The sequence below is a fragment of the Diorhabda sublineata genome, chromosome 5 (genome assembly GCF_026230105.1).
Source record: "Diorhabda sublineata isolate icDioSubl1.1 chromosome 5, icDioSubl1.1, whole genome shotgun sequence".
Lineage (NCBI taxonomy): Eukaryota > Metazoa > Arthropoda > Insecta > Coleoptera > Chrysomelidae > Diorhabda > Diorhabda sublineata.
In genome coordinates, this window is record NC_079478.1 from 1,087,538 (window position 1) to 1,231,716 (window position 144,179).

At 33.0% G+C, this 144,179-nt stretch overlaps 14 protein-coding genes and 1 long non-coding RNA gene across 25 annotated transcripts in view; 7 read left to right on the forward strand and 8 right to left on the reverse strand.

Annotated features, from left to right (window-relative positions):
- Nucleotides 1–5,113, reverse strand: part of LOC130444251 (S-phase kinase-associated protein 2) — an 8,504-nt gene extending 3,391 nt beyond the window's left edge. The window contains exons 1-7 of the mRNA XM_056779315.1: nt 4,889–5,113; nt 4,606–4,834; nt 4,412–4,523; nt 4,099–4,322; nt 1,529–1,812; nt 249–376; nt 1–137 (exon numbers count right to left, since the gene is read on the reverse strand). The exon at nt 1–137 is cut by the window's left edge and continues 23 nt beyond it. Of these exons, the coding sequence (XP_056635293.1) occupies nt 1–137; nt 249–376; nt 1,529–1,812; nt 4,099–4,322; nt 4,412–4,523; nt 4,606–4,834; nt 4,889–4,941 (1,167 nt within the window). The 5' untranslated portion in view covers nt 4,942–5,113. The remainder of the gene's footprint in view (nt 138–248; nt 377–1,528; nt 1,813–4,098; nt 4,323–4,411; nt 4,524–4,605; nt 4,835–4,888) is intronic.
- Nucleotides 5,114–5,259: 146 nt separating this feature from the next.
- On the forward strand, nt 5,260–8,194 carry LOC130444253 (protein SCO1 homolog, mitochondrial). The gene is made up of 4 exons (XM_056779316.1): nt 5,260–5,402; nt 5,454–5,637; nt 5,932–6,338; nt 7,979–8,194. Exons 1-4 carry the CDS (start codon nt 5,325–5,327, stop codon nt 8,123–8,125), a joined length of 816 nt encoding a protein of 271 aa, XP_056635294.1. The 5' UTR covers nt 5,260–5,324; the 3' UTR covers nt 8,126–8,194.
- A 2,394-nt stretch (nt 8,195–10,588) lies between these two features.
- Nucleotides 10,589–12,258, forward strand: LOC130444107 (uncharacterized). Its single transcript, XM_056779118.1, has 6 exons — nt 10,589–10,655; nt 10,711–10,786; nt 11,134–11,177; nt 11,556–11,591; nt 11,905–12,090; nt 12,152–12,258. Exons 1-6 carry the CDS (start codon nt 10,596–10,598, stop codon nt 12,167–12,169), a joined length of 420 nt encoding a protein of 139 aa, XP_056635096.1. The 5' UTR covers nt 10,589–10,595; the 3' UTR covers nt 12,170–12,258.
- Nucleotides 12,259–13,328: 1,070 nt separating this feature from the next.
- Nucleotides 13,329–28,734, forward strand: LOC130444580 (calcium homeostasis endoplasmic reticulum protein). Of its 4 annotated transcripts, none has more exons than XM_056779796.1 (11): nt 13,329–13,667; nt 13,729–13,899; nt 13,956–14,364; nt 15,571–15,642; nt 15,702–16,102; nt 16,179–16,615; nt 18,582–18,715; nt 23,599–24,054; nt 25,881–26,155; nt 27,464–27,548; nt 28,534–28,734. In XM_056779796.1, exons 1-10 carry the CDS (start codon nt 13,643–13,645, stop codon nt 27,511–27,513), a joined length of 2,430 nt encoding a protein of 809 aa, XP_056635774.1. In that variant the 5' UTR covers nt 13,329–13,642; the 3' UTR covers nt 27,514–27,548; nt 28,534–28,734. The 4 variants fall into 4 exon arrangements, with proteins under 4 accessions (XP_056635774.1, XP_056635773.1, XP_056635775.1 ...); XM_056779795.1 differs by having other exon boundaries at nt 13,331–13,667; nt 16,155–16,615; XM_056779797.1 differs by having other exon boundaries at nt 13,331–13,671; nt 16,155–16,615; nt 27,464–28,734.
- On the reverse strand, nt 28,625–37,133 carry LOC130444582 (gephyrin). Of its 7 annotated transcripts, none has more exons than XM_056779799.1 (2): nt 34,121–34,296; nt 28,625–32,677 (listed from the first exon to the last, which is right to left on the reverse strand). In XM_056779799.1, the coding sequence occupies exon 2, from the start codon at nt 32,667–32,669 to the stop codon at nt 30,828–30,830; it is 1,842 nt and encodes a 613-aa protein (XP_056635777.1). In that variant the 5' UTR covers nt 32,670–32,677; nt 34,121–34,296; the 3' UTR covers nt 28,625–30,827. The 7 variants fall into 7 exon arrangements, with proteins under 7 accessions (XP_056635777.1, XP_056635780.1, XP_056635781.1 ...); XM_056779802.1 differs by lacking the exon at nt 34,121–34,296 and adding an exon at nt 37,012–37,133 and having other exon boundaries at nt 30,587–32,677; XM_056779803.1 differs by lacking the exon at nt 34,121–34,296 and adding an exon at nt 35,338–35,509 and having other exon boundaries at nt 30,587–32,677.
- On the forward strand, nt 37,105–52,808 carry LOC130444583 (transcription factor cwo). Of its 2 annotated transcripts, XM_056779806.1 has the most exons (7): nt 37,105–37,364; nt 41,991–42,056; nt 42,837–42,915; nt 45,073–45,275; nt 45,334–45,542; nt 47,748–48,048; nt 50,917–52,808. In XM_056779806.1, exons 1-7 carry the CDS (start codon nt 37,303–37,305, stop codon nt 51,308–51,310), a joined length of 1,314 nt encoding a protein of 437 aa, XP_056635784.1. In that variant the 5' UTR covers nt 37,105–37,302; the 3' UTR covers nt 51,311–52,808. The 2 variants fall into 2 exon arrangements, with proteins under 2 accessions (XP_056635784.1, XP_056635785.1); XM_056779807.1 differs by lacking the exons at nt 37,105–37,364; nt 41,991–42,056 and having other exon boundaries at nt 42,860–42,915; nt 45,009–45,275.
- A 920-nt stretch (nt 52,809–53,728) lies between these two features.
- LOC130444584 (prolyl 3-hydroxylase OGFOD1) lies at nt 53,729–57,462 on the reverse strand. Its single transcript, XM_056779808.1, has 7 exons — nt 57,346–57,462; nt 57,121–57,273; nt 56,189–56,562; nt 55,755–56,036; nt 54,339–54,642; nt 54,071–54,282; nt 53,729–54,011 (listed from the first exon to the last, which is right to left on the reverse strand). Exons 1-7 carry the CDS (start codon nt 57,356–57,358, stop codon nt 53,748–53,750), a joined length of 1,602 nt encoding a protein of 533 aa, XP_056635786.1. The 5' UTR covers nt 57,359–57,462; the 3' UTR covers nt 53,729–53,747.
- A 385-nt stretch (nt 57,463–57,847) lies between these two features.
- On the forward strand, nt 57,848–59,095 carry LOC130444270 (uncharacterized). The gene is made up of 2 exons (XR_008909934.1): nt 57,848–58,064; nt 58,411–59,095. It is a non-coding gene; the product is annotated as an uncharacterized LOC130444270 (long non-coding RNA).
- LOC130444269 (zinc finger CCCH domain-containing protein 15 homolog) lies at nt 59,084–62,839 on the reverse strand. Its single transcript, XM_056779339.1, has 6 exons — nt 62,590–62,839; nt 62,217–62,415; nt 61,743–61,978; nt 60,701–60,896; nt 59,864–60,159; nt 59,084–59,805 (listed from the first exon to the last, which is right to left on the reverse strand). Exons 1-6 carry the CDS (start codon nt 62,659–62,661, stop codon nt 59,638–59,640), a joined length of 1,167 nt encoding a protein of 388 aa, XP_056635317.1. The 5' UTR covers nt 62,662–62,839; the 3' UTR covers nt 59,084–59,637.
- A 139-nt stretch (nt 62,840–62,978) lies between these two features.
- Nucleotides 62,979–66,915, forward strand: LOC130443932 (cell division cycle protein 27 homolog). The gene is made up of 5 exons (XM_056778832.1): nt 62,979–63,253; nt 63,309–63,384; nt 63,443–63,590; nt 63,652–64,198; nt 64,967–66,915. The coding sequence occupies exons 1-5, from the start codon at nt 63,230–63,232 to the stop codon at nt 66,641–66,643; spliced, it is 2,472 nt and encodes an 823-aa protein (XP_056634810.1). The 5' UTR covers nt 62,979–63,229; the 3' UTR covers nt 66,644–66,915.
- Nucleotides 66,911–71,466, reverse strand: LOC130443933 (nuclear receptor coactivator 5). The gene is made up of 5 exons (XM_056778833.1): nt 70,819–71,466; nt 70,530–70,770; nt 68,899–69,098; nt 68,712–68,845; nt 66,911–68,651 (listed from the first exon to the last, which is right to left on the reverse strand). Exons 1-5 carry the CDS (start codon nt 71,327–71,329, stop codon nt 68,334–68,336), a joined length of 1,404 nt encoding a protein of 467 aa, XP_056634811.1. The 5' UTR covers nt 71,330–71,466; the 3' UTR covers nt 66,911–68,333.
- Nucleotides 71,467–71,709: 243 nt separating this feature from the next.
- Nucleotides 71,710–72,638, forward strand: LOC130443934 (ubiquinone biosynthesis protein COQ4 homolog, mitochondrial). The gene has a single exon (XM_056778834.1). It carries the CDS (start codon nt 71,734–71,736, stop codon nt 72,487–72,489), a length of 756 nt encoding a protein of 251 aa, XP_056634812.1. The 5' UTR covers nt 71,710–71,733; the 3' UTR covers nt 72,490–72,638.
- Nucleotides 72,639–73,428: 790 nt separating this feature from the next.
- Nucleotides 73,429–83,690, reverse strand: LOC130444331 (uncharacterized). The gene is made up of 7 exons (XM_056779416.1): nt 83,542–83,690; nt 83,199–83,484; nt 82,273–82,435; nt 82,015–82,210; nt 81,415–81,774; nt 81,126–81,365; nt 73,429–79,519 (listed from the first exon to the last, which is right to left on the reverse strand). The coding sequence occupies exons 2-7, from the start codon at nt 83,435–83,437 to the stop codon at nt 79,407–79,409; spliced, it is 1,311 nt and encodes a 436-aa protein (XP_056635394.1). The 5' UTR covers nt 83,438–83,484; nt 83,542–83,690; the 3' UTR covers nt 73,429–79,406.
- Nucleotides 83,691–85,343: 1,653 nt separating this feature from the next.
- Nucleotides 85,344–94,529, reverse strand: LOC130444352 (uncharacterized). Its single transcript, XM_056779439.1, has 5 exons — nt 94,385–94,529; nt 93,000–93,159; nt 89,774–90,023; nt 86,336–86,438; nt 85,344–85,489 (listed from the first exon to the last, which is right to left on the reverse strand). Exons 1-5 carry the CDS (start codon nt 94,527–94,529, stop codon nt 85,344–85,346), a joined length of 804 nt encoding a protein of 267 aa, XP_056635417.1.
- Nucleotides 94,530–95,062: 533 nt separating this feature from the next.
- LOC130444353 (alpha-tocopherol transfer protein-like) lies at nt 95,063–104,162 on the reverse strand. Its single transcript, XM_056779440.1, has 5 exons — nt 104,018–104,162; nt 101,640–101,812; nt 97,274–97,384; nt 96,727–96,829; nt 95,063–95,208 (listed from the first exon to the last, which is right to left on the reverse strand). The coding sequence occupies exons 1-5, from the start codon at nt 104,160–104,162 to the stop codon at nt 95,063–95,065; spliced, it is 678 nt and encodes a 225-aa protein (XP_056635418.1).
- Nucleotides 104,163–144,179: the final 40,017 nt, after the last annotated feature.

Consider the following 144,179-nt stretch of genomic DNA (forward strand, 5'->3'; position numbering starts at 1 on the left):
ATAGCATCGTGAAAGTGCTAAAAAATTTAATTCTTCTAATACTGTTAGTCGTTCGACCGCTTCTCCAGTTATAGAAGTACAATCAGATAAATCTAATTCTCTTAGTCTTGGACAACTCGAAACTAGATCAAATACATCTGAAAATGTATGATACATGAAAATCAATATATTATTCAAGAATTTAGTTTATTCAAGCAGTGGAAATTAGTTAATTGTATTATTTATATTATTAATTAATTATCACTTACGTTTATCAGTCAATAATTTCCTACAACCAGATAAATTAAGTCTATCCATTGTGGACGGCAAATTTTTACAAATATATTGGATAGAAGGAGTATTCAAATACGTCCAAGCTAAATTCAATTCTCGAATTCTAAAAAAGTTGGTAGAATTAATATAATATAACAAAAACTAAGCACAATCATGTTATTCAAAAAATATAGAAGAACAACTCGAAATACAAAACGATACATCTCTATATTAGGAAATAAAAGTCATTCAAATCGATTAAATCTTGTTTTTAAATAAAAATAACGACTAGAGAGAATACCCTGAATTACTACCAACTGGAAATCGGTGGTTAGACGAGGACTGGGAGGATGAGAGATAAAGATCACAATAAGAATTTAATTGGCCCGAAACTTAAGAACATCCTTACCAACAAAGATATTAACTCGAAACTAATATGTTACATATGGTCGGTATTGCTTTATTCAAAAATCAGAGATAAATATATTGGAAGTATTTGACCCACCATTGAATGTTAGGAGTACCATGGACTAATAAAATGACAAATGAAGAGATACGAAAAGAATGGGAAAAGACAGAAAAATTCTCCTAAATATAAAATGAACAAAAACAGCATATATGCATCAAATACTTAGAATCCCAACGTACTGACTTCTTCAACTCATAGTTGAGGGTAGGATGGTAAACGGAAAGTCTTGGCTGAGGAAAATAAGAGAGTGGACAGGGCCTGAGAAATAAAGGAGATCTGGTTCACACAGTAGCAAACAGAGCAGCCTGAGAAAATGTAATCACCAAAAACCAATAATGGTGGATAGGTAGCAGAAGAATAAGAAGAAGTAAAGTAATATTTTATCAAAATTATTGAAGGTATGAATTCAGAAATTTTATAAATACTTTCAAATTTTTTCTATAAGTTGTAAGCATTTAAAAAATGTAAAAAACCCTTGTATAAAAAATGTTTTTTTTAGTCACATGACTTATTGAGTGATGTGTTATATGTAATTGTATGATGCAACATAATGTTACTGTACTTTATTGATACAACAATTTTTCTTTATTTAAAAGTTTACAGTTTCCATTTTAACTAAGGTAGTCAGCATTATCATAAAAATGTAGCTTTTAAGCCACTTTAACGTGAAAATAGTCCCCCTAGTTCGATTTTAATAGCAAATAATCGAATTTTAGTCACATCTAGGAGCCCTGAACTATCCATTTATATAATAATAATAGTATGCTTCAAAACTTTATATTTTTCAAGTAAATAAATGTTACTTACTTTCTACAATTAGCTAATAAATATTTAAATCCATCCTCCATCATCCCCGCGGCCATTGCAAAATTAATAACTTCAATGTCTTTATTGGCCGATAACGCTATCAAGACCTCATCATTAACTTGAACGTTTTCCAAACTGAGTTTCTTAAGGCGCCTACATTTACTTAACAATATAGTCAGACTTTGAGGAGAAATATATGCCATACTTAAATCTAAATAGAGCAGTCTTGATTTGAAGTCTGGTAAAGCAGCCTTAACACCCGGCAAAATGGGTGGATATTTTACCTATAGAATGAAAAAGACTTAAGCACCCATAAGTTACAAGGAAAAGTTTCAAAGCAAAAAAAGTTTACAGCATCTGCTAAAATGTTTTAAAGAGATTCATTATTAAGCAACAGATCAAATTTGACATATGTATAAAATATTACAACACACAAAAGTGCCCCATAATTATAAAATAATACCATATTGGAAAGACTGTGTCCAAATTTTTATAATTGTGAAAGGTTGAGATGATTTATTTTGTAGCGTTAGGTTGCAAGAAGTTGATTCCTCCAAAACAACAATGGGGGTTTGTTTAAATTTATCCAAAAGAAGTAAATTTACCCTGAAAAGTCTGGAGTTGTTGATAAAATTGATACCTTTTTAGATTATGATTTTAAGAATAACTTTTAATTTAACTTAAGAGGTTTGAGTCAACTTCTGTAAGGAGGTATGGGACAGTCTCTAAAACCTTCTTACAAACATATCCTTCATTATATAACAGACATTTTCATCGAAGATCTGTTGCTTGATAGCTCTGTCACAGATCGCCCATACCATGAAGAATAATCAAATGCGAGTCTCAATAAAACTTTGATATAGCCATCAACTTCATCTAGTTGTAACAGAACTTCTTTTGTTGATGATCAGTTCTTTGGTAACTCTGTCACGGGCAGCCTAACCCATGAAGAATACTCAAATGCGAGTATCAATGATAAGGCCAACAACTAATGAAGTGAAACAATACTAAAGAAATACAGTCTTTTATAATACAAGGAACAAAGCCATACCTCTAGGAAAACTATAGCAAACTATACAATAAAAATTAAGCAGTACAAGAGGACTTGATAGAAAAAAATTTCCTGAAAGGAAAATCTTATGAATTTTTCAGATATATGTATATATAATCAAAATTATTGTTAAATTTCAGTATATATAATAATAATGTAAAAATATTAAATTTTTAGAAGTTTTAATTGATTTTATTTTATATCATAAATCTCCTCTAACACTATCCTTAACCACCCCAGAGCAAGGAGGATTAGGACACTTTACAGAATTATGTCAGATGGCGATCTGTATTTATGACCTTTCTTCTAATATTGGAAAAGCTTTTCCAATAGCTATGAGGTCCACAAATATCATAAGCAGCTGTAAAAATACTCGATTATTCCCATTAAATTCTTACATTTTTAAGGATAATAATTTTTTGCCTTCTGCTGTATCCTTATTGAAAGTGAAGAAAATGCAATACACACCCATTGGAATCAGTATTTGATGCTCCTAACATAACCGGAAAGTGGCTGAAAATGAGACCAAAAATCTAACAGAAAATATATAAGGACTCCAAAAGACACAAATCTGTGAGACCAATAGCTAGTGGGGTAAGTTTAGCACCCCTGAAAGATATTGTGAAGCCAGTTGCTAGCTCAAAGGAAACAATGTTGTCCTCATTGCCAAATGTTATTACCTTTCCCAAAGGCAGGAGAGAAGCAAGAAAAGGTAGAAAAGAGTTTGAAGGACTTGAACCAGTTAATGTAAAAAACTGAAAGAGACAATTTGCTGTTGTTGAATTCAAAGGTGGCAAATAAGTGTCATTTGATCATAGATATCTGTGCCTTATTAACAATGTGAATGATGAAAATGAGGAAATAAGAGCAAATACTTGGTTTAACAACAAATCCAAACATTTTGCTAAAAGGGGAAAAGATGTAATAAAAATTTTTCATTCATATAGACATTTTTTAAATGGTCTAATGTTAAAAACACTTAGATTTTGATTTCTGTCAGAATAGGTTAAGTTTATTTTCTATTACAAATTTTTGAAACCCATGGTCATTTAATAAACCACATTAACATAGTTATCATTTTTTATTATTAAAACCCTCTATATGTATATCAGGGTCATGAAATTGTGCACAACAGCTGCACTAGAAAAAATTCTAAATCTTCACATAGTATTGGAAAGTGTGGCAGAGAAAACATCACATAAAATTTTCAGAGATGGAATCACCAAAAAAAACCTGTTCCTAAATAATGACTAATCCTGGGACATGCCTCAGGACATTACATCTAAAAAGTGTTGTTTGAGAAGAACTTTACCTCAATAATAAACTATAAAAGCAAGTGGGATAAAAACACCATACATGAAATGATAAGTGAAAAGTTAATTCAAATACAAATTCTTTTATTTGCAAATATAGTTGAGCAAATCATACATGTTAGATTAAAAATATAATTGAATCTAATTAATAAACAGTGGACAAAATCTAATGAGAAACTGGAATTAAATTCTAAAAAACTACTTACGGATGATCTTGCCAACCTTAAAACAACAACTTGTTTACTCATTATTTTTCCTAATTCTCCAGCTTGGAGATGTCTATTAGAAACATCCATTCTTGTCCACAAGCTCTCATCCTGAGTAAGTCTATGAAATCTCTTACAAACTAATGCTATATCCATTAAATAAGTTTTTGGTAACCATCTTAGTATATATAGAATCACTTCATCTGATAATAAATCGAAATAATCTAAAAATTGTACGAACTTAATCAAATAATTCTTAAGAAAAAATATAAACAAAAATTGGATATTGAAATTATCTTATACATATACATACTTGTTTTATCTGTAGGTTTAATAATTGGTTTTGTTACTAAAATCGAATCCCATTCACCAAGACTTAACTTATCTAGTGATTCCTTAGTTAAAGTTGACTCCAATATTGATAACTACAAATAATCAACATTCATTCTAGACATTTAACAACAAATATATCACCTATATATACATTAAATTAAAAAATATAATTACCTGTTTATCTCTTGTATTTGGTGTCATAGAAGCACACGAGACGTCTATAGCACCAGGTTCGGTTTTACAAAATATAGTATCATCATCTGTGAAAATTTCTTCATCATCACAATCCAAACGTCCTACGCCGTGATCAAAAATTTCGTGTAAAACTACTTCATTTTTGTGTAAACTCCATCTCTCATTTTTATTAAGATCATCTACATCTTCATCGTATCTTGCACGTTTACTAAATAATTGAAATTTAAGCGAATTTCAGTAATTATATCACGTTTTTACTTACCGTAGAGGTGATCTATCAACATTTACATCTACCGGCCGTAATACATTAGACATTTTAATTCAGCTGATTTAACTTTCGAATCTCAGTTTTCCATTTTAACTACGATCCCTCGGTTTTCAAAGAAATTCCCTCCAAGAAAATACAAAAACTGAAATTGACATACGACTTATATTCCACTATTCAATAAACTAAATGGTTTTATTTCCAACATACGTGATTTGACATATGTCAAAATTATAATTGCGTTCATTTTCTACCACCGGATTAAATGTGTACATTTTCACAATAAACCAGTCATACTTTGGACGTGAAAGATTAGTTATCTATTTTGATAATTTACATGACTTGTTGTTTTATAATTGAGTGTAGTCGATTGATTAGGTCATCGAACTATACATAGTGTGTCAATAATAACCTAAAAAAATTACCGACGACAATGTCTTCTTACAAAGTATTTAGGACGTTAAATACTCAATATTTACGAAGAAATATTAACTATTTTCAAAGAAATGAGGTAGTTTTATTATAACTTAGTTTCTGAAAATATCGTTTTTTTTATTTATAGATTTTGTTGCCATGTATAATAAAAATTAACGCCAGGAAATACAGTAATAAAGCACCTTTCCCTAAACCGAAACTTCCAGGAACAGGTATTGGACCTGTAACATGGAAAAATCTTGCAATCACCTCAGTTTTAGGAGGAAGTTTGTTGGCTTTTATGTGGTATATAAAAAAAGAAAAAGAGGAAGGTAATAGAAAAACATGTTTCTTTCCATATAGTTTTTTTATAAATCATTTTGTTTGTTAATTTTAACAACAATTTCTATTCGGCTTAATTTTGAGCAAGCTTTATGAAATCTTTTGTGGCTTTTTCTATGACCTTTTTCATATATTGGCATGATATTTGGCATACTACATCATCTGTAATATAATTTATTTGCCCCAATTTGAGAGTAGTTTTGAACATCTTTCATTATTTATTGATTCAAGAATATATTTCGGTAATTCCACCAATTTTTTAATAATACTAGAATATTTTTAAGCCCAAATGAAAGAGAGACAACGAATGCTTGGTAAAACAGCTATAGGTGGAAAATTCGAACTAGTTGACAGCAGTGGAAAACTCAGGAACAGCGATGAATTTCTTGGGAAATGGATGTTGATTTATTTTGGTTTCACACATTGTCCTGACGTGTGTCCTGATGAATTAGAAAAAATGGCGGGTGTTATTGATATTTTAGATAAATCAGACGATATGCCACAAATACAACCTATATTTATATCAGTGGACCCCAATAGAGATACTCCGAAATTAGTTGGTGAATACTGTAAAGAATTTACCCCGCGATTATTAGGTTTAACTGGTTCAGAACAACAAGTTGCACAAGCTTGTAAAGCTTACAGGGTTTATTTCAGTGCTGGTCCAAAAGACACTGATAGTGATTATATTGTAAGTATTTTAACAGCAATCATATCAACCCCCATAGTTCTATCACTTAAAATATATACATAAATTCATTTATTTGAAATTATTGGTATTAGTTTGTCGTTCTTATGATATATTTTATGATAAAATCACAAGGCAGTTTTTTTGAAGACTTCTATAGAAAGGGAAGCAGTAAATAATGCATAAGAGGATCAGAACACAAATTTTGGAAACCTGATAGGACATTTAAACACTCTAAAAGAGAGTAAGGAATCAATTGATATGATTATGGATACCATGTATTCCAAATTGTGCTTTGATGACCTGATAACAAGTCAACAGCATACAAAGATTGTATTCTCGGGAGGCTCATTGGTATTCTGTGCTGATAGGTCAAAAATGGACAAGTAGGGGCTGAAATATATTTCCCAATAACCTAATTGACTTTCCCCTTTGGGCTCTAAGCACCTGACTGCACAATCTTTGGACTCACTGGGAGTAAACAACAAAGTTCCTTTGATACAAGTATCTAGACAGCTAGGAATGCATGGCCATGAAGAAGCTGATACTATGGTGAAGAAAGGAATGTAAATTCCTTTTCAGATTTGTCAGAAAGTCATGGTTGTAAATAAAGTTAGAAAACAAGATAAAATCATTGCTTGCATTAAGACTCCAAGTTTAAGATAATTGAAGAGAATTCTTATTCTTATTCTACCAATTGGTTCCAAAAGGCTTTCACTAAACAAAGATGAGCTAAAGAATGTTACTAATAGGCTCACTGGATGGCATCCAGGCCACCACCTAAATAATACCAGAGAAACTACTGGCAGCTTTTTCTGAGTTTAACAAAGTATTTTACCGGATTTCGCACGAATTGCCTAAATGCCATGATTATTTTGATGATATTATTTGTCGTGGTGCCACAGTTGACGAGTTTTAACAGAGACTTTTCCTGGAACGTATGGCAAAATTTGATTTGCATCTAAACAAGATTATATGTAGTTTCTTATAAACTCGTGTTTCATTTCTTGGGTATAATGAAATACTGAGAAATGTTGATGAGGTGAGAACTTTTCTAGGAATAATGACATTATATTATAGCAGATTGATTGGAAAAGACGCTGGTTATGTGAACGGCTTGTATTTATTGAAACTAGATCAAAGGTTTGTTCTTAGTAGCCGCACTGGCAGAACTAGTTCAGAAAGTGTACATTAAAGCATTCTATGTAGCAGAACCAGCTCTAGTATCGCTGTTCTTAGTAGCAGCGTAAGAGAATTAGTTCATCCAGTTCACTGAACTGCTTGCACTGTCTACAAGGTATGAATCACATCAAATAACCTCAAATACAACAATCGGCAAATGCTCCATTGCTCTCTGCACTTTATCCTTCTTTGTATCCGAACCAACTAATTCTATACACTCCAGAACTGGTCCAGTTCAGTACAGTTCCAGTGGAGCTACTAAGAACAAACCTCAAATAATAATCATGTGATAGTGACAGGATGAATGATTGCTCGATTAGAATCAGGGGTGCCACAATAACTGTGGATATGAGATATTTCCCTTGGAAATCTTCATTTTTTGTAGTTAAAATTTTTAAATGAAAGTTAATTTTGATAAGGGATTCTATGTCACAGTCATTTATGGAATTCGCGAATTTTAGGTTGACCACACAATAATAATGTATCTGGTAAATCCAGATGGTAATTTTGTTGATTATTACGGTCAAAATAGGACAGCCTCGGAAATTTCTACGTCGATCCGGGTTCACGTCTTAAAATATAACCACGGAAAGAAGAGCTGGTTATAATAATATATGTTTAATTGTTCTGTAAATAGCATTTAAATGTTTATAAAGTTAATAAATAATTATTAATAAGTTCCGTTGTAGTCTATCATTTTCTTTTAGCAAATTACATCGGTCGTTAGGTTTTTATTCAATTGATAATTGAGTGGTGGAATTTTTGATTCTACTCCTTAATGAAAAAGTTCATTCATGCAACAAGGTAAATTACTCATAGGCGTCCATTTGCAACTCGTTCTAATTAATTATTAACAAAATAAAATGCTACTTGTTCGTTTAATGAAACTGTAAGTTTCTATTAAAAATTTTGACACATTCAATCTGCCAATTTTCTTTCTAGTCGTCATAGTTACATTGTAGGCAGTCAAGGGGTCGTTGAGCACATTAAGCCTTCAGATTAGCCCCCACTTGACCGATCAGGTGCTTTGACTTGAAGCCTTTGATGTCATTAGGTAAGCTGTGAGGCTTCCTCAAGTGTTTAAACCGCGCTCGTATGAGTATAAAACACTCACAGATGACGTGGTCTGCGGTTTCGTCCTTCTCCATGCACCAATGGCACTCCGGATCGTCCGTTATGCCCATAGTGTGGAGAAGGCAGTGTTCAGTTAGAAGTCCGGTCACGCTCTTTCTCACTTTTCCAATACTACAATTCTAATTAGATTTCCCTGTCTTTAATATTAACTCTGTAGGTTAGATTGTCTGAAAAATTGCAGAATTTATAATTCATTTTCCGCCTATCAGTGGTATTTTCGTCAATATCTACGAAATCAGCTGTTTATAACTACAAGTACCTGAATACATGTTGAGAATTGATCAAATTGACAGCTGACCCGACCTATCCTCACCTCACACTATTTTGTTTTATATAGAGTCAAAGTTGGTAATCATGTTGATGTTAATTTTAATTTAGTTAAGTTGGCACTCTTTGATATGTTCAAGTGACAGGCTTGCTCCAATTTGCAATTTCAAGAAATCTTAAGTATTGAGCAACAATCCGACGATTGTTTAGCAAGAGTTTTGTTAATCAAAACAAGTATTGTCAAACGATTCAAAAGGTATGTTCATTTCGTATCAAATTAAATTTTATTTTTGTATTTAAATCGTGTCGTCACATCTCAAAACTTCGTTCATTAATTTTATTTCACAGAATTGTAAACAAACAAATAAGTTGCTTTTATATAAATGTCCTGATTATTTTTCTTATTAAAATTGTAAAAGTTAGATACTGATTTTTGTGTACATCGACCTTTTTCAATAAACTGAACATTTTGTCAACTTTGGACTTCATCATTTCTCAACAAACAACCCAAACCCACATGCCAACCATTATGACAAATAACTCCTATTGTGGATCTTCCAAAAATACTACTTGAAACAACAACAGAAAATTTATTTTATTATTCAAAGTAACTCTCAAAATTTAATATCAACGTTGATATTATTGCCTACTACTTTCTTTTAATTAGTTTTGTATTAATAAATTGAAACAATGATATTTTTGTATTGTTTATAACCTATATTAAAGAGATTATTTTATGAAAAATTGAATAACATACTTTACTAGAAAATTCATCATCTTGCGGAATGCTGAAATAATTTTATTTTACTACACTAAAACAAAAAATGCATTTTCTATTCAAATATATCAGATTCCAAGCACTACGGAATAATAATCATTAATGATAATTCTACTCTTAAAGGCCAATTCATAAACTTGATTTTACTTTTGCCATCCGCGGGTGACGTTTGACGTTCATAGCAAATTCTACACCGTATTGATAAACTTACGTTGCTGCCGTTAACCTAAAAATTTTGTTATTATTTTTGACGTGTGTAATGCTTTACTATGAATAGTAAAATGTAATACCGAGCATGATGTAAAGACTACAAGGTGTGCTATAGCGCACCAGCTGGGAAGCAGCCAATGAGAATTCGCTCCCAAAGAGATGCGCAGAACGAGTCGAAAATGAGCCCTCGGGAAGAACACACCTTGTAGTCTTTACATCATGATACTGAGGTCACTTCCTTTTTAAAGAGATACCAATACTTACTAGAGACAAACCAAAATTTCCCAACTGTGCGTTTAGTATTTATTACTTGTATAATGTAATGTAATAAATATCTATTAAGTGATATTGAATACTGAAATCGTATTATAATTAAATAAATGTATTAGTATCTTGAGGTTGTGTTCAGGTACAAATACAAATAACGTAATTAAATTATACTACTTCCGAATTTACTGTTTCATTTTTTTAATTGAGAGAAAACTTATCTCAAATAAATAACCTCAAAAATGTTAAAATCCCGACAAATTCCAACACGTAAGTTACGAAATTTATTTTTTTTCTTCTAACACTGATGGCCTACTACACTCCCCGCCTTTTGTTATAATCTTTTGTATAACAGAAAAATATTAATTACTTGCGACAATATAAAACGGTTAGAAAATTGTTGTTAATTCATATTTCCAATTATGAAGTGGTTAGTAATTGGACTATGTTTATATTTTGTTACGCTAGATGGATGGTGTGCGGTAAGTTGTATAAATTGAAAGAAAAAAAAAAGATTTAACTAAAATATCGCTCTAGATAACGGAAAAACAATTGAACGCAACGAAAAAATTGGTACGAAATTCGTGTACTACCAAAACGAAAGTTGCTCCTGGTGAGTAAAAACAATGACATACGATTATGTTCTTTAAGCTAATTTATAAACGTTTTATTTTTAAATAACCAAATTAATTACCAATATCTTTTGTTTAAATTTTGTAATTCCCGCAAAAACTATTTCAACTGTCGAGCTTAGACAAGATTTTCGCTGTCATAGAGTAAATTACAGAGTTGCCACGTTTAATTTAATAGAAGTTATTTAATCGAAATACTATTAAAAACTAATGAGACGATACCCTTATATCAACTAATTGATTTCCATTTATAATTAACATAATAATCATTATTTTGGCATACCCATTTCTTTGTTAATTATTTGAAGAATATATTCTTCTTTTTTAGAAGTGGTAGATGCAATGCATAAAGGAGATTTCAGTAATGGACAGGTAATTATTATATTTTCGAATCGTTTTTAAGGAACCGTAATGTATTAGTTGCTGAATATTTACGCTTATTAGATGTTTGTTCATATTAGTACTCGGAGAATAAAAAAGAAGAAGTGCTAAGTAGATATGTCTATCTCAAAGTGTTTATTGTGGACGGTCATAACTTTAAAAAAAAAGCGAGAGTAGTATTGTGCAAGCAAAAAGAAACATAACCTCACAAGTATCCAAAAACGTTCATAACCTACGATAAACTTTATTTTGAAATACTACTTATTTTTCAATAACAAAATGTTATATTAAAAAAAAGTTCTGGAATATACAGTCGATTTGAATGACAACTGGGATGTTGTATTAACCCAGTTTTTATTTTGATTTCAGTGCTACATCCTCTGCATTATGAATACGTATAAATTGGTAAGTTTCGTAAGATAAAAAAAATGTTTGTATACATAATTGTGACAACCCTCGTATACGATATAAAAAAACATTATGATGACTACGTAATTATATCTAGAAATAATTTTTATTAATATCTCACTTCGAAACTGTTGCACGTACGTATAATAACAAAACTTTTATTTTAAAAACGTAACTACTCAACCTAACAAAGAGACGCCGTTATTAATTACAAAAATACATATACTACTGCCATCTACATAAAAGTAACCCAACTATTAATTAATCTAAAGTAAGAAAACATTACACATATTTTTAAATGAATTTTTAGATAAAAACTGATGGATCTTTTGATTGGGAAGGAGGAATTGCTACCGTTAAAGCAAATGCTCCGCCACATATAGCCGCTACTGCCGCTGCAAGCATTAAAAATTGTAAAGATGCAATGAAAAACAAAAGCGACAAATGTCTTGGTTCCGCTGAAATAGCTATGTGTATATACAATGATGACCCTCCAGTATGTTACAAATGATACTATCTTCATTTCTAATCGTCTCTCTAATTTATTTTTGTTTCAGAATTATTTCTTTCCATAATCTTGGATCCATTTAACACATTTGTAAAATACATTTTATAACGATGCGATAATATTTATTATAAATGATTAAATATAACATGAAGCATTTGAGAAGTAGTTTTATTTCTTCCAAAGAGATATTCTCATATCTTCCAAATTTTTTTATGAAAATTTGTTTCATAAAAGTATAAATAAATAATTCTTATTCAGTGTCAGTAAAGGGGCGTTTACACTGATAAAGGAGTTGATCAAGTAAAATGAATTCATGAAAACGAATTTAACATGTAAACCCTCACTTGATCGACTAAATTGAATATGTTGTGATGATAAAATGGGCGAAATGTGATTATAAAAGAAGAGAAACAGTGACTTTTGTACTCTGTACATGTATTTTAAATTTTTTAAGTAAATAAGGTTATTTCTAGTTTTATGTGGAGTAAAAGAGCTTCATTTATTAAAGTATCTTGTTTACTAAATTTAAATGCAACTTGTTCTATTAAATAGTAAAACTGTTATTCATTCATACGAAGAAAATTTTCTTAATGTTCCATTTTCAATTCACACAGAGGGATATTTGAAGATCTTTGTGCCTCTTTCCGAGTAATCTACTCTTTAACTCAAATTCCCTTCCTCTTTTATTTCTTCTTACGCACAATGTTTGCTAGAACTAAATCTATTTCGAGAATAGATTAATTTATTAAATATATTAAACTATTGTCGCCATTTTGAATAAACTGAAATAATCAACTCACTCGAACAGTGTAAACACCCCTTAAAATGTATGTTACATGAAAAGAGAAGAAGAATGATATTAGAATCCTCCAAATTTTGTGAATTAAGTTTTTGATAGTATTACCTCTATTTTTAATACATATAATATGATAAATTGAAACATATTTACATAACTACTTTTTTTCAATTAAAACTATAATAAGTAGAACTACAAATATATAAAATTGAAAAAAAATTTGTTTATAGCATAGTTCTATGGTTTATACGAATATTGATTATGGAAACATAACAGTAGGTAGTTTTTCTTTTCGCTTATTATAAGTATATAGTAGAATTCTTTTTGTTTTTAGATAAACATTTTTTTGTAAACGACAATTGCGCTAATCAACTACTTACATTCAAAACATTCCGTTGTAGTACCATATTCATACAATTTGGCAACGTTAGTGAACACTGCAATTTGTGGATCGCATTCCTATATTTAGTTAAGTATATTCTAACGCCAGTCTGAGATTTATACCAATAATTATTAGAATTTATAATTAAACTAAATCAAATCACCCTATAAATACTAGTATTGTATTTCATGATACAACTAAATCTGAAATTAAAAATAATTTGGAATTTTGAGTCGTGCATGTGTGTTCGATTTCAAACATAACTCGTTTACGAAATTATCTATTTGAGGAAAGTATATTATAGCACAATAATTATTTCTTGAAGAAGTGACTATTATTTGAATTATGATCATTTTTTAAATATGGATTTACCGCAGCCTCCACAAGGTCCGTATGTGCATTATTTTTCAAATTTCGATATTAAAATAATTTGAGGTTATGTTTTTAGATACTGAACTTCGAAATATTATTGATAAATTAGCGCAATTTGTTGCTAGAAATGGCCCGGAATTCGAGTTAATGACCAAAAATAAACAAAAAGGAAATCCTAAATTTCAATTCTTATACGGTGGAGAATATTATAATTATTATCAGTACAAAGTTTCAACAGAACAAGCTAGTAAATACATAATAGGATTTCAATCATTTATCATTTTTAATTAATATTATTTTCAGTTTTTAAACAACAACAGCAACAAGGAGTAACTATTACTGATCAAGAAAACTCTTGGAATACTCCACCACCTCAAATGCAGCATTCAGCAGAAATCGAACAGATTTCTAAACAACAAGATTCTCTAAGAGAACAAATAAAACAAAGTGAACAAAATTTAACTGCCCAACATTCCGTGCTACTCCAACAACAGCAGACACAAGTTGAACAGACAGTTAAAAAATGTGAGACTGCAGATTTACAAAAAGAAGCTGACACATGCGATGTATCCCTTACAGAAATCCACAACATCTTACAACCCATAATAGATAGTTGTACTAAAGATAGCATAAGTAATGGTAAATCGTGGTTTCTGCAACATGCTACTACAAAGGAAAAGGCGCAATGTATAGTAGAATGTTTATTACATAAGTAAGTACAATGATATATAAATTTTAGCTAGGAAAAATATATTTTCATTTATACCTCGATCGAAAGTAGGTATGCATCTTTTACACCTATTTCGAGGCAGAAAGTTGAAGATTCTTGTATTGGTAAAGCTGCAGATGAAAACTCTGATGAAAACTCTGATGGTTATGACCTGCTAGTAGTGTAAAGACTATTTTGACTTGAAAATAAATAATGTAAAAAAAAGTAGTTTTATATTTTTTTGGAGCGTCGTTTTGGCTTTTCAGTTGCCCTGAGCCTGTACCTAAAAATATATTTGATGCATGGCATTGCATCTCGTTCTGAGCTCCTACTCATGCTGGAAAACCTATACTTTGGAAAAGGTCCTGGAAAACCTAAAAAATCTTGGATTTTATAATTTGTCCTGCAACTTAGATACTTTCATTTAAATATTGAGATTTACAGAATGTTTTCATATTTTTTTTTGTTTTTTTTCTTTTTTCTATTATTTTATCATGTATTCCTCAATAGAAACTGAATTTTTTGGAATATTCTATACGCTGATTTTCTGCCTGTTCTTAATTTTAAGAAAAGAGGTTGGTAGGGTGACAAAATATTTTAAAAAGTTTGTTCTTAAAATCAATTTGCAATAATTTTTTGTATTGTTAAAAGTGTTTTGAAAAATGGTTTGCTAAAATATTTACCATTACGGGGATGGTTTATAGTTTGCAGCATATGAGTTAATTTTTGTTAGAACATAAGTTTGCTTAAACATATAATTTCAATTACTAATCATATATTTTGCAACAATGGTCTTTGAAAATTCAAAAAAGAAACAAAACAAATAAATAAATAGACCACCTGCTATAAAAACTTGATATATAAACAAATATCAAACGAATTCTGGGTATTTCATATACGGTGGCGCCTTCGCCGAATTTTACAATTCTACTATATCCAAGCAGGACCGGCGCTAGGGCGAAGTTGGTAACAATATCCATAGAACATTTTGACGATTTTATCATAAAAATTAGACCGATTTTATTAAAAAAAAAAAATCGACCTGTTCCACGTTTTTTTTTCACATTCACATTTCACCGCTAAAATTGAATTTATTCCATACATATGAAACAGCATTATATAATTTTTTCAGTGATTTAACTATCGGGTATAATAGAAATTAATTAATTAATCCAAGGAAAATCTTATATATGTTAAAATTACTTCCAGGGTTTTGCAGACAGGCGTTTTTTCTCAGAAATTACATGTAATTTATTTAGTTAATGATCTGTTACACCATAGGTAAGATACCGGTTTATGTTTAATTATGAATCAGTAAGTTTAAATCTTGATTTTTACAGTGCTAGAAAGAATGCGATTGATTTAAAAGATGCCTTAGAAAGGGTAGTAGTTCCAATGTTCTGTAACGCTAGTATATCTGCAAGGGAAGACCAAAGACAAAAACTAGACAAATTATTGAAATTATGGGAATCTAAAACAAATTATTTGAAACCGGAGACGTTGGAACAAATGCGAAGTCCATTAATCAGTTATCAACAGTATCAAGCTGACCAAGTAGCAAAATATACAACAGAAGTAGCGGCTTTAGCACAACAAACTAAGGATACTTTCGATGGGTATCAAGCTCAGCATCAAGCTTTTGTGTGTCACGCAATGCAACAAATAATGGATTTGCAACAACAGAAGCAAAATTTGGAACAGACTATGTCACAACCACAGATTCAACCACCAGTTAATGCAGGTATTTTTCAAAAACACTCTTATATTCAATCAATGATATTATTATATTTTAGCTGGTCCAAATCCAATGGTTCTAGAAAGTATGCAACAGAATATACAGAGCCTTAATCAAGTTTCAACAGCAAATACTCAAGCCTTTCCAATACAGACGATAAGTTCGTCACATCATAATGATAACTACATGGAAATGAATATTTCAGTACCGCCTCCCAGTATTGTACAAAATTCTCTAAATCACAGCTTCAATTCCAACAATGCCAACATTCCGGTTTTTCCGTCAACACCAGATTTATGTCAACAACCACCCCCGCTCGGACCTTCCTCACAAAATGGAATAGAAAGTATAACGTTTACCCAACCACCTCCTGGATATTTACCTCCGCCCGGAATGTTTCCTGACTTTTCCAAACCGCCTCCGGGATTTCCGGTGATACCGGAACCGCAATTAGAGGAACTGATGCCAACTGCACCTTATTATGATTTACCTGCAGGACTTATGGTTCCACTTGTTAAGGTACGTTAATCATTGTCTGTGCGATAATCGAATAGAAAACTTTTTAGAAAGACTGATACCGAATTGTGTTGATCAATTTTTTTTTGAGTTATAACGTTTTTTATTTTGTCGATACAAGTATTAAAATATAGAAAACTGGTCTTTTATTTGAAGTAAAATACCATTTGAAGTTAGGAAGAACATTAAAAAAATATATTTTTGACTGCTTTTAATTTTCTATTTATAGAAAAGAATAATCTAATATTTTCAATACTATTTTGTTCTTTATCAAATTCTTGAAACACATCGATAGAAATCACTAGTTTCTTGAAAACTATCTTCAAAGTCTTCTAATTTTTTCATTACACTACACTAGTCTTAGAAAGATGGTGGAGAGGAATACAATAATCGAACGTAATATTAAACGAAGTGCGTGCGCGTGTCGAATCTCTAATAGCAGCGTAGCTCCGCCAGGTAGAGAGATGTAGCTATGTTGGTTTTTCATAAAACGTGTACCAAGTGTATCGGAATGGATTGAGTCAATTGTATGCTATTTGGACATTAAAGAGGTTATCAGTTGTAAGGGATTTGGGATTTCGAAAATAATTTAACTAGGAATTCCCTGGGTCAGGTATTTGTCAATCAGGAGTCGAGGGTATATATACAAAAATTCTGCAAAAGTACAAAGTGAAACACCATCTAAAAATAGAGCTCCGACGTAGATTGGTTGATTTTTGGATTTTTCACCGTTAATGAAAGTTTTTGATAAATAAAAATGAAGGAGTGTCACATATTTAAAAATACTAAAACTTAACATCTTCAATGGCGTCTAACTTAGTAGATCCCCTTTCATGAATGATGATTAGGGGTTCGGGACCTGTAAATTATTTTCTCTTATTCTATTTAATTCGTTTCTCACCTTCTTGGACAGGATGTTCTTTAACATAATTCGTACTACAACTAAATTCCTTTTGATCTCAATTATTGTTTCCATGAGGTTATCGGGTGTTATATGGCGATTCATTTCTACACAAATAAATATCATCTGATGGAATTATGTTATTTATATAATAATTTTTGCATTTTTCACTTTTTGAATCGAATATGTAATTTGAAAAAGTTGCTACAAAATATCTTCTTTTTTTTGCTCTATTGATGTCTACTGGATTTTTTCGAAAGCTCTTAATATTGTAGTACATAATTGGAAGGATACAAAATATCTTCGGGAACTTTTCAATTTATTTCCCGTAAAGTTATTTATTATGCTAGTTCCACTATTTCTATCATGTATATTTAGAGCTCTTCGTTTATTTTATTCCATTGCTTCTCTTTTTATTCTGTCTTATTTTTGTATATAAATTCAACTATGTCTTGTAGTTTTCTTATTTCTTGATTCTTTGTCTATAATTAGTTGCATCTACTTTTGTTGGCACTAATATTATTTTAATTATATTTCAAAGTTTTCTTTGTGTTATTTTAAACTCTGTTTCACTATTTAAATTCTTGTTTCTTATAAATCTATAAACGTATGTGGTACTTGAAGCTCTACACCTTTTCAAAACTGCATTTTCTCATCTTTATGGTGGCTGGTTTTACTTTTTTTTTCTTGTGCTCTTCATGTTTTTTCATCTATATTTTTACATCTTTTATTATCTTCTAGGTCTATAAATTTGGTTAATTAGTCTTCTTAATCTTTCTCTATTTGCAGAAGGTTACAGCATTAGAAAAACTTTAAACATATAACATTGATAACCTCGTTAAATGTTTTTCCAAAAGACGAAAATCCTTTCCCAAACAGTTTTCATTGTAGGTATGTTAATTTTTGGATATAAATACAGTTAAACGACTAAAAAAGCAGATTCCTTTGTAGGAAATAATTTTTAATGTTCTTTTTCAACTTAAAAATGATATAAACCTCTCTATTTTCCTTGTATTTGTTTATCTTTATACTGAATTACGTAATGGTATTTTGACACACTTATTCTAGTTGGAAGAAACGTCATATAAACCATTAGATCCTAAAGATATTAGGTTGCCTCCACCAGCGCCACCTAGTGATCGTCTTCTAGCGGCCGTAGAAGCCTTCTACTCTTTACCAAGCCACGAAAGGCCTAGAGACAGGTAAAAATAGGTTATTCACAGCTCTCCTTATCACATTATACTATCACAAGGAGTTCCATAGTAGATAATATCAATTTTTAAATAATCCACATTATTACTTGAGGATTTTATTTTAAACAAAGCACGGATTCAAGTTATTCACAAGTTTATCGATATCAAACTTGGTATACATATTCCACTGCGACAGAAAAATTCTTCTGGGGATTCAAAATACCTTCTAGGTCGGTTATGGAGAGCCTTTTAGGTTAGTTCCATTAGTGCAATATAAGTTTTCTTGTTAGCCATTAAATTTTCTATTTCAAAAATTTTGTTACAGTAGGGCTGTCATAAAATTCAATTTGTTCTTATTCCTGGGACAACCCGTATCTAAATTAATATTTTTTATACGATTTTCTACCCATCTTATGTAATTATATTTTTTTATGGTATTAGGAAATGTTTGTTCAAGTTTTTTTAGAAATTCTACTCATTTTTTACATTTTATTTTTGGTGACTTTACTCACCCTCTAATTCTGATTTTGTCCTAACATTTCCCATGTGGTACGCAAAAAAATGTTTCAATTTACTTTTTGTTTTTAATAAATTTATTACAAATATTACAATGAGGCTCCCATATCATTCGTTGAGCTCTTACTTTTGAGACAACCTGTATCTAAATTAGTTTCGATATTGACTTGATATTTTTTATACAGTTTTTGACTCATTTTATAGTATCGGAAATGTTTATTGTAACAAAATTTAATTTTTCTCTGTTATGAACATTTTTTTTTGGTTTCAGTACAATTTTTTTTATCCAATTCCATCTACACAATTTATTTTGATGCTGGAAATGTTGGTGTCAGCTTTATACAGTGCCACCCCTCAAATTCTAATTCTAACCTAACATTTCTCACAAACTACCCAAAATATCCTCGAACCCAACAAAGAAATGTAATTTTTTTTTTTGGTTTTAGCAAAATTTTTCATTATCCAGTTTCATCCACACATTTTTTTCGATATTGGTGTCTCTGCTCATCAGCCTTATACAATGTGAGCTCTTAAATTCTCATTCTAACCTAACATTTCTCAAAAACTACTCAAAATATCCTCGACCCCATTAAATAAATGTATTTTTTCTTGGTTTTAGCAAAATTTTTCGATATCCAGTTTTATCCACACATTTTTTTCGATATTGGTGTCTCTGCTCATCAGCCTTATACAGTGTGAGCTCTCAAATTCTGATCCTAACCTAACATTTCTCAAAAACTACCCAAAATATCCTTAAACCCAACAAAGAAATGTATTTTTTTTTGGTTTTAGCAAAATTTTTCATTATCCACTTTCATCCACACAATTTTTTCGATATTAGTGTCTCTGCTCATCAGCCTTATACAGTGTGACCCCTCAAATTCTCATTCTAACCTAAAATTTCTCAAAAATTACCCAAAATATCCTCGAACCCGATAAAGAAATGTATTTTTTTTGGTTTTAGCAAAATTTTTCATTATCCACTTTCATCCACACAATTTTTTCGATATTAGTGTCTCTGCTCATCAGCCTTATACAGTGTGACCCCTCAAATTCTCATTCTAACCTAAAATTTCTCAAAAATTACCCAAAATATCCTCGAACCCGATAAAGAAATGTATTTTTTTTGGTTTTAGCAAAATTTTTCATTATCCACTTTCATCCACACAATTTTTTCGATATTAGTGTCTCTGCTCATCAGCCTTATACAGTGTGACCCCTCAAATTCTCATTCTAACCTAAAATTTCTCAAAAATTACCCAAAATATCCTCGAATCCGATAAAGAAATGTAGTTTTTTTTGGTTTTAGCAAAATTTTTCAATATCCACTTTCATCCAAACAATTTTTTCGATATTGGTGTCTCTGCTCATCAGCCTTATACAGTATGAACTCTCAAATTCTCATTCTAACCTAACATTTCTCAAAAACTACCCAAAATATCCTCGAACCCGATAAAGAAATGTATTTTTTTTGGTTTTAGCAAAATTTTTCATTATCCACTTTCATCCACACAATTTTTTCGATATTAGTGTCTCTGCTCATCAGCCTTATACAGTGTGACCCCTCAAATTCTCATTCTAACCTAACATTTCTCAAAAACTACCCAAAATATCCTCGAACCCGATAAAGAAATGTATTTTTTTTGGTTTTAGCAAAATTTTTCATTATCCACTTTCATCCACACAATTTTTTCGATATTAGTGTCTCTGCTCATCAGCCTTATACAGTGTGACCCCTCAAATTCTCATTCTAACCTAAAATTTCTCAAAAATTACCCAAAATATCCTCGAACCCGATAAAGAAATGTAGTTTTTTTTGGTTTTAGCAAAATTTTTCAATATCCACTTTCATCCAAACAATTTTTTCGATATTGGTGTCTCTGCTCATCAGCCTTATACAGTATGAACTCTCAAATTCTCATTCTAACCTAACATTTCTCAAAAACTACCCAAAATATCCTCGAACCCGATAAAGAAATGTATTTTTTTTGGTTTTAGCAAAATTTTTCATTATCCACTTTCATCCACACAATTTTTTCGATATTAGTGTCTCTGCTCATCAGCCTTATACAGTGTGACCCCTCAAATTCTCATTCTAACCTAAAATTTCTCAAAAATTACCCAAAATATCCTCGAACCCGATAAAGAAATGTATTTTTTTTTGGTTTTAGCAAAATTTTTCATTATCCACTTTCATCCACACAATTTTTTCGATATTAGTGTCTCTGCTCATCAGCCTTATACAGTGTGACCCCTCAAATTCTCATTCTAACCTAAAATTTCTCAAAAATTACCCAAAATATCCTCGAACCCGATAAAGAAATGTATTTTTTTTGGTTTTAGCAAAATTTTTCATTATCCACTTTCATCCACACAATTTTTTCGATATTAGTGTCTCTGCTCATCAGCCTTATACAGTGTGACCCCTCAAATTCTCATTCTAACCTAAAATTTCTCAAAAATTACCCAAAATATCCTCGAACCCGATAAAGAAATGTATTTTTTTTGGTTTTAGCAAAATTTTTCATTATCCACTTTCATCCACACAATTTTTTCGATATTAGTGTCTCTGCTCATCAGCCTTATACAGTGTGACCCCTCAAATTCTCATTCTAACCTAAAATTTCTCAAAAATTACCCAAAATATCCTCGAATCCGATAAAGAAATGTAGTTTTTTTTGGTTTTAGCAAAATTTTTCAATATCCACTTTCATCCAAACAATTTTTTCGATATTGGTGTCTCTGCTCATCAGCCTTATACAGTATGAACTCTCAAATTCTCATTCTAACCTAACATTTCTCAAAAACTACCCAAAATATCCTCGAACCCGATAAAGAAATGTATTTTTTTTGGTTTTAGCAAAATTTTTCATTATCCACTTTCATCCACACAATTTTTTCGATATTAGTGTCTCTGCTCATCAGCCTTATACAGTGTGACCCCTCAAATTCTCATTCTAACCTAACATTTCTCAAAAACTACCCAAAATATCCTCGAACCCGATAAAGAAATGTATTTTTTTTGGTTTTAGCAAAATTTTTCATTATCCACTTTCATCCACACAATTTTTTCGATATTAGTGTCTCTGCTCATCAGCCTTATACAGTGTGACCCCTCAAATTCTCATTCTAACCTAAAATTTCTCAAAAATTACCCAAAATATCCTCGAACCCGATAAAGAAATGTAGTTTTTTTTGGTTTTAGCAAAATTTTTCAATATCCACTTTCATCCAAACAATTTTTTCGATATTGGTGTCTCTGCTCATCAGCCTTATACAGTATGAACTCTCAAATTCTCATTCTAACCTAACATTTCTCAAAAACTACCCAAAATATCCTCGAACCCGATAAAGAAATGTATTTTTTTTGGTTTTAGCAAAATTTTTCATTATCCACTTTCATCCACACAATTTTTTCGATATTAGTGTCTCTGCTCATCAGCCTTATACAGTGTGACCCCTCAAATTCTCATTCTAACCTAAAATTTCTCAAAAATTACCCAAAATATCCTCGAACCCATTAAATAAATGTATTTTTTCTTGGTTTTAGCAAAATTTTTCAATATCCAGTTTAATCCAAACAATTTTTTCGATATTGGTGTCTCTGCTCATCAGCAGTGTGAGCTCTCAAATTGATATTCTGTCCTAACATTTCTCAAAAACTACTCAAAATATTCTCGAATTCAATAAAAAATTCTCCTTATTTTCTGTTTTTCCTAATGGATTCATTATAGATATTGCAATGGGGCTACCGTATAATTCATCAAGTTCTTATTCCTGGGACAACCGGTATATCACTTTTAAAAGTTACATTTTTTGAAAAAAATTGAGAAAATTAACAAATTTCAATTTCTCAAAAACTATTTTTCTGGCACAACCCGTATTTCATTATCTGTAATGTTTATTTCCTAAAAAATTTTAATATTTTTCCATTACAACCTCTTTTAGCTTTTAGTAAAATTTTTTAATTATCCAGAAATGTTGGTATCTCTAACTATTGAACTTATACAGTGTGACCCCTCAAATTCTAATCAGATCCTTCTGTTACTATAACTTTATTCGTTACTTTTGGGACAACCTGTATGTAAATTCGCATTCTTTGAGCTTTTTTACTATAAAATTATTTCCAGTTTAACTACTACATTTCGACAGGATCTAATTAATTCTCCCGGTTTATTTTTCTCCAATTTGTTTCCGATGAATCAGATTACGATACGAAAAACCACCCCCGTCGTATCACATTGGAACTCCTTATTTTCAATACGAAAGAGAGCCGATTTTATTTATTTATTTTGTTTTTTAAATAAAATGTACATTTTAAAAAAATATTTATTCATCATTTTATATCTCATAAATTGTCTCGTATGTGTAAACAGCGAAGGTTGGGAAAAACTAGGTTTGTATGAATACTACAAGGCAAAAAATATTGCCAAAAAAGAAAAAGACGAACTTATACAAGCGGGACTGAGGCAAAAGTCGAGGAGCCCGAGTCCGGTAGTATTGCCTTCCGAAAAAGATCCGACGCCTCCGAAAAGGAGGTATCAGAGTAAATCACCGACGCCCCAACCACACTTACACCGCACCACCAGAAGATCGAGGAGTAGATCTAGATCGAAAAGTAGATCTAGAAGCCCGAGGAGAAGATATAGAGATAGGAGTGATAGAGATAGAGATTCGAGAAACGACAGAGACAGAGATTCGAGAAGTGATAGAGACTCGAGGAACGACAGAGAATCGAGAAGAGAAAGGAGACGGAGGAGTAGGACAAGATCGAGGTCGAAATCGAGATCTCCTATTAGAAGATCCATTTCCCCAACTGTACCTAGTTTTGGGTAAGTCAATTAATTCACTAATATAAATAAACCAAGATCCATCATTTTTTTTTTCATTTTTTAATTTGTCGTTTTCACTACTTATTCATTTTCTCGTCAAACACACCCCGTATATTTCTGAAAGATTCTTCGTAATTTTTTTTCATGATTTAACTTAAATGTTATCTTTTATCTATCACTTCACTGTGATTCAACGTAACTGTCAAGTTTTAACAGTTATTTAACATAACTGTCAAGTTTTAACAGTGATTTAACATAACTGTCAAGTTTTAACAGTGATTTAACATAACTGTCAAGTTTTAACCATGATTAAATTTAACTCTGATTTAACTGAAATGTTACGTTTGTTTCATTGTGATGTTTTAACAGTGATTTAACGTAACTGTGCTGTTTTAAACGTGATTTAACTAAATTGTGATGTTTTGTTTGTTTTATTTTGTTTTATTTATTTTGTTTATTTTTATTTTGTTTTATTTGTGATGTTTTAACAGTGATTTAACGTAACTGTGATGTTTTAAACGTGATTTAACTAAATTGTGATGTTTTATCCGTCACTTTATTGAGATTCAACGTAACTGTCACGTTTTATCTATGATTTAACTTATCGGTGATAGTTTATCTGCGATTTAATTTAACTGTAATTGTTTTAACCGTGATTCAACTTGATTTAGCTAAACTGTCAAGTTTTAACCGTACTTTAACTTAATTGTAATGTTTTAACCGTCATTTAACTTAACAGTGACGTTTTAAACGTGATTTAAATTAAAGGTGATATTTTATCTGTGAAGTTTTAACAGTGATTTAACATAACTGTCAAGTTTTGACAGTGATTAAATTTAACTCTGGTTCAACTGAAATGTTATGTTTGTTTTATTTGTGATGTTTTAACAGTGATTTAACGTAACTGTGATGTTTTAAACATGATTTAATTTAACTGAAATATCATGTTTGTTTTATTTGTGATGTTTTACCTATGATTTAACTCAAAGGTGATATTTTATCTGTGATTTAACTTAATTGTGATGTTTTAACCGTGATTTAACTTAACACTGATGTTTTAAACTTGATATGTTATCTGTGATTTATGTTAACTGTGAAGTTTTAACCGTGATTTAACTTAATTGTGAAGTTTTATCTGTCACTTTATTGAGATTCGACGTAATTGTGAAGTTTTAACTATGATTCAACTTAATAGTGTTGTTTAAACGTGATTTAACTTAACTGAGTTCACTGTAATTCAACGTAACTATGACATTTTATCTATGATTTAAATTATCGGTGATAATTTATCTGTGATGTTTTAACCGTGATTCAACTTGATTGTGATGGTACATATGACACTTTACTGTGATTTTTTATCTATGATTTAACTGAACTGTGATGTTTTATCTGTGATTTTTCACTATTAGTTCCTAGATAACATTAAAGTGATATAATCAAGGAGCTAGTTTTGTTATTACTATAAAGCCAAATAAAAATATTAACGTTATTATTGACATTTGATTAATGTCTCTTTCCTTTTGTATAATATTATTCCAATCTAGATTATCATCTTACACAGTTAAGAATATATAATTAAAAATGAATTTTTATCATTTATTTTTAAGTAAAACTATACCAAAATATAACCAAGAAAAAAAAATAGGTTACGAACATAACCTAGAAATAATTTGAGTTAATCAATTTTCATCGTAATTTCCTGTTAATTATGTCTAGTTTTTTTTGCGTTTACAGCTATTCTATATTATTAAATTTTTGTATATACAGTATGTTCTATTATGATCGAAGTGATTCAAAGATGTTTCATCACGTTTTTATCGTTCTAGTAACCTTAATTTATTACATAATACAATACAAGAATTGGATTCGTCTAACAAAGGTCATCAAATGCTGAAGAAAATGGGTTGGGGCGGGAGTGGTTTAGGTGCTAACGAACAAGGTATAGACACTCCGATTTCGGGTGGTGACGTTCGCGATAGACAGGACCAATTTAAGGGGGTGGGGTGCAACTTGAACGACCCTTACGAGAACTTTAGGAAAAACAAGGGAGCTGCTTTCATCACTCGCATGAAAGCCAGGGCCGAAGAGAGAGCCGCAGAAAGTAAGTTAATCGCAATAAATATAAATTATTGTAGTAATTTTATTTTTTTTTTTGTGAACAAAAAAAATTTTTTTCGTTGTTTCTATTTTCATTCAATAGAAGTCCTAAATCGAAAAAATATTGGCACAAGGTATATACGAGGTCTGGCTATTAAATAACGAGACTGCGCGTCTAGAGGGCGCGCTAGATGTGTGGGGTCGCCCTGTGACTGTTTCAACTCCGGAAACAGTTACCAAAATCAACCAAATAGCGCGTGTAGATCGTCGAATGAGCATCCGGATGATTGCCGAGGCTGTAAACGCCGATAAAGAAAAATATTACACGAGGAATCACGCACAAAGTCTATGCGAAGTTAGTGCCACAAAATCTGACTTCACAATATCGGTTGAGCACCCATTATATTCACCAGATCTGGATTGCATTGACGTTCCTAACCTTAAAGTTTCGCCACCAGATCTGGATTCCGTTGACGTTCCTAACCTCAAAGTTTTGCTTGTAGCAGGGAGATTTTCGTTAGACCAGGACGTTATCGTGGATGAAAATACGTCAATTTTGAGAAAAAAGAGGGAAAATATTATTTGGAAGGGTTGAAAAGGTTAAAATAAACATGTTGAAAAATGAAAATGATGAAAAAATAATGTTTTGCTTCTTTGTTAGTTTGGAAACTTTTCATACCATGATATGGTATGTCTAAACCTTTTATAAACACCATGTATGTCTAAGGTACTCCCTTTAAGTGGTTGTTATATTTTTTGAACGATTCCGCATCACTTTAAATGTACTTTCATCCCTTTTCTTAGGAAAACAAAAATCTTTTGAAATTGATAAATCTCTTAACGTTTTTTTTTTTCATCTTAAATCGAATATTTTTATTTATTAATGTACGAAGGTTGTACAAAAAGTAATATCGCCATTTTATATAGTTTATATTTAACAGTTTTTAATCACAAAATGTAAATTCACTAACACTTAAGTACTAAACTATTCACTAACACTTTTCATCTAATTTATTTAAATACATCGTTCGGTTTATTTTTTACCATCCCGATGGTATCAAATTGTTACCCTGACCTACCAGTTTATATGCTTACACATTTCAGAATCTTCGATTTCCAGAAAATCTCTAATTTGCCGTAATAACAACGAATAACTGGCGCATTCGCCAAACTTAGAACAGGACTGGTTTCACTGTCTATATCCAGCTATAATTGTATAAAAAAATAGTTTAGTTGATTACTTTTTGAACAGCCCTCGTCTATTGAAATAAAATTTATTTCTCGTTGGTAACAGTGTACGAATTTATTGCAGAAAGTCACGGGTCTAAATTGAGTCAGAAGTATTCGGAAAATGAAGATTAGGATAAACGTTCGAACATTATCGAATATACTTTCAGGTATTTTGGTTCTCTAATTGTGTAAACGGTATTTTGTAATTTTTTTTTTTTTAGAAAAATAATTAAAAACAATTTAATAATTTATTGAAAATATTATTTCTAGCTAATTTGTTTATTATTTGTATCTAAATAAACTGATACTATTTGCAAATTCCAGCAACGTGGTTCAAATCAATTCTTATATAGGATGTCCCGATACAAAGTATAGGGGAGCCCGAAATATGACGAATTGGGGGCTCTATATTAATTTATATCAATAAGGGGGTTGATTAGTGGTGACCTAATCTTAAAAGTTTTTTATTTGTTAGTTTTGAAACCATAGACGATTTGATTTCAAAACCCTTTTTTATTCTTGTAGATTTTTTCACATAAAAACTTTTTCTGCAACTTTTTAAATTTAAAACTTTGATTTTTCTTAAAAATGACAAAGTTTCATGAAAAATTACATAATAGTAAGAGTATTGGAATGAAATTTTTTAAATTAATTAACAAACAAGAAACTTTTGAGGTTAGGTCACCCGTAATGAGTCTTCTACTTACCATGCCCCTGGTAGTCTCATACAGTGTACAGTGGAGGAATTATTTGTTTTTTTTTTCTACTTTGAGACCCTATAATTCATCAGAAAAGCAACTTGATGTCGAAGTAAATTGCCCCTAATTGTCATATTTTTGGCACTTCAGCTCGGTGCTTATGCGGAACACCCTATATAATATGGAAACTCGATTGTCTTTTTAATTTTTTAAATATTGTTTTTTATTTTAAACTGACTGCACGATATTGAAAAAATTTTCATTATAACTTCCTTGTCTGTTAGACATTCTTCAATTAATTTAATGCCAATTGTCCTGCTTCAATTTTTCGTTTTATTCTTTTCCTCTATAGGGTGGTAAAAAAATTTAAAGGAGTTGCACCTGTATCACTGATTGTTATCAGAAAATTATTTTTTATTTCGTGAATACAATTAATCAGACTTTTTGTTTTTAGGAAGACATATTTGATAAACGGGGCTTCTTTTTTATTAAGCGTTTTAGCACTTGTTTCGCTTATAAAGTGAACGTTAGTGTTCTATAATTACTTTTTTTTTTTTTCATTTTGTATGTATGATTATTTCGAAAGCAGTGATTTAAAAATGATGTAAATATCAAATTGATGAAAAATATATAGAAAAATTGTAGAAATCGAAAATAGTTTTATTTAAATAACAATACAACCTCTGTACTTCTGTATCCGCCGGTTCAGACTCATAACGACAAGTTAGTTTAGCATTTTCGTAATCGTAAAATCCATTTATCATTATTCGGCTTTTTCAACTAGATTTATAAATTAAACGAAACGTTTCATTATGGGATTTTCAGAAAACAGTGAATAAAGAAAAGACTTACAACAATGAAAATATCAAAAACAATTGGCGTTCACGTTTTTGAACGGCTCCATTTGGTGGTTAGGTTAGGTTCCCCATATCATCGATTAGGTTATGTTATCTTAATTGATCGATAACTTGGGAAAATGAAAATTTATTTATAATCAAAAGAAACTATCATTTCGTGTTATTCATTCGAAAAGCTGAACCGGAAAACCAACCCATCCACTAACTTCTGACTAGTGGAACCTCGATAAATGGATTCCGCGAACTTGAAAACGCCAAAATGACGTATTTTTATTATGATTATAACCCGGCGAAATACTGAAATATTTTCCAATGTAATTATCCGTTCCTATAAGTCTAAACCAAATAGTAGCACTCCAATCAGACGGTCCAAACAACGCATTTCTGCTTTAGAATATTCGAATCTCGCGTATGGAACCGTCGTCCACCTCACGTGTCTCGGTATCGCAAGTGTCTTCCACCTTTGTATCTAGCGATACAATTCGAAACCATGAGGACAGCGTACAAGCTGAATGTCTACACGCTAGACCAACTGGTCATGTAAAGACTTGGTACACAAGTGGGACCAGGACGAATGGCTTGACCAAAGCAGGATTTTGCGCAGGACACACACCAAAATAAGTGAATCTTTATCGCTACCACACCGATGTATCCGTTGTGGACGTGCAGGAACGCCCTCTTTTCGATCTGCAAGCCGAAAGGGTGTGCAATAGGTTAGTCCTGGAGTGCGAGAAAGTTTTACTGGTGATTGATGGCTGCAAGATTCAGCTCATTTGTGTGCGAAATGTACCCAAAAGTGTTGCTAACGCGTCTCTCAACGGTCTGCTTATAAGACGGACTCGGTGGAGATGGATAGAGGCACCTGGTATGAGACAAACGAAGACGCACATAGATGAACCTTCCGCATCTCTTATCAAACAACTGCTTCAATTAAATTCGCGGGAAATCCGACTAGTGACTAAGAGTTTTGACCGGACACGGTCATCCATGACGTCTTCATGGGCATCACGGACTATCCGGAGTGCCACTGGAACCTGAGAAAGGATGAAACTTCAGACCTCGTCATTTATCAGAAGGCTCACGCCAAAGCGATTGATCGGCTTCTCAGAAGGCATCGACCTTCAGTAATGTCAAGTGGGGCACTACGGGCTCGCAAATTTCACAGTAGACATAAAAAACTTGACGATGAGAAAAATTTGAATGAAGACTGGACCTGTTTGTTTTTTAGGAACCAGTGACTAGACTTTTAACCGGACACGGTCATCCATGACGCCTTCATGGGCAACACGAACCATCCGAAGTGCCACTGGTACCTGAGAAAGGATGAAATTTCAGACCACGTCATTTATTCTCTCACGAGCGCGTTTCAAACACTTGGCTTGCCTAATGACATCAGAAGGTCCAAGCCAAAACGTCTGATCGGTTTCTCAAAAGACATCGACCTTCGGTTATGTCAAGTGGGGCACTACGGGCTCTCAAATTACACAATAGACATAAAAAACTTGACGATGAGAAAAATTTGAATGAAGACTGGACCTGTTTGTTTTTTAAGAAAGGATAGAAAGAGCGGTCAGAATGTCGAGAAAATGATTGAAGAAAAACAAGTGAACTAACACCAAGCGATGTTAGATTTCAACAAAATGGAGGGGTCTAGAGTTGCGGGGGTTTCTATTTTTTGTTTTTGTTTTTGTCGTAGTGTTTGTATCGATTGTAGAAAAAATTTCTTTCGACAGAGTTTAAACAGCCTTTACTAATATAATAGTGGCCATTGTCATGCAGCTTGAGCCGGTACGGCTTAATAAGGGTGAATCGTGGACGTAAAAAAAACACCGTGGGGTCTGAGATATTGGACTCTATTGCCCGAAATAGTGAAATAACAAACAAAGACAAGTTATAACAGATCATCAAACAACATAACGTTATAAGTACTCGTTTTGACGCCCTTCTTAACTACGGCCAAACCGTTCGCGCCTACCAGACTATTAAGTCTACTGCTTATCTGATTTCCGGTCGAACGCATTTTAAATTCGCCCGAAATCGGATCCACGCTGACCCGTACTCGGTGATATTCGGGCCTCGGATCGTTATTAACCAATTCTAATCCGCCGACTCGGATTATCGGAAATTTGTAATTAGAAGAACGTTCCATGTATTTCAACGCCGGTACAACGTACAACAAACAAGTCACTCCGCACGATACCGGATTACCCGGTAAACCGAAATAAATTTTTCGTTTTTCTTTATAAACCAACGTGGCGAACGTCGTCGGTTTACCAGGTTTCATATTAACTCTAGCGAAATGTATTTTAGCGCCGAAATCTTCGACGAGTACTTGTTTGAGAACGTCGAATTCCCCCATCGATAAACCCCCGCTACTGATCACCACGTCGTTACTAGAAAACGCTTTTTCTAATGCCGATTTCACCGAATCCGGATCGTCTCTAACGATACCGCAATCCATCGGATCGTAATTGTATTTTCCAAGTATTTGCGTCAAAGTAAATTTATTAGCGTCTCGTATTTTTCCGGGGGGTAATACTTCCGCTACCCCTCTAGGATCTATTAATTCGTTTCCAGTCGATATAACCCCGACGGAAGCTCGTTTGAAAACGTTAATTTTCGTTTTACCCAACATCGCCATTACCCCGATATCGGCTGGTTTAATCCGATCGTATTTGTTCAAAACTAGTGAATTCTGAGGTACATCGCTGCCTATTTCTCTTATATCTTGATTCAATTTCGGCGGTACTTTTATTTCAATGGTAACTTCCACGGTACCATCGGGGGAGGCTTTTACCAATGTAGTATCTTCTACTTGTACAACGGCGTTCGCGCCTGGTGGTAGGGGAGCTCCCGTAGATATTCTTACAGCCTCGCCGGGTTTTAATTTTTGATCGAGCGGAGCGTCGCCGGCCGCCGTTACTTCTTTGATATTTCTTAAACCGGCGCCGTCTTCTGCGATAACGGCGTATCCGTCTTTAATCGAAGCTCTAAATAACGGAACCGGTTCTAAAGCGTAAACGTCTTCCGCTAATATCCTGTTGATTGATTCATCAAATGAAACAGTTTCTGATTCTTCAATCGGTACACAATTCTCGAAAACGATCTCCGCGGCTTTAGCAACTTCTATTAAAGGATAAGGCGATTGTCTTATTCTCGACGCCACGTTATTGACTTTTACTCGACTACGTACAGATCCGTCTCCGGCTCCTTTGTGTTGGACTGTTTTGTGTAATAACGTTACCAGTACTTTTTCGTCTTTTAATAAAGCTACCGCGTGCGGTATGGCGTCTTTTACGAATTCGAAACATTCGGCTGCTCCTTTTCGACTACCCGGTAAATTAATTATTAAAGTTTGTGATCTTATTCCACATACAGCCCTCGAAAGCATCGCCGTGTGCGTTATCGCTAAACTATTCGATATCATAGCGTAACTAAGTCCAGGAGCTTCTTTTTCTATAACTGTACGCGTTGCTTCGGGTGTTACGTCTCTTTTAGCGAAACCGGTACCGCCGGTTGTCAAAATGACGTCACAAATTTTTTCGTCGCTCCATTTTATAAGAACGGATTTTATTTCGTCTATTTCGTCGGGGACGATTTTCCGTGACGTTACTTCGCTTGATCGGCTCCATTTTGTTATAATATCTTTCAAATTTGGACCGGAAGTATCTTTAGTAGGATCTTTGTAACACGTGTCGCTAACGGTGAGTATTCCAAATTTTATAACGGACATTGTTCTTTCTACAAAAAAATAATATTTTAGAAATTAGTTTCAACAAGAAATTGTTAAATGAAGCGACCTTTATAAAATAAATTGTCATATTTTAATCTCCCCAATACTCCACTAAAAACAAAAAAGTGATTAGAGAAAACCTAAACTATCTAAGATTATCCCATGATAATGTACTCACCGACAAAGCAAATAAAATTATCTAGGAACTATCTACAGTTTTCCAAAATATAAATATTGCCAAGACCTCAATTGAATAACAAATTTAGTCCCCAAGATTCAAATTCAACTCTCGATTCACTAAAAAAAAACTACCAACCAACATGCCTTGAGTTGGTTCATCGATACCAGAAATAGAATTTTGACATCGAGATGTAGCATAACTTGGACATGAATAAAACCAGTGACGTGATTCTGTTTTACCGATACTGCCACGACAGATGCTCTTCTGAGCTGTCCAACATAACCCCATCTAGAGCAGTATTTGCAAGACGTAGTTCGTGAACACCGAGTACGGCTGCAGACGCCCAGAACTCGTGGAATCAGCTACCATGCACTACAACCTATCAATATCTACAGGCATCTCCACACGGCACCACTCGAAATAGACCACCAACCTCTTATGCTTGCTTTTCACATAAAGAAGGAAAAAAATCAAATACCTAACACCCTACAAATATCTGGAACATGATAACCGAATTGGAAGAGACAATCAAACCTTGGAGCTAAACTAGAAGATAGAACTGACTTGATTTACCGACATATCTAAAACGAAATGTGTTTAACTAATACGTACGGTAATACTAACACTGACACAAAAAATTGTATAAAATTCAACGAGCCATGGACAGCTCCATGGTTAAGAGAGGCTTAGGTCCAAAAATAAAAGAGTCTTACTGCTATATAATCATGGAACGCATTTGCTCTTCATTAGTTTTTCTGCGGACACCCTGTATATATGAACGCAAATATACGAATTCTACTAATCATCACACACACACGTACGACGCAGCTTAATATACGGCTGAGATAAACACCGTTCACGAACTAACACATCCAATAAGTAACTAAGCACATCAACATGTTTGTGAAAATTCACTAGTAATGTCCCACAGAGGTTATTCAAAAGTTTTATCGCGGAGATTTAAAGGTACTTTTAGAACAAACCTCGTATACAATGCTTACAGTACATACATGAGCTTTCAAATTCTCGAAATGCCGTGTACTTTTTAACACAATCATGGCTACCGAAAATCTACTTTTATATTAATATTTCACACATATTTAATTAATCTGAAATATTTCTCAGAAAATTACGCAGTTTTGACGGATTTTTTATAAAACATTAACTTGTATTCGTCGTAAAAATGTAGAATTTCGTAACGAAATGAATTTAAGAATTAACTGAATTAAATTTTTTATTCTAACCTTAAAAATAAAAATTGTCCACTTACTGTTAGTTGTGAACGCAATTAAAATAAATTGTTATAGAAAAAATATAACCAAACTAATCTACGTAATTACGTCTCATATAATTCGAAACTTAACCACAACTAAATTAACATAACGTAAACTTTTAATTCTTCTGTTATATGATATAATATTTGATGGTGATATTTTTGGATATTCTAATTATGGAGATAAGATAACAAATTATATATTCAGGACTTATTCTAATCTTTAAATATTATCCTACACAGGGTTATTTCATTGGCATTGAAAAATAATACTGGCAATTATCAACAACTATTTTTAAACAGCTTATTTATCAATCATACCTCAAATTATATCCTTTGTATGTATTTTTAATTGCCGTATATTTTTTTAATGAAAAATATTACTAATCACTTTGACACCCTCTTATTATTTTTATCGTTATAAATATTGTTTTTCATTGTTTTGTTACTACAACCTCACATTTTAACATTCGAGATACACTAAATTTGCATGCGCGCGCAAATCGTTCACTACCAAAATGTCAATTTTTGAATATATGCATTTAGACAAAAATCGTCCTTATTCAATAAAAAATTTCATATAGATGAAACGAAAAAATAAAAATTGATGTCTGTTACTAATTAGAGGTTATGTTGAAGTTTTATCAAATTCATTGTAATACAAGTTTAAAAAATAAAATTAATTTAAAAGTCGTTATCGAATAATAATTATAAAAGTGTAGTGTAATAAATAATTAACACTTTCTTAAGAAGAGTGAGTAATTAATCAATTGAATTACTAGGTTTTCACACTATTCTACAAGATCAAATACGAACAAAAACTGTTGAAATAAAACACATTTTTGATATGCCGCTGAAAACGATATTTTTTTAATTTCAGAAATGTAAATTGGATTATTATTATTCTCAATTATATTTATAATCTATTCACACTTATGTTGTTAATATTGCACTTGTATATTCGAACGAAATCGGATTAAGGTTACTGATTTTTTTATTAATCAGTATACAGTATTTATTAACAGTATACACAATAACGTAGATTTTCTTTTTATCACCTGTCCAATTAACGGCGCTGGTTTATACTGTGTCAACCTACAAACGTGCTTCATTCTGGTGCTAACAAAAACATGTGATCTATCACATGTTTTTTCAACTGATCCAGCTGATAAATGGTGTAAAATCGAATTTCCAATTTCTGATGTCATACATACCAACCTTGTCTGCCACGACCTCTATTCTATCATTATTTTTTTAAATACAACTGCACATTCAAAACTTATAAAATGATTTTTATAAAAAGTTTTTTTTTGTGATATGTTATTAACTTCATTTTTCTTTTTAATAAATACAAAGCAACAGTGGTTTGATTTTCTGTACACACATACCATCATCACGAAAGAGAGAGAAAGAGAAAAGCACGTTGCGGTTACTTTATTGGGGGGGACAGGGACATTTTTTGGTAGATTAGGATTGGATTGATTTTTGGATGTTTTCCTTTCGTATTGCACTCGCTCACCGTGTGTATGTCGGGTTATCTTAGCCCGTGGAATTAAGTTGATAAATGGCTTGACGAACCAAACAGCTTTTAGGTATTGAGCAGACGGATGTATTGAGATGTTGCAAGGTTTTCTATAACTTGATGAACCTATTCGCTAAACAGCTGCAGCTGTACCTGCACTTACTTACGACAAGAAATAATCTATATACTCTTCAAAAATCTGACTGGTTCTTCGAACTACTTTCGCCCCCAGTATTTCCGATTTTTTTATATCTGTCACATGCAATATAGCAATGTAGCGATACCACACACAAATGAAAAAAAAAAACGAGATTATATTCCTCTGTCAAAGGAAATATTGAATTATTTAATACTAATTGACTATTTAATTAGTAGTAAGGTTTTTTAATTGATTCATCATGTATTGTCATCAGAAGTAAGTATGCAAAATTTCAAAAAAGGTAGGTTAGTATTGATTACAATATTTCTACTTCACTTTGAACTTCATATAACAATAAGCAAATCTTTTTTTGGACACTTCACCCTGTCTTTCGACAAATTTTTTTTTGTAAAATGGATTGTCGTGTCTACTCGTCAAAAAGTTTGGCAACACTGCTTCAATAATTGCAAATAAATGAATAGTTATTATTAAACTAGAAATTTTGATTGTTTTTTTCGAAACGTTTATTTTTAGATCAATTATTTGAAAACGTATATATAGAGGTAGTCAATATTTACAATCAAACATTGTAATTCTATGAATAGATTTGACGTCCGATTAAAGATATTATCGTAACCAACGTGACGTTTGATTTGTGACTGTTACACTGGTCTTTTACGCAAGTAAATATCTTATTTCTTGTTATTATTATTGTGATATTAATTAAATGAATTAGTCAAACGGAACAATTCATTTCTACTACCCCAATTTTATAATACTGTAAAGGGTGAAATTTTTTAAACTTTTTGTTTACTAGTATATTCTTTACTCAACAATATGCACTCTTTAGCAACTTTCATGATAGTGATGTAAAAATGTAAAACACGTAAAATAAACTTTCTTATATAACGATATTCAATGACACTTTCATTTTATTCTGTATTCCTCTGAAATAAAAAATGGCGAGTCATAATCATTGATGGGTAAAAAGAGCGAATGCGAAATCACGTGGTCAACGCGACTTCACCACGTTACGATAAACGTGATCTTTAATTTAGATCATGTTCAGTGGAATTATTAATAAATTTAGAAATACGTATCAATAGTTATCTAATAAATTTGATAAAAAGGCTTAATTGTACCTTAAAATAACCATAAGTATTATTATTATCTCTTAAACTACCTAAAGTTATTGAAAAAAATAAATGAATGTTATTTGTCACGTACCGAATCTTACTAGTAGGAAAGAGACGGACGATTAAAATGCGTCTGAGATTAATCTCACGACTCACGTGTACTCTAGCGTGTTTGTCGGTTGCTATCTATCAGTGCAGTGCCCAGCCGACTGTAGTAAGAAGCAGTAGTAACAACAAGTGTTCTTACCGACACCTGTCAAAATATCCGTATTTATTACGAATCGAGTTTTATTTGAATTCGTAAATACTACCTAGCAAACTTATGAGGTGTCGTGTTGTTTAGTGGTGACTGTGTGTTTTAAAATAAAAAGTTGTTTTCAAAATGGATATGACACCGACTTATTGGGAGGAAAATTCTAACATACAAAGAGTTAAATACGAAAGGTTAGATTAAACTTATTATTTTACACGTCTTAAATCTTGTTTTCGTAGATAAAATATTATATCGATGACGTAAATATTCTACGGTATATTAGATTTTCATATTTATCAACTTAGATTTCTAAACCAAACGCAAGTCTATTAATAACTTGATTCAATTTATTTACGAAATTGCAACATATATATCTGCCACAGTTTTTAACACAGTGATGAATTTTTATGAGTGAAATATGGGTCTGACATTAGCTTAGTTAATGCACGTATTTTATTGGAATATTTTCGCATACTCCGATCACTATCGGTAAAAATAAAAACAAACAATAAACATGGAATTATCCAATTGAATGTATATTTGGTTCGATATAGATGATGTCAAGGCCGAATTTTGTATCTTTAGTATATTCACTTCTTCACAGATTTTCAAAAATATTTTATTAGAGAAAAAATTACTAAATTAAAAAATCTCGAGTTTCTAGTTTCATGACGTAGTAAAAACTATTTAGTTAAATAGTTAGTATTGATATGATATTTGTGTTTGAATGAAAAATAGTTTCTGTTTTTTTTTTCGATTTTGCAGTGTCAAGGACAATTTGACATTAATGCGTTGTACAGATAAAACTTTATTAATTGGAATAAAAAAAACAGTTTGACGTATATAGGGTGAATCATTAAGAATATCCAGTTTCTGAATTGTATATTTTAGGACCTAAAATATCGAGGTGTATATTAAATAACGAGACTGGTTATAAATTAATATTAAGTATATTTATTTATTATTACCCTCCTATGTCGCTACGTCGCCCCAATCGAATGTTCAATTTTTCGAAACAGTGCGGGAGGTCTTTCTGACTCCCCCCAGAGCAAAATTCTGGGCACGCCACTGCATTCGATAGAGAATCGAAAGATTCTAGGAACAAATATTTTGAAATGGATCTACGAGGATGGTCCCAGAAGTTATTCAACGTTCTTTTTCTTCATTATTAAAAAATTTTAGACCACCGAGCCTTTTTCTCAAGTCTGGTTACAGGAAATAATCCGAGCGGGCTAAATCTGGCGAATATGGTGCATGAGGTAGAAATTCGAAGTTTAATTCATTAATTTTGGGCATTTTTATAACGGATGTGTGAGCTGGTGAATTGTCTTGTTTATGAGGTTGTTTTTGCTTGATTTCTTCGCTCAAACGTCGCAATAAGTTCACATAATACTTGCCGTTGATAGTTTTTCATTTTTCAAGATACTCAATGAAAATTATCTCATAAAACCGACGCCATGACTTTACCTGCAGACGGAACGATCTTTGCCTCCTTTGGAGTCGATTCTCCATTTTCAGTCCATTGTTTTCGCTTTGTGGTCTAATACAGAGGTAGTTTTCAAGCAACTACCGCCATCTCTAATCAGGCTTGGCACTTATGGGTTCATACTCGTATTAGTCGTGAGACAAAAGTCAAAATTCCATATCCTTAATAGTTAAAAACAAGCTTTAGGTAAAGATTGTAATGGAAGAAAAGAAAATGGTGTATAATAGTTAACAGTACTAAAAAATTTTTAAAAATTAGTACCACTGAAATGATCCTTTTTGAATTTTCAATATCAACAACAGTGACGTACCATTTTCAATTTAAAGATCATACTAGTTCTGACATTTACAGTCATTAATAACAATATTTAATTACAAACTTACGAAATTATAGTTCAATCAATTATTACTTAATTAAAATGTAAGTGTTCTCGGAATCGTGTGATTTTGGACTCGAGGTGTAGTGCTGAGTTGCAATACACGAATTAATTTATGAAACAAGGTACACACGTGGCACAATCCAATTAGATATTGTGTCTATAATTACTGTAATGTCTATTATTACAAGACGTAATTTGATAAGACTATAACACAAATATTATTTAATACACGTGTCTACAGAATAAGAGACCTAAGAAATTATCTTTCAATAACACAAAAAATTTTTTATTTTATAACCCTGTCCAATATTTTATTGTTGATAACGAAGGAGGAGTCTCACCTAGAGTGCAATCTAGATCAGCTTTTATTTTGATTGAGCCAAGGCTTAAGTTTAGACCGATCCATCCAGGTCATTATCGATGGATACACCTCAGAAAGGTTCGATGGATACATATTTCTCTTGTACATCAACGAGATACTCGACAAAACAACAAACCCGATCTATAAGCACCCAAATCCGTACGCACTAACAGATCACCACCGTCAATACCGATCTTGGAAACTTTCTAGACCGGGGTGGAAGCAATCTGATCGAGACTAATGCAGCAAAGACCCAAGCTGCTGTTTTTACAAAGAAGACTGGACATAAAATGCTGTTAGATCACTCAATTTTTTCATTGTTTTCAACATTTCTGGAGTCGTCACCTCATTTGGTTAACCACTCCGCGATGCTGGTCTTCGCGGTCTCGTCTAAACTTTGCTGCCCAATATTTTACTGTTGATAACGAAGGAGGAGCTCACCTAGAGTGAAATCTAGTTCAGCTTTTATTTTGATTGGGCTAAGGCTTAAGTTTTGTATCAAATAACGAAGACCAATTTTTTTCCACGTTTACAAATTAACTGATAACGTTCATTATTGATTCCTTTCCATTATTCATTTATTTTTGAATCTAAATATTTGCCCTTGTTGCAGAAACAACATAAATAACTTTTTTTGAATCGTGCATGTCCATTTTAATATTTTATAAAGTTCTAAGTAGTTAAAATCATTTATGGGTTAGTCCTGATTATTATAAAACAAAAAGATGAATTTTGAGAATTAGTATCAAGCTTGAGTGAAAACGTGGACCCAGAACCCATCCTTGGTGTGGCCGAAAGCGTTACCATCACGTCTCTCAACGGTCTTCTAACCGATCTAAGACATTTCCTTCACACCATGACAATCACGGATGATCCGGAGGGCCGCTGGTGCATGGAGGAGGACGAAACTTCAGGCTACGTTATCTGTGAGTGCCCTACATTCACTCGGGCGCGGTTTAAACACCTGGACAAACCCCACAACCTGCCTAACGACATAAAAGGTTTCAAAAGTGAGGTTTCCCGGCTTTCCCCCATTTTAGTATATCTAGACGAAGTTAGACACGAGATTTTCAACATTTGACAGCTTCAACCTTCTAAAATAGGCCCATAAACGGATTCTAATAAATTTGAGATGATATAGAGGTTAAAAGGTTAAAATATTTGTTTCGAAAATCAGTCGTAAAAACGAAGATTTTAAATGAAAATCGGATTTTCGAAATACGATACTATGAAATTAACGCTGTCAGTATTTCCGTCAAGAAAAAACGTTCCAAAGCTCGGCCTATATGTCAAAAAGATAATTTAAGACCGTATAGTTTATAAATAAAATTCATGTTTATCACGATTTCCCTCGATCGGTTAGTAATTAACAGAATAAAACAACACACTTTTGGCTCATTTTATATTAATATTATAATTTTTGGCTAGAGTTCATTGCAAGGTCACTCCCACACGTGTGTCACGTTACGTAGATAAGGTAAATACTCTTATAAACACGCATCGCAAATATAAAAAGGTCTACAAACCTAAACTATCACAAAAGCAGAGGCGGTTTATAAACTACGACCAATAAACGTAACAAATATATTAACAAAAAATTTAACCGGTCAAATTAGACCAAAACAAACTTAATTTAGCGAAGTTACATAAATTTACAAGTTGAAAATAGGCGAAACCTTTCAAAATATAGTGTCCCTATATGGAAAATTTTTTATTCAAGGTCATAAATGAATTTTTCGCGATTATTATTATTATTATTATATATTATTATTTATGATCGAAGTTTATTGATTGTTCTGAATCGTTTAGTTATCAAGAAAATGATATTTCTTTTATTTCTTAGACCTTTTGATATATTTAAGTTTCGACTTTTATCAAAATATTTTGATAAAGACTTAAAGAAAAATCCAAACGTCAATTTTGTACCAATCTCTGAAAAATTATTAATAAAACTAATTTTGAAATAGCAGAGACCTAAAATCAAGTAGATTTAGAAACATAAAAAATATATTATACTAAATCAACATGTACGGGGGTTGCGTCAAAAGAATTATTACCTATTTATGATTCTTCTTCTGTATCATCCTTAGATATTTATTCACCGCAATTTTAGCCTGTAGTGCACCATAATAATCATTGTTCACTTATATAATATGTCAAAATCCTATTCCGATTTTCCTTCGGTTTCGGATTTCATCCATCAATTTTTTTTTCATTTTTTATCATATCCACTTTACGTATTTATACATAAATCTATATAACGGAAATTTTTGACTCGATTCTCAATCGTTTTACGTAATCAGATAAATTGTACACTTATCAGAGGACATTTTGTCTCATAGTCAACAGTATTAACGATTTTTAACCCGGAAAACGGAATCTACTATACCGGCGGAGTAAATAAATAAATATTCTCAGTCTAAGATGGCGTTTTAAAATTTATCGATTGAAAATGTCATTATTGAGTTGGGTAAAAGATAATTTTTCAACGTATTTTTCAAAAATAAATGGTAGAAAATGCTTCACAATCTCTCGCACCAAGAGTGCGACGACTTTTTTACTTGTTCGATTGAATTTAACGTTTGTTGCAGCTGTACCTCCCATGACGATACTTCGAGGATGAAAGATGAAAGACCAGTATACAATTGTTGTGATACGTAAGTAGAAAATATTTTATTCCAATCAAAATTAGGCGAGAAATGTTCCTGATGGGTCAAGTAAAATCATTAGTTTACAAGGACGGTCCCATTTTGGAAGATAGCCATCAACTGCAGACATCACCTTTTCATTGTTGGAAAATAATTGACCGCCGAATCATTTTTTCAAGTCTGGGAACAGAAAATAATCCGAGTGGGCTAAATCTGGAGAATAGGGTGCGTGAAGTAGCGATTAGAACTTTAAATCATTTCATTTCAAGAAACAACATTTCTTCTTAGTCGTTTTTGCTTGATTTCTTCGCTCAAACGTCGCAATAAGAAAATTATCCCATTTGACTTCTTTGGAGTCGGTTCTCCGTTTTCAGTCCATTGTTTTGATTGATCTTTCGTTTCGGATGTGAAGTGATGGACTCACGTTTCATCCAAGGTTATGAAAAGGCTTTTTTCACTACCAAACACTCGATGGAAACATTTTCACGACGCTGTTTGTTTCCATTGTGAGCAAACGCGGCATCCATCTTGGGTACAGTGATAAATACAACTGAAGAAGAAAAATGAGACGTAATAATGGATAGATGAAACGCTATGGAAACCAGAAATAAACATAACCAGACATTAGCACTCATAGACAGCGACAAGTGCCCTTTGCTCCACTATATGATGACGACGACGATTCTGTGGCTTTTTACCTTTTTTTTTATTTACCTTTCTCGCCTTATCTTTACCTATTTTTTTTTCTTTTTCGATCTCTATAGTGGAAGTATTTTATTTTCATTTCAGAAACTTAAATTTTTCCACGGCCACTTGTAGCGAAGACGATTGCGAATACGGACCCTATAAAAAAAATAAAGTTGCCCGGGTGAGTATGGCAATCACTATTTTTTTTTTCAATTCCGATATTAACACCATTGAACGTATAAAAAGTCCTTTGGTGAGGATTCGTCTTTAATTTTGGAGCTTAATCAGAGATTTACGGCCGAAACGTTGTGCTACAAAACGAAAAAAATCTGCATGAATTGGCGCAAGGTTCCAGGTCGTTCGAGTGCTTGGTCATTCGGCAACAGAGGTGCAAAACTTACTTGGTAGAATGGAATACCAGAATGGAACGCAATGTTCAATCACCCCACTGCGTGCAATCCGTTTTAAGGGGCATATTCTACCGTGGAGGAACACAATAATTATCTCGTTTCAACAAAAACTTTTGACGAGGACGAGAATCAGCGACTACAGATAAAGACAAGACAGTTTAAAACCGATGTAAAATCTTTATTGCCTGAATTGTGTCTAGAGATACCTAAATTGATCGGAAATAATGCAAAAAAAGGATGAAAGGATAATGAAAACTAAAATCCTAATAGTCTAATGGTTGAAAAGGCATAAGGAGTTCTAGAAAAGAAGAAGAAAGGTTGTTTCATTATATCCTCCGTCCTTTTTCGTATTGATTTGAATAGGAGCTAAGAGGCGCCGTAGAAATTTCGCTCGAAGCCCTGGTGGTACTAAAATTGGCAAAACTATCTAAAACTGTACCCATTACATATCTTAATAATTAGCTCGCATGGATGAAAACACCAGCTATGATACAAACAGTTTCTTTCCGTTACCCATCAATTACTCCACTTAAATAGGACCGAAATTCAGTTAAGGTATTGACCCAGATCTTTGCCCAGTCACTTGAGCACCAAAAACAATGGACACACTCGCCAAACTGCGATCGGCGAACCTAGTGATAGACCCAGAACCCATTCTTGGCGAGGCCAAAAGCGTTACCATCGTGTGTCTTACACCAATCAACTGCTCCAACTAAACAGGCTCGAAATCCGACTAGTGACTGGACTTCTAACCGGATACTGCTATGGCTATGAGTCGGACGATCCGTTGGTGCATGGAGGAGACCACGTTATCTGTGAGTGTCCTACACTCATACGAGACCGATTTAAACACTTGAGGAAACCTCACTGATTGTCTAATAACATGAAAGAGTTCAAGTCAAAGCGACTGATTGGCTTCTCGAAGGACATCGGTCAAGTGGGGCACGTCGGGCCTATCTGAAGGCTCTCAGATCGCCCACAACTATGAACTAACTCAGCTCTTTGAGACTTTAGTAAAACCAGCTCTTTGAGACATATTTTCCTTGCTGCCACAGCTGCTTTAAGCTTCTCTTTCCAATAATGTCTTTGAAATAAACGTACTGCATCGTCAATAAACAAAAAGAGGATGATTGAAAAATAAGAAACTCTTCATAGAATTAGAGATATTGGTCTTAATAAGTTACGATATGTTTAAGAAATTTTCACATATTTATGTGCCCCCTGTATTATAAGTAATACATCCTGTAATAGTCGTACTTGTCATTTATTATGCTAAAATTATTATTCTTAATCGCACAATTTTTTCTGTTCGCTTTAACTTGTTATTTATGTTACTTCGTGGTAACTACGGTTGATTTTCACCATCCTAGTTTTTTACAGTCTAACTAGCGTTTTAGGGACGCTTGTAACTGTCACTAATCCATCTGTCACCTGTCATTCATCGTTGTTTAACAACATTGCCCAACCATTCGTCGCCAATAGTTTCCTAAACAAACAAACCTCGCATAAAGTCGTCCGTCACCTGTCATCGTTGTTTAATAACGTTGCCGAACGTGTTCTTCGTGAATAGTTTCCTAATTTATATTTACATTGTGAAGATATTTCTCACTATAAGATGAGCAGTCGGTCATTACACCGCATTGCGTGTCATACGTCAATTGTAAGGAAACAAACAAACCGCGCATATTGTTGCCTGTCACTTGTCATTGTATGTCACAACGTTGCCGAACGTATTCTTATTGAATAGGGGATTCAAATTAATAATATTAAGACAATATCTTGTGTGTTTTATAAAGGTTGTCTCACTGTTATTTGTGTAAATTATTTTAGCTTTGTAGCGATATTTAGTAGACGATGATTTTAGCTTAACAATTTGTGGTGGGAATTAAAATAAAAAAAAAGACTTTGAAGGTATATTTTGTTAATAGCAAGATCCAATGTCCCATCGAATTATCGAAAAAAGGAGAAGGGACAGAATGAACAATTGTCTAGCCGATTTATCGCGTTTAATACCGACAGAATATTTGAAAAAAGGACGTGGAAGAATTGAAAAAACAGAAATCATCGAAATGGCTATTAAACATATGAAATATTTACAACAGGAACAGGGACATTCGACAGAACATTATAGGTAGAGGTTAGGTAAAGTCTAATGACTGAAACATACGAAAATATTTCGTTAATTTTAGGTTAGGTTATCAAGAATGTATGTCTGAAGCGATGCGATTTATGGTCGAAGTAGAAGGACATTTTCCTCGAGAACCGATTTGCGTAAGATTATTGAATCATTTACAGAAACACGGCGAGGCAATTTCTCGCGCCTCAACATTCGACACCAATCATCATACGTCATTATTAACGGAACACATCGTACCAGTACCTAATATAAATGAACCAGGTAATTAATATAGCACCAATTAAAATTTTAAAAAAAAATTATAGTGTGTTCAAAAAGTAATTTGTGTCGACTAAACTCTGGACCATATTATAATGTTTTTCTTTTTTATTTAAACTATGTTTCGCGGTGGTGTTTCATTCTTACACTAAACTACTCGCCATTCACTAAACTTATTCCTTAAGACTTAACTATTGACTAATTTATTTAAATTCATCGAATTACTCACTGATAATCAAGCGACTATTTATACAAAACGAATTTCTCGATGAATCGGCTCTAGAAAGTAAACAAAAACAAAAAAACCTGCCTAGAAACTGATTCTATAATCTCGATATACTATAAAAAAATTTAAACGTTTCCCGCTTTATTTTTTGGACCGGTTTCACGGTCGATGTAGTTGACGAGTTCGTAACAATATTATTGCTCGGATCATTATGTTGTTTGTGACATAACTTTACATGTGTCTTGTCGAAATTTGTGGTACTTTTCGCGTTGTTGCGACTTCAGACCGATTCTAACCGCGCCAGATTTCGTTCCCGAATCGACGTTGTTGTTACTGAGACGTCACGCGCGAGACCACTACCGTCGATCGCACCATAGTACTTCAGTTGTAGTTTTTTTCATTGGGTAAGCGTTAAATATTGATTTTTAGTGAATCTGCCAGTGGTTAGCGGTACATTTCTTGGAGATATGCGACGTTGCCGAACTTTTTTTGTTCGAAGTTTCCTTGCTAAAAATCCATTTATGGAATTATTTTCTAATTGAGAGAAATAAACCATTCAGGAAACTTTCTGTATAAAAAACTATGAATAAGAAAGGAAAATTACTCGAATGGTTCAAAAATTATTTTATATCTCGAAAAATATTGCCGGAAATGAGTTCAATTTTACTTTTCGGGGGGTTTTTGAGGTCGCAGAACACGAACATCACGACGGAGATGATCTGCGAGGTACCTGGTGCCAAGATGGCTGGTGTATAAGTCGTCTCCTAGATCTCTGTATAAATTTGTTTTGAAATTGGTCGAAAGTATATATCCTGAGGGTTTTCAAGATCGCTGAACACGATTATCACGACGGAGATGATCTGCGAGGTACTTGGTGCTCGGGAAACCTGGTTTTTGCGTTTCTCCTGGAGCCCTGTGGAAATTCGTTATGAATTTGGTCAAATATATACAATCTGGGGGTTTTCGAGATCGCTGAACACGATTATCACGACGGAGATGATCTGCGAGGTACCTGGTGCTCGGGAAACCTGGTTTTTGCATTTCTCCTGGAGCCCTGTGGAAATTCGTTATGAATTTGGTCAAATATATACAATCTGGGGGTTTTCGAGGTCGCTGAACACGATGATCACGACGGCGATGATCTGCGAGGTACCTGGTGCTCGGGAAACCTGGTTTTTGCGTTTCTCCTGGAGCCCTGTAGAAATTCGTTATGAATTTGGTCAATTGTATATAATCTGGGGGTTTTCGAGGTCGCTGAACATGATGATCACGACGGAGATGATCTGCAAGGTACCTGGTGCTCGGGAAACCTGGTTTATTCGTTTCTCCTGGAGCCCTGTGGAAATTCTTTATGAATTTGGTCAAATATATACAATCTGGGGGTTTTCGAGATCGTTGAACACGAAGAGCACGACGGAGATGATCTGCAAGGTACCTGGTGCTCGGGAAACCTGGTTTATTCGTTTTTCCTGGAGCCCTGTAGAAATTCGTTATGAATTTGGTCAAATATATACAATCTGGGGGTTTTCGAGGTCGCTGAACACGATGATCACGACGGAGATGATCTGCGAGGTACCTGGTGCTCGGGAAACTTGGTTTATTCGTTTCTCCTGGAGCCCTGTAGAAATTCGTTATGAATTTGGTCAATTGTATATAATCTGGGGGTTTTATAGATCGCTGAACACGATGATCACAACGGCGATGATCTGCGAGGTACCGATTCGTTTTAATAAATTTCGAGAGTTAATTTAGAAATTTAAATTTGGTTTTATTGGATTCATGGCGGTATGAATCGCACTCAATGAAGATGAAACTGAACACACTGTAAACGATAGATATTAAATACAGGGTGATAACATTTGTATTCAAAGTAAATGGCGAGTTCGTATGGAATATTTATTTAATTATTTTTGAACATACTGTAATCGATAGATATCGTTTGCATTTTGGAAAAATGAATGTTCGGTTGTGTTTGATTCTAGTTTCAAGTGATATATCTGCTAAAGTAGTAAGTTATTCAATACCTAAAGTAGATCCGGAACCGAATAACAACAACAGTTCCTATATTGTCAGTCAAACTAATCAAATAACGACAGATCCCACCGAATACGAAAAACATATGGATCATCAACATCCCGAAACTCACGCCATATCTTACAAATATAAAACGAATATCAAATTAAGATTCAATCAAGATAGTAACGGGGTTAATCAAGATCCTACGAAAACGCAAAAAATGGAAAACGGTCGCAGGAATTCTATAACGAGCCTTGAAAATCAAAGGTAAAATTTATAATCCTCTTTGTCCATTAATCAAATTTCTTATTTAGCAATCTTTATATTTTATATGTCTTGTATACGAGGTTTAATCTAAAAGTATTTTCCGAAACATAGTTTCGAAATTCTTCGAAAGTTTCTTTAGATAATGAATGTCCAATGTTTGACATTGGGGAAGAAGAAAAAGTCAACAGGCGATAAATCGGGTGAATATAGACAATAATTCGACGTTTTTCTTCTCGAATTATTTATCGAATTGTTTATCTTACGAGCGTAAATCATTTGGTGTACTTCAAGGAGATGGCCGGGTTCTTGTGGCGGTTCAGGTTAGGTTTGGTTATGTCTGGATATGTACTTGAAAAAAAAATTCGCTCGGTTATTTGGATTCCCTCGTTATGAATCGATCTAGGGAATAATGAGGCCGCAGCAGTTTTTTTAGACTGTTAGACTGAACTTTCCTTTTTTTCTTCTTTCTTCAAACGCACCTCGGAGCAACGCAATCACAAATCACCACAACCCTAGCCCTGCAAAGGAGCAGATCCTATATCAGTGCCTCTTCCATTTCCAAATTTCCTCATTCCACCCAAAATATATCCAACAAATCTCTCTCTCCCTTTCACCCGCTACTATCAGTTGGCCATCAAACCTGAAAATGGACACAAGAAGTGACAGAGCTACTCAAGGCCAAAGTCAGCGAGAAATGGCCAATACGCTGAACATTAGTTAGTTTACTGTCGTTACCAAAAGACTGGTAACTTTGATGGGAGACGCGGTTCAGAAAGAAAAAGGTGCATTACAGATTCATTGTCAGAACATCGCTGAAAAATTGAACCCTCATTACTCCTTAGAAAAACGCGATGAGTGGCTGTTAACACAGTTAGAAGAAGACTGCCTTGAGCAAAAAAGACCGGTTACTAGCCCCAAATTAACCTCATTCCGTCTACGATTGGACTAACGAACAATGGGGCTCCGTTATTTTCTCAAACGAAACCAGAATGTACTATATGGTGTCCATAGGAGAGGACGAGTCTACAGAAGACCTGGAGAATGATGAGCTCGATGTTGTGTAAAAAAAAACGTGGTTTTTGGAGGAAGTTCCTGGATGGTTTGGGCGAACATTTCAATGGAAGCAAAAACTCAATTTAAGGGACATTCCAATGAAATGGCAAGCGCGTAGCCCGGATTTAAATCTTGTTCACGATTACCGAAAAAATAACAACATAGACCACTAATTATAAAGTTGGGATTAATGACTTTGAGATGGTGGAATCGGAAAAATAATGGAAGCTACAGATTTTGTTGTGGAAACTTTTGACCTCGAGCGTGCGACTTTTTTTGATCACGAGTGTATTATCTGGATATTTAAGAAAAACAAAGTTATTTATAATTTCGTATAAAGTTCTTATCATTTGTATAAACACGTTCTTTAGTCACGACGGTCGACGCGACGTTTCTAGGTTACTAGTATCTTTACGAAAATTATCTCGTCGTACTGAAAATATTTATTAGTTCGATTTTGTTGAAAATATAAGAAGGAGTAGGAGATTAAGGCGAAGCAAGGTCAAATTAACAATAACATATTTATTAAATAAGAGATATTTAAGAATGTTATTAACATAATAAGGCTATTTTATGTAAAATAAAATCAATATAACGAGCATGTCATAATATACGACGGCCGTTTTTTATCAACCTCCGATAGGCTATAAATAAAAGACAAGTTCGTATGAAACAATATTTTTATTACCAAAAAGATTGGTACACGACATTATCACCGAAAAGATTGAGACATTTGTCATATCTATGTACAAGCTTTTCAATATCGTCTTCAAAGAGTACAAAACAAACGTTAAAACTTCTGAAAATTCCGCAGTAATGTTGATTCTACGGTTTTCTTTAACCATTCTATCAACTCGTTGAACCAGGACATCTGAAACGACTGATTTACGTCCTTGTCCCCCTTCATCATGACATCTTTCGACACCATTCGCACAAAACACCATCACTCATGAAGGTTTCCCCATACACGCGACTCATTCTCCGATGGATTTCTGCAGCACTATGATCTTTAGCTTGTAGAAAACGCCGATTGAATGTTAGTAATGGTGGAGGGTGTAGTGCGAGAGCTTTACAGCGCATGCCCGCGTAGCGTCTGCACGGAGCGATCGGAGGTTGAAAAAAAAACGCTGAACTGTTAGTTCAACCCCTTTATGTACGTGATTATTTCGGTCTCGGTTATAACCAACTGCACAACTAATGACCACCCACCCTAACTGGCACTTAAATTGAAGGTTCCTCTGGATTAAAGGGCTATTTAACTTCTCAAAGCACTGCTATTAAATATTTATCTGGTCGTGATCGGAACCTAGCTAACGAACTACTATATTACGAACCGAAGATGCAGTTTGTACCTTTTTGTCTGGAAGTAGCACGATATTTAGTCATTTTGTCATATGATTTGTGTCAAAATTTTCATCAATGCCCTACCCACGTGACCCAAGCATCTCTAGATAGCAGCGCCGCGCTATTTCAATCACGATTTAATTCGGAAAACCACCGAAACCCTGTTGGTTTAATTCACGTCGAAAACCATAGATTCAAATTCAATTTTTTAACCAAGATGACTCAAATAGCACTCATACGACAAAACGTACACCATTAGTCATGTCAAACTCTATGATGGTAATGTCAGATTTGACTTTTGACATCAGTGTTGTCATATCTCAACCTTCGTGTTAACAAAAACAAAAATATATGATTTAAATATTAAATTATTTTAATAAAATCAAATTTAAAATATCTAAATTCAATTTGTTACTTATTTCGATCAAAAAACGTTGAAATATCCGATATTAATGTTTGTTATTCGATAAGTTCCAGCCACAGTTCTCCTCCAAGTAGCGAACCGTATACAAGAATCTCCGATAGCGATCATGGTCATAGAAGATCTCCTTCGGATAGTACGTCGTCGGTGCACATCGGTCCTAAATTAGAACCACCAAGAACCGACGTTATACAAAGGTACTCGCCGAACAACAAAACACCCGATACGAAAAATTTCAACGTACCGATATTCGTTTTACACGCCAAAGGATCCTATTACATACCTCTTACTATAGATTACAAAACTCTAGTTCCGTTTTTACAAAGTTACGACCTTTTGGAAGTGGTACCTTTACATATACTACATCCTGTTACCATTAACGTCAATTTTACGCCTAATATCAACAACGACGGTACTAAATATATTGTGAATAATTGGCATTAGGATCCCGGGGAAGTACTGAAAGGCTGTGATGGTCAGGTTAATTGTTAAGACTGATAATTAATGATAATATGTAAATACAAGGTTGAAATTTTATTTTCTAGAACTTCTTAACAGTTATATATGTGTACACAGAGAAGTGTTTATGTTGAAAAATTTTGATCGGTTACTCGTTTCTGAAATAAGACTTTTCGTACTTAAAGCATCCAAAAAAGGACCTTTTACTCGGTTAATATTACAACAAAACAGCCTTTATACAAAGGAAGGCAACGGCTATACTGGTTTGTCAACAGACACGATAGACATGTCATTCGAAAGAGGTTAAACAACTAACAGACACTTTTGTAGCAGTGCTAGTCTCGTTATTTAATAACTATACCCCGTATAAGTAGTTACTCGATATTTAATTGATTCAAGTCCAAAAAAAAAATGAAAAATTACTTCTACATGCCAATCGCCCAGGTTAAGTCTTCTCAATGTATTACTTTCTCCTTCGAGTACCTAAGCCTTTTTCTGAAATGATTAGGACATTCACAATTTCAAGCTCATCTTCTGCCATACCTATAGTGTTAATGTGGTCCTGTCAACAGTTGAGTCATTCTTCGATACAACCCTCAAACTTCTTAGCTGAGATGGTTATGGAATCTTTTTGGAGTGTCTCAGGCTTGGAGATTACCCAATAGCTCCTATTAAACATTTTGCCCTTATATAGATACTTTACTCCATTGGAAAGTATTAGTTGAGTTCCTTCTTTCCGTGTAATGCCTTTCTTCGCCTTGTAAAATAGCATTTCTTCTCATCACCTCAATTTTTAATTGTATTTAGAGCAGTTTGCATCCTGGCAGTGTTTTATCTTCATGCTTGTTTCATCGGGGTGGTTTGGGACAGTGATTCCAGTGACCACAGTATAGGTGATAGGACTCCTCTCTAAGGACAGTCCTTCACTATAGAAACGGTGAAGGTGTTTCCGTTTATTTTTTCTTCTAATACCTTATTGATAGACTGATGTGAAATCTAGTCAAAAGCACTATGTCACTGAGGGTTATTAGAGACAAAAGCAGGGTAACATTTTGAATATATGGTGTGGTGATGATTATATATGGTCTATCTATAAATTAAAACCCTTTTTTCAAAATTAGTTAACGGTACCAGGGTAACCTCAAATCTATAAATAATTGGAGTTTGAACTGAAATCAGTTTATCCAGAGTTTTAAATATTCGGACTCCTTCTCAATTGTTTAGATATTAAATTAATGATGAGACGAAGGGAGAAAAAATAAAATCGACTCTCAAAATAAAAAAGGTCGCTTACATCCAGGTCTAGATAATTTTATTTGGAAATTTTTCATTTTCCCGGTTAACCCCCTCTAATGTATATTTTAATATTTTTGTTACTTTTTATTTTTTCTGTTCTTTTACGCATTTTTGTAACGAATTATTTTTATAACAGCTGTAAAGTACTTCTCTACATATTTTAAAAATATATAGATATTATGTTGAATACCTAAGTTGTTTTTTTTTCACCCAATCTTATAATTCTTCGAAGGAAAAACAAACGACTTTCCTTTCTATATGCCACGACGAATATTAAATTACATTTCCTTTAAAAAACGTAATATTTCTAATGGCTTGCAAATGCATAAACCGATTTGGATCTTTTTGGATCTCTCCATCATAATGTAATACGTTCTGTTTTTGAAACCGAAAAATCAACTTCCAATTTCAAATCCAACATATTAAACCATACTCGTACATAAATAAAGTTTCATGATAATACGAGGTATATCTAGTATTTTTTTTAATAGTTTCTAGTGCCGCCTCGAATTTTTTTCGAATTTAATCTCTAGCCATGTGCCGCGACGAACATTGAATTACGTCCCACAATATTGTAGACAGGTTTGAATATTTTTGCATCTGGTCATAACAGTGTAATAACTTCGTCATATACAAATTTAAAACGTCGGTATATTGAGAGATAGTCGCCGATAATATAAAATTACATAATCGTACGAGATGCGTCCAATATTTTTGTATTACATATCCTTAAAGAATCTGACGTCAATCGATTCTTTCTATATTGTTTCTCAATTGTATAAACCGGTTTTGATCTTTTTGAATCACTTCAGAACAGTGTAATATCTCCTAATTTGAAAATGAATTGTATTCAATACCAGTCAGTGCTGCTTTTTGATTTGTGTAAATATTAACCCACCAGCAGTAACCAATAAAATTGTCACGACACGTTTTTTATTTTTTAGGGTCTCATCAGCACCTTAATCAGGTATATCAAGCCTTATTTGTCCCTAATATGAACTGCAATTTCAGGAATATAAGGGTGTATCTCCTCCTTTCGATGATACCGACGATTTCCAACCCCAGTATACAACTGCAGTGATGGTAACATACAAATTAATGACAAACACTATTTGTACATCAAGTTTTATTCAGCATATGAACAAACTAACGCAAAAAACTTTTTACATCTACTTTGTTTGCTAAAATATTTGGTAAATCTAGCAGAATCTCTATACACGATATTTAAATTATTTTCCTCGGGTTCCAATGTGATGAGTGCGTTTTGTATTTCATCTTCGATGGTTACATATTGGGTTCTTGCTCCTATAACGTCTGCACTTTTACTGCAGCCGAAATATATAACTAAATCCAGTTCGTTTTTTTCATTCCAATCAAAATCTGATAGAAGCTAAAATAGAATTTGAAAGAAAAATTAGTTTCATTTTGATTTTTGTATCAGATACTTACGCAATAGTTACCGCAGGACCATCTCTGTAACTCGAATTTCATAGAGGCATTCGAAGTTGTTAATTCTAAATCTGTATACTGTTGCAAGAGGGAGAACATCATCCTCGATTGAAATAAATCTAAAAACCTTTCGAGAATGTGAGGCAGATTACAAAGGTTTATTTTTTCATAATGGTATCTGTTTGGAGGTCCCACAGGCGTCCATATTATATCTAAAAATAGAATAAAATAATTGGTTTAAACGAGATTTATTAAAAATATTTCATACCGTAACTTTCCAAAGTGTGCGATATTTCTGAAAAACATTCCATTTTGAAAAATTTCCTTAAAGAAATTTCGGAATTCTCTTCTATGTGTCTTTGAATCAATTTTACCGATTTTGGATTCAGATATTCTTCCGATATCCACGATTCCAAATCTATATCTACTTCTTTAGCTTTAATATAATTTCTACTATATAAACCGTCATTCAATGGAAGGTAAATAGGTTGTTTAAAAACCGGTGGAGATTTTACATGAAACCAACCGTTTATACTGAGTCTACAATCATCTATACATGTCACTTCTGCTACCTAAAATGTATCTCTAGATATTATAAAATAAAGACAATTAAAAGGATTTTCATTAGTCGATAAAGCGTTTCATGTGGAAAGTTTACACGAAATAAAAGTCAAGCATTTTGTATGAAAAATGTTTAGCAAAAAATAACTGTAATATTCCCGGAAAAAGCTACAATTTCTGGTTCCATCATGTCCAAGTCCTCAAACCAATAGCAATCCTCTGCTACAAAATTATCATCAACATTATTAATATGGAACATTCTGCAAACCTTTCATACTCCCGTCTATCAACATCCAGGCTCATCTTATTCGATTACTGTTTGTCTTTCTTGTCCAAATTATTTCTAGAAAGCTCTAGTCGTGATATTTGATGTGTTGGAGGTAACAAAAATCAAGTTGTAGGTACTCTAGACATTAACTTGAAATCTCTAAGTAGTCTCCTTATTGCTTAATTATTATTGATAAAGCCACTTAACAAACATTTGCTTTAACTCTTGAAGACGCCAATTTTATCAAGCCACATTGAACATTGTTCTTCCTCAGTCAACACAATACTTTTTACTTAATTATTCATAATTTTCTAGTTTTTTTATTATGTAATTAAAGAAAAAATTGGTTCTGTGAACATTCTATTTCTTTTGAATTATTCTATATCTTAGTCAACAGTATTTTTTATAATTTTATGTATCCACGATGTAAATTAATAACTCGACTCTTTAAGTTTCAGGTTCATTTGAACTATGATATCCCAATTGATTGTTCCTAATTTTGAACATCCAAAATGTAATTCAACTAAAAACCCATACATTTTATGGTTCATTTGAACTACTTGGTATTCCAGTATATTATTTTCAGTTTTCAACATCCAGAATATAATTTAGCTAGAATGTGATTCCATACTCTTCATAGTTCATTTGAACTACTTTCTATCTCAGTTGATTATTTTAAAATTTTAACATCCAGAATGTAATTTACTTTGGTGCTCCATTGGTTTATAAGTTACCGTAATTTTGTGTTACACATATACACCTCATAAATATTAGGAATTTCATCTTAAGAGAGCGATAATTATGGTGAGGCTGCAATAGGTTGCAAATACAATATAGTTGTATATTATTACTCACCTGATGATATGAATCATTTGTAACTGGAAATAAAACCAATTGATTGTTTGCTGGAAATATATCTCTAACAATTTCGTTAGGTTGGCTTTTTTCATCTTTATTCAACAACTGTAAAGCTCCACCTTTACTTTGGTTCCAACCACTTTTACCGGTCAAATACAAAACAAAAGCAACCATCCTATCCTCTCTTTGATCATCATGTACTAAAAGATAATCAGTATTACTGTACAGACTACAAGTTGCTGATATATGTGTCAATGGGTATCCCATAAGATTTGATACCTGTAAAATAAAATTTATAAATAGTAAACATTTTTTTGTGTTCTTACAAGGTATAAAATGGCAAGTATAAATCTAAAAAGTAAAGTAAGTTCATTATTTTCTTCATAAACATATTTTGTGTTTGATTAAAGTCAGATTATTGAAATACTTACCCATTCCATCACATCAGTTTTTAAAAAATTGAAAATTATATTGATATATTCTGAATTCAAATATTTCAAATCTTTTGATTGGAAAAATTCATAAAGATCCATATTTCTCATATTCCAGTCTAATTCATTAAACTCTTGTCTAACGTCATTTAATACATCTCCATTATTGAGAAAATTATGTATGACGCAAACTTTAAAAGGTTCTGCTATTAATTCTATATCTGCATTCAAGAATTTTTCATTTTTGTTCCAATGCTCTTGTAGGGTTTTTAAAAAATTACAGTCTAGCAATTTATTATTTATCTCTGGCAATATTTTTGATTTCTTTCTTGGTATTACTTCCGGATCTCTACTGCAAGTGGGCAATAAATGATCTAAAAAATAAATATATAAACAAAATTCCAATAGTAATTATTTTATGAAATTAATTCGATTAGGATCAAAAATAATTTTTTATGACATTATATATTAACCTAATACGGCAAATTTAATAAAATACCAAGAAAATCCACACTAAAAGCAAATAAATTAAGATAATATCAATGCTGCTGAAACCAAAAACAGAGAACAGATAAAGAAATAAATTAATTTAGAAAATTACATAAAAAATAAATATAAATAAAAAAGCTGTTATTCCCAGTATATACATATTGTTACGACTTCGTCCACGACATGGACCGTGAAGCCGGTTATCGAGAAATCTGTTGTGTATAAATAGATGCGAGAATAAGTTAGTCAATAATTGGATGTCATAGTGGACAGATAGGAATAGCAAAGGAAAAAAGTGAATTTAAATTAATTAGGTTAGTGAATAATTAAGTCTTAGTGGATAATTTAGTGAATATTGTAATAGTTTCCATTTATAACTTCGATAAAATGTTTCTGAATACACTTTTCAACTAAATAAATTTAAATATATAGAATATCCTTACATCCAATTAGACTTGAAGGTGTACTAGTTATCACCTTGCAATCTTGATCCCATAAATCGCATTCAATCTCGGGTTCACTTTCCGAAGATTCTTCAAAATACGCTATTTCATCTTCTTTCGCTGATTCTTCCGAGGTGTAATCATTTTCGCTATCTAAAAAATTAAAATGGACTGAAGTAGTCGGGAAGAGTTTGTTTCATACGTTATTAGCGTATAAAGGATTACCTGTTGAGGTCATTTAAAAATTAAAATAACGAACTGTATTTTTATTTTGCTACTTAACCGCTAAATTAAAAGTCCACAAAATGGAGCGCTTCTTCTTCTCTTTTCCATGGAAGACCTGATAATAAAAATGTATTGTCTACGGCAGTATCAATGAAAATAAATTTAAAAAAAAAAATTTCTACGTAAAATGTATATAATAAACTAAGACATTTTCCAAATTTTTCTTGAAAAAATAATGTATATATTTACATCAAACTAATATATAAATATCAAAAAGGGGAAAGAAAAAATATATTAAAACCGATATATTGCTCATAAAACAAAATAAATCATTTTCATATTTGTTTTGAAATAGATGTCACACTAATTAAATAATGAATTTGAATCAATATCCTGTTAATAGATTTTGAATTAAATTAAATATTTAACAATAGTCGCGCAGGGAATTTTATCGAACTTTTTGACAAGTGATATATGACCACAATGAATAAAAAAAGAAGATAGTGAGTCATTCAAACAAATAACCTAATACCATAGAAAAATCTTATTCGTAGTTCAGTTTTAAAATATTGATTATTGTTTCAATTATTTCCAAAAATTTCGTCCAAAAAGTTGTATCAGGTTGAAAATTAGTTGTTTCATCTGTTCTACATACAAAAATATTTGATAATGTAGAACGTTTAGGTATGGGAACATGGTATTACAGTATAGTTGCAGAGGTATTATAGAAACAAGACAATTTTTTCATAACCATTTTGTTTTTATTTTTACATAAAAGTAGTGAAAACTACATAGAAGATCAGCACCAAAATATTATAAACTTTTTGAAACCTATTATTAATTTTTTTACTCATACACATCCATCAAAGGCTTTTATCTACTCTTTTACCAAAATCAACTGTTTTTTTTTAAATATATCAACGTATGTGATATTGTAATGTTTTTCTTATTTATATAATTAGTATATACCTAATCACAAAATGGTGTGATGAATTTATACTTACTGAATTTATTTATACACTAACACTTTTAACTATTCACTAATATTGAATTTCCACTTCAAAGGGGGATCTTGACTTTGGTGAAGGGGACCAGCAGTCGCGCCTGAGTAAGCATGAAAAGAGGGGTCAGTACAAGGTACCGCTCATTTTTATGGGATTAATTTAAGACCAAAACAATTGTGCCGAGGAATGAATGGTACCTGAAACCTATTCAGGTGTCAGAAACAATATCTGTGGGAAACTTGACGAAAGAAAAAAAGGAGAAGGAAGGCTATAAGGTCCCGGATCCTACGATTACCTCGACCTCCAACCCTCTTCTATCCAGGATTTCCAAACCCAAAGCCTTTATGAGGCCAAAAACTCCTGGTTCTACCTCCATAGAACAAGTTGGCTCCAAAAGTCATAAAACTGCACTTGCAGTAGAGTTCTGAATCGGAGGAAGAATTGAATATGCAGCTGGTCTTGATTCAAGCGGGACAATTTGATACCAGCTTTATGCAAGAACAGCTGCAGGATTTCATTGACGCGGTGACTAGGGCTATCTGACAAAGGAAAAATACACCGTAGTTTTTTTGTCTGCTGGTTAGGAATCATATCCTAATTCATCAAAAAGTTCAAGCCAAATCGTACGATCGGCCTTTGGTGATTTCAAGTGGATGTGATGGTGTGCAATAGATTTTTGGAACTTTGAAATAATACGTAAAAATACTGTTATAATAAATAAATAGGAGTAAAAGTTTAGATTTGAACGTGTGTTTGATTATAAAAGAGTGAAACCTAAGTTCAAATTACATCACAAAAAACTAAATAATACACTTGTCACTCTCATCAGATTTTTGACTGAATTACAGCTGCTAGACTCTCGTTTTATATACACTATAATCACATTCTAGAATCGTCGATTTCCTAGAAAAAAAACGAACAAGAAAGTCTTCTTAGAAATCTTCTACATAGTCACAAGAAAGGTAAATAGATCTTACAAAATAAAAAATATCTAGCGAATCCGTCAATTTTAGCTTTGATATTAGAACAGGACCGGCTTCACGGTCTATATCAGTTGGCGAATTCATAACAATATTTTGTACTTTTTCGACTCGCAGTTTAGAGGGGATCCCAAAATTTTTTTTGGACAATTTGTATAAAATACATTCCTTATTGGCGTACAGGATTCTTTTAGATAAATTTCATAAAGATAAAATGAAAGTCACTAAAATGATATTTACACTTTTATAACATTGCGAATTAATAAAACAAATCCGATAGGGTTGGTAAAAGTACTGAACCCCAATTATTATTCCTCTAGATCTAAACCTTCTAACTCTTCATCCAACTCATCTAGGTCTGCTTCGAGGAACAGATTTTCGTTAATGGGAACTGCCGCCGCGCCTTCTATGGCTTTCTCACTAGCCGATGTATCTTTAAATCTATCTTCTGTAGCTACAGTTCCAGTTCCATCAGCCTGAAAAATTTTTTAAACAAATATTCGGATTATTCGATTATTAAATACATTTACATACTTCTTGTCCTTCACCGCCCAAAATACCTAAATCGATTTCTTTGTAAACAATATTTTCTTCTTCGTTAGGGTAAGCTGAAGAATCAAATAATTCATCTCCGTCTTCCATATCGTTATCTTTCGCTAATTCAGGATTAAAGCTAAACATTTCTCTACCAGATAAACCGACTTGTCTGCCAGCTTTGAATTCGTTACGTTTCTTATCTTCATCCTTTTGAAGTTGGTCCTTTTTTTCTTGAATTTTCCTTTTCTTCCAAGCCAAAAACGATTCTAAAGTCACTTTTGTTTGTTTTGAACCTGCAGAATATTAAAGAAACAATACAACAATAACTTTTTGTTGAATCTCTTTTTTGATTGACAATTAGTTTTTCAAAAGGTAAATAATGTTTAAACATCAAAGCGGAATACAGGACATAGGAAGATGGGTGAGACAGAGACGAAAAGCCTGGAACAAACAACCCAAAAGGAAGAATACCATCTAAACAATGGCGAGAATGTTGGATTTGGTTTTCCGGGGAAGACTTGCTGGAAATGATCAGGCAGTAGTCTACTAATATGGTCGTCCATGCTAGAAATAAGATCTTTTTTTTCTTTATCAAAATTATAATTGACTTGGCTGGATCCTCACTTCACTTTGTCAGAGTGTATTGAAAATGAGTAAATGAAGACCGGAGCTGAAATTTTGTAATCTTAAAAAATATTTTAAAATGCTTTAAAAAACAAACAAACAATTCAAGAATTATTGCCTAATGACAATATCAAATATCAAAAATTCGTCGTCTTGGCTAAAATCTTAAATCCCCTGATGTTGATGAGGATTAATTCTATGTTTACTCACCTAAAGCTGCTCTTTCTTTTTCGATTAGATCTTCGAGAGTAATTTCATTGGATTTGTCTTCTAATTTTTTCTTATCTTTTTTAAGCACAAATCCTGGTGGTAGGGCGTGTCTATAAATACAATTTTCTCCTGTAGGGCATGTCCAAAACCAACCATACTTTGATTTCTCCACTGCTTCTAAGAAATGCTTGCAAATCTAAAATTATGCTCACATCTTATTGACCATTCCAAAAAAAGTCTTCCAAATTGGCTTATCATACCTAAGCCACAAAAAAATGTCTGCTTTCTAACTTAAAGACAAATTGGGAGCACAATTTGCAAAATAATTGGAAATGTGATGATCTCTGATTTATTAAAAGACTGTGATGAAATATATTGATAAAAAACTTGCACATACATTAAAAAGTAAAAAAATAGAGTTAAAACTCGAGGTCTATTTCAGTTGATGTGTAACAACATATATACTGCTAGAAAAAAGGAGAAATTCTTATTATATACAAGATTTTTAGATACAGTAAGATCCGGACTGTCTCAGATATGCTGTGGACATAATTGGAAAGCTAACCCTGCGCAAATTTCGGGGAATCCCCCCGTTTGGAATAAAGCGAAAGTATCCACTGAAAAACAATAAAATATTGCATCATAAGCTCTACAGGTCAAAAAGTTTCTTTAACAAGACCTACACAAGAAAAATCTGAAAAACCTAAATATAAAAAGCAAAAACTTGCAATAAAGAACATCACTAAACAATAGGAACATTATTTATTTTTTCTCTATGCAAGAAAATATCCCTTAACCTTATTAGGTATTTGATGGATGTTCATGTCATTCTTCTTAGTATCCTAGTAGTATATATATATATATATATATATATATATATATATATATATATATATATATATATATATATATATATTGCATATATAAGAGTCCCTAAAATTTATAATAGGAAATTCCAAAAAATCATCTTCTACACCACATACTACTCACAGTTTATTAGTATAAATTTGAGGCAGTCATACAAAATAAAATATGAACTTACAATATCAGTAGTTGGCATCTTTCCCTTCTCTCCATGTTTCTTTTCAATAACTTCCTTTAATTTTGCTTCATCCCAATTTTCCATAGTTTCTTCCTCATCGTCACGCATATCAACATATAATGAACGTTTTTCTGCTTTTCTTTCGATAGTTAGGTCATGGGAAAACTTACATTTATCACCTTTTGTACACTGCCCTTGTTTGAAGAAAGCGCATACTACTGATTTAGGATCGGCCCCTGGAAAATAAATCAATTGGAAGTCATTGATTAGAATGTTAGAGGACATATTAATGTGATGAAAAACTGAATAAAAGCCACAGAATTCCATTATAAAATCATTAAGTGATGCTCAAAAAGAAATAGAAGAGATGAAATACCTACATACAATATTTTATGAAAATTTGGTATTTTGAATAAAACTTATTCCTATAAAATATAACTGGATATATATACAAGTATTAATAAATTATCCAACCTTTTTCTACTTTTTGAGTTTGTACAGGTTTGAATAGTGCAGCGAGTTCTTTTTGTTCCTTCAATTTCTTTTCTTTTTCCAATTTTTTTTCATCTGCTTTTAGAGGATGAATTCCACCAGATTTCACTTGTTTTTCAACTTGTTGAATGAATTTCTGTTGTTTCGCTCCCTTTTTATTTTTAAGTCCGAATGTTTTATCCTAAAAAAAAATATATGATACTTTGAAAATAACGTTCCCATTGATTATTATTAGTTAATATGGTAACACTGACCTGCTAATCTAACAGCAAACGTATGTTGAACTAATTTCAACAAAACGTAATTTAATACATAGGAATTTATTCTCAATTATTTGAAATTGATCAAAAATTACCTCTATTACTTTTTCCTTCTTTTTTTGTTCAGTTTTTTTGCTGGGAGCTGCTGGTTTAGATTTTGGAGGCATCTTTACAATAATTAATACTTATTATGTACAAACTCCTATGTTATTTTATTGTTACTATTAAATCAGATTATATTATTGAACTATAAATATTTGGTTTGCGGAACTCGAACATGTATTATAAATCGGAAATGCTTCCACCGCACCACACATTAAGAAAACATTTTGCATTATGAATTTGACGTGTATTTGACATTTGACAATGATAAATTCTTCCTCTTATCGATGTCTACTGTCTAATAAGTATTTTTTTTGGTTAATTAAAAATCATCCGTAATGTTCCTTATCTGACAGAATCCCAAATCTTTTTTTATAAAGAATAAAAATTACGAAGGTTGTGCTTGTACTGTCTAAATAAACTTATTTGTTATCCGATTGATCATGTTTTTATCCGCAGGAAAACAAAATGTCCGTTGACTTTAGTAATATGTCAGTTATGTCAATCAAACAAGAACAATTTCCATTGATGTTATTAAAATAAATATTTATTAATTATTATATTATACATATTGTGAATCTCAGAGTTAATTTTAGGTTGATATGGAGTAAATTCTTATCACGCAAATTTGAAATGATTGTTCAAGAACCAGTCCAGGTAAAACATTTTTAAGAATGTTTTTTTCGTATTTTTTTCAATTTAAATTTTTTAGGCTGCCATTTGGCATTGTTTGAATAATTATAATTATCCAGACGCAATATTTTTATCAGAACGTTTATACGCAGAAGGTAAATTAAGCTATGACTAACGATGTTTAGAAATATAATTTTTTTTTTCTTGTTTCAGTCAACACCGAAGAGAGCCTATATTTGTTAGCAACTGCTTATTTTAGAAGTGGAAAATGTGATCACGCATATTACATACTCAAAGACAGGACAGGAAACTCAGCTCAGTGTAGATATTTGCTAGGAACCTGTGCTTATGAATTGGAAAAGTGAGTATTGAAAATTTGTTAATTTTTATCTGATTAAATCGATATTTTAACCATATTTTAGATATGCAGAAGCAGAAGCAACTATATTAGAAAATTGCACAACAGGAAATAATTTAGACGACGAAGATCTTGTAAAAGAATTTGGTGATCAAGCATGTTTTGTATTTCTGCTTTTGGGTAAAATAGCCGCTAAAACTGAACGTAAAAATAGAGCCATAGAAGCGTGGAAAAAAGCATTAAAACTAAATCCATTCTTATGGTCTGGGTTTGAAAATTTGTGTAAAATTGGAGAGAAAAAAGATCCTGCAACTATCTTTCAAATAAGTAATATAGACAGTTTATCTATGTGCCAAGGTAATAGCATTAGTAATTTGGATAGTGTTATTATCACTAGTAATATTTCTCCAGTGGAAAATGAGGAAAGTTTCATAACTACTCCTGAACAAGTGTTCACTAACAGCCCTGTTTTTATGTGTAATCAAAATTTTAAACAATTCACTTCACCAGATGATAGTCCTCTAGCTCATCCCTTAGCATTATCCGGATTAAGGCCACTGGCACCTACTATGCAGAAAAATTTGAGGTCAAGATTTAGGGATCTCGGAAGTGTGAGTATCATTTCATTTTGTTGTTATTTTTCTCACTTTATAGTGAAAATTTGATTGTGTTACCAACCACTATCAAATAACTTTATAGTTTCAAATGAAAATCACTAAATATTTTAAGAATATTAAACTATTACCCATGGAAAGTTATCTACAGATTTCTTTCCACCAATATTTTTTTACAAAATAAACTAAACTTGTGCGAAAAAATGTCAATTGAGGAGACATATAATGACTTTATAACAGACTATATTAATTTACTACCAAAAATTGAAGATTAAGTGAGTAAAATATTTTTAAACACATGTTTTTGTACATATTTCACAATTCTGAACTGAATACACAAAAAATATTTATCTCGTATACGGATCACCTAATCAGAAAATAATTAACCAAACATTGCGATGCACTTACAAAAAACTCAAAAATTTACCTTTGATTGCTGATGGGCATAATTAGTATTAAAATCGAGGCCTCAAAATTTTATCAAATTTTCTTCAACTATTGAAAAGGGAATATCAAATAAAACTTTTTATAAGTTATCTGCTACAAAAAATCTTAGATATCTAGGGAAATTCTACATAGGATAGTGCAAAATGCAAGATATAACACATTTTAAAAAAATACGTCTAGAACGAATCAAAAGACATTTTTGTATGATAACTGTTTGACTACTTAATACCAATTTTTTTTTGTTATTGATTATGCGTTATAATTATTTAATAATTTAATTATGGAAAGATGATTATAGTTTTGGTTTTTCTGTTTCAGACTCCTTTAAGCCACGAATCACCTGCGTTTGGTCAACTTTTCGATAGTTCATTTGAAAACATGAATACTCCGGATATGTTTTCGCCAGCGACACTTACAGAATCTAACAATCACCATCAATCTTTAGTTAAACGAGTAAGAGCCCAAGTAGATCAATTCATAGGTCGTAAAGAATCGATTTTCCAAAATTGTAAACCGGTATTTAGTCAATCGACCAACGTTCCTGTTACAAAAACACCCACAATACCTCTAGCAGTCCAACCCGGTCAGAACGTTAGAAGAAGTTCTAGATTATTTAGTAACAGTTATTCAGTTAAAGAAAACAACAAATCTCCTAGTAGAAATAAATTCGCTACACCGAAATCTCCTTCACGTAAGACAAAGCAACGTATCGCTAAATGTAATCTCAACAAGAATACCAATTATTCCGAAATGAACACTAAAAATAAAATAGAAAAAGAAAAAAACGAAACAGTTACTTCTGCTGCCGATGTGAAAACTGAAAAAAGTGCAATATTAAACACAGAGGGTTGTTTACAACAAGTTGTGAATATGCAGAAACAGAGTGCAGAAGGGTTGATGTGCTTATTAAGGGATATAGGTCAAGCTTACGTAGATTTATCCCAATTTAATTGTTCAGCAGCGATAGAACGCCTCAGTAATTTACCACCGAATCAATTCAACACCTCTTGGGTACAATGTCTGATAGGTTTAGCATATTTTGAAAAATCGGATTTCGAAAATAGTATTAAATATTTCGGAGAGGTTCACAATAAAGAACCTTATCGACTAGATTATATGGATATTTATTCAACGGCGTTGTGGCATTTACAAAAAGAAGTAGCCCTATCCGCACTTGCACAAGATTTGATAAACACCAGTAAAACCTCCCCTATAACTTGGTGTGTTAATGGAAACTGTTTTTCTTTACACAAAGAACACGATACAGCTATAAAATTTTTCCAAAGAGCCGTTCAATTAGATCCGAATTTCCCGTACGCTTATACTCTATTAGGACATGAATACATCACTACCGAAGAACTGGATAAAGCTATGAGCTGTTTCAGGAACGCCATAAGGCTGGATCCGAGACATTACAATGCTTGGTTCGGCATAGGAACCATCTATTCCAAACAAGAACGTTACCATTTGGCCGAAATGAATTATTCCAAAGCTCTAGCTATAAATTCGAAGAGTTCCGTTATACTTTGCCATATAGGAGTGGTACAACACGCTCTAAAAGAAACCGAAAAGGCGTTAGCTACTTTTAACAAAGCCATAGCGAATAATCCAAATAGTCCTTTATGTAAATTCCATAGGGGTTCAATATATTTCGCTTTAGGTAGACACGCGGAGGCTTTAAAAGAATTGGAAGAATTGAAAGAAATAGTTCCCAAAGAATCGTTGGTATACTATTTAATAGGTAAGGTTCATAAAAAATTAGGTAACACGGATTTAGCGTTGATGCACTTTAGTTGGGCGACGGATTTAGATCCGAAAGGAGCAAGTAGTCAAATAAAGGAAGCTTTCGATCCTTCTATAGGTAGAAGCACCACCGAAATAGATTCCCCAATATCACCAGCTCCTTATGAGTATCAATCTGAAAGTAATTCGGGGCAGAGGTTCGGTCCTTTGAATTTTAATGGTATGCCAGATGACAGCGAAGATAGTTTTTAATAATTTTATTAAGTGTAATTACGAATATATATATATAAATATATCGAAAATAGTGTAATAATATATGTACGTTTTGAGGATAACACGCTAGAACTAATTACGAGCGAATTTAGAGTGATTTATTTATTTATTTTTTTTTTATTTGAAAAATATTCGCTGGTCCAAGGATACCATCCAAGGAAAATGTGTACGCCAATGGATCCTTGGTATTTCAATAAAATAAAAACAACAGATTACGATGTGGTGTTTAAATAAATGAGAAACAAATTAAATGTTGTTATTTATTTATTTATGTAAAAAATTGACCCCAATTGTACTAAAATAATCTAGTGGGACCTAAAATATATTCCAGAATGATATATAAAGATCGCAAGTAACCTAAAATGATCTCGTGTGTCCTTTTGTCCATTAAAATAATCTATAAGAACCTAAAATATGTCCTAAAATGTTTTATAAGGTTTCCAAGTATTCTAAAATGATCTTAATAGTTCTAAAACACTAGAGAAGGATTCCAAGTGTACTAAAACAATCTAGTAGGCCTTAAAATCTGTCTTAGAATGATCTATAATGTTCCCACATGCTCTAAAATGATTTAGGACCCCAAATGTATTAAAACAATCTATTAGCGCTTAAATTTGATTCTAGAATGTTTTATATCCAATTGTTCGAAAATGATCCCAAATGTACTAAAATAATCTTCTAGGACCTAAAATCTGATCTAGAATGATCTATAAGGCTCCCAAGAGTAGTAGAAGTACCCCAAATGCATTAAAACAATCTATAAGGAATTAAAATTTGTCCTATAATATTTTATAAGGGTAGCAAGTGTTCTAAAACGATCTATGATCCCAAATGTGCTAAAACACTCTAGAAAGACCCCCTAAGTGTACTAAAATAATCTAATGGGACTTAAAATATGTCCCAGAATGAACTATAATGTTACCAAATATTCTAAAATTATCTAGAAGGACCTCAAATATATTAAAACAATAATAATACTGTAATTTACTTTTCTTCAGTTTATTGTATATATAATATATAAGGAAATTTTTTTGTTCTAACCCTTTAGTTTTCAAAAATCAACTTCTGGTGAACATTCTGTATAAATGAAGGACATAAAACAATATAAACCAGCAGTGGAAGGGTATATCCTTATGAAATATCAAAAATGATTCAAAGATAAACGAAGGTTACAAAAGCAGAAAACATAATTTAGAATACCAAAAAGTAACTAAAAAAATTTGGAATTAAATAAAATATATTTTGAGCAAAAAATTTTTGAAAACATTGTTTGATTTTTGCAAAGTATTTTTATATCAGGTAAGGATAGTGATAGTCACTCATTTTTTCCCAAAACACATTCATTCTGATCTTGATGATAAAAAAGATGAAAAATAAACTGACAGAACCAAATCTGCAATAAATCAAGATGTTTAAATTTGTTTTTCTTATAATGTAAAGTTTTGACTTTGCCAATGAATACATTTTCAACACATTAAAAATTAGGAAATACAATTAGAGAAAATTTTAATAATATAGTTATCAAGACACATCATAGATCCCAATCTTTTGAAACTCTACAAAACCTTTTTGGGGCCACTTTATATTTAATATAGGGGATGTCACAAGTGTTCACATAAAGTGTTTTTGGAACCAATCACTTTTATCACACACATAAAACTAACACTTCTTATCCAGAAATATTCTTAAACATATCTCCTAACATCAAACTGTCTAATGCCTTTTGGACAGTAGGATCTTTTAAAATCGGCGTCGATTCGTCGCTTTGTTGTCGTTCCGGTATCGAAACGTCACCGGATTTATTAAGTATGTTCATTATACGATTCTGAAGTTCCGCTTGTTTAGCGTCAGGTTCTTCTGTTGGTGTTAGGCCCTGTTCAATTTCGTATTCTTTTTGAAGTGCTCGTCTTTCTTGTAAATAAACGATCAATTTGTCATATTGTATAGACGTTATCTGACGATTTTCTGATAAAAGACTCAGGAGCATCTAAAAAAAAGCGATTTTTTAGTAAACTTCCCAGATTTTAGTTTGAATAAATTTACAAACCTGCATTTGTGCTGGATGTCTATCATTTAACGTCATATGATTTGGATCAACAGGAACGCGATCACCTTTCATATATGCTTCAAAATCTCTTGATATCAAGATCATAGCATCATCTATTGGCATATTTCTATGTTCTGAAAAAAAACAGTATACAGTATGAGAAAATATTTTGTAGATCTTGTAGTACCTTGTGGAATACCATGAAGAATATTGAGTGTTAAACTTCGATGTTCTTCATTTACTGGCATTACGAGAATGGCGTACAAACAACCTCTACTTGATATATTTGCCAAAACTTTTCCAATTGGGACATCTTCATTCGGAAACAGTAGATCCACTAACATACCATGAGTTTTTAATTTCTGTTCAATAAACTCTGCATACTCTCTACAAAATAACAATTAAATTCGAGTCTTGTATTATCTGCATTGCATTTATACAACTGACCTATCGGTGTCTACAAAAACAACCATTGGAACATGGTTGAGATTCAAGATAAACGCTAGCAAGTTATAATATCCGGATTTAACACAATGAAGGAAATAGTGTCCACCAATAAAACTAAACAATAAGGAATTGTTCAGAGCAAAAAGTACAAAATACCTCTATCTGCACATAGATGTGTTTGGAAGTACAAAAATAAATTGATATAAAAGTCAAAGAGATATCAGATGATACATAGAAGAAAAACATTCGAACAACATCTGAAGGCAAAACTTACCCAAATGTACCATTGCAACCACTACTGGAACCAAAGGAAACTACAAAAGAAGTGGCTAGTTGTCTTAATGGAAGGGTAGGTGATTATAATCACAAATACTGGCTTGACATTAGAACTAAGTAAAATAATAAAATCCAAAAGAATAGAGTGGCTTGGTCACATCCAGAGAATGGCATATTTTAGATAAACAAAAAAAAATAATGGACATAGAACAAGGAGGTACAAGAAATAAAGGAATACCAAGATGAAAATGGTACACAAAGGGGATAGAAGATCTAAAAGGAAGAGAGGAATCAGGAGTGGAAAACAAAAATATAGGAAAAAGTAGATAGATAAGTTGACGAAAACTAATTTGAGAAAGCACAAAAATTCTTTTTTAACTACGTACGTCATTTGGACAATGAAAGTTTTTTAGATGAAGAAGCAAAATTTTGTCTACTTCCATTGGGAAATATTTCGCCTAATGCGATAGACGTTGCTCAATGTGAAGATAAATTCGCTAAAAAGGGACAGTTAGAAAGAAGAATAAGTATAATATTCCCCTTAATGGGAAAGAAATATGAAAATTTAAGTTCAATGTAAAGAAATATAATGTAAAAAAAGACTACGAGAATTCATAGCATATAATTAGCACAGTTAAATAACCCAAGGAAAAAGGATAAACAGAAACACAGAATATTATAAAATTTCAGATGATGCAGCGAAGAAAACCTTCAAAGGTGTTTCCAGCATCAGAAAAACAGAGAAGAGTTCAATTTGATATTGAAAACAAATATTTCAATATTCTATGAAACAAAAAAAATTTCATAATAAATTCATAAACTAAAACTATAAGTTTGCCTCCTTTCTCAAAAAGCCCTAATAACATGATAAATAAAAACTAAACAAAACCATACAAATTTTCCTTGAGGAGATTATGAACATAGTTGATTATTCTTCATATTGTTCAAATGTGTTTCAAATTAAGTTTTGGTACAAAATTTTAAATATCTTTTATAATTGAAAACTAACAAATTTTCTACTTTTCTTACCTTATCACTAATTGATTACCAATATAAATTTGATGATAAAAGTGATATTAAAAACAATAAACTCACGTTAGTTGTTTTGCTACAACAATAATTTCACAATCATTTTTCTCAACTATAGGTGGAGGTGGTTCAAAAACTGGTTGATAGGATTCGTTTCTGTGAGGTAAATAATCAACATCTCTACCGAAAGGATAAGGATCTCTGTTGTCTCTATAAACATCCATCTTTGGTGGAGGTTCGAATCTTTTATTAAATCTTTCAAATTCTCTATCTTTAGATTTATTTCTTCCACCTCCTTTTCTACCGCCTGAAATGTATTTTGTTACATACAAATTATGATAAAAATATTATCTACCTTTATGAAAACCTTTATCCGCGCTATGTCTACGCGGGCCCGGTGGTTTAATATTTGGTCTATCATCTTCGACCACATCCTCTCCGGTATCTTGTTCAAATTCAGGTTTTATATTAACGTTTTGAGGAGGAGGCGGTGGCGGAGTTTCTTGAGGCACAGGAGACTCTTGCGCTTGCTTTTGGGGCGTAGCTTGAGTATTTTTGTTGGGAGTACCTCCTTTTTGTTGCTGATTTTGATTAGTTTTAGGCTTATCTAATGCTTGTTTTACCGTAATCCTTCTACCACACACTAATGTACCATTTTCTTTTTGTATTGCAGATTGAGCTTCACTTTCTTTCTCAAACTGAATGAAAGCAAACCCTGAATGTAAACTTAGACCTGCTATAGTACCATGCTGTTTAAATATTTCCTCTAGGTCACTAGCAATCACTGTTTTTGCTAATCCGCCAATGTAAATTCTACAAGGTACTGTCGCTGGGTTTTTCATAAACTGTTTATCTGTTCTATACATTTTTGATATCAATTACCTTTCGACAAAAAGTAAATCTAATAACCGAAATGTTTATAATTATTTATTTTATAAAAGCGGCTATTTTGTTTTCGGTAATTACACTTTCTTCTTCTTTTTAGCTTGTATATTTTTAGGACGTTTAAGATGGGACGTTGCAATATTATATGGTATTTGTATTATAGTATGAATTATCATATTTTAGTATTGTATCGTTTCAGAAATATATTAATCTATTATCACAAATATTAATTATTCAATTCATATATTAAAAGTTTATGTAGGATTAGTTCATTTTTAAAATGAGAATAAGCTCACTTTTTTGAACGTTTTTCGTTATTTGTTCATCGTATATTGCCCATCTCTATTTATTTATGTATATAGCCTAAGTTCATGTGAATGTGAAAATGAAAAGACTTCTAGTAATAGTAAAATATCGATCTATATTAAATTATGGATTATACAGACAATTCTCTACATTTCACGAAGATTTTCAACAAAATCATATTGAAACAAATCTTTTACAAAGAACTCTTCTATCTGTAGGTTCCGCTGCAGTATCAATTTTAAATCCTTACAGGGGAGATATGATAGCTTGTTTGGGTGAAACAACTGGAGATAATGCAGCTAAATACGTTTTAAAGAAAATGCAAAATTCAAATGAAGGTTCCAGAATACTTGCAGAAAAACCCAGGGTAAATACTAGAACTGTAGATATGGAACATCTAGCTCAGTTACCTGATGGTACCATAGGAAAGACTTATAGTAATTTTTTGAATGAAAATAAAGTTACACCCGATTCTAGATTACCTGTACAATTTATTGATGATCCGGAATTAGCTTATGTTGTACAAAGATATCGAGAAGTTCATGATTTAATACATACAGTGCTGCAAATGCGGACTAATATGCTAGGCGAAGTAACAGTTAAATGGGTCGAGGCAATTCAAACCAAGTTCCCCATGTGTATAGGAGGTGCTATCTTTGGACCAATTAGATTACTCCCGAAACATCGACAATTATATTTACAGCATTATTTACCGTGGGCTGTCAAAACTGGTACCAAAGCAGAGTTTTTATTGAACATTTATTTCGAAAAGAGGTGGGAACAACCTCTTAATGAATTTTATAGGGAAATGAAAATAGAACCTTTGAAGTTTTAATTCCAGTAGTGTTTATTGAGGATTATTTATTTATTTATACAAAATTGAACAATTGTTTCAAGATAAAATTGTATTATATTTATCGAAAAAGTTTGTAATTTGACTGTTTATACATCTATTAGATTATAATAAATTATTTTTTAAAATGATTGTGTTGATACTTCTTTTTAAGACTAATATCCACAGCTTGCCTAATGACATCAAAGGGTTCAAGACAAAGTGCCTGATGGGCTTCTTGAAGGATACTTTGGTGATGTAAAGTGGGCTATCTGATCTGCCACAATGTAACAACGAAAGGGTACTATTAAAAGAATGAAATTTTAGTGTTGAAAGTTTAATTCTTTATATTTTAAATTCATTTTTTTTTGTAAATATCTCTCATCTCAGAATATAGAATTTTCTATTATAGTTGCTATTGTAGATTTAAGTCCGCGACTCATCAGTTCCAATGTTACCGTTTGTTTTGGGGTTTATGCATGACCAAGTCCATTTCTAGTTAGATAACTAATTACGCTCAATTAATGTTGAACATTTCAATGACTTGAATTGTACAAAATAATGTAGTAAATATAACCTAAAACAAATTTACTCTGATGCTAGCTAATGTGACACTTTTCATATATACTCAGGTTTTTTCCTTCTCTCTACCATACCAACCATTTAACAATAAAATAACTAACGGTTTGGTAATTTTTTGCGTTGGAACAATTTTTAACAATATAAAAGAGAAAGAAATTTTTGAATATTTCTTTATTGAGTGAATTATATGAACAAAAAACGATATTAAAAATTGATCAAAATGGTTACCACCGTTAATATAAATTTCTACTATAGATGCAATTAGTGCATATCAAACAACCAACTACCAGGCAATTTTTTGCGTTGAAACAATTCTTAATGTTAGAAAAGAAGTTATTGAATATGTGTTTATTGGGCGAATGAAGAAAAAACTACTTTTACATCTTCGATATTAATAATGAAACAAAATGGCTACCACCGTATATATAAATTTCCACTAAACTTGACGGACGTTATCAAAATATAGCAGACGCTGGATATAGATGTAATTCGTGTATACCAAATATCTAACAATAAAATAACTAGCGACTAAGCGATGATAGCAGCGGCGGGATATTGACGTATATAGTGTATACCAACCATTTAACGATAAAATAACTAACGTCCAGGCGAATTTTTGTGTCGAAATAATTTATAACGGTACAAAAAAAGACATTCATAAATATTTGTTTATTGAGTAAATTGCACAAAAAGCTAACTAAATTAAACAAAAAAAAAAAAACGATAAATCACATGGGCAAAAATACTGTAAAACTACTGCACAAGAGTAAATAGTTTTTAAGCAGGATAATAATACTTATATTATGTAATGGCAAGAAACGTTTTTTTCTTTTATAGTAAATGTAAACGTTAATTTTATCATCTCCACATACACATAATACGATTATTTACATTATTTAAATACGTGATCTCTCGGAAGGTTATCCTCATTTATTTGTCAAATATCACCACGCGATGTAGTGGAATTTTGCATACATTCAAATTCAAAGTAGCGACTTGTCAATACCCATACCGATAGTTGTAGACCTCTCCGGTAAAACCGTAAGGTGTGTGACAACCATTACAATAGAATGTTAACTGTGTCCGATTGTTTACATGACATAAATGAAGTACCTTCAGCAAGATTGATCAGATATTGGGTTAATAAAAAGCACCATTATGAATATTGAGCTAACAGGACCTCTGAAGATTACAAGTAACGCATAATTTTACTTACTGAACAAGGTTTTACCTTTATAATTAATACTGTTACTTGAAGTACTTTTATCCAGGCTCAAATTTGTAAATGGTTACACAAAATGCTTTAGGACTAATTAGACTTTGTTAATTTCCGAAATGTCAATGGTATTACATATAGGGTTAATGTAGGATAATTTTTTACGACTAGAGCTAGATAATTTTGCTGGTTTGGCCATACTATAAACCTTCTAATGGTTAAAGTTAAAACGTTTTACCAGAAAGAGTTATCTCTAAATTGGTAGCTCAGAATTTAAACCTTATGTATCGAAATGAGGAAAACCTTCTGGAACACTCGGTATATTATAGAATATGTTTGCACAGATTTGTATAATTATGAATAATAGGCTCAGATCTACAGTAAATTTTCTAATAATAATCGAAATATAAATTAAACGAATACAGTTGACTGGATTTTATAATCACAGGATTAATTTCGGGAAACTAAATTTATTTATTAAATGACTAGATTTCGAAAGAGCAGTTGTAGTCTGACCATTTTCATAAACACCATTAGTACTTAATACTATTTCTCAAAAATTTCTGCCAATCGAGTTATATACCTTATTTTTTCTACGAATAATTATAAATTACAATATATTTTAGTATATTTTGAACAAAATCAATTGAAATGTATACTTTGGAAAATACGAGGTGTGTCTAAAAATTAACGTTACCACACCTCAACGGCATACAAAAAGAGACCTGTCAAGAAGCACCATTTGGTAAGAAGCAAGCGGATATCATAAGAAAACACATTAGGGGTAGTTAAAGAAAAGGAAATCGAGCCTTAGAAGTCCCCTGTGAAACGAATAAAACTTTAGAGAAATTGGAAATCTGGGAGAGAAAAATACTAAGAAGAATTTTTGGGGGAAAGTAAACAGTTGTATGGAAGATACCAGAGGACAAGAGGAAAAGTAGTAGATCAAAAAAACGGTGGAGGAAAGTAGTGGAGAGAAAAACATCCAGAGCTGAAGAGAAAAAGCAAGGGACCGGAAGAAGTGTAGAGAAATTAGGTTATGAACCTAAATGGTCTGCATATAAGTCTATCCAAGTGGATCCAAGCTTTCCAAGAGCAAGCAATGAGTTGAGAGAGAGACTTATGTCCAGTAGTGGACGAGACAGACAGTTGAATGATTAAGATGATAGAAAAACCGATAAAGAATATTGTATTTTAAAGTTAATTTAAGAGAGAATTAAACAAGTAGGTTTACGATAACAATGAAAACCATAAAACCTTGTCGAGATATTTTTTGTTCATAAATTCTCCATAAAAACAAACAAAACTTGAAATTTCTTTACCTATACTACAAAATTACCAAAAATTTTTAATATTTGTTTCACCTGCAGTTTAACTGAGGTGTCGAAATATATTATTGGCAGAATTCGATGAGAGATTTGTTGCTAAAATTGCAATCACTTATAAACTAAAATCATCTATACATATAAATATTTTAAAGTAGTAATAACTTGTGCTCTGGTATTAAATTAATAAAAACAATTTAATCAATCTCTCTAAATAATCTCTTATAAGACCTAAAACGGATTAAGTACCGTAGTATCACAAAAAAAAAACAATGTCAGTTAAAAAAAAAAGTTTTTAATCAAAAGATACACTTAGTAATCCGACGTCACGGCAATTCGGTTTTATTTTGGGGGTTTTTATATTTATTTCTTTATTATAGCTGTCATATTGACGGCTGCTAGTCTGTTATACCGTTAATTTCTTCTTATGTAGTTTTGGGAAGTGTTACCAGCTCGGTAGCTTCTTTTTTCGTTTTTGTAATGGCGAGCAAAAGTGATATCATAAAACTAGTTCCTGGGTCATGCCTCAGGATGTTGCATCGAAAAACTTTACACCTCAAAAATAAGTTTTAAAAGCAAATGGGATCAAAACACTATACAAGAAATGAACTGAAACGTCATTAAAAGGTACATGGATGGATAAAAAACTGGAATAGCAATTGAAAAATGAAATTCTCGTCGTCTCTAATAAAAAAAGTTTACCGGATATTTACCACATTTCTGTGTAATAAATTATTTTTTTTTGTCATGTTGGAGAATTCAATTTTGATCAAAAACTTTTTTCAACCGATTAATTTTCTCTTAGAGAGCCATCGTTAATTGAAAAATATATATATATAAAAAAAAAAAAACAATTTATATTGCAAATAATACAACGGAATAGTCCAAATGTGCGAACAAGTATTAAACCTTGAAAAAATAATGCGAACAAATCAACAGTTATAAGGGAAAGAAGAATAAACCCAAATTACAATGGGATAGAAAATTAGTAACCGCATGGTAATTACTTAATTGAATTTAAAATAAAAACGAGTAAAATGTAATAAAATATTTTTAGATTTCGATTAATGATAATAAGGAAGCGTCCTTGTTCCAATTATCTATGTCTTATTCACAACAGATTTACTAACAACAATGTAGCTACATATGCAAATGGTATCCCATACCAATCCATGACAAGTCAAAGATGTGCTAAATACCTTGGTATGTATTTAGACCCTCACCTTTCTTGGAAAAAGCGTATCCAGTAGAGCATCTTGACTAATTGATGCATGTCAGTGTCCGGATAATTGAAAATCCTTCAATTATACAAATTAAATCACTGTATGTTTAAGGATGTTAGTTAGTTAGTCTTTTCTAGGACAAAAGCTGAATCAGCTTGACGCTCTAATCACTCATAGCTTTTTCCAAACAGGTAGACACCTCATCGTGGTATTGGAACATCGTTTTCTACTTCTTTATCCTCCTACTTCCTGATTATAGTTCTTTATCTGCTGCACAATTTCTTCATCGGAAAGAATCTGATAACCAAGATCAGGATCACGCTCCTCAAAATCTCGTGCTTCATTCGATGATTTTTCTTATTTCATCACTTCCTTGTGGTTCTTGAGGATAATCCGGATCAGTATCACCATTTTCACGGAAAACTCGCAGCTTATTCAAGCTTGGTTCAATTTCTTGTAACTGCCTAACACGGATTCTTCACAATTCTCTATATTTAGAAGCAGCATTTGCTTTCTGTAGAACTTCCCAACGTTCTTAAACTAGTCATCAAAAATCTATGTGTCCATTTAGAAATTTGTCTGATTTTTGTATCAGGGAGTTTGTTTTTATGCCCTTAAAACGTCTAAGCTGTTTTGCTTTCCTAATAATAAGAAGCAGGAGCCGGCAGGCGCTGCAGTTTCCCTTTTGGAAACAAGGGACTTAATTGGCAGCTTTTTCCATTTGTCCTAATTATAAATATTCCTGGCAAAATTCATTAAATGTCTTTTTAAAATTTTAGGCAGATACCACATCAGCTAACAGTATCTCACCTTGTATGTCTTGCTACCTTTTCCCGTGCCTGGATTTAAAGCGTTGAAGTTAGTCAGTAGAAGCTTTGAAATTAGGATCATTATTTGGTTTATTTGCTTTTTTACAAATTATCGGTCCGTTAATTGGTTTTACTTGACTTGCATAAACAAAGTCAAGTTCCTGATTGTCGGCCTATTTCATTGATTTTTTTTTACTCTCCATCTTCACTATCTAGTTTGGAAGCATGGTCATTGATAGTTTGACGCTGCTTTTTAATATAGAAGAGTCTACATTGTACTGAGGCGCTAAACTAACCTCACTTTTTTGCAATTGATAAAGCTACACGTCTACATGTACAACAACAACTAAATTCATTGGCAAATACAGTACAATATGTAATTACAAAAACACAATCACAACTTAACTAGTAAGATTGTCGACTGACAAATGACAATCTTTCGTTTTGACATTTACCAAATGGAACTAAATCTTCTTAAACCCATTTAGAATTATGGGATTCAACTTTATGGCATTATCAGTATAAACAATATAAACATCTTACAAAGGTTTCAGAACAAAGTGTTACTCCCAATGAGGTGATTCAGTATTACATCCCCCTAGAATTAGTCTAAAGGATTTAGACAATAAAAGGATAAAATCATTTAAACGAAGAAGAATCACTCATCGGGAATGATACTTTCAGTTGCACCAAACCAAGGGTATTATATAGACCTCTATTACTCAAATTTTTTTGATTTGTACGCATTATTTTGTCAAACTAAATTTAATGAAAAAAAAAAAAATAATTTGATTGTCACTTTAATAAGTGACCGAATCACATGTTACAACAAAAATTTCCTAAAACTAAAGGAACGTAAACAATACTAAAGTATTTATATCCTTTTAAAGGATGAAATATGTGTATGCGTCAACTACATTACAGCTGCCAAAATTTTTAAACACACTGTATTTATAAGTGATGATTTTATATAAGAAGTATCGAATAGGTATTTGTTGCTATTTTTTCCAAAATGTAAACGAAGTTATTTTTCTAAGTGTAACCTAGCTTAGGATATCATGGTAAGCATCTATAAATAATTCCCAAGTCTAATGGATATGGATTAAACACAATTTTAAATTTTTTCCTCAAAACGCCATTTTTTATACGATAGCTGTTAAATTTTGAGCTTATTCCCTCCAATAGTTTATTAGTTCGACTTTTTAAAGAGGAATAAGCTTTTTTGTAGTTGGTTTCAAGTTTTTTTTTGTTTATTGGGGAGTAAAACAGAAAAATACCCCTCCATGTTAAGGATTCTACTTATTTTGAAAATAGGATGATGAAATGCAGAGAATATAGTTTTGGGTATAGGTGCAGAGTGGTTGGAAACAATCTATTTCTAATATCACAATTCATTGATCTTCGATTGGCATCTGTATCTAACACGTTCTTCAAATACTACTAAAAAAGAATGTTTTAAGAAAAGAAATATAGGTCAAAAGTGTAAAACTGAAGTTTACCTTTTAAGGTGAAACAATATTGTAGTATATGGAAAGAAATTTGATTAAAAAAGTTGTTTTTTGTTTACTAGACCTGGAACTTATTATTCGATGTTTCAAATGCTATAAGTAATAAAATAACTGATAACAATGGGCTTTAACTATATTATTGTAAAAAATTTCATTTTGTAATAAAAAAATGGAGTCACTAGACAAAGTTTACTCAAAGAGCAATAGTAGAAAATAATAAAATTGTCAACAAATACCCAAATACCATTTAAAAAAAATTAAGATTCTTCGTAACGATGTTTGTCCTCATTTTTCCACGAACTTACTTGTATGTGAGGAGGAGGAAGAAAACTCCTAAGAGATTGAATTAGCTGTATGGTATCCATAAGCGCTGCAAAAAATAACAAAATATGTAATTGAATTTGTTAATATATTAATAGATTTTCTTTGGAAGGTATTCAGATAAGATCAAAGCTTCTTGAATCATTATTCGAAAGCTGCACAAATAGGAGCTCTCAAGAATTCAATCTCGTAATGTCATCATGTTACCATAATTATCATTATTTTACCACCAGATAAGAACCCGTTCAACTGTTTTGTTATAGTGAATAGATATGAAATTTTTGACAAGAAAGGGTTCCAAAATTCAATATAATATATCCTGTAATTTTATAATATCATACTACCCTCCTATTTTGATTCTAGAAAACCTAATTTCGAATTTTTTTTTTTAAAACTGACCCTAAATTTTTAACTTAACAAAGGAATAAAAATGTTGAGGAATATTTTGAAAAAAAAGGCTGTTAGGATGGGGCTAGGTTAGGAATCAATATATAAAAAATTTAGCTGGAAAGAAAAAGAGATTAGAGAAAAGAAGATCTGAACAAAGCCTGCATTTTTGCAATATCAATTTATTTCAGAATAAATTTGAAGCGGTTATAGTTAAAAAAACGTAGAATTACTTTCAGGGGGTAAAAAATAAATAAAAACTATCCAAAAACTCATTTTATATATCTAGAAAACAAAAAAATAATATTACAATTTTGTTTAAAATTGTCTGAAATCATAGTGTTTGGGGTAGGACTCAATATATTTACAATAAACTAAACTATTAAAATTTGTAGCTCAACAGGGAGGTAGTTCCGTAGTCGTTTCATACTCTCCTCAGTTTTAGAGCTTCAAAATGAGGTGAGGTAGACCTATTAAATATCTGTTAAAAAGTTACAGAAGTTTGAATGTACAAATTTTCATGAAAAAAATTAAGCGGAGGGACATATTGGCGAACTCCTGCAAGAAGTTTCTCTTGATACCCGACTAAATATGATATTTCAGCTTCTGTACATTAACTGACTCCATTGGCCAGCTAGGACTCCAGATCTTACTTCCCTCGATTTTTTTCTGTAGGGACATATGATGTCTTTCGTCTATCAGAGTCCGGTAGAAAACGAGGAAGATCTTGTTGGCAGTCGAATTTAGGGACATCCTGTATATAGACTAAACTAGAGGAAAACATTAACAACATTTGAACAAATTGAGGATATGATGATTTTATAGTATCACACTTCCTCGTTTTTTGGATATGATTGTTTTAAATTTTCGTTTTCACAAAAAACATTACAGAAATAAAAAAATTGACAAATTATATCAGTTTCTTGTACCCAAATGTTCTTATTCATTAACTTCTAATTGTCAATGAGCTTTTTACAACTGATTGATGAAGTTTTCATATTTTTAGTTAATCTAATTAATATAAATATGTAAATTGTCAAATCATATTTTGTAATGGAATAAGGGTCTCTATCATCTAATCATGTTATAATGAGTAGTTCCATATCCCGATAGGCATAATTTGACCCAAGGAATTTCCCCTATAGCGTTGGCAGTGGAATTTAGGTACGCCCTGTATAAACTGTTGTAAAATTATCATCAACAAAAATATTAACAACATTTTTATAATTAATGACCAATTGAACTGAAATTATAGATAAGATATTTACTTTTCTGCAAAGCTTCAGATTGTTTACCATACGGTTTGCACATAGCTGGACGGACATAAGTTTTCATTCGCGCCATGTTCTTCATCACTTCACTAAACGCTCGAACAATTTTTTCCTGACCTCCTTCTGATACATTCTTTTCTACTGAAGTGGAAGAAGAAGAGGAAGGTGTATTTGAAGCTGTAGGAGTCCAAGCACCATTATGGAGAGCTAACAAATCCTTATTAGCAGAAGATAATCCTTAAAATTACAAAAAATCAATTGAAGTTATAAAAGTATTTAAACTTACCGTCTAAATTTTCTAAATTCGCCCTTAAAAAATCAGTTATTTTATGTTCCATTATCGGTAATTCAAAATGCGGTTGTTGTTGTTGGGGTACTTGCTGTTGTTGTTGAACTTGTTGCTGCTTTTGTTGTTGACCTTTAGCTAAATCAATCTGTTGTTGAAGTTGCATCTGTTGGCGTTGTTTCTCCAAATTGGCATTCAATTTTTCGATATTCTGTTGTGCTATAACACGGTTTTGTTGTTGAATTAGAGCTGCAGTAATTTGCTGTTGTGTAGGCGCAACTGATTTGGGGCGTTCCATTATTGGAGGATTTGGTTTTACATCTATGCTATTTTGACTCGCTATATCTACTGCACTTAATCCTACAAAATAATCACTATATATACATATAAACCTATAAATTTAACATCCCGAATTTACATCTTGAATATTCTATGCCCTAGATCATCCCCATCGAATTTTAACAAAATTAAACAAGAGATAAACAGAGAATTCAAGAGGAATGCATATAAAATGTAATAAAAGGAAGCTGATTCGCTAGATATTGCAAAAACTATCACCTTTTTACTGTAAAATGATAATAGATATTAACAATCACTCACTACTTCTTATATCAGCTCCAGTGGAAGGTGTTTCTCCCAAATAACCAGCATTCAAGTGTTGCAAAGTTTTCTGTGTGAGTTCCATTTGATTTTTATAATACCTACAAGCCGGGTTTGGGCAATTCTGAACCACTTCGATGATAAACTCTTTTTCCATGCCGAAATTTTCTCGTCCTATTGTGTAGGAATCCATTACCTAAAAGATAAATAGATTGTAAAACAAATAATTTTGTTACTTATATATATAAAATCACATACAGCTCTAACTGTCGCTTCAATTCCCAGATGTAGTCCGTGGGGTCCGTTCATATGTTTTAACATAACAGCATTTGCAAAATGTTCGAAAGGTAATATAATTTTACCATTTTCTCTTAGTATTAGTCTTCCTTGGGAATCCAAAGTAACTCTGGAAGCCATCATTCTACAAAAATATAATAATAATAAATCTTACCAATGAGAAACATTAATATAATACATAAGAAGGTATATAAAAGTGTTAGGTAAATTGACCAATTTATATTGAAATAAAACTACTAAAATTTATTGAAATGACTAGCACTTGTTGCGCTTAAAAATCCCTTTATTGGGGTGGATTACCCCCCTTTTTCTTTTTGTTATAGTTTTTTGTTGCTCTTGGCTTTGTTTGTCAGCTTTCTCCATTCTTTTCTGTTTCCACATTTCCCTTTTCAGTCTACTATTTCTAAGATTCTGATATCTTCCTCAATTTGATTTCTCTAGGTATTTTTTGAACTACCTCTACCTCTCGGCTTTAGAGCTATCCATTGAGTTATCCTTCTCACCATTTCTGTAGGTTTTGGCACTTGTTTTCAAAGGTATTTGACTTTAATCGTGCAATATTTCAATTTTTAAAATGGCATAGCAATAAAATCAGTGCAATTGTTAATGTGAATTGCTTTATTGCTTTATTTTTTCACTAATATCACTTCTTTTTTATATATAACTAAATGGTAATGTATTCTATGTGGGCATTGTTACGAACCCTGTTTTACAAAATAAAGTACTTTAGAGTTGGAGTCCAGTTTTGGTGTTTCAAAATTATACTCACCTCACACTAGACTTACTTACACTGATCTTTAATAAATGTTTCTCCAAGTATTAAAATAATTCCACAAATATTTTGATTTATTTTATACAAAATAATAATAAATAAATATACTACTTACTGTAAATATGCTGCACTGGGAAGCATTGATGTTTCTTTTAACTCTGTAAAACATTGCAATAGTTCAACCGAGGGGTTCCAGCCCTTATTTTGTAAATATAATTGTAATAACATGTACAATTTTTCTGTGACATAACCTGTACCAGGAAATCCCATATTCGCTGTTGATGGTAAATCGTTAACCGAAGCTTGCTGCATACCTTTAGCAAGAACGTTTTTCATCGTTTCCGCAAGATCCATTTTTTCGACTTCAATAAAGTACAAAAAAATTGGTTTAAGTTACCGACCTGAAAGAAGAATCAATTAAAATCACTTTTAATGAGTAATTGAAGCATACTACTTACATTTTTTTGTTGGTATAATTGGTTCACATCCTCATTATCTTATTTATAAGTAAAATCACCCACCAAATGTTTGTAATTAATATTCATTTGATTTGCAGCTTGCAACTGTGTAAAAGATAAAAGATGCAGGATGTAAAGCTGAGAAAAAGAAGTAATCTATACAACAGAGCCATCTAGTATATTTTTAAATTAACACGTTTTAAAGTTTACTATCGACACTACTACAAGGAAACTTTAAGCAATAGCTAATAGATGGCGTAATTTATTCAATTTCAGAAACCGAATAATTTATTTAAATTAATATCATACCAACCAAATTTGAAAATCTGGAAAAAAAAAATTTGGAAGTTTGGAAGAATTATTTTTTTGACATATCTTCTACGCACGAAATTTGATTAAAACATAAGTTTTATGATAACGAAGTATTAGAAACATCCAATGAGATTATTTATCTCTTTAATTGTTAGTAACAAATTTAAGTGTAGTTTGTTATGAAAGAGCGGATCTACGTCAAAATGGCGGCCGTGTGGTTTATTTTCCCATGCTAGCTTTTATGGGTTTCCTGGTTGTTTTGTATTGTTTAATGATGTTAAAATTCACAAACTTTAAAACACTTGCGTTTATTACGTGTCTAAATTACGGGACTTTTTTAGATTTCTCATTGTTGCGTTCAAGTTTATAAACATGAGTGAGTACTTATGAAGTTCGCAAAGTGTTAACCCAGTGGTAGCTGAAAGAACAACATAGTGGAAAAAACCGACAGAGTCACTTTTTCGGGAGGAAAATTTGTATTTCATTTAGTAGCAACTCTCTAAAAAGCCATTGAAAGTATAAGATCTAAATAACTCACAAACTACACTTATGACAAAGGCATTTGCTTACCACACGGCAGCCATTTCAAATGGATTTGGACAATTCGTTAGATTACTCAAGTCATACATATTTTTGAACGATGTTTTTTTCTCATATAAACCGATTCATGTAACCTATTGTAAATATAAAGTTATTTTCATATTGTATTTTGTCTCGTGTGAAGGACTTATTTAACGTAATAAATTGATACTGCGTTCGGCTATGTATATCTGTTGACAGTGACTGTTCGGTAGCGTTCGGCAATGTAATTTATGATCAATTAGATACATTTTCGAACACTCGAACTTTAGTACGAATTTTATTTTTTGCAATAAATTTCATTTAAATATCGAAACGACTGAATGAATTCCTATTTTGCCCATACGATATGAAATTCTTTAAGCTGAGTCATTGCGATATTCTAATGAAATTCCGAACGGTTCCTAACTAATAAAAGTCTACCACCCGTAAGGAATACTGTCATTCCATGTACTACAAATATTCATTAGATTCACCCTCGTATAGGGGAGTGTTGTGTGATGTAACCCTTCGTGATCACTAGGAATTACAACAAGCTAAAATGGATTTATTCGAACTAGACGGTAAGATCGAATTTTCGATGAGTTGTTTTTGAGATTGCCACGGTTCGGTCAACCGCCCTCTTTTAATAAAACATGGTAATGAAAGTGAAGCACTTTCGATAATTAGATTTGGTTGACGTTTATGTTAGCGGCGGTGACGTATAAAAAACTACATCTTCAGATAACGGGATATTTTGCGCTAACGCCATCTAATTAAATTTAAAAACGTCATCCGCCATGTTGATTGTATATTATTACGTAAAGAATAAATTATTTAAAATTTCAAAAACTTTTTTTTTTATTAATAACTATTTCAAATCTAGTTTACATATGAATTTGAGAATACAGATATCGAAAATAATGTAAGGTCTATTTAAATAATTTGGAAAAGTTTTCAAATATGTTGTAGTTTCCTTGCTTTTTGCTCGAGGCAGGTCTAAGGCTTTCGTTTACTTTCAATGTATCCAATTTGTCAAAATGATACCGATACTCCTTTTGTTTCTCTATCCACAATTCTGAAACAAATCAATATAATAATTAAAATGACAACTATACTATGAATCGGATGATTTTCATTTTTTTTCTACGTTAAAATGGCGGCCGTGGGGTAAACAATAATTAAAATGAAAACTATATTAAGAATATTGGAACGTTATGAATATTTTTCAATATAAAAAAACATCTAAGCGTCATAGGGCAGAAAGGTTATTATAGAATAAAAACGGCATAAAGCACGCAAAGGGTGATACCATAAAAAACCATGGAACTTCATTTGTTTTTATTTTACCCATTTATGGATAATATGCAAATAAAATGCGCTGAAAAACATGTCTGAAGATTTGCATTTGTTTGTTAGTGTTTTGCAAGTTTTCATATGTAAGTTTGTTAATGTTGTACGTCAAAATGGCGGCCGTGGGGCAAACAATAGATTTTCTATTATGTATTCGCGTTGGTTTTTCTTGTTTTTTTTTCCGGCAGTGAGAGTTATTTTGCATTGTTTTCGTTTTATGGTATTAATAGGATCCCATACATACTTTCAAATCTATTTCAGTGAAACTAATACAGATGAAACCGCATTTTATGCTTATCTATACCAAAGCACAACGCTGCATAGTCGAAAAATAAACAAACCCATGTTTACGGGAGAAAATTTCAGACTTCTTGGAGTGATAACTCTTTAAGAAGCCATTTCGTAATGAAACTGTAACCAATAAGGTGTAAAAGTCAACAAATAACCACACAGATAAAGAAATTTCTCGATATAGATTTATCCTAATTAAATTTGAAAATAAGTCTAGGCCTATATTCTATTACGCTATGATTATAATGATTTTGAATTGATAAAAATGACAAAAACTTACTTTGGAGCGCATCTATAGATATATATTTGCCTCCGTAATCATTTGGTAACATATCTTTTGGAATATATTCCCCTAGCGATTGTGCAGAGTGGTGGAATTTAAACTAAAAATAAAAAAAGAAATAATTTGATCATTAGTGCTAAGCAGATAAGCAGATTTTTTAGAAAATTTTAGTAGAAACGGCGGGGATCATCTAGCGCAGTAATGAGGCTAATAAAAATTTCGGATTTTGTTTTTAGACCAAAACGAATAATTTATTTCAATTTGAACTCGAAATATCAAAAAAGAAATCTTTAAAAACATCGGATATTAAAAGATTCATGTTTGAATGTAACATAAAGAGGTCAAAGTTGAGTGACTTTGAATGCTTCATGACAAATCTATGCCCTTGTACTGTGGGGTGGTGGAAACGAATAAATAAATAAAAAATTAAATTAGTATTGAAATTACGATGGAATCAACGATTCAGCTACCTTTAGACAGCACCTATTTCAATAGCAAAGAACGTGATGGGTAGGATGGACAATGGCGTCGCCAGAGGGACTATGGTCCAATATTATGGAGGATAAAAAATATGAACGCCTCGAGTCGAGTCGAGAGCATGAAACGTTACACTCTGAAAGTCTTTGTCTCGATGACGATTATAATAAAAACGGTTCTAACATCAATATCAATGTATAAAACTTCACAAACGATTTTGAAACCGAATGTCGAAATCTTAATGCCATTCTGAATATTTCATAACTTTCTAGAATAAACATTAAACCTTAATTTGTCATGCGAGGCGGAATTTATTAATAGGTAAGGTAATCAATTGCTCGCACGACCTTAGGACTTTGATCGCACGACCTTAGGACTTTGCTCGCTCGGCATTAGGACTTTGCTCGCACGACCTTAGGACTTTGCTCGCTCGGCCTTAGGACTTTGCTCGCTCGGCATTAGGACTTTGCTCGCACGGCTTTAGGTCTTTGATCGCACGACCTTAGGACTTTGCTCGCTCGGCTTTTGGACTTTGCTCGCACGGCCTTAGGACATCTAGGGACATCTAGGGAGGAGTGCAACTGATCCCCCTATGCCTCCCCTTGGCGATTCTCTTGACAATGAACTGCTATTTCAAATAATGAATCCGCAAGTGTATTTTTACATTTCATTAAATATCAGTTTTAACTGAATTAATGAAACTTACCTATTTATTATGGGTTACCTTTCATAAAAAGGGAAATTGCTCACTTACCTTATTATATATTTCAGGTTTGATTATCATTTTACATAAGTTGAGAATCAGTTGAAAAATTGATGGAGCATTGAGAATATGAAATACTTTTATTTTGTCATTCAATAAATGCTAAAAATAAAATAAAAATATTAGTACTAATATATATTTTCAAAAAATCTATTTGTTTTAATCCAATAATTTGTATTTTATTCTATGAAACAATTATTACACATTACACGTTTTTTTCTTCAACCTCCGATAGGCTATAAATGAAAAACAAGTTCATATAAAACAATAATTTTACTACTAAACGATCGGTACACCTACGATTATTTTTCGACGTAAACACCCCCTTCATCATGTACATCATTACGGTCATTTTTTAACTTTCTACCCCATTCACATCCAACATCATCACTCATGGAGTTTTCTCCATACACACGATTCATTCTCCGATGGATTTCTGCAGAAATATGACCTTCAACCTGTAGAAAACGAATCACATTTGGCGGGAGCATCAATAACATGTTTACGTAGTTGTAGTACAACGCCGACTGACGTCTGAATGTCAACAATGGCGGAGAGTGTAGTGCGCTTTCTTCTGTCCGCGTAGCGCCTGCACGGAGCGATCGCAGGTTGAAAAAAAAACGGTCCTCGCATATAAGTGACTCAGCACCCTGTCGGTTCGTTTTTTTAATGTTGCATTAAGAAAATTATCTAAGGTAAAGTGGTTATCCTATTTAAGAAGCATAGTACTTTTTGGTGCTCTTTTGGATGTTATGGCCGATCCACATTCGCTTGCCAACAGTCTACACTCGCAGGCTTTAACTTTCCTCTCATAGCTCCTAGAATTTGACAAGAGCGAATCTTTTTTCTTTTTAAATTCATCTATTGGTATTTCCATCACAGAGCTAGTTACATAAAAAATAAAAGGAAAGCCTGAAAGTTGTAAGTAAAACCCTAGTACATCATCAAATTTCTAATCTGCCTGTGTGAAATGTTTGCGTATGAAAATGTCAATCGGTTTTCCACGTTGTAAGACTTACGAGAAAACTCGAAACGGTGTCCACGTCAAAATTGTTTAGAAATATTCTTAAGATCTCAACTAACAGCGGTAAAGCAATGGCAGAGGTTTAGTCGTACAAAAAACCGTTGGTAGAGTCGATTGAAAAGTGTCGGAAAATCCCGACGAAAAATCGATACGGTTCCCACGTCCAACTTTTTTCCCAACATTCTTTAGCCCTTAACTAAGAGCTGTACGTAATGGCAAAAGTTATGGATTACAATAAACCCTCAGCAGAGATTATTTTGTCGAAGAATGTCAACAAATGTCCGTTGGACTAACTCAACCTTTCACTATGATGATAATTTACCTAATGACGAAAAAAAAACTTGTGACATTACCTTTCATAACTTGAGTAAGTGACCTGGTCAATAATTGACTGTATGTTTCACGTTAATAAAATATAATAAACTAATTTACAAAACTAATATGAACAAAAGTTTGTGGTTTTATATGATGTACCGTCCCAAACCACTTGGTTTCGCTGGTTTTCCGAATTCAATGGTCGCACTTCGCTACAGAGTTTCGTGAAAATCATCCAAAATCGGTTGGGTCTCGATTGATGCAAAGAAATGATTCAAAAGACGTCTACATAATTTTGAAAGGCAACGAATCATGGATCTATGCGGATGAACCAGAAACCAAATAATAATCGACTATATGGGTCTTCCAAGAGGAGCCAAATCCAGCAAAAGTTGTTAGCGCACGAAGCGAAAAACTGGACATGTCCTCACTGTTCCATTAGAGCCACCTAGAACGCTCAATTCTGAATGGTACACCAGCATTTGTTTGCTAGAAGTGTTCGAAAAAATCGGGGAAACCAATCGAAGGAAACGTTGAACAATCAAAACATCATCCGCCGTACAATCTTTGTTTGGCACCCAATGATTTCATCTTAATCCCGCAGATCAAAAATAAATTGCGGGGTCAACGTTTTTCTACACCTTTGGAAATAATTGATGCGTTCAAATTACATGTTTTGTTAAGTTACAATCCTCGTATTGAAATGCAGCTAATAGAAAAGATTTGGATGAATAAGTTTATGTAGTTTAATAGTTTGTAGTGAAAATTGAAGTTTTGTAGGTTACTATGGTCTTCTTGGTTCAAATATCTATCGGAATAAATACTAAATGGAGAAATTAGTTATTTTTTCAAGTACCTCTATAAGATAAAAAGTGTCCGATACAAATTTAGGAGTTATCTTAAATACGTGCTTCATTCCCAAATTGGTCATGTCCAAAATCAATACTGTATCGAGCATGACACCTTCCTCCATTACAACTTCGTAAATATTTAGTACTGAATTCAACCACGCGTAAGCGTCAACCTCATGGTGCGTCTGGGATTGGAGTTTAAATATAATTACTCCGTATTTGTCTTCTAACAATTTTGGTAGCAGAACAACTTGACTAAAATTAACAATAAACAAAATGTTTTATTCAACATATATAATGAAAGATAAAGGTTCATTTGACTTTTATAGAATATGTTCCTTCCTTACTTTCAATTAACGAAAGGACTTTTCGAAATCTATGATCGGGGTTATGTATTCCCCACGAACAGCGCCACGCGTTAAAAAGCACTCCCACTAAGCACCCACTTCTGGATCAATCCACGGATGGATACGAAGTAAGACATTCCACCAGCATGTCGTTCCAGCATGTCCTCATCGTAGTGTCTCTTCCCTAAGTTGTATGGGAGATCGAGGAGGTCTTCTTATCTTGTAGAGGGTTAGCCAGGTGTTTGTAAATGCTTTCGCTGTCTCGTAAACCCTTACCAGCAAGAAGAGATCCAATCCGATGGGTCCTTCGCCTTCTCCATGTATCGGGGGATGTCCTTTTTGTTTGTCAAATTCCCTTCCTTACTTTCAATTAACGAAAGGACTTCTCGAAATCTATTATCGGGTTATGTATTCCCCACGCGTTAAAAAGCACTCCCACTAAGCACCCACTTCTGGATCAATCCACGGATGGATACGAAGTAAGACATTCCACCACAACCTGTCGTTCCAGCATGTCCTCATCGTAGTTTCTCTTCCCTAAGTTGTATGGGAGATCGAGGAGGTCTTCTTATCTTGTAGAGGGTTAGCCAGGTGTTTGTAAATGCTTTCGCTGTCTCGTAAACCCTTACCAGCAAGAAGAGATCCAATCCGATGGGTCCTTCGCCTTCTTCATGTATCGGGGGATGTCCTTTTTGTTTGTCAAATTCCCTTCCTTACTTTCAATTAACGAAAGGACTTCTCGAAATCTATTATCGGGTTATGTATTCCCCACGCGTTAAAAAGCACTCCCACTAAGCACTCACTTCTGGATCAATCCACGGATGGATACGAAGTAAGACATTCCACCACAACCTGTCGTTCCAGCATGTCCTCATCGTAGTTTCTCTTCCCTAAGTTGTTTGGGAGATCGAGGAGGTCTTCTTATCTTGTAGAGGGTTAGCCAGGTGTTTGTAAATGCTTTCGCTGTCTCGTAAACCCTTACCAGCAAGAAGAGATCCAATCCGATGGGTCCTTCGCCTTCTTCATGTATCGGGGGATGTCCTTTTTGTTTGTCAAATTCCCTTCCTTACTTTCAATTAACGAAAGGACTTCTCGAAATCTATTATCGGGTTATGTATTCCCCACGCGTTAAAAAGCACTCCCACTAAGCACCCACTTCTGGATCAATCCACGGATGGATACGAAGTAAGACATTCCACCACAACCTGTCGTTCCAGCATGTCCTCATCGTAGTTTCTCTTCCCTAAGTTGTTTGGGAGATCGAGGAGGTCTTCTTATCTTGTATAGGTTTAGCCAGGTGTTTGTAAATGCTTTCGCTGTCTCGTAAACCCTTACCAGCAAGAAGAGATCCAATCCGATGGGTCCTTCGCCTTCTTCATGTATCGGGGGATGTCCTTTTTGTTTGTCAAATTCCCTTCCTTACTTTCAATTAACGAAAGGACTTCTCGAAATCTATTATCGGGTTATGTATTCCCCACGCGTTAAAAAGCACTCCCACTAAGCACCCACTTCTGGATCAATCCACGGATGGATACGAAGTAAGACATTCCACCACAACCTGTCGTTCCAGCATGTCCTCATCGTAGTTTCTCTTCCCTAAGTTGTTTGGGAGATCGAGGAGGTCTTCTTATCTTGTAGAGGGTTAGCCAGGTGTTTGTAAATGCTTTCGCTGTCTCGTAAACCCTTACCAGCAAGAAGAGATCCAATCCGATGGGTCCTTCGCCTTCTTCATGTATCGGGGGATGTCCTTTTTGTTTGTCAAATTCCCTTCCTTACTTTCAATTAACGAAAGGACTTCTCGAAATCTATTATCGGGTTATGTATTCCCCACGCGTTAAAAAGCACTCCCACTAAGCACCCACTTCTGGATCAATCCACGGATGGATACGAAGTAAGACATTCCACCACAACCTGTCGTTCCAGCATGTCCTCATCGTAGTTTCTCTTCCCTAAGTTGTTTGGGAGATCGAGGAGGTCTTCTTATCTTGTATAGGTTTAGCCAGGTGTTTGTAAATGCTTTCGCTGTCTCGTAAACCCTTACCAGCAAGAAGAGATCCAATCCGATGGGTCCTTCGCCTTCTTCATGTATCGGGGGATGTCCTTTTTGTTTGTCAAATTCCCTTCCTTACTTTCAATTAACGAAAGGACTTCTCGAAATCTATTATCGGGTTATGTATTCCCCACGCGTTAAAAAGCCCTCCCACTAAGCACCCACTTCTGGATCAATCCACGGATGGATACGAAGTAAGACATTCCACCACAACCTGTCGTTCCAGCATGTCCTCATCGTAGTTTCTCTTCCCTAAGTTGTTTGGGAGATCGAGGAGGTCTTCTTATCTTGTAGAGGGTTAGCCAGGTGTTTGTAAATGCTTTCGCTGTCTCGTAAACCCTTACCAGCAAAAAGAGATCCAATCCGATGGGTCCTTCGCTTTCTTTATGTATCGGGGGATCGGGGGATAAAATTTCCGGCTTTTCAATAAAAAAATAACTTCCTAGTATTAAACTAAGGCTCCAAATAATATTAAAAATCGGAAAGTTCTTGTAGATTATATAAATTTAACGTGGTATAAACCCGGGTAATAAATTTTCAATTCTTAATGTCTAAATACAGAATTTATAGTTTTGATCTTTGTTAACTCAAACAGTAATTATTTTTTAGCAATATTCCGTTCTTCAAAATCATTCTCCCTAATGTCCCAACGAATATTTGTTTATATATCTTCCGATTAAAGTGACATCTCTAATCAGCGAACTTTGTATTTTTTCAGATCAATCTAATACTTTTTCTTTCGGAAAAGCTGATTCGAAATAGAGACAACCTGGTGTAGCACTGCTAGTTAGATCATTTAAACACGCATAATAATTATTAATAAATTTTTGTTACCAGTCTTGAACGCAAAGTTGCATTATAGACGTATTGGGATTAGCACGTCCGTAGACTTGGGGCATGGTCGTCCTCAGTGTATAGTACAAATCAAATGTTGCTTTAGTTCTTTCGATATCCAATTCGTTATTCATTAGACAAAATTCGATTTTGGTCTGACCTGAAAATTATACAAAAATGACAATGTAGAAAGATGGGGTATTAGTTTGATTTTTTCGATAGTTATATTCTATTTTTTTGGACGAGAGAGTAATAAAACCTAATAATTATAGAATATTCTAAAATTGTTTGCCGATGATAATCTCCGAAGTACTTGGCCCAACAAAGAAGAACCAAAATTAAGTTCGATACCTTTTTTATAATAATAAACGTCAAGCTTCTCGAAATAACCATCAACTGACGACATCACCTTTTCATTGTTGGAAAATTTTTTACCACTGAGACATTTTTTCAAATTTGGGAACAGAAAATAATCCGATGAGGCTAAATCTGGCCATTGCAATAGCGTATTTGTGAGCTGGTGAATTATCTTGTTGAAACAACATTTTCTTCTTAGCCAAATGTTTCTATTTTTGCTTGATTTCTTTGCTTAAACGTTGAAATAAGTCTGCATGATATTCGCCGTTGATAGTTTTCCCTTTTTCAAGATAATCAAAGGAAAATATCCAAAAAAACCGACGCCATGACCTTGCCTGCAGATGGAACGGTCTTTGCCTTCTTTGGAACCGGTTCACCTTTTTCAATACATTGTTTTAATTGTTTTTTTTGTTTTGGGTTTTCCCCACGGTTATGAAAAGGCTTTTTTCACTACCAAACACTCGATGGAAACATTTTCACGACGCTGTTTGTGACCATTGTGAGCAATCGCGGCACCCATCTTAATCACAGCTTTCTCATGGGTAAAATTTCAGTTAATATAGGATGTACAGTATTTTTTGAAATGCCTACTATTTCTGCTAGCACTTCCAGTACCGTTTCGTGGATTTTCTTCAACATTTCTGCAGTCGCTGGACTTTGCAAGTCGTACGGCCTCTTCTACTCAATATTTTACTGTTGATAGCAGTCAGTTTTAGACTAACGCCTTTTAAATAAAAGTATTGAATCACATAGCAATCACCAAGTTTTTCCATTATTACAAATTCACTGAAAACTTTCACTACTGATAGCTGCCAAACAACGTGGCGTCTTTAAACTGATATTGATAATTTCCAAGCAACTGCTCAAGGTCGGGCCAGGTACTTCAGGGATCATCCTCTTATAGAGGATATCTAAAAAATGACGCTGGAATTGTTGATTTATGTCACATTTAAACAACACCCTGTATGATGTATAACCTAATTTGTTTCTGCAGTTTATGTAAAGTACAAAAATAAAATAGAACTTACTTGGTATTTCGGGAAGATGTGGTTGCGTTTCGCACCAATGTTTCATGAATGCTACACATTTTTGAAGATCTCCTTCAGTAATTCCCAATTCTTCCAACATTTTATCTTTACTTTTTTTATTAACGACGAATGATAGGGAACTCATAATTGTAAGTGTAATCAATAAAATATTCAAATATAATAATAACTAATCCTTTGAAATTTTTTTCCTTTTCGTTTTATCTCGAAGGGAACTAAGTTTCATTGATCGATAAGAACAATTAGTTACATCCGTTTTCAAATTTTTACCAAAGGTTTGTGTAATTGTTTATTTGAAAATATGAGTCGTTAAAAAAATTGGGATACGGTGCACCCACGCGCGATATACTAATTTCAAACACCGTGTATTTTTGTGTAATTTTATTTGCTTGATTAAATGTTTAATCGATTTTATTTCATATGTGGCTTCTTCTACAAGTCTTTGCTGTTGTTAATATTTTTTATTCTCCCCTTTTTAGGAACTTTTAATTCATATTTATCTTCTATCTAAGTTCTCTTCTTTTATTTCCTTTCAATCTTTTTATCTTTGTTCGTAATTTTCTAGAAAGGAATGGGTATGAGAGGAACGGAAATTTTCTTCTTGTAATTGTAAAAAGAGAAAATCAAAATTGATTATTATGTCAACTATATTTTTATTCTTCAATCAAATGACATATTTCTAAAATCAAATGGTGGGAAACCGAATAAGTTTAGAGATATATTTGGACGAAGATGTTTATTCACTTTCAAAACATCCAAGTTATCAAAATAGTCTTTGTAGTCATCATATTTCTTTAGCCAAGTTTCTGAAAATAGGAAGAAATGAAAAATATAAGGAAAATCTCCAACTTCTATTATATATATTGATCAACATTCAACAAATGAAGAGATATAAAAATGAGAATACCCAAAACACTACGTAGGGACGTTGCATTATCTGCCAAGTCGAGCGTCTTCAGGTGTCCATTGAGACGACAATACCTGGATAGGACTCTGCCAGACTCTGTCTGTCAGTTATTTCGTTTCCCTCCACTCTAGTGTATCTCGGAATCCGTTTTGCTTATACAAGCATTCCCAAACCTTCAAACCATAACTTCAATGACCTTCGACCTTAGATCTCTAATGGCTGCTTGGCCATCAGACAGGATGATTATCTCCTGTTTGCGATAATTGTTCAATTGCACATATTTCTGCTTCAAAAATGCTTTTAGACTGTTTGGTTCTAGGTCCGTACAACTTCTATTCCAGCACTGTCTGTTGTATACCATTTGATGGTATTTCTGTTCATTTATCGTATTTTGCTTTTTTGCTATTTTGTCCTGAGGCATGTCCAAGATTTAACCATTTTTTAAGGATGGTTCAAGTAACTAGATTCCTCCTATTAATGTCTAGTTAAAAAATATGCAAAAATGGAGCCTTGTGGAACGCCGGTAAACGGTAATAAGAATATATCAAGTCCAGCACGCCAGACCTGGAAGAAAGCTTTCTGGATATCCACGAAGATGGCAGAGGCGCACTGATTTTGGTTCATTGCTTTGGTCAAGATAGTTTGAAGGGTCAGAAGTCTCAGATTCTATCCTTGATTGATCAAATGTTTAAAGACTTTATCCAAGAGGCTGAAATAGCGATAAGATTCAGGTTTAATAGTGTCTTTGCCTAGTTTGGGAATGAGAACTATGTCGGTAGATTTCCAACATTGAGGAAAGTTAAAATAATGCCAAAAGGTGCTAAATAGGTAGGTTTTTCATTGCCTGTCTTGAGATTCCGTCCCACCCAGGAGTGGAGTTCTTCTTTAGTTGGGTTATCCAGTCAGATTATGTGTTGGATGAAGAAATTGGTTTCATCGGCAAAGGTGAGGGTTGTCAGTTGGAATAAAGCTTGTAGTGACAAAAGCTTGTATAAAATATGGTCTGCAACAAGTATACCAAGAACAACAAGACTATTTCAGACAAAAGTAATGAAAGTCTGTTCTATGAAGTCGAAATATGGAAATTGAGATGATGTCCAAAAAAATCAAACAAATGGATACGTTATACACTAGGGGAACCAGAAACTAGATGAACATTTAATTGTAATACAATAGATATAAGAAAAACAGGCAGACCTGTACGAATATGGAGAAAAACAATCGAGAAAGAACTTAACATGGAAAGAGGCTGAGCAAATAGCTAGATGGAGATCGAGAGCCCTCGTAAACAAAATTGGACAAACCCCCAAAATGACGTAGCCTCATCGTTTTACCACAGATGCTTAAACTGGGAGATATTATGGTACAAAGTGTCTAACTGTCTGAAACGTTTATATAAACATCTTAGTTAACTTACCTTCTAATTCGTTGACATATTTTTCGTTGCCTCCATAATCTTTTGGTAGAATATCTATTGGAAAAGTTTCTCGAAGGCTATCAAGAGATGAGTGGATGTGGAGCTGAAAATATATTCATTTAACGTGAAAAAAATATTGAAATCTCGAAGCTATGAGTGAATGTTTCTGAATGCAATATTGGTTGTTGCAGAGAGCTACTTTTTCCAAAAGTTTTGAAAGTTCCAAGGGTAATATCTCGAGCTACTGGTGTAATTTATTTGTAAAATCAAGTTTGGTAAAAAAATTGCATATTTTTCTGTCATAAAGGACAATTTGTCTGCAGAGTTGCTTTACGCCATATTATAAGCTATGAAATTGATTGAAACTTAGTGAGAATTCAACAGATTAATAGAGTAAATTAACTAAAATATGGTAATTAATAATTTTGGGTTTGGAGTACTAGTTATTGTGATTCATGCGATCAATAATCTGCAATTTGCAATACAATTTTCGATTCCTAGAGCGTAATTTTAACTTCAATATATTAAGGAGTAGAAATGTACTTACCATTGCGTATAAATCTGGTCTTAACAAATTTCTTATTATAGTTAAGGCTAGTTGGAATACAGGAGGACAATTTATAAAATGTATTCCTTTGAAAGGACGACCTAATCCTTTCTGGAAAATTTTAATTGATGATTTATGACATGAGAAGCTAAATCTGAATGTTATTACTAGTTAAACACCAAAACTCACACTACGCCAAATAGACCAGGGTCGATAATTGTACAGATAAAAAAAAGTAGTAGAATGAAACCTATTGGGAAAGGAAGAGAATATGAAAAAATGGAAGGAAAAATAAGTTATGGGCGATGTGAGATCGGGAAGTGGAAAGGGAAGAGTTTATAAGGATATAAAACGATTTAACTCAATTTATATGTTTTTCATGAAAATATGAACAAGTTTGAAGCCCCCTATACCCAATAATCCGACTCCAACCAACGTTTTAATTTTTTCATACATATTTCCATACTTCATCAACATATTTCTAGAATTTTAGCTCAATATTCAAATTATTTTGGCCTGAGTGATTTTTTAAACAAGTATAAGTTTTTCATGAAAATATGAACAAGTTTGAAGCTCCCTACACCCAATAATCCGACTCCAACCAACGTTTTAATTTTTTTTGTACATATTTTCATACTTCAACAACATATTTCTAGAATTTTAGCTCAATATTCAAATTATTTTGGCCTGAGTGATTTTTTAAACAAGTATAAGTTTTTCATGAAAATATGAACAAGTTTGAAGCCCCCTATATCCAATAATCCGACTCCAACCAACGTTTTAATTTTTTTTGTACATATTTTCATACTTCAACAACATATTTCTAGAATTTTAGCTCAATATTCAAATTATTTTGGCCTGAGTGATTTTTTAAACAAGTATAAGTTTTTCATGAAAATATGAACAAGTTTGAAGCTCCCTACACCCAATAATCCGACTCCAACCAACGTTTTAATTTTTTTTGTACATATTTTCATACTTCATCAACATATTTCTAGAATTTTAGCTCAATATTCAAATTATTTTGGCCTGAGTGATTTTTTAAACAAGTATAAGTTTTTCATGAAAATATGAACAAGTTTGAAGCTCCCTACACCCAATAATCCGACTCCAACCAACGTTTTAATTTTTTTTGTACATATTTTCATACTTCAACAACATATTTCTAGAATTTTAGCTCAATATTCAAATTATTTTGGCCTGAGTGATTTTTTAAACAAGTATAAGTTTTTCATGAAAATATGAACAAGTTTGAAGCTCCCTACACCCAATAATCCGACTCCAACCAACGTTTTAATTTTTTTTGTACATATTTTCATACTTCAACAACATATTTCTAGAATTTTAGCTCAATATTCAAATTATTTTGGCCTGAGTGATTTTTTAAACAAGTATAAGTTTTTCATGAAAATATGAACAAGTTTGAAGCTCCCTATACCCAATAATCCGACTCCAACCAACGTTTTAATTTTTTTATACATATTTTCATACTTTAACAACATATTTCTAGAATTTTAGCTCAATATTCAAATTATTTTGGCCTGAGTGATTTTTTAAACAAGTATAAGTTTTTCATTATATGAACAAGTTTGAAGCCCCCTATACCCAATAATCCGACTCCAACCAACGTTTTAATTTTTTCATACATATTTCCATACTTCATCAACATATTTCTAGAATTTTAGCTCAATATTCAAATTATTTTGGCCTGAGTGATTTTTTAAACAAGTATAAGTTTTTCATGAAAATATGAACAAGTTTGAAGCTCCCTATACCCAATAATCCGAATCCAACCAACGTTTTAATTTTTTCATACATATTTCCATACTTCAACAACATATTTCTAGAATTTTAGCTCAATATTCAAATTATTTTGGCCTGAGTGATTTTTTAAACAAGTATAAGTTTTTCATGAAAATATGAACAAGTTTGAAGCTCCCTACACCCAATAATCCGACTCCAACCAACGTTTTAATTTTTTTTGTACATATTTTCATACTTCATCAACATATTTCTAGAATTTTAGCTCAATATTCAAATTATTTTGGCCTGAGTGATTTTTTAAACAAGTATAAGTTTTTCATGAAAATATGAACAAGTTTGAAGCTCCCTATACCCAATAATCCGACTCCAACCAACGTTTTAATTTTTTTATACATATTTTCATACTTCATCAACATATTTCTAGAATTTTAGCTCAATATTCAAATTATTTTGGCCTGAGTGATTTTTTAAACAAGTATAAGTTTTTCATGAAAATATGAACAAGTTTGAAGCTCCCTATACCCAATAATCCGAATCCAACCAACGTTTTAATTTTTTCATACATATTTCCATACTTCAACAACATATTTCTAGAATTTTAGCTCAATATTCAAATTATTTTGGCCTGAGTGATTTTTTAAACAAGTATAAGTTTTTCATGAAAATATGAACAAGTTTGAAGCTCCCTACACCCAATAATCCGACTCCAACCAACGTTTTAATTTTTTTTGTACATATTTTCATACTTCAACAACATATTTCTAGAATTTTAGCTCAATATTCAAATTATTTTGGCCTGAGTGATTTTTTAAACAAGTATAAGTTTTTCATGAAAATATGAACAAGTTTGAAGCTCCCTATACCCAATAATCCGACTCCAACCAACGTTTTAATTTTTTTATACATATTTTCATACTTCATCAACATATTTCTAGAATTTTAGCTCAATATTCAAATTATTTTGGCCTGAGTGATTTTTTAAACAAGTATAAGTTTTTCATGAAAATATGAACAAGTTTGAAGCTCCCTATACCCAATAATCCGACTCCAACCAACGTTTTAATTTTTTTATACATATTTTCATACTTTAACAACATATTTCTAGAATTTTAGCTCAATATTCAAATTATTTTGGTCTGAATTGTTTTTTAAACAGGTATATGTTTTTCCATGAATATATGAACAAGTTTGAAGCTTCCTACACCCAATAATCCGACTCCAACCAACGTTTTAATTTTTTCATACATATTTCCATACTTCATCAACATATTTCTAGAATTTTAGCTCAATATTCAAATTATTTTGGCCTGAGTGATTTTTTAAACAAGTATAAGTTTTTCATGAAAATATGAACAAGTTTGAAGCTCCCTATACCCAATAATCCGACTCCAACCAACGTTTTAATTTTTTTATACATATTTTCATACTTCAACAACATATTTCTAGAATTTTAGCTCAATATTCAAATTATTTTGGCCTGAGTGATTTTTTAAACAAGTATAAGTTTTTCATGAAAATATGAACAAGTTTGAAGCTCCCTATACCCAATAATCCGACTCCAACCAACGTTTTAATTTTTTTATACATATTTTCATACTTCATCAACATATTTCTAGAATTTTAGCTCAATATTCAAATTATTTTGGCCTGAGTGATTTTTTAAACAAGTATAAGTTTTTCATGAAAATATGAACAAGTTTGAAGCTCCCTATACCCAATAATCCGACTCCAACCAACGTTTTAATTTTTTTCTACATATTTTCATACTTCAACAACATATTTCTAGAATTTTAGCTCAATATTCAAATTATTTTGGCCTGAGTGATTTTTTAAACAAGTATAAGTTTTTCATGAATATATGAACAAGTTTGAAGACCCGTACACCCAATACTCTGACTTCAATCAACGTTTCGATTTTTTCAAACATATTTCAATACTTCATCAACATATTTCTAGAATTTTAGCTCAATATTCGAATTATTTTGGCCTGAAGAAATACATATAGATCCCAATGCAGCGAAAATGCAATTAAACATTTAAAAAATGGAAAAGCAGTGACACTAGGAGGAATTAATGAAGAAATACTTAAAAACGGAACTGAAAAACTGTATTCCTCTCTGTCTCATCTGTTTAGAAAATGTGAAAATATACCAGAAGAGTGGAAAATTGCGTTTATAATATCGATACACAAGAAAAAGCAACAAATCAGATAGTAACAACTATACAGGCTAATCTGTAATTAATACCATAATAGGTCTTATTAAAATGGAACGAAAACACCATAAAGAGGAGAAACGATGTGACTTTATTGACTTATAGAAAGCTTACGATAACGTATCCATTACAAAATTAGAGGTTGTACTCCTTTTCTAAAAGCTATTCAGAATCTATAAACCGATATGAGATTTTGTGTAAAAATGGACAAAAACATATCAGATCCATTTAGAATGGACTATGGTCTAGCGCTCTTTCAGTAGAAAAGAAAATGCAGAGGAGTAGGCACAGAGGTTGAGGTCGATTCGAAACCTACGATAAATGGGGTCTTCAAAAGACCACGAATCTTGTTCTGGAAAATAATGAAACAGTGGATATGAATACTTACGTCGGCCATCTTTGAACAGTTTAAGATAAACATAGGAGTGAGCTTTAGTACATGTTCCAACGTTAAATTTTCCAAATCGTAAATTAATACGTAATTCAACATTAAATTTTCTTGAATATTAATTTCGTGGGCGTTTATAGCAGCTGCCACCCACCAATGCGGATCAAGTTCTGCTGGGACATATTTTCGCAATTTTATTAACATCACACTATATATGTTTTCTAATAGTTTCGGAAAAGGTACTATTTGACTGCAACAAACACATAATGCACGTTCCGAAGGGTTTTTTCTGATTTATTTATAAAATATTTAGCGAAGGGTTTACATACATTGAAAGTCAAAGCAAAGACTTTGGAATAAGTTACAATTTTAATAGTTAGTCATCTTACATAATTAACACAGTGGAAATATTAATTATAATTGATAAATTGGTATTACCATGTACCGTTAAAAGTATTACCATGAAACGTAGCAAAAAATGGTTGACATATTATTGAAATTTGAGTTTCTTTCTTTCATAAATGTATTCAGGGATTAAACGCACTCCAATCTAGAATTAACTTTGTGAATATGCAAAATTGTTGTTAAAAGTCTAGTGAAAAGCTATCAAGAAAACACTGCAAGTCTTCAATGTGAGATTATGGTCTGCAATGACCACTTATCGGAACGTAGATCTAAATAAATCTGCTGGATTCAATGATTCGTCAGAATCATTTTGTCGAAAACTTATAACTCTAAACGATTGTCGCTCAGAAGTTCCAATTCAACCTCTATGGATTTTACCTTAACGAAAAAAAGTATATAATACAAATTCAAGAAAAATGAGACAAAGATTCTGTGAAGAAATTTAGCATATCACCTCAGATTTTTGTCGACAAATAATTTCACAGTTGTGTTTTTCCCAAATCTCTCTTTTTCCATTATTTTCTTCACCTTTTTCCGTTGTTTGTTTTTCAGAGAATCCTCAATCTTATTACACAATTTTGATTTTGATTTAAGCAGGGTCGGATTAAGCTAGTGGCTTTGGGGGGGGCTATAGTCCCGGGCCCAGGTCCAAGAGGGCCTGCTACCACAAATCTAACGTATTGATATTATTTTTTTTTTAATTTTTCCATGTTTCTGAATTCCTTACGAGAGCTCCGTCATTATTTTAGCTCCGGGTCTATAAATCCGGCCCTGGATTTGAGGTAGGTACTCGACCACGTCAAATATTTCCCAAACATCAAAACCTTTACTTAAAATGGGGGTATTTTATTTCTAATAGTATTTTTATTATTAAAAACCCCCCTCTATATCTATAGTAATTAATTCAAATAAGCACATCATACGTATTTTAGGCAATATCCGTGAAAAAGAAGAATTTCCTCATAAGAGTAGATAATAAACAATAAATTACTCACGTAGAACCAATTGTACTTTTCATCTGAGGTGTACCTGGATTTGAATACTGAAAAACAATTGTTAACGACGTTCTCATGGTATAATATGCCTCCAATTTTTTTTTAGCAGCTTCAATATCAAGTGTATTGTTTAATAAAAAAAATTCAATTCTATTTTTGTCTAAAAAAGAGATTTATTATTTAAAAAACTCATTCAAAATTCAGGTTAAGAAAGAAGAATCCAAATGACGACTGTGGGGTAAACAATCGATTTTGTCGTATGTACCCCTGGTAACTTTTCTTGATTTTTTCCTGTAATTTGGTTTTTTTGTATTGTTTTTTTGTTGAAAACATTCATAGAGACTTTTTAGATATTTTTCAGTGAAATTAATACAACGGAAACTGAGTATTTCCGCAGTTTGCAAGTAAACATTAAAGCTATTCAGATAATTCACAATTATCGTTTTTTTTTTGGAAATTAATTCCCACTGTTGTGTTCAAGTTTATCAAACATGAGTAGTTTGTAAAGTGGTAACCCAGTTGAAAGGCACAAGAACACACTTCAAGCCTTTTTATTGGATGACAAGAACTTTAGTCAGAATCCCACTTCTAGCAGTTCCCAACGTAGTTTTTTTTAGAGCGTTGTCGAAAAAACACCAATCAAACCAAGTTTTCGAGACAGAAATCACACTTCTTTAAAAAGCAACTCCTTAAGAAGCCATTTCGAAAAAAAAACGGAAATATTGAGGACTATTCAACAAAAAACTTCACAAATCATATAAAACCTTCAGACAAAATAATTCGTTTACCCCACGGCGGCCATTTTAAAATGGGCATCAGATAATTTTGACATTTAGTTAGATTGCTCAATTTAGAAACTTTTTATATTGTCGATGATCTCGTTCTTTAGAATAATCATCCACGTTTATAAGAAATATGTTTCAAAAAGAAAGAAAAAAAGTAGGAGAAATAAGATTTGAATTGGATATTAAAACTTACTTGTATTTCTCGGTAAATGAGGCTGAGATTCAATCCAATATTTAATTGACATAACCGCATCATTTAAATCTTCTTCTGATTTGTTCAAATGATATAAAACCGCCAATTTGGATCGTTGGTACGTAATCGAAATGGGATCATCCATCTTGTAAGAGTAAAAAATCTCAATAATAAAAAATAAATGTGGATTTTCTTGATGTTAACGATAAAATTACCGGAAATGAATCGATAATATTGTTTACTGAGTTTATCGGAATAAGCATTTAAAAATCAATGGATAATTAAATTGATTTATGACTCACTTCAGTAAAGCTCGATTAACACAATCAGTGCAGATGGAAGCGAAGCCACGTTTTACAAGAAAGTCGTTTCATTTCCTCTAAGGGTTTCACCCCAGGAAAATTTCATTTAGGTAATGGAAATAGAGAGCGCGGTCTAGAAATCGGATAGTATACATGTATCTTTAAAAGAAACACTAAAAACAACATAAAAATACTAAATAAATGATTATTGAATAGTACGAAGTTAAAAAATCAAAGTTAAGTTTATTTGGAGGTTATGTTAGTAGAACTGAAGCTGGAAAAATTTTCAAGCAGTATCCTGTTAACAAAACATCGAGGAAATACACAGAAAGGAGTTTCTGCCAACCTCATTGCGAAAGTTTTGAGATAGATACATAAAACAAATATTCACAATCGGATATGGCTTTATTGTTTCCGATTAAGACACCTCCAAAACATGTGATTTGAATCCATCAACGTCTCCTTCAGGTACGAAAAAACGTACATATAGCAATAAAAAGAAATCACTGGACGCAAAACAAAGATTATACGGCGGATGATTCATCAATTCGATGTTTTTAATGCCCAAAAACGTTTTTGTTTGAGTTGATGTGTGAGAGCTCGCGTTGTCGTGGTGGAGATTGATTCTTCTTCTTCGATTGGTTTCCCTGATTTTTTCGGACACTTCTAGTAAACAAATTTTGGTGTATCATTTAGAATTGACCGTTCTACGTTGTTCTAATGACGGCGGTGACATGTCCAGTTATTCCGAAACAACAGGCGATCATTTGCTTACCCATACAAAGAATTGTTGTTTAGTTTTGGGTCCATATGCTTAGATCCATGCTGCTTCACATGTTACGATCTTATAGACCTCTTTTGAAGCACCGCGATTGTTTTTTTTTCAGCATTTCTTTGCACCAATCGACGCGAGCTATTGGCAAATTATGCGGTATCTCTTTGACAGCCAAATGTTGCCCAAGTATGGATCAATCTCGTGGTACGTCAGATGACGATCTTGCAATATCAGTTTACGTATGGGGTCGATGTTTTTTGGCACCACAACCAATTTTGGGTGACCTTCACGAAGCTCATCATCCTGTAGCTAAGTGAGGCCATTGAATGCAGAAAACCAGCGAAACCTAGTGGTTTAATCCACGTCTAAGTCATAGAAAATCACCGAAAAAAATGTTTGATTCCATTTTTTGAGAAAGATGAATGTTCGCAATTGAAAATGTCAATATTTAGTCCTCGAAATCCTCTATATTTAACGTGTCAAGACCGTATTTGTATTTATTCTTAAAAGAAACAAATTTGATACAAAATCTTGAACTATTTATAAACAATATTGACTCCAAAGTATCAAATACTTCCTGTGGGTAAGTAGCGTAGATTAAAACTGTTGTTTCACGATTTTGCGTGGCGGTTTTGTTCTTTGGTAATAAAATATTTACGCAGTGAAGACAATTTTTGCAATTAACTGTAAATTTGGTCAAATTCCAAAGTTAAAGAGAACAAATATAACTTTTACGTTGTATAGTTCATCTAGATTATAAAAGTCGTCATTATTTCTTTTAACCATCCATTGTCACAATTCCTATTACCAGTCATAAAGTTAGACTTTCACTTCTCACGATTTCCACCTACGATCCTTGATTTGCGGTTTTCCAGATACGGATTTCTCATTCGACTTATAAAACAGTGAACATCGTGGGAATAATTATAACGTCATCAATCTTTATTTGTTACACTAATATATAATTTAGATGTTGCTTATTTTCCGACATTTTCGACATGATGCAATACAACGTGCAACGCAATGCAAGGCGCTATATTTCTTGATAAAAAGCTTGCGCAGATGGAGTTCAGCTAAAGGCGGAATGACATGATGCAATACAACGTGCAACGCAATGCAAGGCGCAATATTTCTTGATCAAAAGCTTGCGCAGATGGAGTTCAGCTAAAGGCGGAATGACATGATGCAATACAACGTGCAACGCAATGCAAGGCGCAATATTTCTTGATCAAAAGCGTGCGCTGATGGATTTCACCTAAATGCGGATTGGCATGATGCAATACAACGTGCAACGCAATGCAAGGCGCAATATTTCTTGATAAAAAGCATGCGCAGATGGAGTTCAGCTAAAGGCGGAATGACATGATGCAATACAACGTGCAACGCAATGCAAGGCGCAATATTTCTTGATAAAAAGCGTGCGCTGATGGATTTCACCTAAATGCGGACTGACATGATGCAATACAACGTGCAACGCAATGCAAGGCGCAATATTTCTTGATAAAAAGAGTGCGCAGATGAAGTTCAGCTAAATGCGGATTGACATGATGCAATACAACGTGCAACGCAATGCAAGGCGCAATATTTCTTGATCAAAAGCGTGCGCTGATGGATTTCACCTAAATGCGGATTGACATGATGCAATACAACGTGCAACGCAATGCAAGGCGCAATATTTCTTGATAAAAAGAGTGCGCTGATGGATTTCACCTAAATGCGGATTGACATGATGCAATACAACGTGCAACGCAATGCAAGGCGCAATATTTCTTGATAAAAAGCGTGCGCTGATGGATTTCACCTAAATGCGGATTGACATGATGCAATACAACGTGCAACGCAATGCAAGGCGCAATATTTCTTGATCAAAAGCATGCGCAGATGGAGTTCAGCTAAAGGCGGAATGACATGATGCAATACAACGTGCAACGCAATGCAAGGCGCAATATTTCTTGATCAAAAGCGTGCGCAAATGGAGTTCAACTAAATGCGGATTGACATGATGCAATACAACGTGCAACGCAATGCAAAGCGCAATATTTCTTGATAAAAAGCGTGCGCAGATGAAGTTCACCTAAATGCGGATTGACATGATGCAATACAACGTGCAACGCAATGCAAGGTGCAATATTTCTTGATAAAAAGCGTGCGCTGATGGATTTCACCTAAATGCGGATTGACATGATGCAATACAACGTGCAACGCAATGCAAGGCGCAATATTTCTTGATCAAAAGCATGCGCAGATGGAGTTCAGCTAAAGGCGGAATGACATGATGCAGTATAACGTGCAATGCAAGCAAAAGAAGTTCAGATGATTGTTTCATGCAAGATTTCGTACTTTAGCGGTTTGGTGTCATTAGTTTTACATTTGATTTAACAACCAACCTGTCCATCAAACTCCAAAAGCAAGACAGTAGCTGATATAATTATTGACAGGTATCCATTGAACACTTTTTCACTTCGTTATTAACTTATTTAGTTTTTTATTCGTATTTCTAAACCGGCCACAAAATATTAAGCAAAAGTTGAGGTTAGGAATTTGTTCACTGTTGTACTAATGGAATTTTTGTTGTGGCAGCCATAATGCAATGGCAAGAGACTTGCATGAAGGCCATTTGACATGATGGAAGACGCATATTTTTTGATAAAAAGCATGCGCAGATGAAGTTTTACTAAAGGCGGATTGTCATGATGTAATACAAGCAGAAAAATTAATTCCACCTCTCAAATAGAAACATCCTAACAAGACTCTATCTTTCTCTCTATTGGTAGACATTGTAGAAAATTAATTTGTTATCCTGCTGAGGATTACGTCAAAACAGAGACATCTGGTTTCAGCAATTTCAATTTCGTGGGTATTTTAATGGTAATTTTTTTAAATTATCATTTAAACTTATTCTAAAATATATTTTCAGTATATTCTTCCTCATTTCCGTAGTACAAAGTTTGGTAAAATTATTGAATTATTCAAAAATTTTGCGAGTCCGGCTCTGACTGTGGCGACATTAACAACGCATATCTTGTTATTGTTTTTTGGTTAAATTGAAGATCGCGGTTTGTGACTGTAAATCAAGTTTAAAATGAGAGCAGGAAATGTAAGAATTAGAAATTGGAAACTACGTGAATGGATATTGTTTGTTCATGAACAGGAAATATAACTGAACCAATTTAAAAGATGGCGGAGATACGATGAAATGATGCCTATTAATTGTATAATTTGAAAAATTAGTATCCATTTGAGGCTTTGAGGAAGGTAGCAAAACAAAGAAGACAGTGAATTGTGAATTTTTAAATCAAATTAGTTTCGAAATTATTCTAAATTATCATTTTTTTATTTTATTGTTTTCATATCAACATACCCAGTATGTTACCACGTAAAGATTTATATTTTGGCATACTAAAACTAATCTCAAAATTCACATATAATTTTTGTAAATATCTCGTTTTCTATAGGTTTTACGCTATTTGTATTGATTATCAATATTGTAGAGAATTTAATTCTCTATAACTTTTATATTTAACATTTTCTTATACCTTGAACTGTTTTCGAGATAGAGGGCGTAGAGCGCGTGGCGAGAGAGGTCAACTGGTAGTCTCGATCAAAAACTCATTTTTTATCAACTTTTAGATTAATTTGAAGTTCATACTACCACCAGACCTCAGGTAACGTTTACACCGAAGTTTATCAACAAACGCCAACTATAAAACGTGAAAAGAACGATATCTGTAGTTTAAACCGCTTTTTGAGGTTTATATTTAACTTGTAAAATCGAGTCTTGATTAATTTTAACTTTGAGAAGCTGATTTTGATCTACTTTTAGACCTTGAACGTGACCTAGCTCTACTTTTAGACCTAGAACATGACTTTGATCTACTTTTAGACCTTGAACGTATTTTGATCTACTTTTAGACCTAGAACGTGACTTTGATCTACTTTTAGACCTAGAACATGACTTTGATCTACTTTTAGACCTAGAACGTGACTTTGATCTACTTTTAGACCTTGAACGTATTTTGATCTACTTTTAGACCTAGAACGTGACCTAGCTCTACTTTTAGACCTAGAACATGACTTTGATCTACTTTTAGACCTAGAACATGACTTTGATCTACTTTTAGACCTTGAATGTGATCTGGATTTACTGTTAAATCTTGATCTAGCGATTTTGTGATTCTGGAATTCCAGTCATAAGTTGTTTGACAAAATTTTTATTATTTTTCGATGGCAATATTCATAAAATGCAAAATCATTTCTGAGATGTATTTACCAATTATTGCGCTTAGAAAAAAAAAGAATTCTCGAGTGCTACTGCACTGAGTTTAATAAGAAAATGTAGTAACAATAACAGGAAGAGTCCAATCTGGTCAAATAAGACACCATCCGGTCTTTGATTGGACACATGTTTCGTATGATTCACGTAAAAACTGTATGTTAAGGTGTCATTTTGTTTAATAAAATCCGTATTGGTAATTACACTAACAAAAGAAAGATCCGTTATAAATACTTGTACATAACCTCATTCTCTGCATTCGCTATTAAACACGTTTATTTTGAAGAATTTTATCATATTTCTGAAAAGTTTTAGCAATTTTTAGATTATTTCTTCGTCAATTTATGTCTCAGCAAATATTTTAATACTTTAAATTTCGTATTTTTGGATCGTATTTTGGTAAAACAAAAAGAAAACTGATTTGGTATTTCTTGAACCGTTGGTTATAATCGTATTGGGTTAATTTATAAACGTAGACCGACATCACTTCGCTATATTATTAAGTATATAGCCCCATATGCCAAAACATCATCATTTAAAAAAAGATTCGTTGTAAAATACGGAAGTTTAGACTGCAGGTGTTCTCTATAACCTTTGACCTAACGAAGATACTATCTAAAAAAAAACACCGTATAAGAATGAACTTTGAAACATTTCTTTTAATAAAGCAAAACGATTTCCCCTTGAAATCAATTTTTAAAAGTATGTACGAGATACAAAATTATATTATTTATGTTCAACATCAATGCAAATTTAAGATCGAAGTTTCCTTAGTATGAAACGTCGAGAAATCACACATGACCAAATCAGGCGAATATGATGGGTCTTCAATGTTATTTTCAACTGTCTATTGTGAAGATCGGGATGCGAATTTATTCAAAAATTGTACTAAAAGGACCTTTTTCAAATTAAAATAGAATATTAGTAAAAAATATATTCATTATTTCGAATTTGAAAAGTATTTGAGATGCTTAAATACAACGGAATTCAAATCAAAACTGTGGCGCTGGATAAAACAAACAAATAATGTTTAAGGCATGATAATGTTTGAAGGAAAATTGTCTTTTCTTGTCCATACCATTATTATTCATCATTATACTATAGAAATCGGAGGTAAACAGTAAGCAATCTCTGAAGATACCGAGTTGGTTGCCGAAACGTGCGTCAGATTTACATTCTCTTTATTCATTAACCATCAAATTCGATGATGACAAGTGAAAACGGAATTAAATACACCAGCATCTGGACGTATTTGTCCAGATGTCTATAGCAACACCCTCTTAAAAATTCCTGACGAATATAGCGATTATATGGATTCCTTTATAATTTGTATTTGCGCTCGGGAGTTGGACGCATTCTCTTCGCGATCAATAAGTCATTACGGAATGAAATAGTGCGGGAATTTGTTAACATTTTAAAAAAGTTATAGCTCCATCCTTTAATGATATCATCATGGTACATTGGAGATAGGAAACTATGATCTGGTTCATCCGATCACGTTCATTATTTAATTTCTTTATGATTTTTTTGAATTTCAAATTTATTTAATCCCCTTAAATCAAGAGCGGATCCGGGAGTCGTTATGGGGGCCATGACCCTCCCTAAATCCTGATTAATTAACATGGTTTTTTGTTTCAAAGTCGATGAGGAATTGAGGTTTAAAGTAAAAGGCTTAAAATGTCATATCTTTGGGGGAGGACTCGTCCTAATACTAATAACCCCCCTTTGACAAGACCCTGGATCCTGACTTGTCACGGAGAGGCAGGCTTCTAAAGCGAAACCAGGAAATATGCACTAACCTAGAAAATTTTGGATTGCCATTTCGGCAATAGACAAAAACTAATAATGAACCTGCTGATTGCATTAATTGCACCGATTTAGCGTTGAAGCTAGCAATCAAATTATGCCCGTTTTCCATATGGTTACAGGTTGCGATTAATTTTCGGACTGTTGTCGAAAAAAATCATTTTTACAGCCTTACTATCCTAGTACTAAATTATAATTTATTGTTGGATTTACTATATTATTAATAAACACCCACAAAATGTGCTAAGCACTGTTATAGTCACATATTAATTCTAAAAACTAAATTTTTATCAATTGTGGTGACTACAAGTCACGAATTTAACTATAATTTTATAATAAACACACTGTTTACTAAATTCTGATTAATTAACTTGATTTTTTGTTTCAAAATCGATGAGGAATTGAGGTTTAAAGTAAAAGGCTTAAAATGTCATATCTTTGGGGGAGGACTCGTCCTAATACTATCGACCCCCCTATTGTCAAGACCCCGGATCCGCCCTTGCCTTAAATGGCTGTCTACTATTAAATCTTATGACCAGCATCGTTGATAGGTTAATGAAATTTGCTGTTTTTATACTTTCGGCAGTTCAGCATGAAAATAGGTTATTAATTTCAAACTTTAGCACAAAATCCTTGATGGGTAAATCTTTGGAATCTGCTCAATAATAAACATCTAACATCTAGAATCTAGAACGCTCAAAACAGTGATAATATATATCATGTTTTAAATCTCAAAATTTCCACCAAAAATTGAACGCTAGGTTCGAAAACTTTGATCCAAATCTCGTTTTGGGTTACGGTCCACAATCAGCTGGTGTAATTTTGAAAATATTAGTTACCAAATCCTAAACGGTAAAATTTTGCTGTTGTAAGAATAAAATGGCGATTTAAAATGCTGTATTTTGATTTTGTTGACTTGTAAACCACCTAAAGCGGTCGTACTATAGTCATTTTCCATCGGTATTTTCCGTTGATAAGCGATCGTGCATCTCCGTTCCGATTAAGTGGCGACGTCCTTGTATTTGGACAATCCCCGTGACTTCACGACCACGTAATGAGTTGGATGTATTCATTGGGGTAAACTACCCTTACCGCTCTTATATAACTAGAAATCGGGGGTGGATCTCGATCTAGGGGTTATATATCTTATATGGTTTGATTGCATGTGCTTTTATTGAGTCGACGAATTCGGTGTATTTCGACGACAGATTGCGTTTTCGTCTAGATACTGTGTAGTAATTTAACGCCATGTCATATCGCTCAACTATGACTTGAAATGATGAAACTGACAACAATTATGAATAAAATGTGTTTTTCCTTCGTTATAGTTTATTTTTACGTATAAAAAAGTGATGAAACCTAATTTCTAATGCAATAGTTGGTATAGGTTTTCGGCCAAAAACCTTTTTTTTACAATCGTTACAATTTTTAGACAAAAAACTCAAAAACAAACATAAAAATAACTAAATCAAGATACAAATAAAATAAAATTTCAATATACAGAAGAAAACCATAATGAGTAACAAAATTATAAGTAATAGTAATTGGTAATATACCCGGAATTAAATATTATTATTAGAATAGAAGTCGTTTACCACTTTCCAGTAAATATACCCTCAAATTATTGCGGAATGCGATGATATCGATTAGATTTCAATTGGCAAGTGATTGTGCATTTTTTGCATTGTAAAATATCGAGCCCTTAACTAATTCTGTCCGTGGAGTAGGTAGGTAAAAATCGTGCTTCACGTTTTTTGAAATTGGATAAAGTTACTTTGCATTTTCCAGTAAACACGCTTTCAAATTATTGCTAAATGATTTGAATTGGCAAATGATTGTACATTTTGTCGCCTTGCACAGTATTGAGCACTTAAGTATTTCTGAAAGTGGAATATATAGAAAAAGATAGTAAACGGATTCAAAGAGGAATAAAGAATAATAAAAATAGATTATGGGTCGGAAACTTTTCACACAAAAATCGTACGTTTACGTATTAATAGGAGCCGGAAAGCTAAAGTTGAATTTTCAAACAAAACTCCACGACTCTTTGATTCAATTTAATATTCATAAAATACATAAAGCTTAAAATCATCGGCAAAATTGTTTGAAATACAATTAAAAATAAAATTTGAATGTTGCCCATCGTTTCCGTATATTGAAAAAATGTTATTCAAGGTTAAAGATCAAAAAAATGAGTTTTTCGCAATTTTCAGCAAAACGGTGAGTTTTATGATAAAAATACTCTAGACAAAAATTGTAGATCATAAAATTATCTACAAAAAATGTATCAATACTTTTTTTCCAGCGAACCACCGTTTCTGAGATATAACGATTCAAAAGATTCAAAAGTTTTATTAAATACGATAACTTTGACAACTTTTCGAATCATTATATCTCAGAAACAGTGGCTTGTAGGAAAAAAGTATTAATACGTTTTTTGTAGATAATTTTATGATCTACAATTTTTGTGTGAGGTATTTTTATGATAAAACTCACCGTTTTGCTGAAAATTGCGAAAATCTCATTTTTTTGACCTTTGACCTTGAATAAAAATTTTTCCATACACGGAAATGATGGGAAACATTGAAATTCTATGTTCAATTGTGTTTTAAACAATTTTACTGATTTTCAGCTTGACATTCTATCCAAATGTTTACGTAAAATTCTAAATTATATAGTTTGCACAGAAAAAATTCTATAGAAGTTGATGGTATATATCGTGTAGACTGACCTTTAGTGGCAATATTCAGCATTTAATTAAATTCAGTAGCAAACAATTCGCAAATATTTCTTAGCGTAACAACCAACTGCAACTGCTGTTTTATTCAAAGGTTTTTTTCCCCTAAAACAGTTAAAAATCTCAACATATTTTTCCAAAACGACAGAACCACTTTCATGAATGTTCGATTGGGAATTCGATGCATTTTTTATGACGTTATTGGTAATAGCTATTAGACTCCTTTCGTGCACTCCCTAAAACCTTTAAAAGGGGGTTGATTGATGGAAAACCCCTTCACTATTCATTTCTTCTTAATATCACGTTCAGTTAGAAGCTTATTGAATTGAATTTTTGATTATAATATAAATATTTCAACGAGTAAAACTTTGTAATGATAACGATTTAATATATAAAAACATTTCATTTTTTCTTGGCAAGTCTCGATAGTTATCTCATCTTAAATGCCATTAAACTTGTAACAAAAATGGAAAACTGAAAGGAAACTAAATTGGATCAATAAAATTGAAGCCGTCTTTAAATACGGAACACATAAAGTAAGGAAAACTTTTCTGTAAGATAAGTGGCGTTGAATGAATCAGGGATCCATTTCTAGGATGTAAAGACCAAAATGCAGAATCAGGAATTAAAACTAGATGATTTTGTAGATCCACACCTGTTTACAATCCTCTGGATTGATCTTGTGGCGATCTAGGGACTCACGGATGTGGAGATCCTCGTAAGATCCAATGATCTGGAAGTGACTGGTCAAAAAATGGTCCTTTCAATGATGACAAGCCAAACACTGACAGAAAAGTAGTGTAGAGCCTCTTGGTATTTAAGTCTGGTGGAAGTAGTCAAAAGTTTTAAAATTCCAACGTCTTCAGAGATGAGGAATCAAAGTGTCTTGACCTTGATTAGAAGGAACGGATCTTCGTACCAGAAGTGCGATGTACGATACGTTTTCTGGAAAGGTTTTGACCTCTACCTTAAGAAGTTAATTGTTATCAAGTTATAAATACTGCAATAGGTCAAATCGTCAAGAATGGATATGTTTTTAAGCAAAGTTTCAATCAAAGAAGACCTTAATTAACGGGTCAAATTAAAATTTAGACCACACCCGCATCTCTAAAGGAAAGAATACATGAATATGCCTTATTTTTTACCCCTTAATGCATTAAAACAGAAAAAACCAGATGGTTCTATTTAAAAAAATAAAGAAAATTCATATATATGAAGTTAAACTTTGAATACTTTTTATACACACCCTGTATAAAATGAAAAAATTTTCAACATAGTTTCAAACACGTCTGACCTTGCTAAAAACAACCCATTAGAAACCAGTTTCATATCTTTGAGGGTATCTCGTAAAAAAATAATTTATAAGGGTGTGCAACGGTAAAATTTTTTACAAAAAAAATATTAACTCAAAAAGTATGCATGTTTCGGAAAAAGTTTTTAGACAGAAGTATACTAAAATTTTACGTAAATTTTAAAAATGTATTAATATACAGGGTGTTTTATTTAAAATAACAAAGTTACAGTCGACTATCGGTAGAACCGGTAGTCGGCTATCTTTGAAAATATTTTAGTTAAAAAGATCGTATCCGAAAACCCAAACGTAGAAATTTTCATCATTTTACTATAAGTATTTTGACGTATACAGAAAGTTTTAACTCGTCGGACACCCTGTATACTAATATACAAAACGTCGTTGGACACGGCGTTTTAAACATAGAAGGATGAATATGAAAACTTGATTAGATCAAGTTAATTACAAGTTTTGTCGTGGAATTTTTAAATGGAGAAATGATTCTGTATAGTCTGCCAAGTTTGATTGTTTCCTCATGAGCACGTACAAATTAAATCATTCAATCAGATAAGTCGTTTTTCAGGGTATCTGCAATCACAAACTACATCAGAAAAGTGAGGTTATGTTTTTGATGTTCAGTGACGACCATCGCGTATCACAGTTGCTTAACAAGTTGAACTATCTTTGACATCTTTGAAAGTCTAGAAAGCGTCATTCTGTTTATCATTCGCGTAGTACAAAATTTTGATTTCTTTTTATAAATTGTATCTTCTGCATTTGCTTACTTGTCTTAATACATTGAGTTCAGTAGAAGTACTTGCCCAGTTAATTGCTTCCATTATTGCCAAATTGGAAGATGACTGGTCTATCAGAAGACTGGTAACTCATCTAGGTCTTAATGTGAAGAAGCGATGGGAAATTTGTGTCTGGAGTTAGAGAACATCCATTTGAATCGGCTACTAGTGCTGCATTTGCAACTAAGTCTCCAGGACCCTACGGCATGTAGACGAACGAATTTGGAAAACTGTGCAAGCGCTAAGAAAAAAATTGCTTTCAAATTAATGCAAGCAATCCAAAGTTGTGATTGCACTCAATCATGTGAATCATGTTCTAAAGTTTTGAGAAAGATTTCTCTTCACAGATAAATTTAGAGTTCACCAAATTCGATATCCGCAGTAAGTCGATAGAAGTAATAAGTCCGGCCAATTTTTGGTAAATATTTGTGCTCGGATGAGTATCAGTGGGCCTGGTGTTTGGAGAATCCTCAACATTACGTTGCCAAACCAAGGGAAGCCATTGAAACAGCATGGAAAGATCTTAATTCAAATGGAATCCATACAATGTCAAAAATATTAGAAAAATGATTGAAACAATGAACAAATTTGTTCTCCTATTCAATAATTTATTGTCAAATACATTCTTTAGGTAAACTACCTCAATCAGATCAGAAAGCAATCGAATTTGCTGTTCTAGTGAGAACCAATACGATTTGTTTCAATGTTTGCATTCTGTAGTTGGGTTTGGTAATTACATCAGAAGACTTGATCGTTTTAATTTATTTGTTTCATTGCAGATCACTATTAACATTTTCCCTAAAGCCCAAGGAACACAGTTTTTGACCAGGTGTCCATATCAACTCAAACTCAAACTATTCCAGGTCGATTCAATGGAGTAAAAAGCTTATTTGTTATAGAAACACTAGTGTTAGAATTTGGTAGTCTTCAGAAGAGGAAAAGATAGACGAGTCGGCTGGATTGAAAGGGTTAATAATACCTGATGATTTGATATAGGTAAACATTGCAAAAAATGTCAAGTAAGTTACTAAAAAATTGCAAAAATATGTTCCAAGACTTGAACGCTATTTCAATATACATCGTTTTCTATCTCTACAACTTTTTCAACTGAAACAACCCCTAGAATCTCTTCGACGGCTGTATAATATGAATAAAATAAATTTCGATAAATTAACGTATGAATTAAAACGTATCCATCGTTCGGAAGATATTTCTACCTTTAGTCAGATGCCCACACCCTGTTTCCATTGTTGGCAGGCGCGTTGGCTGGAAAAGCGGGGACGAGCTGAAAATGCTGAAAACGGAATATGAAATTAAATGGCTTGGGGCGGAAACGTTGCCAAGCAACCTCTAGTACAAGATCCTGTTTCTAATATGGCGGCCGGGATCAATAAGTCAAGTCCTTGGAGAATATATGGCAAACAATAACTGACAGTATATTATTACAAAGACATATATGGGACTTTATACTATATACTATTGTTTTGAACTGAAGCTGGGAGGTTTTTTTGAAATTATTTCAATAAATTCATTAATCCAAATCTTAAAATATTTAATCAACTCAAAAGAAATAGGTGTTGTGATCTTTTTTAGCTCGAAAATGGTTTTTTCAAGTAAATCGACAGGAGTTTTAGCAATATATTATCATAAATTACATCTAGATCTTTCTCTTAGTGATTGAATGGTCTTCTTAGAGTTCAGAACATTCAAACGGTAGCTAGTTTCATACCATCATCAAAAGCAATTTCCTTTTTTTTTCAAATGAAATTTGTAGTTGAGAAATGTACCCCATAATCCATGAGCACTATTCATAATACTGATTGGAATTTTTGAGTCAGTTGGTGGAAAAGTCGATAGAAATGAATAAACCCTTGTTTGTCTGTTTTGTTGACTTCACCAAAGCATTTGATAGGATACGCCTGGGAGACGTGATTAGGAGAAAAACAACATAGACTATAAGTACCAAAGAATCATCAAATAACTTTATACCGGAACCAGAACAAGAATTACAACTAAGTTAGGACTCTCTGAAGAAGTTCAAATTAATAATGGTGATCGGCAGGGAGACAGAGATCAAATTATCGAAGATGTCAATGCAGGATATAGAATGGGCCTCCGCTCCCTAAAGGCATTGTTTTATGCAGACGATGGTATTGCCGGAGAAGAAAATGAAGACGAATTACAACGTCAAGCATCTCAGTCAACAAGACACAATCAATGGTAATATAAAAAAATCCTATTAGATGCAAATGGGCAGAAAGAAACCTGACAGAGGAGGCACAAACACAAGCGATGAAAGCATCAAAAGTCAGTGGCTGTCTGAGAGATATAGTGAGGAGAAACAAAGCGATGAGCAAGACCAGAATCTATAAAACGTGTAATAAAACCAGACCCGAGACATCAACAACAAAAAGAATAATGAGAGCCCTAGAGATGAAAATACTTCGAATCATCAAGGGAGTCACACTCAGGGATCGAATAAGAGAAGAATTGGGCTTACTGGATGTGGTGAAATGGATCAGGGTACGAAAAAGATTCACGTAGAAAGAATGCCAGAAGACAGATGGGCTAAAACTCAGAGACCGAACACACGCAGACATGTAGGCAGACCACCAATGAGGTGGTGCGAGAGCTGGAGTTCAGTTTCTCAGGAAGATACAGGAAGAGGGCCAAACGTACAGGATTAAACAGAACCTGGTCCTATTGAAAGAGGAAGAAGAAGATTTTTGTGTATTGATTAAATTTTTTTAGTGAATTTCCAATGTAGAACCAAGGCACTTGTCTGATGCAAAGGTGCATGGAAACTGCTTTAGAATTTTTAGTATTAATCCTTGTTCTAATTCAGTAGAAACTTCTTTCAGTGAAATAGCACCTGAATCCTCCTGTTTTGTTCGTTTGGAAAGTTTTTTCTGAAATTTCCGCGAATCTATTTGCTGTTTCCATATTTTTATGTCGTATCTAACTTCAAGCTGCCTGCTTAATTGGTGGATTATGTAGAATGAACCTTTCAAATCGTTTAGTTGCTTTCCAGAGTGAATAATAATCAAAGTATTGAAGAATACTAATAAAAATAAGCATTATAATGATACGAATGATTTTAAGATTTCAAAACATTGACACGCTTTTTATTAAAATATTATTTCTAATTAAGAAGACATACTGTGCGATTTTACGTATAGCATGCTTAGAACGTCAAATATTGGTAATTTATGAGTTGTTTTCACTCACATGCAGTACCTTCTTCCCCTTTAAGCCAATTCCACGCTTTTCTAAGCTTTTAAATCACTATAACTATCACCCTAGTAGGCAGATGGCACTTAATGTGTTGTAATATCTTGAAGTGTGGCCCAAGCTGACTGCTATCAACAGTAAAAAAAGAGTTTGAACGAGGCCGTACGACCTGCGAAGACTAGCTTCGAAGTGGTCGACCAAAGCGGTTCTAGATGATCGTCGACTGAAAGTGCACGACCTAGCAGATATGGTAGGCATTCCAAAAAGTGCGGTACTTTTCATATTAACTGGAAATTTGGACATGAGAAAGCTGTGCGCAAGATGGGCGCCGCGTTTGCTCAAAATGCAACAAAAACAACATCGTGAAGATGTTTCCATCGAGTGTTTGGCTCCAAAGAAGCCAAAGACCGTTCCATCTGCTGACAAGGTCACGGCGTCGGTTTTATGGGAATAATTTTCATTGATCACCTTATAAAAGAAAAAACTATCTTCTGTGAACGGTTTGAGCAAGCAGAAACTACGAAAAAAATGACAATGCACCAGCTGAAGTATCTGTTATTGCAATAGCGAAAATTAATAAATTGAATGCATTCTATTCGCCAGATTTAGACCTCTCGAATTATTTTCTTTCTCCAGACTTGAAAGAATTGCTCGGTGGTCAAAGATTTTCCAGCAATGAAGGAGACTTACGTCGTAAAATAAATATTTTCCTCCAAAATTTTTGCGTCTTCTTTGTTGTGCCAGATAGTTGCACGGAATTTAATGTCTTCTTCATAAAATCCATGATATAGCAGATTTGCTGTGGATCTTACCATATTTTCTTTATGAGATCACTATGATAGTGATTTCACTGCATAACTTCTCGTTTTTGTATGTTTAGAAGCGAGGAAATCAAACACGTCTTCATCCATCTTCTCTTATATGAAACCAGCAGACATTTTATTATTTTACATCATTGTGAAGACAAAATGAAGATCTCAATAATTCTATTTGTTCTATGAGCAGAATTTTCCCGCACCAAATACATTTTCTAATTAAAAAATTTTCTTTATCGATTTCGCATCAAAATGTGCATTGTTTTTACGGTGTTGTCTCCATGGATTTCCCGACTATCTCTGCTAATTCTTTCCTGCATAATTTGGGGGAGTCGTACACGTGTTCTAACTAGAATGTCTCATTAAACTAACGAAGACACGTGCTTTGATGCAGAGCCTGCACGTGCGCGTCCGGCTAAACTTAATTCCCTCGATTCCCAATGAGTAACTTAATAGCATAATATTGAATGGTATTTGTTTCATTTGGGTTTATTTCGTTTGTATTGATTCTATGAAGGAGTATTACGATACAAAATAATAAAAATAAAGTTTCGTGTCTTTACTATGGGGTACAAGTTTCAAAATCAATGCTTTAGAATGGATTTTTTATATAGTTACGACAACGACAACTTATTTAATTTCCATTCGCGAATATTTTTCAGCCACGAAGCCTCTTGTCTGCCAGAGTCACGTTTTCCCTCGATTTTCCTTTCGATACATGTGTCCCAGATACGAGGTTTTTCCAGTTTGTAGGTGCCTATTCTAGCGGTCCAGGGAATTCTCCGTATCCTTCGAAAGATCCACATTTCGAAACTCTTTAAGCGCCTTAGTGAGTTCACCTTAAAGGTCCAAGTCTTCGTTTCGTATGATAAGTTGCTGCTTAAAATCCGGTACCGGATTTTAAGGTCGAGTGCTCGGGATTGTCCCATTTTTAGAAAGACATTTCTTACTTGCCCGATGCTTAATCTTACTTCTATATCTGGGTCATATATTTAAATTTCTCGACAGAGACAATCATAGTTTTGGTCTTTTTGATGTTGATGTTGAGGCCTTAATCTTCTCCTATAATTTTTATGCGATCTAATATTGCTTGGGGATCATGTTCACCGTCTGTAATTAAGACTTTTTCCATTGATTTCAACACCTTCTCTTGTTTTATCCAACCACCTGGCAAAGACTTCTTCTGAATATATATTGAAGAGTAATCGACCGTATGATTTTGAGATAATTCTCGTCTAGACCCTTCGTGTAAAAGCAGTCCATCAGTTTATCGTATCTTACTATGTCGAAAACCTTTTCGTAATCAATAAAACATAAGAAGAGGTCCTTTTGCTGACCTTTCATGGCCAATTTCTTACCTTTAAGATGGTATAATTGAATGAATGAAATTTCACACATGGGGTGTTAAGATCACGGAGTCATGTAATTACTTTTGGTTTTTATTTTCCGCTTTAAAAAAAATATTTGTAGAAGTTTTTATGAAAATAAATAATGAATTATTATACAAGCAACGTAATCTGTGTTTAGCTCTGGTAAAGGTCGCGTTCTTACGAAATATACGACCGTAATTTTTCCAATATAAAATGAAAATTCTTTTCATTGATATTCCCTACTGGATACTTGAAATATTCCGGAAGCTCGCGTACATAAACGCGAACAATGCAGCTGCACGAAGCTTAAGGGGAAAATTGCATTGTGAGATATTATCAAATGTCTTTTCGGTCAATTGAGGAGATATGTGAGTCATCTAACTCAAATGGCATGTCGCAGAGATATGATGGCTTACTGTTCCGGTTTGACACGCGTCTTGGAATTTTCCGGTCACGTGGCGTTCTATCAGTTAATAGCATGGGGTTAATCATGAAAATATCAGCTCCAACACAAAATTATTCGATTTATTTTTGACTTTTAGTGAAAAAAAATCGTGGGTTGATCGAGTCAGGGTAGTAATCTGAATAAATAATTGACATGTATGCTTTAAACGTCGAAATTATTTTTTAGGTGAGGTTTTGCCCGGCGTATTCACCATATATTCAACAAACAGCAATTGATTTAAATATACGAGTTGCCGGAGTGAATATTTTGAAAAATAAACTTAATAAACTTTCCCTTAGGCCCAAAATGGATCCAAGGAAAAAATTTTTGAAATAAAAAGTGCCAAGAAATGATGTCTTTTCGTGGGTCCGAGGGAAAGCTTTGCCCAGTGTCTAGAGCGGACACAAAAAATATCATATTTTCGAAAATTTTTGCTTTTTTATCGTTTTAACGATTATTTATGCTTTAATGTAATAAGTGCGATGTATTTTGAGAAATATTAGATGAGATCAAAGAAGAGAGCACCATCAACCAAGATTTAATCAAATATTATGATCCAGGAAGGACTAACCAAACCGTAAAACATATTTAAATACGGTCTTTTGGGCCCAGCTATCCATGGTTTGATATCTGTTAGTCTTCTTGAGATAATGGCCATGATAACATGTCATTACAATGATAATTTTTAACGTATTGTTCAAGAGACAACAAAACAATCTCTTCGACTACTTTCAGTCTCTATCAAAACATGATTCTGATTCAATATTTCTATCAAACGTCATTTTGATTATCGAAACCCATGTTTTTACAACAAAGAACAACATAAGTAGTCGAAAGCTCGGAATATATTAAAGTTAGTACACTTTGGTGTTTTATTGCCACATTTTCAGTAAGAAAACGTTGACAATGAGTTCGATCTAATTCATATTTATATAAATATATGTAAATGACTAAATTTAATGGGATTTTTGATAAAAGCTTTTAACTGATAAAAATATTGCGTTTAGTACAAAATTATTTTTGCTTGAGTCTTTTGTGGAAAATACGAAATTATTCCATAATAACAATATATACTGTTGTCAAGTTTTAGTGTTATAATTGGCACTATTTTTTGGATCCATCGTGAATTTTTATCAATTTTTGGTTGGAATTAGTTATCAATGATGATCAACGGCATATTAGCGGTTGAAATTTATCTAGACATGTAGGCATATCAAATTTAAGTATTTACTTGATTCATTCCATTCATACCATACCAAAAATTGTAAGAGTTGGTTCTGGGAGTGAATTTCTGTCGATTCATAAAAATTCAACACCTTCAACAGTTTTAGAATCAAATTATGCATGGTATGGAAATCCAATTTTTCGAATCACTGACAGATAAAAATCTACATTGTACTAAATTTGGTTTTTCAGTAAAAGGGTTGCTAAGAAACTAATTTTCTTCGAGGGCCCTACACTACGAATTTTTTGTAAAATTATTATTGTTTTGCAAAAGTTACAGAACTGATTGAAATTATAACACAATTTTATTTTTCAAAAACAACTATTTTGATTTGCTCTTTATTGTAAAGTTGGTAATTTTATAATTTTTATAATTTGGCGGCCCCCCCGTTTTTTTGGCTCTAGAAAATCGAAAAATCATCCGATTTCGATGAATTTGTTTCTAAAATCTTCGTTTTCACGTTTTTTAAATTAAATTGGTTTCAGGGCTTTAAAAGTTCATGGACTCATTCACGTATAACTTTTTTCCAAATGATCAAATGAAGTTGTTATATTTCTTTTCATGATCTACACAAAAAAATTAACAAATTGAGAAAAAAATCAAACAAAAATGTTGATTTATCATGTTTTTACAATTAAAAACAAAAAAAAATCCCTTTCTTCACATATAATCGTTTATACCTTTTGTATTAAGTAACCATTGAAGTGTTATGAACAAAAACTTTCTTAAACTCACTTATTTGAGAAACAGACCAAATGTGAACATTTATTCTGAATTTTTAGCACACCCCCCTGACCTAACGTAACCAATCTAAGTTTCCATATTTTTTTTCATAAATCCGCCGTAAAAACGAAGATTTTAAGAAAATCGGATGATTTTTCGCTGTATATCTAATAGTTTTCACGACTTCAATGATAAAGAACTTTTTACACTATGAATTCGCTTACTTATTTTTTATATATTTATCGACCTTCATTATCAACATAAAAATTATCAAATTATATTCCCATAACTAATTCAGTTGAAAATATATAACTACCTTGAAATAGATAGACTTATTCGGTATGACTAAGCAAAATTTTCTCTAGTTTCAGTCACGCACCTATAACGAAATAAAAAAAAAATCAGTCCCTGAAACCCTGAAAAAATTGTATATACCGCGCCATAAAGAATTTCTAAAGCCCCTGTTAGGAATTTGGAAGTGTCTAATTGACTATTCATTTTCTATAATATTTTTGGTAGGTAGGGCATGGAAAACACTTGTAGCGTTGTTGCTAATAGAAGAAGCACCTGTACCTCAACTACGTTTGGTAGACAGATTTGAGGTATAGTCAGGGCGCTTGTCTTATATAAATTACAATTTTTTCAATAACACCTAAGCTGAAGTAGAAAATCACGTCAAAATGTTTTTGAGTTATTTATCAATAACTATTGTTTTGAATTGAGGTCTAAAGTGGCTAAAGTCACAGTTAAGGTTGTCTACTCCAGAGCGTCCCGAAAGTGTTTTGCAGTACGGAACTGTCACTACATGGAACGCAACTTTCGGTATGTAAATGAATACAGAACGAACAACTTTCAGATACAATTTGTAAATGTGTTTGTGTCTTCGATAGAATTTGTTGATTGATTCGTATTTGTGGAGGAAGGAAGTATTCTGTTAGCAATTTCAATGTTGTTTGTGATTGAGTCATCTATATAAGCTACAAGGTTATGCAAAATCCTCGAAGTGAAACTGTCAACTGTCAACATTGAAGTAGCTAGAGTCACATTTAAGGAAGTTAAAGCTGTCTACTCCAGAGCGTCCCGAAAGTGTTTTGCAGTACGGAACTGTCACTACATGGAACGCAACTTTCGGTATGTAAATGAATACAGAACGAACAACTTTCAGATACAATTTGTAAATGTGTTTGTGTCTTCGATAGAATTTGTTGATTGATTCGTATTTGTGGTGGAAGGAAGTATTCTGTTAGCAATTTCAATGTTGTTTGTGATTGAGTCATCTATATAAGCTTCAAGGTTATGCAAAATCCTCGAAGTGAAACTGTCAACTGTCAACATTGAAGTAGCTAGAGTCACATTTAAGGAAGTTAAAGTTGTCTACTCCAGAGCGTCCCGAAAGTGTTTTACAGTACGGAACTGTCACTACATGGAACGCAACTTTCGGTATGTAAATGAATACAGAACGAACAACTTTCAGATACAATTTGTAAATGTGTTTGTGTCTTCGATAGAATTTGTTGATTGATTCGTATTTGTGGAGGAAGGAAGTATTCTGTTAGCAATTTCAATGTTGTTTGTGATTGAGTCATCTATATAAGCTTCAAGGTTATGCAAAATCCTCGAAGTGAAACTGTCAACTGTCAACATTGAAGTGGCTAGAGTCACATTTAAGGAAGTTAAAGTTGTCTACTCCAGAGCGTTCCGAAAGTGTTTTGCAGTACGGAACTGTCACTACATGGAACGCAACTTTCGGTATGTAAATGAATACAGAACGAACAACTTTCAGATACAATTTGTAAATGTGTTTGTGTCTTCGATAGAATTTGTTGATTGATTCGTATTTGTGGAGGAAGGAAGTATTCTGTTAGCAATTTCAATGTTGTTTGTGATTCAGTCATCTATATAAGCTTCAAGGTTATGCAAAATCCTCGAAGTGAAACTGTCAACTGTCAACATTGAAGTGGCTAGAGTCACATTTAAGGAAGTTAAAGTTGTCTACTCCAGAGCGTCCCGAAAGTGTTTTGCAGTACGGAACTGTCACTACATGGAACGCAACTTTCGGTATGTAAATGAATACAGAACGAACAACTTTCAGATACAATTTGTAAATGTGTTTGTGTCTTCGAAAGAATTTGTTGATTGATTCGTATTTGTGGAGGAAGGAAGTATTCTGTTAGCAATTTCAATGTTGTTTGTGATTGAGTCATCTATATAAGCTTCAAGGTTATGCAAAATCCTCGAAGTGAAACTGTCAACTGTCAACATTGAAGTGGCTAGAGTCACTTTTAAGGAAGTTAAAGCTGTCTACTCCAGAGCGTTCCGAAAGTGTTTTGCAGTACGGAACTGTCACTACATGGAACGCAACTTTCGGTATGTAAATGAATACAGAGCGAACAACTTTCAAATAGCGTCGCCTAAAAAATTCTTTGTCAATTACCAAAAAGAAAAATGCACAAAGCAATTTGTAGTTAACAATAAATTTAGTAGAATAGTTGAAGACGTCGCTAAATTTTTGAAGCTACTTAACCTAAAAAAAACTGCGTAACTGCTGAAAGTTGTGTCAAAGATTCGCCATTTCGTGAAACTACTCTTGCAACACTAAAAAATAATTGTCTTTTTAATACGCATAAAATTAAAATTTTTAAATCATTTGAGGAATATAAAATTACAAACAACCGTCTACAAGCTACGAATTTATTTACAACTTGTATTAACTTTACTAGAAACTTTAATAAAAATATATAGGAAGTCCTAAATATTTCCCTTTACTATTTCGTTTAGTATTAATATACCTACCTAGGTTTCAGTACAGGTGAGTAGGTACCTGATGTTTGTTGAAGTAAAGTCGAATTGTTTTGTTGTATAAGCTACATTACTATATAAATGTAGAATATTCCCGGCGCCACCCCCCATGAAGTTACACAAAGATACACAAAATATGGGTGTATTGGTCCGTCTCTACTTTGCTTTGACTCTTTGACGCAGCAATCGTGCAGGTGCAACTTATACCTACACTATTACCTTTGAGGTACTTGGAAGGTAACATTTTTTCAATTCTTTGATAAATTCACGTGTTTTATGAATGTAAACAGGATGTTATTGACAAGGGATGTTGTCTAAAAGGCTGATAATATTGTCAATGGACTTTTAGGAATTTATATGGTTTTTTTGCCATAAAAGCAATAGTTCTAAACCAGTCTCTGAAGATGATAACTTGGTTATCGAAACGCGCGTCATATAATGTAATTGTTAGTGTTACTTATAAGGATTACTGGATATGTCTTAATTGTTTTTTAAAATATTCTCCATTAAGATCAAAAAACTTTTGCATTTGAATGAATTGTCGAAGCATTTTTACCATCTTCTCAGTATATTTTAAAGAAATTTATGAGTATTAAAATCTTGTCTGAATCTGTAAACTGGTAGTTGATGGGAGATGGTGGGATATTTTATGGGACTACAGGGTGGAATAGCAGAGCTGATTCTAAGCACTATATTCGTAGCCTGTAAGGGCAGAACTTTATATTGGACAAGAAACGATTGTTGAAGCGGAAAAAGTGTTAATTCCGACTCTTCTCAAGTTACGGTTGAGGAAATGGTTAGTTTAAAAACTAAATGAGACTTTAGAAGCTTTTGGTTATTGAAAAAGTTATTAGAAGCGAAAATTAAGGCTCGGGTTTTTGTTGTTAAGCAAAACAGAACGTTGCCGATGAAAATTTATTTAAATCGTACCCAAAAAACGAGTTGGAACATTTTTGAAGTAAAAATTTCTGGATTTTGAAGACATGAGTTACGAGCAACGTTATCAATACAATGAAAACATGATGAGAGATTATATTTGGGGTTTATTGGAAGAAGGTATCTATGAACAAAACAAAAAGTAATAGGATAGATTCTTATTGATACAAATATTTATTAGAATGGTTTTATAAGCAATTAGAACCATAGGTTTTGAATGTTATATTACGAAGTTTAGTGTTGACCCGTGTAATTCACTCCAATGACCAATTTGGGGAGAAATTACAGGTACCATGTTGAGAAATTTCATAGTAACGTTTTTTGAAAACAAGACATCCTGTATAATGTTTTTCGTCGAACCAATTCAGCCATTACTTTAACAAAAATGCGTTCTAACGAATTCCACACGATCTTTCTTAACAGTTGACCATAAATAAGAGCAAAAAATCACTGTTATTCAAAGATAATCTTGCAAAGAATCCTCAAAACACACGTTCTCTCTTTCAACTCTCTTAGAAAAGTTCCCATTCTAAAATCAACGAGCTCAGGTGTTCGAACTCTTTCTTGGTTTTGTTATCTATGATAACCATCCAACAATCACGTCTTGACAATAGCGACCGTTTCTACGTGGAAGATATTAATTGGTCACCGGTTTTATTGGGTGAATTTGACATTGAACTAAAATTTGTTTCTTTTCCAACTACAGTATTAGAAAAAAAGATAATAATAATTTCGATTTATTAAATTTTCAATGTTACTTAAAAAAAAAATTTAAAAATATATTCTAACAAACAAAAACTGAAATTAGTCAGCTACATTAGTAATTCAACCGCCAATAACAAAAAGATCTAATAACATTTGAATATAATTCTAGGAAAAGCGATGTACATTATTTATCTTGGCATTCGATTATGTAACAAAAAATATCAGTGAAAAATTGTGTCAAGTAATGACGAACAATTGAAATGTAACGAATAGAGCAATAGCGAATCAAAATGAGCAAATAAATGAAAACAAAAATGATAATATATGTAAAATTATTAAACCTATTTTGACTTTTTTTGCAGAAATAATAAGCATGAAGAAAAAAGAAGCGTAATGATGCTGGGAGTGGTCAGAAACGTACTATTATGATATACACATAGAGAAGAGAACCAAATAAAGGCATAGAAGAAATTCTTGAGGAAGATAATGTGATTAAGATGATAAAAACAACAAGAGTAAGATGGATGGGACATATTTCGAGATATGGAGAAATGAAGAGAATTGGTGAACAAGCTGATGGTGTGAGAGCCTCTAACTCGAAAGTTACTACATTACTTAATTATAATATGTATAATCTTCGTTTCTGAGCCATATTTGAAACCTGGAATTTCTGAAAATCGATGATATCATACAATCACAATTTCACTGTCATGTGTTTCGTTAACAGAATTATCTTCTTCAGAAACCGAAAAACCAAAACCAAAAAACTGATAAAGGAAAGGACGTTGGACGATTTATGTCTCATTCTCAATATCTTAGTATGGGGTGAAGACTCCAAATATGAAATTGTATAATAGAACTCCGAAGATACAAGTCAAACGCGCGTAGTCTTTGATCCACTGTTTTAACCAGCACAAGGTTTCACAAGGAACAATTGCCCGCTTGGACAAGCTCTCAGAGGTTCTATCGGAGTGGACCAAAGTTAGAGAACAAAGACAAGGAAGGATAAAGGTCAATTTCTAGGTCGTTCTTTGCCGTTATTAGATACTCGATGTCTTCGTACCTCAAAAACGTGTGATTTGGACGCATAAAACGCTTCTTTAAATGTAGAGAAACCTTGACCTCGCAATTTATTGTTTATCTTCGGTAATAAAAAGAAATCAGTCGGTACCAAACAATGACTGTATGTCAGATAATCCATCAATTGGATGTTTTAACTGTTCAGAATCATTTTTTGTTTGAACTGATGTGGTGGAGAACGATTCGTCTTCTGCGATTGCTTTACCTGATTTCTGGCAAAAAAAACCATGGTGTACCATCAAAATTCACCTTTCCACGTTGCTCTAATGTCCGGTTATTTCGAGAAAAAACGAGAATTTGCTTTGAAGTGCTTCGTAAGCGAACAGGTTTCATTGAATTTGCTCCTTCTGAAAGAACCATACAGTCGAAATTGAAACACGACGAGTGAACTTTTTCAACATTTCTTTGTACTAATCGACACAAGCTAATCTCACCATAAGTCGAGGCGAGTTGATTGGCACACTTCTGCATGTAACCCAGAAAAGCCGACGATTTGAAAGATGTAATATTTTGTACCTGACATCGATGAGTTTGTTCAACGAATGGTATCCACACGCTCTTCGTTGTATTTAAATTTAATGCAAAACTATAAAGTACAATAATATAATATTCTAATGATTTATTAGTACCCAAATGTCGCCTGTCGTCGAAGAAACTATTACGTTTACCGTGCATTAAGTTCAAAAAAGAAATACCGAGAAGGATGTGGGTGAGGCTGAGTATGGGTTATCGGTTCACACGGTGGCCAATGTCCGCCGCCGCCACCGGCCGTTCACCATCGCTCCTCTCACCGAGTGGCCCATTATCCCATTAATAGAGATGGAATATAACATTTAATAACGTACCATAACTAGAAATTACTTAAGACGGGAATCAAGAAACTCTGACTGTTGCTTTGACGATCCCATAACACGTGCTAAATCATTAAAGTCTGGTACTGGTAACTGGTAATTTGGATTCGATCTGAGCCTCCCCTTAACCTCCAGTTTTCGTGATTTAACAAAAGTAATCATCAAAATAGTTGATGGTCTTTCGCCATACGATTGATACTACAAAAGGAAAACTTCTTCTCGTCCCTATCATCCGTTGAACTAATGTCGCTCAACGGTTGGCACTTATGGAACCTATTGTTTGTCCTTCTCTTCGATTACAACATTACCAAAATGTGTGAAATAAGCCTTTTTTACGTTTTTAAGAAACGATTTGGCATGCCACTTCACCATAAATTGATCACCAATATAACAAAACTTATCAGATGAAATGAACTGAATTATGGTGAACTAGAGGATCCAGATACCTCTTGTTTTTGACTCCATTTTTAAATATTTGGATGCCAATATTTCCTGATGAAATATACAGAGAAATCCCACGAAATTTCCTGACGTTTTCTGTTTTAATTTAATTACAACGACCGAATGTTTGCCAGCAATGGCAAGAGCACCATCCGTAGTTGAGCTGCTAAGTATAATCCAGTCGAGTTTATCAAATGCTCCATTACAGAATAAATATCATTTGCTGTTGTGGTACCTGCCAATGGAACGCACTTTAAAAGCTCTTCAGTTATGCACTCACTATCAAATTTATTTGTGACATTATTTCAAAATCGTAACAATTATGGAACTCGACACAACAATCACTACTCCGCGGTACAATTAAAATCGTTCTCTAGCAGTATCGCTTCGATTACTCGACTCAACTGACTCACGTCGCGCCAACGCACTCGTTCTATACGGTTAAGGAAGTTTCTAGTCTAGACTCGACGCGCGTGCAAGATTCTATCGTCTACTAAGAGATGACGTTAATGTCTTTCTCTCTCGCTTGTCTAAGCACTTATAAACATCCGTAGACTTGAGAGTACGAGTATTTAAAACATTCGTAGAGGAATCGAATCAAGTCTAAAAGCTCTAAAAAACATGATTCTTATTTTTGTGACGCATTGCGATCGCGGGCCTTATTGATACGGCTCAGGGGCCAGAAGCGGCTCACGGGCCGTATCTTTCACATGCGTTTGTTAAGGCATCGTTGGTCAAGGCCAATAATTCTCCCGTACTGTATTTTTGAATGTCTGTGAATTATTTATAGAATTAAATAACTCAAATCACCAACTTGCTTTTTAAAAAACAATTTATTTAGCAAACGTTGACTATCTATAAAACTGACAGAAATATGAAATACAGACAATTTATATTAATGATAAACTTAATGAGGTTAGAGTTCGTAGTAATAAATAAGTAATTGATAATGATGCGCCGCTGTGATAAGGGTTGTTTTGGGTTATTTAACTATAGTAGACACATTAGTTTAAATTTCAATAGAATCGATTAACGAATTGAAAGAATGAAAAGAAAATACGATGAAAGAAGGAATGTTTAATTTAGTAAATGATCCTTCGTATATAAATACGTATATAGATTTCTTTTCAAATAATACCAAAATATATATAACGTATCTAGTAATAAGTTGTTGATCGAAGAATTAACAACCATTTCCTTTGTGTTTCGTAAAATTTTTACCACTACCGAAAAAATAATAAGATTGGACAACGGCTGTAACGTTTTTAAAAACAATCGAGGTATTTCCATTGTTAGTTAAATGGATTGGTCGTCAATCGAGGTCCGAGCTCTCTTGAGATCTTTCGATTCTTGTAGAGTGCAGGTGTGCGCCAGACTTGACGGCGCCATACGGCGAGTACAGCTCTCCGCCACCGCTCCTGCTGATCTTGCTTCTCTCACAACTCTGCTTATTTGCCGCCACCGCTGCATTCCTACAATCACACAGATATGGACTCTACCAATAATTATAATTGGTCGCTAAACTTTTATTATGCTTCTCATTCATAATAGGTAAAATAGTGTTTACACGAAATTAATATTTCTTCTGAAAATATTGCCCTTTTCTGGACATTATTGGACTCTACCTTGAGCATTAAAAACCTCTGTATTAAAGATATATTTGTTCAATATACAGGGTGTAATTTCGAGCAATCGCAAAGGACTAAATACGAGATATTCGACCCTTAAGCTCATACTGACGGGAAAGATCAACGGAAGGAGAGGACCAGGGCGTAGACTACATTCCTGGCTACGGAATATAAAAGACTGGTGTGGCATTCAGAGGTGCGGCAATAATTTATCGTCGTGCAGAAGAGGGGTGCCTTCAGATAATAGATTAGAAGTTTTAGACTAGACAACACTTACACGCTGCAAAGGATGCTAGAGTCTGAAAGTACGATGACTTTGTATTTCTGTTGCAAAAATGCTCGAGTAAATAATTTCTGTCTTGGAGAATGCATTGAGATCGAAAACTTATTAAGCAAATTGTATTATTGTATAGTGAATATTTAAATTTATTTTGTTAATAATGGATGTGCCTCAACGTTTAACAAGACATGTGACGAATGAAGAAGCCGCTAGAATAATCGCGCTCATACAAGATGGCCGCAGTCAAAGATACGTCGCCGGGGTAATTGGAGTTCAACAAAGCACCATATCCAGAGTTGTTATTCGCTACCAAGAAACAGGGCAGCTAACCAGAAGACCCGGACCGCGAACTTCGGTAACTTCGGTAGTAGATGATCGTTATTTGAGCTGCAAGCAGATCTGTTGGCTGAGAGAAGCAGATATACGAGCCAGAGTGCCAGCTGGGTCCACGTCTTACCAGAGAACATCGAGTAGCAAGATTGGAATTTGCTCGAGAACACGCAAGTTGGAATATTCAAGATTTGTCCAATATTTTATTCACGGATGATTCAAGATTTTGTCTGTATTCATAAGATAGGCGTGTATGCACGACGGTACAATCAGGTTAATTTTTGTCAAACTGAAAGCTCTGGTGATGGCTCTATCATGGTTTCGGGAGGAATTTCTTTCGAGGGTCGCACGGAGTAAGTACCAGTGAATGATGGAAGACTAAATGCTGACAGGTACTTAACCAATATCCTAGAACCACATGTAGCGTCCTATATGCCTCATATCGCTGACAACTCTGTGCTAATGCATGATAATACTCGTCCACACGCTGCTAGAGGGGTTTGGTAGTACTTAGAAGAGGTTGAGATACCCACCCTGAATTGGCCTGCACGTAGCCCGGACCTTAACCCAATAGAGCATGTCAGGGATCATCTAGGATGGAAAATTAAGCAACATCCGGCACCAATAAGAACACTAGATGATCTTCAAAATGTTCTTTTGTATTTCTGGGAAAACATGCCGCAAGGATACGTCTAGAACCTGCTTAGAAGGCTTCCCAGATTAATGGAAGCTGTAATTAGAGCGAGGGGCGGCAACACACGCTATTAGAATTTCATTGTCTGGTTTTAGTTTAAGCACCGTTCATTTTTTATGTATAGATGTTTTGTACAATTTTTTTTATATTTTCTATATTTTGGTAAATAAAACTTTTTGTCCTATGTAGCGATAATTTTTGTGGGGTGTATATAATAAATGTTGATATTAATATAATAACACAATATTAAATGTATCTTATTCGGACCTGTATATTGAGTTATACTCTTTACTCTTCGACCGTCTGTACCTGTCCTTGTCTGCAGCCTCGTCCACGGCTTACGTGGATTTGGATTTGTATGGAAGTGGTTGGAAGTTGGTGGAATGAGAGTTAATTGTACTGATAGAGACCGTGAACAATCGTTCACAACAAAGCAATGATTGAACATTCTTAACCGGTCTTTTTTACAGTTTCTTTTTTATTTTATTTTCGATTCTTCGACTACTAAAAGTAAAGATAGAACGTCAATAGTTTGTTTTTGTTTAACAATTTCCTTAATTACAGAGCGGGGAAAATTGATTAGCATTATGATATTTCTCTTTTTACTTGAGGGAAACAAAAATACGGTAGAACTAAAAAATCATAAAGGATTTACTTTTTTTTATATAATTTGTCGTAACCATACCAACACTTTCGAGTTCAACTTTTTGAAATACACTTTCTGAATTTACTTCTTCGCCTTTCTGATCCAACCTGCTAATCTGGAAGTGTTTATAGATATTTTCTGCGCAATCTCCGGTTCTTGTGTCAGTACTTGCTATCAATCGAGTATCGAAAAGACCGTTCCGGAAACTGTTCACAAACGATTCCCAAGTCGGTTGGAACACGTAATCTCTATTGCGCAGAATCGTCACCGTACCAAGGACGGTTTTTTGACGGATTGGAACGAACTCAATTATTTTTTGCTGTTCCATTCTCGTCCAAAGTAAAATATGATTGGTCGATGATAAATTCCAAATTGTAAGTTTTGCTTTTTAGGTGCCGATTTTTGAGTACGAGTACGATTTCTTTGGCTTTCTTTCTCTATTTTGTAAATCGACCCAAAATAAGTCGAAAATGAGGAATAAAATTTTTCGATATCTCGCTTCGTTTTCGAGATATCGATTCTTGAATTTGGTAAAATTTTTTTATTTAATATTTGTATATATCAACCTAACCTAACCTAACCTAAGTTTCTCGTGGTGTACTTTGAGTGTAAAAAGTTCGAAAATCGTGAATTTTTTACTGCAAAAATTGTCTAAAAAAAATTTTCTTTGCGTGAGGATTAGTTTAGTTTCATTTTATTATTATTATTTTTCTTATGGGGGGCTTTGTCCCCTCGTAACTCGTGAATTAGTTTTGAAAGCATTCGGATCGTACTTTTTGCTAGAATCAAGATATTTTTACATTAAATTACAAACTATCATTAAATATATTTTTTTATTTCATAAATACTTGAAAAAAAAACCGACAATTTTTCATGAAAAACATCAAATTATTCATATATTTATCGTATGTTAAGTTATATTCATCAGAGAGATATAAGTTACCAAAAATGGCTCATTTTGTTATAAAAATCTGTTTTTTTCAATATAATTTTGGAGTATCATGGTAAATAATATAAAAATTAAATAAAAAATCTTTTGTTTATTGAATTACAAGATTTGAAGTGACAAAATATTCATTTGAACGCCATCTGTTCAATAAAGCGAATTTTGAACTAACGTTTGATTATAACTTTAAGTATCGATATCTCGAAAACTATGCAAGATATCAAAAACATTTCATTCTTCATTTTCGATTTATTTTGGCCCAATTAAGTTAAACGGAAACCGCACTCTCCCCGATTTTTGAACTATTTTCTGTTCCTTTAGAATGTTGCTTATCAATTTTGAATCTACTGATAAATTTTCTCATACTAACTCCAAGTTTTTCATGAGCCTCTTCAATCTCTTTTTCTGCCGGATCCTTACTTTCTTTCAATAGAAATATCTGTCTCACCGCCGACTCGTGATCAAAAATAACGCACCACCCCGATTTCTGAAAATATTTTTTTGTTTTTCTTGTTCTTTAATCATTTCGACGCAATAATAAGGAATGTGTAGTAATTTTGAGTGATGTTTAATGAGTAAAATAAAAACAATAAAACCAAATTTTCTTAAAAATAAAACTTGCATTCTAAACAATAATGTTCCTTTTTTAAAAAAGCTAGTAGCGTGTATTTCCACCTCCTAGATGAGGAGATGGATTTCGACGACGAATTCGGCGTTTTAAAATGTCCAAACATGCTCGATAGGATTCATATCTGGACTTCTTGGTGGCCAGTCCAGGATATGAATTCCTACTTCGTTTAGGTACTTCAGAACATCTTCCGCAACGTGTGGTATAACATTATCATGCATTAAACGAAAATAATCACCAATGAACGGCCCAAACGGAACAGCCTGATTTTCAAGATTGTCAATTATATATCTTGCTGCGTTAAGGATGGGTCTAGGTCACAAATTCTGTGACCTTCCTTGGAATGCCATAAGACTGCACAAATCTTTCTCCTCGCCGTCTTCGAATTTGATTACGTCCATCTGGACCTCTTAGACCGATTCTTGTCTCGTCAGTAAATAAAACTTGGCACTAATTTTCTAAATTCCAATCTAAATGTTACCTTGCAAATCTTAGTGTAGCAACACGACGCTGCCTGGTTAGCAAAGGTGTCTGGAGACCTCTTCTGTTACTTAGACCAGCATTGACCGATTTCTTAATGAATTTAATTGCAATAAACGGTCATCTCGAGGAGTTAAAACTGAAGGACGTCCTTGTTCAGGCCTCTTAGAAATCTTTGCATCAATCAGCCAATGGTTGTGTGGTGTAAACTAAACAGATTTGCCACTCCACGATAACTTTGTACCTGTCCAACTAACTTGGCTCTTCCTTCAGCTTCGCGTTCACTTTAGTGTCTAAATCTATTCATTTTTTGTTTAACTAGTCTCGAGTTTAACACACCTTGATTGACTTAAATTACTGCTGTCCACAAGTTGGTACAACAATAGAATCAGAAAAACCTTAAAATATGCATAAAAAAAGAAACCCTAATGATTAACGTTTTAGGTTTTGATATTGAAATAAAGGGTGGTGCGTTATTTATAGCCAGGAGTTTAGTTAGATACAGACAGATATATCTGGTTTAGAGTTTAAATCAAAATTTTTCATAAAAAATCGACGTTGATTAACAAAATTCCAGAGTTAAAACGTTTTTTACTTTGTAGTCTCCTCGGTATTAAAAGTCAAAATTTTCATTCCAATCACAGGTTAGTTACAATGATTTTTTTTATTAGTTTCCGACGTTGCCACATTTTATATCGCATAAAATGATACTTCAAGACTGGTTATTTCGGATTATTACAGTTATTAGAATACTGACATAATTCTTTCAAAGTGATTAACCGTGAAAGATTTCATCAGATCTTAAGAAAATTTTACGTCGATCGTTTTCTTTTAGATGTTTCATACTTATTTCGGAATTAAAACGAGTAATTATTATTAATATGACGTGATAATCTTGTAGATCTGGTTATTCTTTTTAAGTTGATTAACTACCGGAGCATTTTTTACTTTTTTACTTTAAACAATTTATTATGTGCGGTAGAAGAAAAACGAAGGATTCTGTAAATAAAATATCAAATCTACCAGCAGTATTCCACACTAATTTTTTCTACTCATTGACACCTGGTATATTTATCTTTAACCGATCCGAAATGAATACAAAACAGGCTAGAAATCTGCGAAATCATAATAACCAGTTTAGATGAACTACACCCGAGTTTAAATAAATTATTATCACACTAGGACGTGACTTGTAAATTTTCAAAAAAGGGGTTCTATGCGGATAGACAGAAATAGATATTGTATAATAGTATAAGTATGGAAAAATTGGCAGAATTATATATAATTAACAAAATTTTTTTGTTAAAGTTCAACATATTTAATACAATCATCGACAAAACTGCAAATCCGATCTATATGGCACGTTCCAATCAAGCAGCAACAAATTACCACCATCAATACCTGTCTTGAAAACATTCTGGAGTAGCGTAGAAGCAATCTGATTGAGTTTTGTACATCAAAGACTCAAGCTGCTGTTTTTACAAACAAGTTTAGCACAGGATTCGGTACTGTTTTAACACAAAATATTACCATCTTCGAAAATTTGCTTGTTGAGTGTTGAAATTGGGCGTAATATGTTTTGACACAGTCGCGTGGCCGAATTAGCAAATGCAGCTTCACGTACTACCACGGCAGAAGCTCTTCTGAGCTGTCCAATATAATCCCACCTAGAGTAGACCAACTAGACACGTAGATGTGGATTATGAACACCCAGTTCGCTTGCAGACGCCAAGAACATCAATTTATTGGGACTCCTTTCTTTGGAGAAGTGAAAACTTTTGGAATTAGCTACTAAGGCACGACCACTACAACCTACAGAAGTTCAAGATCAATATTAATCTATGAACGCCCATTTCAATGTCAATATTTCATAAATACGTACGGCACTTATACCAAATTAAGAAATGAAAATTAATGCCAAACCGCCAGTCCACGTGGACTCATCCTCTCCACTGTTTACCAATGAAAACATCGGATTGTAAACATAAATGCGTTTCTATTGACCGAAGCTGTCGGAAGGCGTATATACACGATTTCTTTGAAATATTCCTGCTAAACATTCTGCGATAAACAGTGGCACGGCTTCGTGAGATTTATTTAATTCACAAATTTCTTTAAATAAATAGAAATTTGGCGTTTTTTATACCATGAGCGAATGAAGACAGTGTAGTGATAATAAACGCAGGTATGAATTTGAAAATGAAGATTTACAAAATTAGCTAGTACATAAATTTTCCATTTATCGAGTAATAACGAAAGGGGTTGCTGTGGATTATTCACAGAATCGAAAAAATTGTAATCAGTTAAGATTTTAAAGTTTATTGCGTCAAGTTTTGTCAGAATGTGGTTTCAAGAACAAAAAACTGATGGCGACAAGATATTTGCGTCAGATAAAAGACTACCGAAGTTCTAATAGACGAATGGGGTACAAAAAGGGCTCAGTTCATGTCGGGTATCTTGTTTAAACCAAACTCCCTTACAGGAAGGTACATTTTACGTATAATGCCGTCCAATTTATTAATGATTCGATTACTTTTTAACGAGTACATATTTTTAAAAGTATTTGTAAAAAATAATAATTTTATAAAATGGTGGATCAAACAAAATTGTCGGCAAGGGTTTTTATAATTTGCAATTGATATTGGAAGAGGTGTACTAGATATAATACTTTCTATTTTTATTTGGTCACCTGGTATAAGATATCCTAGATGTTGTTTATAAATTTAACGAGCTAATTTGTATATAATTTCATTAGTAATACTATTAAGTAATGCTTTGAAGTTTAATTTTATTTTGTATTGAATTTGACAATATTTACAATAATTTATGTAAAAGTGAAATTGGAAAGACCCGTTCAAAACTTTCGTATATCTACATCGTTCTTACGCACTTTTTGGATCTAACGAAATAAACATACAATTTATTAGCCGCACGTTCTACATAAATAAAAACTATTTCGACCATTTCATCTGACAAAGAAAAACAGGCTCACCAAACAACTGAACAACCAAACACATGTGGTTCTAATCACAAAATCTCTAATTTTAAATGCCACCTAAACTTTAGAAAGCAAATAAAAGATAACGTGGGAGTAATATATTATTTAGTTTCACGTTTTGCGAAATTTTACGGAAAATCTAATATAATATCAGATATATAGATATTAGCAAAGATTCTGTCAGCGAAATATTTCAAGAAATCCGTATCCACACTATCTAAATCAAAATAAAAAAATTACTGTGCTTTGTGAAAGGAAAAACTACTTTGCCGGCAAATTATAAATCCAAATGTGCATGGAATTGTCTCCTCTCTCTTCATACTGCAACAGGAGATGCTTACAAACTTCCCAGGATGTGATTTCTGCTCTTGGTCTTGGCACTTGGAAATTTTGAGGTTATGAATTATTAGCTGCACCATTTCTCGGCCGTTTAGGAAAGCGAAACACCTTACATACACTCGAGTCTTGGAGAGGCATTCCTCCACGAAGTGTTCGAGTAATTATCTGTGACCAAAAAACGAAAACAGCGAAATCGATTTCTTTTGAAAGCACGGCTAGATTAACCAGTCGTTCTTGACCCATTGTAGATCGAAAATAATTTTTGATCGGTTCAAGTTTCGAAAAACCTGATGCAACCGAGATGCAAATGATGAAAAAGTATTGGAGTATAAGCGATATACAGGGTAACGATTTACTGAAGTCCCATTTTATTATAAATTGAAGCATTTATTGAGCTCTTTATTTGGCAGTAACGTCCATACTCGTATCGGTGGATTTTACCTTTTTCTTTCTTGGAAAACTTGCTTCTTGTCAAAATCACCATAAATTTGTATCAGATTGTCAATTGCTACAGCCAGAGCGTCATCTGAAGCTTCCAGCATAAACTTTGTTGAAATAATTTGTTTCATGGGACACTCATACATTGACCGACGTATTTCTTCTTGAATTGATAATCCAGAATCATGAGCTGATTCACCCGACATCGTTCTTTTTATCTCGATCTCGATGTTGCATTTTTTGGGCCAAAAGTTACAGCATTGTCTCAGGAGCAGGCTTGTTCCTGATCTTATATCTAGATTTGCTTTGGTTGGATCTTGAAAATGTTCTAAACTACTCACAATTGTCTCTATGTTTTCTTTTACAACTTTTACCGACTCCAGCGAGTATTCGATGAACGTTTTAAATTTTTTCCAGATTTCTCTTTTAGTAGCGATTTGTTTATCTCGTCATCTATTTTCCTAAACTTTTTGTTGTATTTTTAACCAAGGGGAAACCACACGAAGGCATAATTTTGGTTCATTTTTATACTATTGAAGACGTGTAGTTCATCTTACGTCCTGAGAAGGAGTTAGAAGTGCGCTGCTTGTAGGCATTTCCATTTGAGGTCCCCCAAGATCGGTGGCCCGGGTTTCTTCAAAAATTCAGGTTTGTAGACGTTGTAGACTCACAGGTTTGTAAATTTGAGAAAGACAATAGGTTACATTAGGTCACTAAGAGATAACTCCGTTGGTAAGGTGTTTCGACGGTATGTTGGTCTATGTTTTTAAGTTTTTGGACTTAATTTTGTCCTATTTTGAGTTACTTTAAAGTTGGTACACTTGTCAATGCAATTATTCGAACAAAAATTTTGATTTTACAGCTTGTTATGGAATTGGAGATGTCAGATCAGTTTTATGAGAATAAAATTAGATTAGAAAGTTTATTAGAAAATAGGAGATTGAGAAGTTTTAAAATTACAATTTTTAATCGAAGTAATGCACGTGCAAGCTTCTAATTACGATCGACGCCGTTTTGTATCGCTAACAGAACGAACAGTCTGAGTACGTATATCCGTGTGGCGATGCGATGATATGTGTCGTCGGCGTCAAGACGCTCTAGCACGTGCTTCGCCATGTGGTAGAATAATGACAGACGATCGCACATGGCGCACCGCTGCCGTTTTTGTTTGTCAGTACAACCCCGAAATAAACTAACATCAGCTGCCGCACCTGGCCGGACATTTTTTGCCAGCGAACAGCCGCCGCATCTAACTCTTTTCCTGATCAACTGAAATGTTAATTAATTATACAACATATACAACACAGAGGTTTCGGATATTTATGAAGAATATTTGGAGCAACTAAAACGAAAAAAAAATTACTAATGAAATTCCATCGAAATTATTTTATAAAGTAAGAGAAGGCACAATTTTAAATTCAAAAAAAATACCGTGAACATATTTTTGACGTTTTAAAATGAGTTTGCAACTGAAGTTTTGGCTTCGTCTCTTTGTAGTATCCTAATAGGATATTAATACTGAATACCTATAAATATCAGTCATGTTTTCTGCCTAAATGGTCTCGTTCAAAACTGCATTCACCAACGAAAAGACGTTTACATCACATTCATCGACGACGAGAAGGCGTTTGATGCCGTCAATGATCACACTATGACAAAAACGCTGCAGAGCGTCAACATCGACATAATTATTCAAAACCTCTATTGGAACCAGAAAGCACAGGTTAGGCTGATTCAGACAATCAACACAGAAGACTTTAAAGTTTTAAGAGGGGGTAAAGAATGTCTTTACTGACGCTCGGATTATGGCTGAATAATATTCGCTATGCGGACGATACGACAAACCAAGTGCATGGCAATAAGTAGAATTGCAAAAAATGGGACTCTCAGCAGGAAATTAAATACCGCGTTGAAAACGATGTTGTTACCTTTGGTATAGAATGGTCGAATGTTATGTGTGGTCAATTTTACTCTACGGCATGGAAATATTAAAGATATCGTCCATCAATAAAGTAGAAGCCTTCGAAATGTGGATCTTTCGAAAAATGTTGCGTATACCATGGACAGAAAAAATGAAGAACGAGATCAGCGGGGACTGAGAAAGAGTTGTACAACTTGATCAAGGTGCGAAAGGTTGGATACTTGAGTCACTTTCTTAGAGGAGAAAGATTTACAATACCCCAATTGATCAAACAAGGAAATATTGAAGGAATAGACTGGCATAAATAACACCGAAGAGTTGCGTCTTATGTCTGACCATAAGATAATCGCCAACGTCCTGTAGGTGTAAGGCTGTAGAAGAAGAAGTCTCACAAACTATCTAAAAAACATTTTTAAATGTATGAATAGACGAAAGCATCTAGAGAATTTGAAACAAATATTTCGAATGACCAGGGAATCAATTCTAGTTCTTTCCAAGCAGAAATCCTAGTCATTTTAAGGTTTATATAATTGAATTTGAACAAAAACTATCGAAATTATCGCTTTTTTCAGTTCCATCGATTTTCTCTACTATGTTAACATTTCAATAAGCAGAATTTCAGTGATTGTAGTATGTGCTGCTAATTCTCACTGTCCTCAACGAATGCTACTCTCCGTCATCTCCAAGTTACCACTCATTTTAAAGACCTTTACGATCACGAGCTTTGCTTGCTTTTTGAAGTTTATTATGCGGGTCATCAGTACATTCTTTGTTTTGTGTTCTGCTAGATTCAGTCCATCTATCTTCTTCTCAATAATGGATTTGATTTCCTCTAGGTGCCAGTCCATCTATCTACGGATCTTCTCGGGGATCGTATCAATAATGGATTTGATATCTCCTTGGTGCTTTGCCACAATAACTAAGACCAGTTTTAGTAGCCCTTCAAACATGATGTTCTAAAAGAGAAGACCTAGAATGTACTTTGAGGCTTTATAGTACTACTTGAGGAATCTGTCTTTAAAATAGTCCCCATAATGTAGTCTGAAGACATTCTTGACTACTGAATAGTTATTTTTAGTTCCTCCATTCCATCTGGCTTCTGTGGACTTGGGAATCGAGACGTCATGAAATTCTTGTAACGTAATTATTAATAAACACTGGATGTTAATCATAACTACATCATAATTTCGATATATTATTACAAAATAATGGGTGATTATACATAAGCTTGGTTGTGCGTATATAAAAACCAAAGCTATTACCTATCATCTCCTCCATCTGGTCATTTTGTAATAACTCATACACATTACAAACATTATTAGCATCTGTCGATGCTTTCCTGGTATTTTAGCTGTGAATAAATCGAAAATAGTCGCTGTGTGATAAACATTGACCATATGCTGAACATCTATTTGCAGTAAATACTGGGTCAGTCATCATCATAAAAACACATTTACCAAAAATATTCCATATTGTTTTGTCATAGACAGTTTTAAGGTATTATTTCAGTAACTGTAAAGGAAACAATATTATTACAATAAAAAAAAATAAACGATTGTGTCGCCTTCAATGATCGAAATCATTAAATTTTGTGTTATAATAGACAATTTTTTTTATTTAACACCATCTGTCTTCTTAGGACAATGAGTAGTTGATATATTAATTAAAAACGACATTTTTTTATTGTAATTATTGACAGTTTTTATATTTGAATTAAATCTATTTACAAATTCGTTTAGTTTGAATGTTTTAAGACAAGGTACTTCTAAGTTTTCTTCAACTAGTTTCCTTACAAATATGTTAAGCTGGGGACATTTTTGGCACTGTAAACTTTTGTTGTTGGCTTCCTCTCTAGCCGAAGACATCTTTCGATGAAGGAATTGGCTGTTCGCAATAATACCAAGGGTGAGAGTTACTTGCTGTATCCTAAAGTTGAATTCCACAGACCCAAACGGGACTTATTTTGGGCGTATTCCAGTTTTTGACGCTAAGAACTTCGTCCAGGAAACGTACAGGAGTCAAATCTAGGAAAATCTATTTACTAAGAATAAAAAACCATAAGTCAGCAAAAGACATCTGAATACTGTCAGGAGTTTCAGGAGGAAAGATTGTTTCTACTTGAAAGCAGATAAAGAAAACAAGGTTGTTATAATGGACAGAAAGGACTATATCGGGTGAGTGGACAACTTGATGGAAGCAGAGCCTTACAACAAAATCTCAAGGAATCCGCTGAAT

Coding starts and splice junctions, on each gene's coding strand:
- LOC130444253 (XM_056779316.1), top strand. CDS start 5,325: ATGTCTTCTTACAAAGTATTTAGGACGTTAAATACTCAATATTTACGA. Junction 5,638..5,931: donor AAAAAAAGAAAAAGAGGAAG/GTAATAGAAAAA, acceptor AATATTTTTAAG/CCCAAATGAAAGAGAGACAA. Junction 6,339..7,978: donor ACACTGATAGTGATTATATT/GTAAGTATTTTA, acceptor CGCGAATTTTAG/GTTGACCACACAATAATAAT.
- LOC130444107 (XM_056779118.1), top strand. CDS start 10,596: ATGAAGTGGTTAGTAATTGGACTATGTTTATATTTTGTTACGCTAGAT. Junction 11,178..11,555: donor GAGATTTCAGTAATGGACAG/GTAATTATTATA, acceptor TTTTGATTTCAG/TGCTACATCCTCTGCATTAT. Junction 11,592..11,904: donor TTATGAATACGTATAAATTG/GTAAGTTTCGTA, acceptor ATGAATTTTTAG/ATAAAAACTGATGGATCTTT.
- LOC130444580 (XM_056779794.1), top strand. CDS start 13,643: ATGGATTTACCGCAGCCTCCACAAG. Junction 15,643..15,701: donor AATGATCTGTTACACCATAG/GTAAGATACCGG, acceptor TGATTTTTACAG/TGCTAGAAAGAATGCGATTG. Junction 16,103..16,154: donor TCAACCACCAGTTAATGCAG/GTATTTTTCAAA, acceptor ATTATATTTTAG/CTGGTCCAAATCCAATGGTT.
- LOC130444582 (XM_056779799.1), bottom strand. CDS start 32,669: ATGTCCGTTATAAAATTTGGAATACTCACCGTTAGCGACACGTGTTAC.
- LOC130444583 (XM_056779806.1), top strand. CDS start 37,303: ATGGATATGACACCGACTTATTGGGAGGAAAATTCTAACATACAAAGA. Junction 37,365..41,990: donor CAAAGAGTTAAATACGAAAG/GTTAGATTAAAC, acceptor CGTTTGTTGCAG/CTGTACCTCCCATGACGATA. Junction 45,276..45,333: donor CATTCGACAGAACATTATAG/GTAGAGGTTAGG, acceptor CGTTAATTTTAG/GTTAGGTTATCAAGAATGTA.
- LOC130444584 (XM_056779808.1), bottom strand. Junction 56,037..56,188: donor AAACTGATGTGATGGAATGG/GTAAGTATTTCA, acceptor TTTATTTTACAG/GTATCAAATCTTATGGGATA. Junction 54,012..54,070: donor GGTCCTGCGGTAACTATTGC/GTAAGTATCTGA, acceptor ATTCTATTTTAG/CTTCTATCAGATTTTGATTG.
- LOC130444269 (XM_056779339.1), bottom strand. CDS start 62,661: ATGCCTCCAAAATCTAAACCAGCAGCTCCCAGCAAAAAAACTGAACAA. Junction 62,416..62,589: donor AGAAGGAAAAAGTAATAGAG/GTAATTTTTGAT, acceptor ATTTTTTTTTAG/GATAAAACATTCGGACTTAA. Junction 61,979..62,216: donor AACTCAAAAAGTAGAAAAAG/GTTGGATAATTT, acceptor TTTATTTTCCAG/GGGCCGATCCTAAATCAGTA.
- LOC130443932 (XM_056778832.1), top strand. CDS start 63,230: ATGATTGTTCAAGAACCAGTCCAG. Junction 63,254..63,308: donor TTGTTCAAGAACCAGTCCAG/GTAAAACATTTT, acceptor TAAATTTTTTAG/GCTGCCATTTGGCATTGTTT. Junction 64,199..64,966: donor GATTTAGGGATCTCGGAAGT/GTGAGTATCATT, acceptor TTTCTGTTTCAG/ACTCCTTTAAGCCACGAATC.
- LOC130443933 (XM_056778833.1), bottom strand. CDS start 71,329: ATGTATAGAACAGATAAACAGTTTATGAAAAACCCAGCGACAGTACCT. Junction 69,099..70,529: donor GTTGTAGCAAAACAACTAAC/GTGAGTTTATTG, acceptor GTTATTTTGTAG/AGAGTATGCAGAGTTTATTG. Junction 68,846..68,898: donor TCTTCATGGTATTCCACAAG/GTACTACAAGAT, acceptor GTTTTTTTTCAG/AACATAGAAATATGCCAATA.
- LOC130443934 (XM_056778834.1), top strand. CDS start 71,734: ATGAAAAGACTTCTAGTAATAGTAAAATATCGATCTATATTAAATTAT.
- LOC130444331 (XM_056779416.1), bottom strand. CDS start 83,437: ATGGATCTTGCGGAAACGATGAAAAACGTTCTTGCTAAAGGTATGCAG. Junction 82,211..82,272: donor TTGAAGCGACAGTTAGAGCT/GTATGTGATTTT, acceptor TTTATCTTTTAG/GTAATGGATTCCTACACAAT. Junction 79,520..81,125: donor ATCTGAAGCTTTGCAGAAAA/GTAAATATCTTA, acceptor TATTTTTTGCAG/CGCTTATGGATACCATACAG.
- LOC130444352 (XM_056779439.1), bottom strand. CDS start 94,529: ATGAGTTCCCTATCATTCGTCGTTAATAAAAAAAGTAAAGATAAAATG. Junction 93,160..94,384: donor ACATCTTCCCGAAATACCAA/GTAAGTTCTATT, acceptor TATAATTTTCAG/GTCAGACCAAAATCGAATTT. Junction 86,439..89,773: donor ACACTTTTTATCTTATAGAG/GTACTTGAAAAA, acceptor TTTTATTTTTAG/TTTAAATTCCACCACTCTGC.
- LOC130444353 (XM_056779440.1), bottom strand. CDS start 104,162: ATGGATGATCCCATTTCGATTACGTACCAACGATCCAAATTGGCGGTT. Junction 101,813..104,017: donor TCATTTACCGAGAAATACAA/GTAAGTTTTAAT, acceptor AATATGTCCCAG/CAGAACTTGATCCGCATTGG. Junction 97,385..101,639: donor ACTGTTCAAAGATGGCCGAC/GTAAGTATTCAT, acceptor AAAATTTTCCAG/AAAGGATTAGGTCGTCCTTT.